The sequence below is a fragment of the Aphelocoma coerulescens genome, unplaced genomic scaffold, assembly GCF_041296385.1.
Source record: "Aphelocoma coerulescens isolate FSJ_1873_10779 unplaced genomic scaffold, UR_Acoe_1.0 HiC_scaffold_120, whole genome shotgun sequence".
In the NCBI taxonomy this organism is placed as follows: Eukaryota; Metazoa; Chordata; class Aves; order Passeriformes; family Corvidae; genus Aphelocoma; species Aphelocoma coerulescens.
This window is the reverse complement of record NW_027183478.1, coordinates 233,865-376,480: the sequence shown is the minus strand read 5'-3', so window position 1 is coordinate 376,480 and position 142,616 is coordinate 233,865.

The following is a 142,616-nucleotide window of genomic DNA, read 5'->3' as shown; positions in this document are numbered from 1 at the left end:
ACCCTGGCTTCCATGTGGATCTGGAGTATCACAAAGGCTCCTTGGTTCCACCAGGTCCTGCTGTGTCACAATGGGTCCTGTGGTCCCTGAGGCCCTCCAAAACAATCGTGGAGGCTTGCTTCCATGAGGTTCCATTATGTGCCAGTGGTCATCTTGGTTCCAGGAGTTTCCTTAGTGTCACAATGCCCTCCATGCTTCCATTAGGCCCTGCTTTGCCACAATGGTCCCCTTGTTTCCATGAGGCCCCGCTGTGTCACAATGGACCTATGGTTCCGTGATGTTGCGTGGTGTCACCGTGCTCTTCTTGAATCCGCCGTGTAACCATGGACCATTGGTTCCATGCAGCCGTGTCACAATGGGCTCCTTGATTCCATGATTCCCCACGGTGTCACAATGGAGCCTTGTTTCTAGGAGGTTCTGTACTGTCACAATTGCCTCCTTGATGCCATCAGCCCCTGCAGTGTCACAATGGCTCCTTGGTTCCATGAGGAACACAATAGCTTGGCATAAGCATTGAGCAACAGCTGCTGAACACACCTGGCAACATCTGCTTGCATCAAAAGAGTGCTTCAAGCTGACAATGGCACCAGCAGCTTCCATCTGCAACAGAGACCCAGGAAAGGACAGGCTGTGCCGGTTTGGACAAATGTGGAGGAAAATATCCTCTGATAGAAGGCAGGTTACACCCAGCCCTCCCTCACCAGGTTTTTGGAAAAAAGAACTTTCCTGGGAAGAAAGTGAAAGAGATAAAACCTATTTTTTTAACAAACACACAGGAAAAGGATAACAATGCTAAATATTAAAACCTCTCGCTGTGCAGAGAAAGCTGGGATAATTTGAGAGTCCTTCTGTGTTTCGGTGGGGTCTCCTGAAACATCCATAGACAGCGAGGCCTGTGCAAAGAAACAGGGAGCGATTCTTGAGAGAAGTTTCAGAGCTCTTTCTTCTCCAGCCACACGGGCGGGGCACTGCCAAAGAACTGAGCAATCACAGCACAACCAGGGCCCTCCTCGCACAGGGCAACACAAAATAAGCAGTGCTGAACAGGATTAGGGCACATGTGAGCAGGGAGCAGGGAGACCCCCGTGCCCAGGCCATGCCTCTACCCCAGGGTCCCCTCTCCCATGACCTCATGGCAGGGGGGAGGAACCCCAACACTTCCGTAGGTGTAGTCTCTCTCCTCCTCCTTGCAGCTGGCTCATGGGCCCACATTCAGGGCCCCCACCTCGGGAGAAAATTCTCCCAATGTGCTCTGATGTTGAAAGAGTCAAGAAGAGAAGAAGGGAAAAAAACCCCCCGAAGTCCCAGGAAAACAAAGTTCAACTCTCCATCTCCCCCCAGAGAAAAGGAGCTGAAAACTGGCTAAAAAGAAACCAAGTTGCTTCCTCTGCTCTTGCTGCAAGCAGGATGCAGAGGAGTGTGTATGTGTGTCCTTGAACAAACGCTCTGAGAAGTTTGTCCGGTTTTTTTTCCTCTCCCCCCTCTCAGGCTCAGTTGAAAGGCACAGAAATGCACAAAGTTCACTTCTGGGCATAGAGCAGCAATAGGGGATACACACAATAAAGTCACCCCAAGACACAGGGAGAGAGAATTCAGTGGAAAGACTCCGAGAATTCTGCTCCCAGAGATCATTCATTCCTGCTCACACTGACCCTTGTAGAAAGGGGACATCGTTCCAGGCAGCCTGTACTGAGCATGTGGCTCCTGAGTGGGGTTTGTTGTTTAGGAAACCTGCTCCGGCTTTTCCATTCTTTCCTTGCAAACAGGAAAACTTCTCCTGGGGCTGTGTGCAGGCAGAGCCCTGAGGAGAGCAGGTGGCACATGGTGCGCTGGGCTGGGACAGCCAGCTGCAGAGCTCAAGGGAAGAAGCCCAAAGTGTCACAATGGCTCCTTGCCTTCACATGCAACACCTGGGTCACAATGGTCTCCTTGATTCCATGAGGCCCCACTGTGTCACAATGGCTCCTTGGTTCCATCAGGTTCCGCAGTGTCACCATGGTCTCCTTTGATCCGCATTGTCATCATGGACAATTGGTTCCATGAGGCCCCGCAGTGTCACAATGGTCCCTTGCTTCCATAGGTTTGATGTTGTAACAAAGGACTCCTTGCTTCTATGAGCTAGCCTGCTTTTTGCAGAGGTATCTTTGGTTCCAACAAGGCCCCGCTGTGTCTCAGTGCACCCTGGCTTCCATGTGGATCTGGAGTATCACAAAGGCTCCTTGGTTCCACCAGGTCCTGCTGTGTCACAATGGGTCCTGTGGTCCCTGAGGCCCTCCAAAACCATCGTGGAGGCTTGCTTCCATGAGGTTCCATTATGTGCCAGTGGTCATCTTGGTTCCAGGAGTTTCCTTAGTGTCACAATGCCCTCCATGCTTCCATTAGGCCCTGCTTTGCCACAATGGTCCCCTTGTTTCCATGAGGCCCCGCTGTGTCACAATGGACCTATGGTTCCGTGATGTTGCGTGGTGTCACCGTGCTCTTCTTGAATCCGCCGTGTAACCATGGACCATTGGTTCCATGCAGCCGTGTCACAATGGGCTCCTTGATTCCATGATTCCCCACGGTGTCACAATGGAGCCTTGTTTCTAGGAGGTTCTGTACTGTCACAATTGCCTCCTTGATGCCATCAGCCCCTGCAGTGTCACAATGGCTCCTTGGTTCCATGAGGAACACAATAGCTTGGCATAAGCATTGAGCAACAGCTGCTGAACACACCTGGCAACATCTGCTTGCATCAAAAGAGTGCTTCAAGCTGACAATGGCACCAGCAGCTTCCATCTGCAACAGAGACCCAGGAAAGGACAGGCTGTGCCGGTTTGGACAAATGTGGAGGAAAATATCCTCTGATAGAAGGCAGGTTACACCCAGCCCTCCCCCACCAGGTTTTTGGAAAAAAGAACTTTCCTGGGAAGAAAGTGAAAGAGATAAAAACTATTTTTTTAACAAACACACAGGAAAAGGATAACAATGCTAAATATTAAAAGCTCTCGCTGTGCAGAGAAAGCTGGGATAATTTGAGAGTCCTTCTGTGTTTCGGTGGGGTCTCCTGAAACATCCATAGACAGCGAGGCCCGTGCAAAGAAACAGGGAGCGATTCTTGAGAGAAGTTTCAGAGCTCTTTCTTCTCCAGCCACATGGGCGGGGCACTGCCAAAGAACTGAGCAATCACAGCACAACCAGGGCCCTCCTGGCACAGGGCAACACAAAATAAGCAGTGCTGAACAGGATTAGGGCACATGTGAGCAGGGAGCAGGGAGACCCCCGTGCCCAGGCCATGCCTCTACCCCAGGGTCCCCTCTCCCATGACCTCATGGCAGGGGGGAGGAACCCCAACACTTCCGTAGGTGTAGTCTCTCTCCTCCTCCTTGCAGCTGGCTCATGGGCCCACATTCAGGGCCCCCACCTCGGGAGAAAATTCTCCCAATGTGGTCTGATGTTGAAAGAGTCAAGAAGAGAAGAAGGGGAAAAAACCCCCAAAGTCCCAGGAAAACAAAGTTCAACTCTCCATCTCCCCCCAGAGAAAAGGAGCTGAAAACTGGCTAAAAAGAAACCAAGTTGCTTCCTCTGCTCTTGCTGCAAGCAGGATGCAGAGGAGTGTGTATGTGTGTCCTTGAACAAACGCTCTGAGAAGTTTGTCCGGTTTTTTTTCCTCTCCCCCCTCTCAGGCTCAGTTGAAAGGCACAGAAATGCACAAAGTTCACTTCTGGGCATAGAGCAGCAATAGGGGATACACACAATAAAGTCACCCCAAGACACAGGGAGAGAGAATTCAGTGGAAAGACTCCGAGAATTCTGCTCCCAGAGATCATTCATTCCTGCTCACACTGACCCTTGTAGAAAGGGGACATCGTTCCAGGCAGCCTGTACTGAGCATGTGGCTCCTGAGTGGGGTTTGTTGTTTAGGAAACCTGCTCCGGCTTTTCCATTCTTTCCTTGCAAACAGGAAAACTTCTCCTGGGGCTGTGTGCAGGCAGAGCCCTGAGGAGAGCAGGTGGCACATGGTGCGCTGGGCTGGGACAGCCAGCTGCAGAGCTCAAGGGAAGAAGCCCAAAGTGTCACAATGGCTCCTTGCCTTCCCATGCAACACCTGGGTCACAATGGTCTCCTTGATTCCATGAGGCCCCACTGTGTCACAATGGCTCCTTGGTTCCATCAGGTTCCGCAGTGTCACCATGGTCTCCTTTGATCCGCACTGTCATCATGGACAATTGGTTCCATGAGGCCCCGCAGTGTCACAATGGTCCCTTGCTTCCATAGCTTTGATGTTGTAACAAAGGACTCCTTGCTTCTATGAGCTAGCCTGCTTTTTGCAGAGGTGTCTTTGGTTCCAACAAGGCCCCGCTGTGTCTCAGTGCACCCTGGCTTCCATGTGGATCTGGAGTATCACAAAGGCTCCTTGGTTCCACCAGGTCCTGCTGTGTCACAATGGGTCCTGTGGTCCCTGAGGCCCTCCAAAACCATTGTGGAGGCTTGCTTCCATGAGGTTCCATTATGTGCCAGTGGTCATCTTGGTTCCAGGAGTTTCCTTAGTGTCACAATGCCCTCCATGCTTCCATTAGGCCCTGCTTTGCCACAATGGTCCCCTTGTTTCCATGAGGCCCCGCTGTGTCACAATGGACCTATGGTTCCGTGATGTTGCGTGGTGTCACCGTGCTCTTCTTGAATCCGCCGTGTAACCATGGACCATTGGTTCCATGCAGCCGTGTCACAATGGGCTCCTTGATTCCATGATTCCCCACGGTGTCACAATGGAGCCTTGTTTCTAGGAGGTTCTGTACTGTCACAATTGCCTCCTTGATGCCATCAGCCCCTGCAGTGTCACAATAGCTCCTTGGTTCCATGAGGAACACAATAGCTTGGCATAAGCATTGAGCAACAGCTGCTGAACACACCTGGCAACATCTGCTTGCATCAAAAGAGGGCTTCAAGCTGACAATGGCACCAGCAGCTTCCATCTGCAACAGAGACCCAGGAAAGGACAGGCTGTGCCGGTTTGGACAAATGTGGAGGAAAATATCCTCTGATAGAAGGCAGGTTACACCCAGCCCTCCCCCACCAGGTTTTTGGAAAAAAGAACTTTCCTGGGAAGAAAGTGAAAGAGATAAAAACTATTTTTTTAACAAACACACAGGAAAAGGATAGCAATGCTAAATATTAAAAGCTCTCGCTGTGCAGAGAAAGCTGGGATAATTTGAGAGTCCTTCCGTGTTTCGGTGGGGTCTCCTGAAACATCCATAGACAGCGAGGCCCGTGCAAAGAAATAGGGAGCGATTCTTGAGAGAAGTTTCAGAGCTCTTTCTTCTCCAGCCACACGGGCGGGGCACTGCCAAAGAACTGAGCAATCACAGCACAACCAGGGCCCTCCTGGCACAGGGCAACACAAAATAAGCAGTGCTGAACAGGATTAGGGCACATGTGAGCAGGGAGCAGGGAGACCCCGTGCCCAGGCCATGCCTCTACCCCAGGGTCCCCTCTCCCATGACCTCATGGCAGGGGGGAGGAACCCCAACACTTCCGTAGGTGTAGTCTCTCTCCTCCTCCTTGCAGCTGGCTCATGGGCCCACATTCAGGGCCCCCACCTCGGGAGAAAATTCTCCCAATGTGCTCTGATGTTGAAAGAGTCAAGAAGAGAAGAAGGGGAAAAAACCCCCAAAGTCCCAGGAAAACAAAGTTCAACTCTCCATCTCCCCCCAGAGAAAAGGAGCTGAAAACTGGCTAAAAAGAAACCAAGTTGCTTCCTCTGCTCTTGCTGCAAGCAGGATGCAGAGGAGTGTGTATGTGTGTCCTTGAACAAACGCTCTGAGAAGTTTGTCCGGTTTTTTTTCCTCTCCCCCCTCTCAGGCTCAGTTGAAAGGCACAGAAATGCACAAAGTTCACTTCTGGGCATAGAGCAGCAATAGGGGATACACATGATAAAGTCACCCCAAGACACAGGGACAGAGAATTCAGTGGAAAGACTCCGAGAATTCTGCTCCCAGAGATCATTCATTCCTGCTCACACTGACCCTTGTAGAAAGGGGACATCGTTCCAGGCAGCCTGTACTGAGCATGTGGCTCCTGAGTGGGGTTTGTTGTTTAGGAAACCTGCTCCGGCTTTTCCATTCTTTCCTTGCAAACAGGAAAACTTCTCCTGGGGCTGTGTGCAGGCAGAGCCCTGAGGAGAGCAGGTGGCACATGGTGCGCTGGGCTGGGACAGCTAGCTGCAGAGCTCAAGTGAAGAAGCCCAAAGTGTCACAATGGCTCCTTGCCTTCCCATGCAACACCTGGGTCACAATGGTCTCCTTGATTCCATGAGGCCCCACTGTGTCACAATGGCTCCTTGGTTCCATCAGGTTCCGCAGTGTCACCATGGTCTCCTTTGATCCGCACTGTCATCATGGACAATTGGTTCCATGAGGCCCCGCAGTGTCACAATGGTCCCTTGGTTCCATAGCTTTTACGTTGTAACAATGGACTCCTTGCTTCTATGAGCTAGCCTGCTTTTTGCAGAGGTGTCTTTGGTTCCAACAAGGCCCCGCTGTGTCTCAGTGCACCCTGGCTTCCATGTGGATCTGGAGTATCACAAAGGCTCCTTGGTTCCACCAGGTCCTGCTGTGTCACAATGGGTCCTGTGGTCCCTGAGGCCCTCCAAAACAATCGTGGAGGCTTGCTTCCATGAGGTTCCATTATGTGCCAGTGGTCATCTTGGTTCCAGGAGTTTCCTTAGTGTCACAATGCCCTCCATGCTTCCATTAGGCCCTGCTTTGCCACAATGGTCCCCTTGTTTCCATGAGGCCCCGCTGTGTCACAATGGACCTATGGTTCCGTGATGTTGCGTGGTGTCACCGTGCTCTTCTTGAATCCGCCGTGTAACCATGGACCATTGGTTCCATGCAGCCGTGTCACAATGGGCTCCTTGATTCCATGATTCCCCACGGTGTCACAATGGAGCCTTGTTTCTAGGAGGTTCTGTACTGTCACAATTGCCTCCTTGATGCCATCAGCCCCTGCAGTGTCACAATGGCTCCTTGGTTCCATGAGGAACACAATAGCTTGGCATAAGCATTGAGCAACAGCTGCTGAACACACCTGGCAACATCTGCTTGCATCAAAAGAGTGCTTCAAGCTGACAATGGCACCAGCAGCTTCCATCTGCAACAGAGACCCAGGAAAGGACAGGCTGTGCCGGTTTGGACAAATGTGGAGGAAAATATCCTCTGATAGAAGGCAGGTTACACCCAGCCCTCCCTCACCAGGTTTTTGGAAAAAAGAACTTTCCTGGGAAGAAAGTGAAAGAGATAAAACCTATTTTTTTAACAAACACACAGGAAAAGGATAACAATGCTAAATATTAAAACCTCTCGCTGTGCAGAGAAAGCTGGGATAATTTGAGAGTCCTTCTGTGTTTCGGTGGGGTCTCCTGAAACATCCATAGACAGCGAGGCCTGTGCAAAGAAACAGGGAGCGATTCTTGAGAGAAGTTTCAGAGCTCTTTCTTCTCCAGCCACACGGGCGGGGCACTGCCAAAGAACTGAGCAATCACAGCACAACCAGGGCCCTCCTCGCACAGGGCAACACAAAATAAGCAGTGCTGAACAGGATTAGGGCACATGTGAGCAGGGAGCAGGGAGACCCCCGTGCCCAGGCCATGCCTCTACCCCAGGGTCCCCTCTCCCATGACCTCATGGCAGGGGGGAGGAACCCCAACACTTCCGTAGGTGTAGTCTCTCTCCTCCTCCTTGCAGCTGGCTCATGGGCCCACATTCAGGGCCCCCACCTCGGGAGAAAATTCTCCCAATGTGCTCTGATGTTGAAAGAGTCAAGAAGAGAAGAAGGGAAAAAAACCCCCCGAAGTCCCAGGAAAACAAAGTTCAACTCTCCATCTCCCCCCAGAGAAAAGGAGCTGAAAACTGGCTAAAAAGAAACCAAGTTGCTTCCTCTGCTCTTGCTGCAAGCAGGATGCAGAGGAGTGTGTATGTGTGTCCTTGAACAAACGCTCTGAGAAGTTTGTCCGGTTTTTTTTCCTCTCCCCCCTCTCAGGCTCAGTTGAAAGGCACAGAAATGCACAAAGTTCACTTCTGGGCATAGAGCAGCAATAGGGGATACACACAATAAAGTCACCCCAAGACACAGGGACAGAGAATTCAGTGGAAAGACTCCGAGAATTCTGCTCCCAGAGATCATTCATTCCTGCTCACCCTGACCCTTGTAGAAAGGGGACATCGTTCCAGGCAGCCTGTACTGAGCATGTGGCTCCTGAGTGGGGTTTGTTGTTTAGGAAACCTGCTCCGGCTTTTCCATTCTTTCCTTGCAAACAGGAAAACTTCTCCTGGGGCTGTGTGCAGGCAGAGCCCTGAGGAGAGCAGGTGGCACATGGTGCGCTGGGCTGGGACAGCCAGCTGCAGAGCTCAAGTGAAGAAGCCCAAAGTGTCACAATGGCTCCTTGCCTTCCCATGCAACACCTGGGTCACAATGGTCTCCTTGATTCCATGAGGCCCCACTGTGTCACAATGGCTCCTTGGTTCCATCAGGTTCCGCAGTGTCACCATGGTCTCCTTTGATCCGCATTGTCATCATGGACAATTGGTTCCATGAGGCCCCGCAGTGTCACAATGGTCCCTTGCTTCCATAGCTTTTACGTTGTAACAATGGACTCCTTGCTTCTATGAGCTAGCCTGCTTTTTGCAGAGGTGTCTTTGGTTCCAACAAGGCCCCGCTGTGTCTCAGTGCACCCTGGCTTCCATGTGGATGTGGAGTATCACAAAGGCTCCTTGGTTCCACCAGGTCCTGCTGTGTCACAATGGGTCCTGTGGTCCCTGAGGCCCTCCAAAACAATCGTGGAGGCTTGCTTCCATGAGGTTCCATTATGTGCCAGTGGTCATCTTGGTTCCAGGAGTTTCCTTAGTGTCACAATGCCCTCCATGCTTCCATTAGGCCCTGCTTTGCCACAATGGTCCCCTTGTTTCCATGAGGCCCCGCTGTGTCACAATGGACCTATGGTTCCGTGATGTTGCGTGGTGTCACCGTGCTCTTCTTGAATCCGCCGTGTAACCATGGACCATTGGTTCCATGCAGCCGTGTCACAATGGGCTCCTTGATTCCATGATTCCCCACGGTGTCACAATGGAGCCTTGTTTCTAGGAGGTTCTGTACTGTCACAATTGCCTCCTTGATGCCATCAGCCCCTGCAGTGTCACAATGGCTCCTTGGTTCCATGAGGAACACAATAGCTTGGCATAAGCATTGAGCAACAGCTGCTGAACACACCTGGCAACATCTGCTTGCATCAAAAGAGTGCTTCAAGCTGACAATGGCACCAGCAGCTTCCATCTGCAACAGAGACCCAGGAAAGGACAGGCTGTGCCGGTTTGGACAAATGTGGAGGAAAATATCCTCTGATAGAAGGCAGGTTACACCCAGCCCTCCCTCACCAGGTTTTTGGAAAAAAGAACTTTCCTGGGAAGAAAGTGAAAGAGATAAAACCTATTTTTTTAACAAACACACAGGAAAAGGATAACAATGCTAAATATTAAAAGCTCTCGCTGTGCAGAGAAAGCTGGGATAATTTGAGAATCCTTCCGTGTTTCGGTGGGGTCTCCTGAAACATCCATAGACAGCGAGGCCTGTGCAAAGAAACAGGGAGCGATTCTTGAGAGAAGTTTCAGAGCTCTTTCTTCTCCAGCCACACGGGCGGGGCACTGCCAAAGAACTGAGCAATCACAGCACAACCAGGGCCCTCCTCGCACAGGGCAACACAAAATAAGCAGTGCTGAACAGGATTAGGGCACATGTGAGCAGGGAGCAGGGAGACCCCCGTGCCCAGGCCATGCCTCTACCCCAGGGTCCCCTCTCCCATGACCTCATGGCAGGGGGGAGGAACCCCAACACTTCCGTAGGTGTAGTCTCTCTCCTCCTCCTTGCAGCTGGCTCATGGGCCCACATTCAGGGCCCCCACCTCGGGAGAAAATTCTCCCAATGTGCTCTGATGTTGAAAGAGTCAAGAAGAGAAGAAGGGAAAAAAACCCCCCGAAGTCCCAGGAAAACAAAGTTCAACTCTCCATCTCCCCCCAGAGAAAAGGAGCTGAAAACTGGCAAAAAAGAAACCAAGTTGCTTCCTCTGCTCTTGCTGCAAGCAGGATGCAGAGGAGTGTGTATGTGTGTCCTTGAACAAACGCTCTGAGAAGTTTGTCCGGTTTTTTTTCCTCTCCCCCCTCTCAGGCTCAGTTGAAAGGCACAGAAATGCACAAAGTTCACTTCTGGGCATAGAGCAGCAATAGGGGATACACACAATAAAGTCACCCCAAGACACAGGGACAGAGAATTCAGTGGAAAGACTCCGAGAATTCTGCTCCCAGAGATCATTCATTCCTGCTCACCCTGACCCTTGTAGAAAGGGGACATCGTTCCAGGCAGCCTGTACTGAGCATGTGGCTCCTGAGTGGGGTTTGTTGTTTAGGAAACCTGCTCAGGCTTTTCCATTCTTTCCTTCCAAACAGAAAAACTTCTCCTGGGGCTGTGTGCAGGCAGAGCCCTGAGGAGAGCAGGTGGCACATGGTGCGCTGGGCTGGGACAGCCAGCTGCAGAGCTCAAGTGAAGAAGCCCAAAGTGTCACAATGGCTCCTTGCCTTCACATGCAACACCTGGGTCACAATGGTCTCCTTGATTCCATGAGGCCCCACTGTGTCACAATGGCTCCTTGGTTCCATCAGGTTCCGCAGTGTCACCATGGTCTCCTTTGATCCGCATTGTCATCATGGACAATTGGTTCCATGAGGCCCCGCAGTGTCACAATGGTCCCTTGCTTCCATAGCTTTTACGTTGTAACAATGGACTCCTTGCTTCTATGAGCTAGCCTGCTTTTTGCAGAGGTGTCTTTGGTTCCAACAAGGCCCCGCTGTGTCTCAGTGCACCCTGGCTTCCATGTGGATGTGGAGTATCACAAAGGCTCCTTGGTTCCACCAGGTCCTGCTGTGTCACAATGGGTCCTGTGGTCCCTGAGGCCCTCCAAAACAATCGTGGAGGCTTGCTTCCATGAGGTTCCATTATGTGCCAGTGGTCATCTTGGTTCCAGGAGTTTCCTTAGTGTCACAATGCCCTCCATGCTTCCATTAGGCCCTGCTTTGCCACAATGGTCCCCTTGTTTCCATGAGGCCCCGCTGTGTCACAATGGACCTATGGTTCCGTGATGTTGCGTGGTGTCACCGTGCTCTTTTTGAATCCGCCGTGTAACCATGGACCATTGGTTCCATGCAGCCGTGTCGCAATGGGCTCCTTGATTCCATGATTCCCCACGGTGTCACAATGGAGCCTTGTTTCTAGGAGGTTCTGTACTGTCACAATTGCCTCCTTGATGCCATCAGCCCCTGCAGTGTCACAATGGCTCCTTGGTTCCATGAGGAACACAATAGCTTGGCATAAGCATTGAGCAACAGCTGCTGAACACACCTGGCAACATCTGCTTGCATCAAAAGAGTGCTTCAAGCTGACAATGGCACCAGCAGCTTCCATCTGCAACAGAGACCCAGGAAAGGACAGGCTGTGCCGGTTTGGACAAATGTGGAGGAAAATATCCTCTGATAGAAGGCAGGTTACACCCAGCCCTCCCCCACCAGGTTTTTGGAAAAAAGAACTTTCCTGGGAAGAAAGTGAAAGAGATAAAAACTATTTTTTTAACAAACACACAGGAAAAGGATAACAATGCTAAATATTAAAAGCTCTCGCTGTGCAGAGAAAGCTGGGATAATTTGAGAGTCCTTCTGTGTTTCGGTGGGGTCTCCTGAAACATCCATAGACAGCGAGGCCCGTGCAAAGAAACAGGGAGCGATTCTTGAGAGAAGTTTCAGAGCTCTTTCTTCTCCAGCCACATGGGCGGGGCACTGCCAAAGAACTGAGCAATCACAGCACAACCAGGGCCCTCCTCGCACAGGGCAACACAAAATAAGCAGTGCTGAACAGGATTAGGGCACATGTGAGCAGGGAGCAGGGAGACCCCCGTGCCCAGGCCATGCCTCTACCCCAGGGTCCCCTCTCCCATGACCTCATGGCAGGGGGGAGGAACCCCAACACTTCCGTAGGTGTAGTCTCTCTCCTCCTCCTTGCAGCTGGCTCATGGGCCCACATTCAGGGCCCCCACCTCGGGAGAAAATTCTCCCAATGTGGTCTGATGTTGAAAGAGTCAAGAAGAGAAGAAGGGGAAAAAACCCCCAAAGTCCCAGGAAAACAAAGTTCAACTCTCCATCTCCCCCCAGAGAAAAGGAGCTGAAAACTGGCTAAAAAGAAACCAAGTTGCTTCCTCTGCTCTTGCTGCAAGCAGGATGCAGAGGAGTGTGTATGTGTGTCCTTGAACAAACGCTCTGAGAAGTTTGTCCGGTTTTTTTTCCTCTCCCCCCTCTCAGGCTCAGTTGAAAGGCACAGAAATGCACAAAGTTCACTTCTGGGCATAGAGCAGCAATAGGGGATACACACAATAAAGTCACCCCAAGACACAGGGAGAGAGAATTCAGTGGAAAGACTCCGAGAATTCTGCTCCCAGAGATCATTCATTCCTGCTCACACTGACCCTTGTAGAAAGGGGACATCGTTCCAGGCAGCCTGTACTGAGCATGTGGCTCCTGAGTGGGGTTTGTTGTTTAGGAAACCTGCTCCGGCTTTTCCATTCTTTCCTTGCAAACAGGAAAACTTCTCCTGGGGCTGTGTGCAGGCAGAGCCCTGAGGAGAGCAGGTGGCACATGGTGCGCTGGGCTGGGACAGCCAGCTGCAGAGCTCAAGGGAAGAAGCCCAAAGTGTCACAATGGCTCCTTGCCTTCCCATGCAACACCTGGGTCACAATGGTCTCCTTGATTCCATGAGGCCCCACTGTGTCACAATGGCTCCTTGGTTCCATCAGGTTCCGCAGTGTCACCATGGTCTCCTTTGATCCGCACTGTCATCATGGACAATTGGTTCCATGAGGCCCCGCAGTGTCACAATGGTCCCTTGCTTCCATAGCTTTGATGTTGTAACAAAGGACTCCTTGCTTCTATGAGCTAGCCTGCTTTTTGCAGAGGTGTCTTTGGTTCCAACAAGGCCCCGCTGTGTCTCAGTGCACCCTGGCTTCCATGTGGATCTGGAGTATCACAAAGGCTCCTTGGTTCCACCAGGTCCTGCTGTGTCACAATGGGTCCTGTGGTCCCTGAGGCCCTCCAAAACCATTGTGGAGGCTTGCTTCCATGAGGTTCCATTATGTGCCAGTGGTCATCTTGGTTCCAGGAGTTTCCTTAGTGTCACAATGCCCTCCATGCTTCCATTAGGCCCTGCTTTGCCACAATGGTCCCCTTGTTTCCATGAGGCCCCGCTGTGTCACAATGGACCTATGGTTCCGTGATGTTGCGTGGTGTCACCGTGCTCTTCTTGAATCCGCCGTGTAACCATGGACCATTGGTTCCATGCAGCCGTGTCACAATGGGCTCCTTGATTCCATGATTCCCCACGGTGTCACAATGGAGCCTTGTTTCTAGGAGGTTCTGTACTGTCACAATTGCCTCCTTGATGCCATCAGCCCCTGCAGTGTCACAATAGCTCCTTGGTTCCATGAGGAACACAATAGCTTGGCATAAGCATTGAGCAACAGCTGCTGAACACACCTGGCAACATCTGCTTGCATCAAAAGAGGGCTTCAAGCTGACAATGGCACCAGCAGCTTCCATCTGCAACAGAGACCCAGGAAAGGACAGGCTGTGCCGGTTTGGACAAATGTGGAGGAAAATATCCTCTGATAGAAGGCAGGTTACACCCAGCCCTCCCCCACCAGGTTTTTGGAAAAAAGAACTTTCCTGGGAAGAAAGTGAAAGAGATAAAAACTATTTTTTTAACAAACACACAGGAAAAGGATAGCAATGCTAAATATTAAAAGCTCTCGCTGTGCAGAGAAAGCTGGGATAATTTGAGAGTCCTTCCGTGTTTCGGTGGGGTCTCCTGAAACATCCATAGACAGCGAGGCCCGTGCAAAGAAATAGGGAGCGATTCTTGAGAGAAGTTTCAGAGCTCTTTCTTCTCCAGCCACACGGGCGGGGCACTGCCAAAGAACTGAGCAATCACAGCACAACCAGGGCCCTCCTGGCACAGGGCAACACAAAATAAGCAGTGCTGAACAGGATTAGGGCACATGTGAGCAGGGAGCAGGGAGACCCCGTGCCCAGGCCATGCCTCTACCCCAGGGTCCCCTCTCCCATGACCTCATGGCAGGGGGGAGGAACCCCAACACTTCCGTAGGTGTAGTCTCTCTCCTCCTCCTTGCAGCTGGCTCATGGGCCCACATTCAGGGCCCCCACCTCGGGAGAAAATTCTCCCAATGTGCTCTGATGTTGAAAGAGTCAAGAAGAGAAGAAGGGGAAAAAACCCCCAAAGTCCCAGGAAAACAAAGTTCAACTCTCCATCTCCCCCCAGAGAAAAGGAGCTGAAAACTGGCTAAAAAGAAACCAAGTTGCTTCCTCTGCTCTTGCTGCAAGCAGGATGCAGAGGAGTGTGTATGTGTGTCCTTGAACAAACGCTCTGAGAAGTTTGTCCGGTTTTTTTTCCTCTCCCCCCTCTCAGGCTCAGTTGAAAGGCACAGAAATGCACAAAGTTCACTTCTGGGCATAGAGCAGCAATAGGGGATACACATGATAAAGTCACCCCAAGACACAGGGACAGAGAATTCAGTGGAAAGACTCCGAGAATTCTGCTCCCAGAGATCATTCATTCCTGCTCACACTGACCCTTGTAGAAAGGGGACATCGTTCCAGGCAGCCTGTACTGAGCATGTGGCTCCTGAGTGGGGTTTGTTGTTTAGGAAACCTGCTCCGGCTTTTCCATTCTTTCCTTGCAAACAGGAAAACTTCTCCTGGGGCTGTGTGCAGGCAGAGCCCTGAGGAGAGCAGGTGGCACATGGTGCGCTGGGCTGGGACAGCTAGCTGCAGAGCTCAAGTGAAGAAGCCCAAAGTGTCACAATGGCTCCTTGCCTTCCCATGCAACACCTGGGTCACAATGGTCTCCTTGATTCCATGAGGCCCCACTGTGTCACAATGGCTCCTTGGTTCCATCAGGTTCCGCAGTGTCACCATGGTCTCCTTTGATCCGCACTGTCATCATGGACAATTGGTTCCATGAGGCCCCGCAGTGTCACAATGGTCCCTTGGTTCCATAGCTTTGATGTTGTAACAAAGGACTCCTTGCTTCTATGAGCTAGCCTGCTTTTTGCAGAGGTGTCTTTGGTTCCAACAAGGCCCCGCTGTGTCTCAGTGCACCCTGGCTTCCATGTGGATCTGGAGTATCACAAAGGCTCCTTGGTTCCACCAGGTCCTGCTGTGTCACAATGGGTCCTGTGGTCCCTGAGGCCCTCCAAAACAATCGTGGAGGCTTGCTTCCATGAGGTTCCATTATGTGCCAGTGGTCATCTTGGTTCCAGGAGTTTCCTTAGTGTCACAATGCCCTCCATGCTTCCATTAGGCCCTGCTTTGCCACAATGGTCCCCTTGTTTCCATGAGGCCCCGCTGTGTCACAATGGACCTATGGTTCCGTGATGTTGCGTGGTGTCACCGTGCTCTTCTTGAATCCGCCGTGTAACCATGGACCATTGGTTCCATGCAGCCGTGTCACAATGGGCTCCTTGATTCCATGATTCCCCACGGTGTCACAATGGAGCCTTGTTTCTAGGAGGTTCTGTACTGTCACAATTGCCTCCTTGATGCCATCAGCCCCTGCAGTGTCACAATGGCTCCTTGGTTCCATGAGGAACACAATAGCTTGGCATAAGCATTGAGCAACAGCTGCTGAACACACCTGGCAACATCTGCTTGCATCAAAAGAGTGCTTCAAGCTGACAATGGCACCAGCAGCTTCCATCTGCAACAGAGACCCAGGAAAGGACAGGCTGTGCCGGTTTGGACAAATGTGGAGGAAAATATCCTCTGATAGAAGGCAGGTTACACCCAGCCCTCCCTCACCAGGTTTTTGGAAAAAAGAACTTTCCTGGGAAGAAAGTGAAAGAGATAAAACCTATTTTTTTAACAAACACACAGGAAAAGGATAACAATGCTAAATATTAAAACCTCTCGCTGTGCAGAGAAAGCTGGGATAATTTGAGAGTCCTTCTGTGTTTCGGTGGGGTCTCCTGAAACATCCATAGACAGCGAGGCCTGTGCAAAGAAACAGGGAGCGATTCTTGAGAGAAGTTTCAGAGCTCTTTCTTCTCCAGCCACACGGGCGGGGCACTGCCAAAGAACTGAGCAATCACAGCACAACCAGGGCCCTCCTCGCACAGGGCAACACAAAATAAGCAGTGCTGAACAGGATTAGGGCACATGTGAGCAGGGAGCAGGGAGACCCCCGTGCCCAGGCCATGCCTCTACCCCAGGGTCCCCTCTCCCATGACCTCATGGCAGGGGGGAGGAACCCCAACACTTCCGTAGGTGTAGTCTCTCTCCTCCTCCTTGCAGCTGGCTCATGGGCCCACATTCAGGGCCCCCACCTCGGGAGAAAATTCTCCCAATGTGCTCTGATGTTGAAAGAGTCAAGAAGAGAAGAAGGGAAAAAAACCCCCCGAAGTCCCAGGAAAACAAAGTTCAACTCTCCATCTCCCCCCAGAGAAAAGGAGCTGAAAACTGGCAAAAAAGAAACCAAGTTGCTTCCTCTGCTCTTGCTGCAAGCAGGATGCAGAGGAGTGTGTATGTGTGTCCTTGAACAAACGCTCTGAGAAGTTTGTCCGGTTTTTTTTCCTCTCCCCCCTCTCAGGCTCAGTTGAAAGGCACAGAAATGCACAAAGTTCACTTCTGGGCATAGAGCAGCAATAGGGGATACACACAATAAAGTCACCCCAAGACACAGGGACAGAGAATTCAGTGGAAAGACTCCGAGAATTCTGCTCCCAGAGATCATTCATTCCTGCTCACCCTGACCCTTGTAGAAAGGGGACATCGTTCCAGGCAGCCTGTACTGAGCATGTGGCTCCTGAGTGGGGTTTGTTGTTTAGGAAACCTGCTCCGGCTTTTCCATTCTTTCCTTGCAAACAGGAAAACTTCTCCTGGGGCTGTGTGCAGGCAGAGCCCTGAGGAGAGCAGGTGGCACATGGTGCGCTGGGCTGGGACAGCCAGCTGCAGAGCTCAAGTGAAGAAGCCCAAAGTGTCACAATGGCTCCTTGCCTTCCCATGCAACACCTGGGTCACAATGGTCTCCTTGATTCCATGAGGCCCCACTGTGTCACAATGGCTCCTTGGTTCCATCAGGTTCCGCAGTGTCACCATGGTCTCCTTTGATCCGCATTGTCATCATGGACAATTGGTTCCATGAGGCCCCGCAGTGTCACAATGGTCCCTTGCTTCCATAGCTTTTACGTTGTAACAATGGACTCCTTGCTTCTATGAGCTAGCCTGCTTTTTGCAGAGGTGTCTTTGGTTCCAACAAGGCCCCGCTGTGTCTCAGTGCACCCTGGCTTCCATGTGGATGTGGAGTATCACAAAGGCTCCTTGGTTCCACCAGGTCCTGCTGTGTCACAATGGGTCCTGTGGTCCCTGAGGCCCTCCAAAACAATCGTGGAGGCTTGCTTCCATGAGGTTCCATTATGTGCCAGTGGTCATCTTGGTTCCAGGAGTTTCCTTAGTGTCACAATGCCCTCCATGCTTCCATTAGGCCCTGCTTTGCCACAATGGTCCCCTTGTTTCCATGAGGCCCCGCTGTGTCACAATGGACCTATGGTTCCGTGATGTTGCGTGGTGTCACCGTGCTCTTCTTGAATCCGCCGTGTAACCATGGACCATTGGTTCCATGCAGCCGTGTCACAATGGGCTCCTTGATTCCATGATTCCCCACGGTGTCACAATGGAGCCTTGTTTCTAGGAGGTTCTGTACTGTCACAATTGCCTCCTTGATGCCATCAGCCCCTGCAGTGTCACAATGGCTCCTTGGTTCCATGAGGAACACAATAGCTTGGCATAAGCATTGAGCAACAGCTGCTGAACACACCTGGCAACATCTGCTTGCATCAAAAGAGTGCTTCAAGCTGACAATGGCACCAGCAGCTTCCATCTGCAACAGAGACCCAGGAAAGGACAGGCTGTGCCGGTTTGGACAAATGTGGAGGAAAATATCCTCTGATAGAAGGCAGGTTACACCCAGCCCTCCCTCACCAGGTTTTTGGAAAAAAGAACTTTCCTGGGAAGAAAGTGAAAGAGATAAAACCTATTTTTTTAACAAACACACAGGAAAAGGATAACAATGCTAAATATTAAAAGCTCTCGCTGTGCAGAGAAAGCTGGGATAATTTGAGAATCCTTCCGTGTTTCGGTGGGGTCTCCTGAAACATCCATAGACAGCGAGGCCTGTGCAAAGAAACAGGGAGCGATTCTTGAGAGAAGTTTCAGAGCTCTTTCTTCTCCAGCCACACGGGCGGGGCACTGCCAAAGAACTGAGCAATCACAGCACAACCAGGGCCCTCCTCGCACAGGGCAACACAAAATAAGCAGTGCTGAACAGGATTAGGGCACATGTGAGCAGGGAGCAGGGAGACCCCCGTGCCCAGGCCATGCCTCTACCCCAGGGTCCCCTCTCCCATGACCTCATGGCAGGGGGGAGGAACCCCAACACTTCCGTAGGTGTAGTCTCTCTCCTCCTCCTTGCAGCTGGCTCATGGGCCCACATTCAGGGCCCCCACCTCGGGAGAAAATTCTCCCAATGTGCTCTGATGTTGAAAGAGTCAAGAAGAGAAGAAGGGAAAAAAACCCCCCGAAGTCCCAGGAAAACAAAGTTCAACTCTCCATCTCCCCCCAGAGAAAAGGAGCTGAAAACTGGCAAAAAAGAAACCAAGTTGCTTCCTCTGCTCTTGCTGCAAGCAGGATGCAGAGGAGTGTGTATGTGTGTCCTTGAACAAACGCTCTGAGAAGTTTGTCCGGTTTTTTTTCCTCTCCCCCCTCTCAGGCTCAGTTGAAAGGCACAGAAATGCACAAAGTTCACTTCTGGGCATAGAGCAGCAATAGGGGATACACACAATAAAGTCACCCCAAGACACAGGGACAGAGAATTCAGTGGAAAGACTCCGAGAATTCTGCTCCCAGAGATCATTCATTCCTGCTCACCCTGACCCTTGTAGAAAGGGGACATCGTTCCAGGCAGCCTGTACTGAGCATGTGGCTCCTGAGTGGGGTTTGTTGTTTAGGAAACCTGCTCAGGCTTTTCCATTCTTTCCTTCCAAACAGAAAAACTTCTCCTGGGGCTGTGTGCAGGCAGAGCCCTGAGGAGAGCAGGTGGCACATGGTGCGCTGGGCTGGGACAGCCAGCTGCAGAGCTCAAGTGAAGAAGCCCAAAGTGTCACAATGGCTCCTTGCCTTCACATGCAACACCTGGGTCACAATGGTCTCCTTGATTCCATGAGGCCCCACTGTGTCACAATGGCTCCTTGGTTCCATCAGGTTCCGCAGTGTCACCATGGTCTCCTTTGATCCGCATTGTCATCATGGACAATTGGTTCCATGAGGCCCCGCAGTGTCACAATGGTCCCTTGCTTCCATAGCTTTTACGTTGTAACAATGGACTCCTTGCTTCTATGAGCTAGCCTGCTTTTTGCAGAGGTGTCTTTGGTTCCAACAAGGCCCCGCTGTGTCTCAGTGCACCCTGGCTTCCATGTGGATGTGGAGTATCACAAAGGCTCCTTGGTTCCACCAGGTCCTGCTGTGTCACAATGGGTCCTGTGGTCCCTGAGGCCCTCCAAAACAATCGTGGAGGCTTGCTTCCATGAGGTTCCATTATGTGCCAGTGGTCATCTTGGTTCCAGGAGTTTCCTTAGTGTCACAATGCCCTCCATGCTTCCATTAGGCCCTGCTTTGCCACAATGGTCCCCTTGTTTCCATGAGGCCCCGCTGTGTCACAATGGACCTATGGTTCCGTGATGTTGCGTGGTGTCACCGTGCTCTTTTTGAATCCGCCGTGTAACCATGGACCATTGGTTCCATGCAGCCGTGTCGCAATGGGCTCCTTGATTCCATGATTCCCCACGGTGTCACAATGGAGCCTTGTTTCTAGGAGGTTCTGTACTGTCACAATTGCCTCCTTGATGCCATCAGCCCCTGCAGTGTCACAATGGCTCCTTGGTTCCATGAGGAACACAATAGCTTGGCATAAGCATTGAGCAACAGCTGCTGAACACACCTGGCAACATCTGCTTGCATCAAAAGAGGGCTTCAAGCTGACAATGGCACCAGCAGCTTCCATCTGCAACAGAGACCCAGGAAAGGACAGGCTGTGCCGGTTTGGACAAATGTGGAGGAAAATATCCTCTGATAGAAGGCAGGTTACACCCAGCCCTCCCCCACCAGGTTTTTGGAAAAAAGAACTTTCCTGGGAAGAAAGTGAAAGAGATAAAAACTATTTTTTTAACAAACACACAGGAAAAGGATAGCAATGCTAAATATTAAAAGCTCTCGCTGTGCAGAGAAAGCTGGGATAATTTGAGAGTCCTTCTGTGTTTCGGTGGGGTCTCCTGAAACATCCATAGACAGCGAGGCCCGTGCAAAGAAATAGGGAGCGATTCTTGAGAGAAGTTTCAGAGCTCTTTCTTCTCCAGCCACACGGGCGGGGCACTGCCAAAGAACTGAGCAATCACAGCACAACCAGGGCCCTCCTCGCACAGGGCAACACAAAATAAGCAGTGCTGAACAGGATTAGGGCACATGTGAGCAGGGAGCAGGGAGACCCCGTGCCCAGGCCATGCCTCTACCCCAGGGTCCCCTCTCCCATGACCTCATGGCAGGGGGGAGGAACCCCAACACTTCCGTAGGTGTAGTCTCTCTCCTCCTCCTTGCAGCTGGCTCATGGGCCCACATTCAGGGCCCCCACCTCGGGAGAAAATTCTCCCAATGTGCTCTGATGTTGAAAGAGTCAAGAAGAGAAGAAGGGGAAAAAACCCCCAAAGTCCCAGGAAAACAAAGTTCAACTCTCCATCTCCCCCCAGAGAAAAGGAGCTGAAAACTGGCTAAAAAGAAACCAAGTTGCTTCCTCTGCTCTTGCTGCAAGCAGGATGCAGAGGAGTGTGTATGTGTGTCCTTGAACAAACGCTCTGAGAAGTTTGTCCGGTTTTTTTTCCTCTCCCCCCTCTCAGGCTCAGTTGAAAGGCACAGAAATGCACAAAGTTCACTTCTGGGCATAGAGCAGCAATAGGGGATACACACAATAAAGTCACCCCAAGACACAGGGACAGAGAATTCAGTGGAAAGACTCCGAGAATTCTGCTCCCAGAGATCATTCATTCCTGCTCACCCTGACCCTTGTAGAAAGGGGACATCGTTCCAGGCAGCCTGTACTGAGCATGTGGCTCCTGAGTGGGGTTTGTTGTTTAGGAAACCTGCTCAGGCTTTTCCATTCTTTCCTTCCAAACAGAAAAACTTCTCCTGGGGCTGTGTGCAGGCAGAGCCCTGAGGAGAGCAGGTGGCACATGGTGCGCTGGGCTGGGACAGCCAGCTGCAGAGCTCAAGTGAAGAAGCCCAAAGTGTCACAATGGCTCCTTGCCTTCCCATGCAACACCTGGGTCACAATGGTCTCCTTGATTCCATGAGGCCCCACTGTGTCACAATGGCTCCTTGGTTCCATCAGGTTCCGCAGTGTCACCATGGTCTCCTTTGATCCGCATTGTCATCATGGACAATTGGTTCCATGAGGCCCCGCAGTGTCACAATGGTCCCTTGCTTCCATAGCTTTTACGTTGTAACAATGGACTCCTTGCTTCTATGAGCTAGCCTGCTTTTTGCAGAGGTGTCTTTGGTTCCAACAAGGCCCCGCTGTGTCTCAGTGCACCCTGGCTTCCATGTGGATCTGGAGTATCACAAAGGCTCCTTGGTTCCACCAGGTCCTGCTGTGTCACAATGGGTCCTGTGGTCCCTGAGGCCCTCCAAAACAATCGTGGAGGCTTGCTTCCATGAGGTTCCATTATGTGCCAGTGGTCATCTTGGTTCCAGGAGTTTCCTTAGTGTCACAATGCCCTCCATGCTTCCATTAGGCCCTGCTTTGCCACAATGGTCCCCTTGTTTCCATGAGGCCCCGCTGTGTCACAATGGACCTATGGTTCCGTGATGTTGCGTGGTGTCACCGTGCTCTTTTTGAATCCGCCGTGTAACCATGGACCATTGGTTCCATGCAGCCGTGTCGCAATGGGCTCCTTGATTCCATGATTCCCCACGGTGTCACAATGGAGCCTTGTTTCTAGGAGGTTCTGTACTGTCACAATTGCCTCCTTGATGCCATCAGCCCCTGCAGTGTCACAATGGCTCCTTGGTTCCATGAGGAACACAATAGCTTGGCATAAGCATTGAGCAACAGCTGCTGAACACACCTGGCAACATCTGCTTGCATCAAAAGAGGGCTTCAAGCTGACAATGGCACCAGCAGCTTCCATCTGCAACAGAGACCCAGGAAAGGACAGGCTGTGCCGGTTTGGACAAATGTGGAGGAAAATATCCTCTGATAGAAGGCAGGTTACACCCAGCCCTCCCCCACCAGGTTTTTGGAAAAAAGAACTTTCCTGGGAAGAAAGTGAAAGAGATAAAAACTATTTTTTTAACAAACACACAGGAAAAGGATAGCAATGCTAAATATTAAAAGCTCTCGCTGTGCAGAGAAAGCTGGGATAATTTGAGAGTCCTTCTGTGTTTCGGTGGGGTCTCCTGAAACATCCATAGACAGCGAGGCCCGTGCAAAGAAATAGGGAGCGATTCTTGAGAGAAGTTTCAGAGCTCTTTCTTCTCCAGCCACACGGGCGGGGCACTGCCAAAGAACTGAGCAATCACAGCACAACCAGGGCCCTCCTGGCACAGGGCAACACAAAATAAGCAGTGCTGAACAGGATTAGGGCACATGTGAGCAGGGAGCAGGGAGACCCCGTGCCCAGGCCATGCCTCTACCCCAGGGTCCCCTCTCCCATGACCTCATGGCAGGGGGGAGGAACCCCAACACTTCCGTAGGTGTAGTCTCTCTCCTCCTCCTTGCAGCTGGCTCATGGGCCCACATTCAGGGCCCCCACCTCGGGAGAAAATTCTCCCAATGTGCTCTGATGTTGAAAGAGTCAAGAAGAGAAGAAGGGGAAAAAACCCCCAAAGTCCCAGGAAAACAAAGTTCAACTCTCCATCTCCCCCCAGAGAAAAGGAGCTGAAAACTGGCTAAAAAGAAACCAAGTTGCTTCCTCTGCTCTTGCTGCAAGCAGGATGCAGAGGAGTGTGTATGTGTGTCCTTGAACAAACGCTCTGAGAAGTTTGTCCGGTTTTTTTTCCTCTCCCCCCTCTCAGGCTCAGTTGAAAGGCACAGAAATGCACAAAGTTCACTTCTGGGCATAGAGCAGCAATAGGGGATACACACAATAAAGTCACCCCAAGACACAGGGACAGAGAATTCAGTGGAAAGACTCTGAGAATTCTGCTCCCAGAGATCATTCATTCCTGCTCACCCTGACCCTTGTAGAAAGGGGACATCGTTCCAGGCAGCCTGTACTGAGCATGTGGCTCCTGAGTGGGGTTTGTTGTTTAGGAAACCTGCTCCGGCTTTTCCATTCTTTCCTTGCAAACAGGAAAACTTCTCCTGGGGCTGTGTGCAGGCAGAGCCCTGAGGAGAGCAGGTGGCACATGGTGCGCTGGGCTGGGACAGCCAGCTGCAGAGCTCAAGTGAAGAAGCCCAAAGTGTCACAATGGCTCCTTGCCTTCCCATGCAACACCTGGGTCACAATGGTCTCCTTGATTCCATGAGGCCCCACTTTGTCACAATGGCTCCTTGGTTCCATCAGGTTCCGCAGTGTCACCATGGTCTCCTTTGATCCGCACTGTCATCATGGACAATTGGTTCCATGAGGCCCCGCAGTGTCACAATGGTCCCTTGGTTCCATAGCTTTTACGTTGTAACAATGGACTCCTTGCTTCTATGAGCTAGCCTGCTTTTTGCAGAGGTGTCTTTGGTTCCAACAAGGCCCCACTGTGTCTCAGTGCACCCTGGCTTCCATGTGGATCTGGAGTATCACAAAGGCTCCTTGGTTCCACCAGGTCCTGCTGTGTCACAATGGGTCCTGTGGTCCCTGAGGCCCTCCAAAACCATCGTGGAGGCTTGCTTCCATGAGGTTCCATTATGTGCCAGTGGTCATCTTGGTTCCAGGAGTTTCCTTAGTGTCACAATGCCCTCCATGCTTCCATTAGGCCCTGCTTTGCCACAATGGTCCCCTTGTTTCCATGAGGCCCCGCTGTGTCACAATGGACCTATGGTTCCGTGATGTTGCGTGGTGTCACCGTGCTCTTCTTGAATCCGCCGTGTAACCATGGACCATTGGTTCCATGCAGCCGTGTCACAATGGGCTCCTTGATTCCATGATTCCCCACGGTGTCACAATGGAGCCTTGTTTCTAGGAGGTTCTGTACTGTCACAATTGCCTCCTTGATGCCATCAGCCCCTGCAGTGTCACAATGGCTCCTTGGTTCCATGAGGAACACAATAGCTTGGCATAAGCATTGAGCAACAGCTGCTGAACACACCTGGCAACATCTGCTTGCATCAAAAGAGTGCTTCAAGCTGACAATGGCACCAGCAGCTTCCATCTGCAACAGAGACCCAGGAAAGGACAGGCTGTGCCGGTTTGGACAAATGTGGAGGAAAATATCCTCTGATAGAAGGCAGGTTACACCCAGCCCTCCCTCACCAGGTTTTTGGAAAAAAGAACTTTCCTGGGAAGAAAGTGAAAGAGATAAAACCTATTTTTTTAACAAACACACAGGAAAAGGATAACAATGCTAAATATTAAAAGCTCTCGCTGTGCAGAGAAAGCTGGGATAATTTGAGAATCCTTCCGTGTTTCGGTGGGGTCTCCTGAAACATCCATAGACAGCGAGGCCTGTGCAAAGAAACAGGGAGCGATTCTTGAGAGAAGTTTCAGAGCTCTTTCTTCTCCAGCCACACGGGCGGGGCACTGCCAAAGAACTGAGCAATCACAGCACAACCAGGGCCCTCCTCGCACAGGGCAACACAAAATAAGCAGTGCTGAACAGGATTAGGGCACATGTGAGCAGGGAGCAGGGAGACCCCCGTGCCCAGGCCATGCCTCTACCCCAGGGTCCCCTCTCCCATGACCTCATGGCAGGGGGGAGGAACCCCAACACTTCCGTAGGTGTAGTCTCTCTCCTCCTCCTTGCAGCTGGCTCATGGGCCCACATTCAGGGCCCCCACCTCGGGAGAAAATTCTCCCAATGTGCTCTGATGTTGAAAGAGTCAAGAAGAGAAGAAGGGAAAAAAACCCCCCGAAGTCCCAGGAAAACAAAGTTCAACTCTCCATCTCCCCCCAGAGAAAAGGAGCTGAAAACTGGCAAAAAAGAAACCAAGTTGCTTCCTCTGCTCTTGCTGCAAGCAGGATGCAGAGGAGTGTGTATGTGTGTCCTTGAACAAACGCTCTGAGAAGTTTGTCCGGTTTTTTTTCCTCTCCCCCCTCTCAGGCTCAGTTGAAAGGCACAGAAATGCACAAAGTTCACTTCTGGGCATAGAGCAGCAATAGGGGATACACACAATAAAGTCACCCCAAGACACAGGGACAGAGAATTCAGTGGAAAGACTCCGAGAATTCTGCTCCCAGAGATCATTCATTCCTGCTCACCCTGACCCTTGTAGAAAGGGGACATCGTTCCAGGCAGCCTGTACTGAGCATGTGGCTCCTGAGTGGGGTTTGTTGTTTAGGAAACCTGCTCAGGCTTTTCCATTCTTTCCTTCCAAACAGAAAAACTTCTCCTGGGGCTGTGTGCAGGCAGAGCCCTGAGGAGAGCAGGTGGCACATGGTGCGCTGGGCTGGGACAGCCAGCTGCAGAGCTCAAGTGAAGAAGCCCAAAGTGTCACAATGGCTCCTTGCCTTCCCATGCAACACCTGGGTCACAATGGTCTCCTTGATTCCATGAGGCCCCACTGTGTCACAATGGCTCCTTGGTTCCATCAGGTTCCGCAGTGTCACCATGGTCTCCTTTGATCCGCATTGTCATCATGGACAATTGGTTCCATGAGGCCCCGCAGTGTCACAATGGTCCCTTGCTTCCATAGCTTTTACGTTGTAACAATGGACTCCTTGCTTCTATGAGCTAGCCTGCTTTTTGCAGAGGTGTCTTTGGTTCCAACAAGGCCCCGCTGTGTCTCAGTGCACCCTGGCTTCCATGTGGATGTGGAGTATCACAAAGGCTCCTTGGTTCCACCAGGTCCTGCTGTGTCACAATGGGTCCTGTGGTCCCTGAGGCCCTCCAAAACAATCGTGGAGGCTTGCTTCCATGAGGTTCCATTATGTGCCAGTGGTCATCTTGGTTCCAGGAGTTTCCTTAGTGTCACAATGCCCTCCATGCTTCCATTAGGCCCTGCTTTGCCACAATGGTCCCCTTGTTTCCATGAGGCCCCGCTGTGTCACAATGGACCTATGGTTCCGTGATGTTGCGTGGTGTCACCGTGCTCTTTTTGAATCCGCCGTGTAACCATGGACCATTGGTTCCATGCAGCCGTGTCGCAATGGGCTCCTTGATTCCATGATTCCCCACGGTGTCACAATGGAGCCTTGTTTCTAGGAGGTTCTGTACTGTCACAATTGCCTCCTTGATGCCATCAGCCCCTGCAGTGTCACAATGGCTCCTTGGTTCCATGAGGAACACAATAGCTTGGCATAAGCATTGAGCAACAGCTGCTGAACACACCTGGCAACATCTGCTTGCATCAAAAGAGGGCTTCAAGCTGACAATGGCACCAGCAGCTTCCATCTGCAACAGAGACCCAGGAAAGGACAGGCTGTGCCGGTTTGGACAAATGTGGAGGAAAATATCCTCTGATAGAAGGCAGGTTACACCCAGCCCTCCCCCACCAGGTTTTTGGAAAAAAGAACTTTCCTGGGAAGAAAGTGAAAGAGATAAAAACTATTTTTTTAACAAACACACAGGAAAAGGATAGCAATGCTAAATATTAAAAGCTCTCGCTGTGCAGAGAAAGCTGGGATAATTTGAGAGTCCTTCTGTGTTTCGGTGGGGTCTCCTGAAACATCCATAGACAGCGAGGCCCGTGCAAAGAAATAGGGAGCGATTCTTGAGAGAAGTTTCAGAGCTCTTTCTTCTCCAGCCACACGGGCGGGGCACTGCCAAAGAACTGAGCAATCACAGCACAACCAGGGCCCTCCTGGCACAGGGCAACACAAAATAAGCAGTGCTGAACAGGATTAGGGCACATGTGAGCAGGGAGCAGGGAGACCCCGTGCCCAGGCCATGCCTCTACCCCAGGGTCCCCTCTCCCATGACCTCATGGCAGGGGGGAGGAACCCCAACACTTCCGTAGGTGTAGTCTCTCTCCTCCTCCTTGCAGCTGGCTCATGGGCCCACATTCAGGGCCCCCACCTCGGGAGAAAATTCTCCCAATGTGCTCTGATGTTGAAAGAGTCAAGAAGAGAAGAAGGGGAAAAAACCCCCAAAGTCCCAGGAAAACAAAGTTCAACTCTCCATCTCCCCCCAGAGAAAAGGAGCTGAAAACTGGCTAAAAAGAAACCAAGTTGCTTCCTCTGCTCTTGCTGCAAGCAGGATGCAGAGGAGTGTGTATGTGTGTCCTTGAACAAACGCTCTGAGAAGTTTGTCCGGTTTTTTTTCCTCTCCCCCCTCTCAGGCTCAGTTGAAAGGCACAGAAATGCACAAAGTTCACTTCTGGGCATAGAGCAGCAATAGGGGATACACACAATAAAGTCACCCCAAGACACAGGGACAGAGAATTCAGTGGAAAGACTCTGAGAATTCTGCTCCCAGAGATCATTCATTCCTGCTCACCCTGACCCTTGTAGAAAGGGGACATCGTTCCAGGCAGCCTGTACTGAGCATGTGGCTCCTGAGTGGGGTTTGTTGTTTAGGAAACCTGCTCCGGCTTTTCCATTCTTTCCTTGCAAACAGGAAAACTTCTCCTGGGGCTGTGTGCAGGCAGAGCCCTGAGGAGAGCAGGTGGCACATGGTGCGCTGGGCTGGGACAGCCAGCTGCAGAGCTCAAGTGAAGAAGCCCAAAGTGTCACAATGGCTCCTTGCCTTCCCATGCAACACCTGGGTCACAATGGTCTCCTTGATTCCATGAGGCCCCACTGTGTCACAATGGCTCCTTGGTTCCATCAGGTTCCGCAGTGTCACCATGGTCTCCTTTGATCCGCACTGTCATCATGGACAATTGGTTCCATGAGGCCCCGCAGTGTCACAATGGTCCCTTGGTTCCATAGCTTTTACGTTGTAACAATGGACTCCTTGCTTCTATGAGCTAGCCTGCTTTTTGCAGAGGTGTCTTTGGTTCCAACAAGGCCCCGCTGTGTCTCAGTGCACCCTGGCTTCCATGTGGATCTGGAGTATCACAAAGGCTCCTTGGTTCCACCAGGTCCTGCTGTGTCACAATGGGTCCTGTGGTCCCTGAGGCCCTCCAAAACCATCGTGGAGGCTTGCTTCCATGAGGTTCCATTATGTGCCAGTGGTCATCTTGGTTCCAGGAGTTTCCTTAGTGTCACAATGCCCTCCATGCTTCCATTAGGCCCTGCTTTGCCACAATGGTCCCCTTGTTTCCATGAGGCCCCGCTGTGTCACAATGGACCTATGGTTCCGTGATGTTGCGTGGTGTCACCGTGCTCTTCTTGAATCCGCCGTGTAACCATGGACCATTGGTTCCATGCAGCCGTGTCACAATGGGCTCCTTGATTCCATGATTCCCCACGGTGTCACAATGGAGCCTTGTTTCTAGGAGGTTCTGTACTGTCACAATTGCCTCCTTGATGCCATCAGCCCCTGCAGTGTCACAATGGCTCCTTGGTTCCATGAGGAACACAATAGCTTGGCATAAGCATTGAGCAACAGCTGCTGAACACACCTGGCAACATCTGCTTGCATCAAAAGAGGGCTTCAAGCTGACAATGGCACCAGCAGCTTCCATCTGCAACAGAGACCCAGGAAAGGACAGGCTGTGCCGGTTTGGACAAATGTGGAGGAAAATATCCTCTGATAGAAGGCAGGTTACACCCAGCCCTCCCCCACCAGGTTTTTGGAAAAAAGAACTTTCCTGGGAAGAAAGTGAAAGAGATAAAAACTATTTTTTTAACAAACACACAGGAAAAGGATAGCAATGCTAAATATTAAAAGCTCTCGCTGTGCAGAGAAAGCTGGGATAATTTGAGAGTCCTTCCGTGTTTCGGTGGGGTCTCCTGAAACATCCATAGACAGCGAGGCCCGTGCAAAGAAATAGGGAGCGATTCTTGAGAGAAGTTTCAGAGCTCTTTCTTCTCCAGCCACACGGGCGGGGCACTGCCAAAGAACTGAGCAATCACAGCACAACCAGGGCCCTCCTCGCACAGGGCAACACAAAATAAGCAGTGCTGAACAGGATTAGGGCACATGTGAGCAGGGAGCAGGGAGACCCCGTGCCCAGGCCATGCCTCTACCCCAGGGTCCCCTCTCCCATGACCTCATGGCAGGGGGGAGGAACCCCAACACTTCCGTAGGTGTAGTCTCTCTCCTCCTCCTTGCAGCTGGCTCATGGGCCCACATTCAGGGCCCCCACCTCGGGAGAAAATTCTCCCAATGTGCTCTGATGTTGAAAGAGTCAAGAAGAGAAGAAGGGAAAAAAACCCCCCGAAGTCCCAGGAAAACAAAGTTCAACTCTCCATCTCCCCCCAGAGAAAAGGAGCTGAAAACTGGCAAAAAAGAAACCAAGTTGCTTCCTCTGCTCTTGCTGCAAGCAGGATGCAGAGGAGTGTGTATGTGTGTCCTTGAACAAACGCTCTGAGAAGTTTGTCCGGTTTTTTTTCCTCTCCCCCCTCTCAGGCTCAGTTGAAAGGCACAGAAATGCACAAAGTTCACTTCTGGGCATAGAGCAGCAATAGGGGATACACACAATAAAGTCACCCCAAGACACAGGGACAGAGAATTCAGTGGAAAGACTCCGAGAATTCTGCTCCCAGAGATCATTCATTCCTGCTCACACTGACCCTTGTAGAAAGGGGACATCGTTCCAGGCAGCCTGTACTGAGCATGTGGCTCCTGAGTGGGGTTTGTTGTTTAGGAAACCTGCTCCGGCTTTTCCATTCTTTCCTTCCAAACAGGAAAACTTCTCCTGGGGCTGTGTGCAGGCAGAGCCCTGAGGAGAGCAGGTGGCACATGGTGCGCTGGGCTGGGACAGCCAGCTGCAGAGCTCAAGGGAAGAAGCCCAAAGTGTCACAATGGCTCCTTGCCTTCACATGCAACACCTGGGTCACAATGGTCTCCTTGATTCCATGAGGCCCCACTGTGTCACAATGGCTCCTTGGTTCCATCAGGTTCCGCAGTGTCACCATGGTCTCCTTTGATCCGCACTGTCATCATGGACAATTGGTTCCATGAGGCCCCGCAGTGTCACAATGGTCCCTTGGTTCCATAGCTTTTACGTTGTAACAATGGACTCCTTGCTTCTATGAGCTAGCCTGCTTTTTGCAGAGGTGTCTTTGGTTCCAACAAGGCCCCGCTGTGTCTCAGTGCACCCTGGCTTCCATGTGGATGTGGAGTATCACAAAGGCTCCTTGGTTCCACCAGGTCCTGCTGTGTCACAATGGGTCCTGTGGTCCCTGAGGCCCTCCAAAACCATCGTGGAGGCTTGCTTCCATGAGGTTCCATTATGTGCCAGTGGTCATCTTGGTTCCAGGAGTTTCCTTAGTGTCACAATGCCCTCCATGCTTCCATTAGGCCCTGCTTTGCCACAATGGTCCCCTTGTTTCCATGAGGCCCCGCTGTGTCACAATGGACCTATGGTTCCGTGATGTTGCGTGGTGTCACCGTGCTCTTCTTGAATCCGCCGTGTAACCATGGACCATTGGTTCCATGCAGCCGTGTCACAATGGGCTCCTTGATTCCATGATTCCCCACGGTGTCACAATGGAGCCTTGTTTCTAGGAGGTTCTGTACTGTCACAATTGCCTCCTTGATGCCATCAGCCCCTGCAGTGTCACAATGGCTCCTTGGTTCCATGAGGAACACAATAGCTTGGCATAAGCATTGAGCAACAGCTGCTGAACACACCTGGCAACATCTGCTTGCATCAAAAGAGTGCTTCAAGCTGACAATGGCACCAGCAGCTTCCATCTGCAACAGAGACCCAGGAAAGGACAGGCTGTGCCGGTTTGGACAAATGTGGAGGAAAATATCCTCTGATAGAAGGCAGGTTACACCCAGCCCTCCCTCACCAGGTTTTTGGAAAAAAGAACTTTCCTGGGAAGAAAGTGAAAGAGATAAAACCTATTTTTTTAACAAACACACAGGAAAAGGATAACAATGCTAAATATTAAAACCTCTCGCTGTGCAGAGAAAGCTGGGATAATTTGAGAGTCCTTCTGTGTTTCGGTGGGGTCTCCTGAAACATCCATAGACAGCGAGGCCTGTGCAAAGAAACAGGGAGCGATTCTTGAGAGAAGTTTCAGAGCTCTTTCTTCTCCAGCCACACGGGCGGGGCACTGCCAAAGAACTGAGCAATCACAGCACAACCAGGGCCCTCCTCGCACAGGGCAACACAAAATAAGCAGTGCTGAACAGGATTAGGGCACATGTGAGCAGGGAGCAGGGAGACCCCCGTGCCCAGGCCATGCCTCTACTCCAGGGTCCCCTCTCCCATGACCTCATGGCAGGGGGGAGGAACCCCAACACTTCCGTAGGTGTAGTCTCTCTCCTCCTCCTTGCAGCTGGCTCATGGGCCCACATTCAGGGCCCCCACCTCGGGAGAAAATTCTCCCAATGTGCTCTGATGTTGAAAGAGTCAAGAAGAGAAGAAGGGAAAAAAACCCCCCGAAGTCCCAGGAAAACAAAGTTCAACTCTCCATCTCCCCCCAGAGAAAAGGAGCTGAAAACTGGCTAAAAAGAAACCAAGTTGCTTCCTCTGCTCTTGCTGCAAGCAGGATGCAGAGGAGTGTGTATGTGTGTCCTTGAACAAACGCTCTGAGAAGTTTGTCCGGTTTTTTTTCCTCTCCCCCCTCTCAGGCTCAGTTGAAAGGCACAGAAATGCACAAAGTTCACTTCTGGGCATAGAGCAGCAATAGGGGATACACACAATAAAGTCACCCCAAGACACAGGGACAGAGAATTCAGTGGAAAGACTCCGAGAATTCTGCTCCCAGAGATCATTCATTCCTGCTCACCCTGACCCTTGTAGAAAGGGGACATCGTTCCAGGCAGCCTGTACTGAGCATGTGGCTCCTGAGTGGGGTTTGTTGTTTAGGAAACCTGCTCAGGCTTTTCCATTCTTTCCTTCCAAACAGGAAAACTTCTCCTGGGGCTGTGTGCAGGCAGAGCCCTGAGGAGAGCAGGTGGCACATGGTGCGCTGGGCTGGGACAGCCAGCTGCAGAGCTCAAGTGAAGAAGCCCAAAGTGTCACAATGGCTCCTTGCCTTCACATGCAACACCTGGGTCACAATGGTCTCCTTGATTCCATGAGGCCCCACTGTGTCACAATGGCTCCTTGGTTCCATCAGGTTCCGCAGTGTCACCATGGTCTCCTTTGATCCGCATTGTCATCATGGACAATTGGTTCCATGAGGCCCCGCAGTGTCACAATGGTCCCTTGCTTCCATAGCTTTTACGTTGTAACAATGGACTCCTTGCTTCTATGAGCTAGCCTGCTTTTTGCAGAGGTGTCTTTGGTTCCAACAAGGCCCCGCTGTGTCTCAGTGCACCCTGGCTTCCATGTGGATGTGGAGTATCACAAAGGCTCCTTGGTTCCACCAGGTCCTGCTGTGTCACAATGGGTCCTGTGGTCCCTGAGGCCCTCCAAAACCATCGTGGAGGCTTGCTTCCATGAGGTTCCATTATGTGCCAGTGGTCATCTTGGTTCCAGGAGTTTCCTTAGTGTCACAATGCCCTCCATGCTTCCATTAGGCCCTGCTTTGCCACAATGGTCCCCTTGTTTCCATGAGGCCCCGCTGTGTCACAATGGACCTATGGTTCCGTGATGTTGCGTGGTGTCACCGTGCTCTTCTTGAATCCGCCGTGTAACCATGGACCATTGGTTCCATGCGGCCGTGTCACAATGGGCTCCTTGATTCCATGATTCCCCACGGTGTCACAATGGAGCCTTGTTTCTAGGAGGTTCTGTACTGTCACAATTGCCTCCTTGATGCCATCAGCCCCTGCAGTGTCACAATGGCTCCTTGGTTCCATGAGGAACACAATAGCTTGGCATAAGCATTGAGCAACAGCTGCTGAACACACCTGGCAACATCTGCTTGCATCAAAAGAGGGCTTCAAGCTGACAATGGCACCAGCAGCTTCCATCTGCAACAGAGACCCAGGAAAGGACAGGCTGTGCCGGTTTGGACAAATGTGGAGGAAAATATCCTCTGATAGAAGGCAGGTTACACCCAGCCCTCCCCCACCAGGTTTTTGGAAAAAAGAACTTTCCTGGGAAGAAAGTGAAAGAGATAAAAACTATTTTTTTAACAAACACACAGGAAAAGGATAGCAATGCTAAATATTAAAAGCTCTCGCTGTGCAGAGAAAGCTGGGATAATTTGAGAGTCCTTCTGTGTTTCGGTGGGGTCTCCTGAAACATCCATAGACAGCGAGGCCCGTGCAAAGAAACAGGGAGCGATTCTTGAGAGAAGTTTCAGAGCTCTTTCTTCTCCAGCCACATGGGCGGGGCACTGCCAAAGAACTGAGCAATCACAGCACAACCAGGGCCCTCCTCGCACAGGGCAACACAAAATAAGCAGTGCTGAACAGGGTTAGGGCACATGTGAGCAGGGAGCAGGGAGACCCCCGTGCCCAGGCCATGCCTCTACCCCAGGGTCCCCTCTCCCATGACCTCATGGCAGGGGGGAGGAACCCCAACACTTCCGTAGGTGTAGTCTCTCTCCTCCTCCTTGCAGCTGGCTCATGGGCCCACATTCAGGGCCCCCACCTCGGGAGAAAATTCTCCCAATGTGCTCTGATGTTGAAAGAGTCAAGAAGAGAAGAAGGGAAAAAAAACCCCCGAAGTCCCAGGAAAACAAAGTTCAACTCTCCATCTCCCCCCAGAGAAAAGGAGCTGAAAACTGGCTAAAAAGAAACCAAGTTGCTTCCTCTGCTCTTGCTGCAAGCAGGATGCAGAGGAGTGTGTATGTGTGTCCTTGAACAAACGCTCTGAGAAGTTTGTCCGGTTTTTTTTCCTCTCCCCCCTCTCAGGCTCAGTTGAAAGGCACAGAAATGCACAAAGTTCACTTCTGGGCATAGAGCAGCAATAGGGGATACACACAATAAAGTCACCCCAAGACACAGGGAGAGAGAATTCAGTGGAAAGACTCCGAGAATTCTGCTCCCAGAGATCATTCATTCCTGCTCACACTGACCCTTGTAGAAAGGGGACATCGTTCCCGGCAGCCTGTACTGAGCATGTGGCTCCTGAGTGGGGTTTGTTGTTTAGGAAACCTGCTCCGGCTTTTCCATTCTTTCCTTGCAAACAGGAAAACTTCTCCTGGGGCTGTGTGCAGGCAGAGCCCTGAGGAGAGCAGGTGGCACATGGTGCGCTGGGCTGGGACAGCCAGCTGCAGAGCTCAAGGGAAGAAGCCCAAAGTGTCACAATGGCTCCTTGCCTTCCCATGCAACACCTGGGTCACAATGGTCTCCTTGATTCCATGAGGCCCCACTGTGTCACAATGGCTCCTTGGTTCCATCAGGTTCCGCAGTGTCACCATGGTCTCCTTTGATCCGCACTGTCATCATGGACAATTGGTTCCATGAGGCCCCGCAGTGTCACAATGGTCCCTTGCTTCCATAGCTTTGATGTTGTAACAAAGGACTCCTTGCTTCTATGAGCTAGCCTGCTTTTTGCAGAGGTGTCTTTGGTTCCAACAAGGCCCCACTGTGTCTCAGTGCACCCTGGCTTCCATGTGGATCTGGAGTATCACAAAGGCTCCTTGGTTCCACCAGGTCCTGCTGTGTCACAATGGGTCCTGTGGTCCCTGAGGCCCTCCAAAGTCATCGTGGATGCTTGCTTCCATGAGGTTCCATTATGTGCCAGTGGTCATCTTGGTTCCAGGAGTTTCCTTAGTGTCACAATGCCCTCCATGCTTCCATTAGGCCCTGCTTTGCCACAATGGTCCCCTTGTTTCCATGAGGCCCCGCTGTGTCACAATGGACCTATGGTTCCGTGATGTTGCGTGGTGTCACCGTGCTCTTCTTGAATCCGCCGTGTAACCATGGACCATTGGTTCCATGCAGCCGTGTCACAATGGGCTCCTTGATTCCATGATTCCCCACGGTGTCACAATGGAGCCTTGTTTCTAGGAGGTTCTGTACTGTCACAATTGCCTCCTTGATGCCATCAGCCCCTGCAGTGTCACAATGGCTCCTTGGTTCCATGAGGAACACAATAGCTTGGCATAAGCATTGAGCAACAGCTGCTGAACACACCTGGCAACATCTGCTTGCATCAAAAGAGTGCTTCAAGCTGACAATGGCACCAGCAGCTTCCATCTGCAACAGAGACCCAGGAAAGGACAGGCTGTGCCGGTTTGGACAAATGTGGAGGAAAATATCCTCTGATAGAAGGCAGGTTACACCCAGCCCTCCCTCACCAGGTTTTTGGAAAAAAGAACTTTCCTGGGAAGAAAGTGAAAGAGATAAAACCTATTTTTTTAACAAACACACAGGAAAAGGATAACAATGCTAAATATTAAAACCTCTCGCTGTGCAGAGAAAGCTGGGATAATTTGAGAGTCCTTCTGTGTTTCGGTGGGGTCTCCTGAAACATCCATAGACAGCGAGGCCTGTGCAAAGAAACAGGGAGCGATTCTTGAGAGAAGTTTCAGAGCTCTTTCTTCTCCAGCCACACGGGCGGGGCACTGCCAAAGAACTGAGCAATCACAGCACAACCAGGGCCCTCCTCGCACAGGGCAACACAAAATAAGCAGTGCTGAACAGGATTAGGGCACATGTGAGCAGGGAGCAGGGAGACCCCCGTGCCCAGGCCATGCCTCTACTCCAGGGTCCCCTCTCCCATGACCTCATGGCAGGGGGGAGGAACCCCAACACTTCCGTAGGTGTAGTCTCTCTCCTCCTCCTTGCAGCTGGCTCATGGGCCCACATTCAGGGCCCCCACCTCGGGAGAAAATTCTCCCAATGTGCTCTGATGTTGAAAGAGTCAAGAAGAGAAGAAGGGAAAAAAACCCCCCGAAGTCCCAGGAAAACAAAGTTCAACTCTCCATCTCCCCCCAGAGAAAAGGAGCTGAAAACTGGCTAAAAAGAAACAAAGTTGCTTCCTCTGCTCTTGCTGCAAGCAGGATGCAGAGGAGTGTGTATGTGTGTCCTTGAACAAACGCTCTGAGAAGTTTGTCCGGTTTTTTTTCCTCTCCCCCCTCTCAGGCTCAGTTGAAAGGCACAGAAATGCACAAAGTTCACTTCTGGGCATAGAGCAGCAATAGGGGATACACACAATAAAGTCACCCCAAGACACAGGGACAGAGAATTCAGTGGAAAGACTCCGAGAATTCTGCTCCCAGAGATCATTCATTCCTGCTCACCCTGACCCTTGTAGAAAGGGGACATCGTTCCAGGCAGCCTGTACTGAGCATGTGGCTCCTGAGTGGGGTTTGTTGTTTAGGAAACCTGCTCAGGCTTTTCCATTCTTTCCTTCCAAACAGGAAAACTTCTCCTGGGGCTGTGTGCAGGCAGAGCCCTGAGGAGAGCAGGTGGCACATGGTGCGCTGGGCTGGGACAGCCAGCTGCAGAGCTCAAGTGAAGAAGCCCAAAGTGTCACAATGGCTCCTTGCCTTCACATGCAACACCTGGGTCACAATGGTCTCCTTGATTCCATGAGGCCCCACTGTGTCACAATGGCTCCTTGGTTCCATCAGGTTCCGCAGTGTCACCATGGTCTCCTTTGATCCGCATTGTCATCATGGACAATTGGTTCCATGAGGCCCCGCAGTGTCACAATGGTCCCTTGCTTCCATAGCTTTTACGTTGTAACAATGGACTCCTTGCTTCTATGAGCTAGCCTGCTTTTTGCAGAGGTGTCTTTGGTTCCAACAAGGCCCCGCTGTGTCTCAGTGCACCCTGGCTTCCATGTGGATGTGGAGTATCACAAAGGCTCCTTGGTTCCACCAGGTCCTGCTGTGTCACAATGGGTCCTGTGGTCCCTGAGGCCCTCCAAAACCATCGTGGAGGCTTGCTTCCATGAGGTTCCATTATGTGCCAGTGGTCATCTTGGTTCCAGGAGTTTCCTTAGTGTCACAATGCCCTCCATGCTTCCATTAGGCCCTGCTTTGCCACAATGGTCCCCTTGTTTCCATGAGGCCCCGCTGTGTCACAATGGACCTATGGTTCCGTGATGTTGCGTGGTGTCACCGTGCTCTTCTTGAATCCGCCGTGTAACCATGGACCATTGGTTCCATGCGGCCGTGTCACAATGGGCTCCTTGATTCCATGATTCCCCACGGTGTCACAATGGAGCCTTGTTTCTAGGAGGTTCTGTACTGTCACAATTGCCTCCTTGATGCCATCAGCCCCTGCAGTGTCACAATGGCTCCTTGGTTCCATGAGGAACACAATAGCTTGGCATAAGCATTGAGCAACAGCTGCTGAACACACCTGGCAACATCTGCTTGCATCAAAAGAGGGCTTCAAGCTGACAATGGCACCAGCAGCTTCCATCTGCAACAGAGACCCAGGAAAGGACAGGCTGTGCCGGTTTGGACAAATGTGGAGGAAAATATCCTCTGATAGAAGGCAGGTTACACCCAGCCCTCCCCCACCAGGTTTTTGGAAAAAAGAACTTTCCTGGGAAGAAAGTGAAAGAGATAAAAACTATTTTTTTAACAAACACACAGGAAAAGGATAGCAATGCTAAATATTAAAAGCTCTCGCTGTGCAGAGAAAGCTGGGATAATTTGAGAGTCCTTCTGTGTTTCGGTGGGGTCTCCTGAAACATCCATAGACAGCGAGGCCCGTGCAAAGAAACAGGGAGCGATTCTTGAGAGAAGTTGCAGAGCTCTTTCTTCTCCAGCCACATGGGCGGGGCACTGCCAAAGAACTGAGCAATCACAGCACAACCAGGGCCCTCCTCGCACAGGGCAACACAAAATAAGCAGTGCTGAACAGGGTTAGGGCACATGTGAGCAGGGAGCAGGGAGACCCCCGTGCCCAGGCCATGCCTCTACCCCAGGGTCCCCTCTCCCATGACCTCATGGCAGGGGGGAGGAACCCCAACACTTCCGTAGGTGTAGTCTCTCTCCTCCTCCTTGCAGCTGGCTCATGGGCCCACATTCAGGGCCCCCACCTCGGGAGAAAATTCTCCCAATGTGCTCTGATGTTGAAAGAGTCAAGAAGAGAAGAAGGGAAAAAAACCCCCCGAAGTCCCAGGAAAACAAAGTTCAACTCTCCATCTCCCCCCAGAGAAAAGGAGCTGAAAACTGGCAAAAAAGAAACCAAGTTGCTTCCTCTGCTCTTGCTGCAAGCAGGATGCAGAGGAGTGTGTATGTGTGTCCTTGAACAAACGCTCTGAGAAGTTTGTCCGGTTTTTTTTCCTCTCCCCCCTCTCAGGCTCAGTTGAAAGGCACAGAAATGCACAAAGTTCACTTCTGGGCATAGAGCAGCAATAGGGGATACACACAATAAAGTCACCCCAAGACACAGGGACAGAGAATTCAGTGGAAAGACTCCGAGAATTCTGCTCCCAGAGATCATTCATTCCTGCTCACACTGACCCTTGTAGAAAGGGGACATCGTTCCCGGCAGCCTGTACTGAGCATGTGGCTCCTGAGTGGGGTTTGTTGTTTAGGAAACCTGCTCCGGCTTTTCCATTCTTTCCTTGCAAACAGGAAAACTTCTCCTGGGGCTGTGTGCAGGCAGAGCCCTGAGGAGAGCAGGTGGCACATGGTGCGCTGGGCTGGGACAGCCAGCTGCAGAGCTCAAGGGAAGAAGCCCAAAGTGTCACAATGGCTCCTTGCCTTCCCATGCAACACCTGGGTCACAATGGTCTCCTTGATTCCATGAGGCCCCACTGTGTCACAATGGCTCCTTGGTTCCATCAGGTTCCGCAGTGTCACCATGGTCTCCTTTGATCCGCACTGTCATCATGGACAATTGGTTCCATGAGGCCCCGCAGTGTCACAATGGTCCCTTGCTTCCATAGCTTTGATGTTGTAACAAAGGACTCCTTGCTTCTATGAGCTAGCCTGCTTTTTGCAGAGGTGTCTTTGGTTCCAACAAGGCCCCACTGTGTCTCAGTGCACCCTGGCTTCCATGTGGATCTGGAGTATCACAAAGGCTCCTTGGTTCCACCAGGTCCTGCTGTGTCACAATGGGTCCTGTGGTCCCTGAGGCCCTCCAAAGTCATCGTGGATGCTTGCTTCCATGAGGTTCCATTATGTGCCAGTGGTCATCTTGGTTCCAGGAGTTTCCTTAGTGTCACAATGCCCTCCATGCTTCCATTAGGCCCTGCTTTGCCACAATGGTCCCCTTGTTTCCATGAGGCCCCGCTGTGTCACAATGGACCTATGGTTCCGTGATGTTGCGTGGTGTCACCGTGCTCTTCTTGAATCCGCCGTGTAACCATGGACCATTGGTTCCATGCAGCCGTGTCACAATGGGCTCCTTGATTCCATGATTCCCCACGGTGTCACAATGGAGCCTTGTTTCTAGGAGGTTCTGTACTGTCACAATTGCCTCCTTGATGCCATCAGCCCCTGCAGTGTCACAATAGCTCCTTGGTTCCATGAGGAACACAATAGCTTGGCATAAGCATTGAGCAACAGCTGCTGAACACACCTGGCAACATCTGCTTGCATCAAAAGAGGGCTTCAAGCTGACAATGGCACCAGCAGCTTCCATCTGCAACAGAGACCCAGGAAAGGACAGGCTGTGCCGGTTTGGACAAATGTGGAGGAAAATATCCTCTGATAGAAGGCAGGTTACACCCAGCCCTCCCCCACCAGGTTTTTGGAAAAAAGAACTTTCCTGGGAAGAAAGTGAAAGAGATAAAAACTATTTTTTTAACAAACACACAGGAAAAGGATAGCAATGCTAAATATTAAAAGCTCTCGCTGTGCAGAGAAAGCTGGGATAATTTGAGAGTCCTTCCGTGTTTCGGTGGGGTCTCCTGAAACATCCATAGACAGCGAGGCCCGTGCAAAGAAATAGGGAGCGATTCTTGAGAGAAGTTTCAGAGCTCTTTCTTCTCCAGCCACACGGGCGGGGCACTGCCAAAGAACTGAGCAATCACAGCACAACCAGGGCCCTCCTGGCACAGGGCAACACAAAATAAGCAGTGCTGAACAGGATTAGGGCACATGTGAGCAGGGAGCAGGGAGACCCCGTGCCCAGGCCATGCCTCTACCCCAGGGTCCCCTCTCCCATGACCTCATGGCAGGGGGGAGGAACCCCAACACTTCCGTAGGTGTAGTCTCTCTCCTCCTCCTTGCAGCTGGCTCATGGGCCCACATTCAGGGCCCCCACCTCGGGAGAAAATTCTCCCAATGTGCTCTGATGTTGAAAGAGTCAAGAAGAGAAGAAGGGGAAAAAACCCCCAAAGTCCCAGGAAAACAAAGTTCAACTCTCCATCTCCCCCCAGAGAAAAGGAGCTGAAAACTGGCTAAAAAGAAACCAAGTTGCTTCCTCTGCTCTTGCTGCAAGCAGGATGCAGAGGAGTGTGTATGTGTGTCCTTGAACAAACGCTCTGAGAAGTTTGTCCGGTTTTTTTTCCTCTCCCCCCTCTCAGGCTCAGTTGAAAGGCACAGAAATGCACAAAGTTCACTTCTGGGCATAGAGCAGCAATAGGGGATACACATGATAAAGTCACCCCAAGACACAGGGACAGAGAATTCAGTGGAAAGACTCCGAGAATTCTGCTCCCAGAGATCATTCATTCCTGCTCACACTGACCCTTGTAGAAAGGGGACATCGTTCCAGGCAGCCTGTACTGAGCATGTGGCTCCTGAGTGGGGTTTGTTGTTTAGGAAACCTGCTCCGGCTTTTCCATTCTTTCCTTGCAAACAGGAAAACTTCTCCTGGGGCTGTGTGCAGGCAGAGCCCTGAGGAGAGCAGGTGGCACATGGTGCGCTGGGCTGGGACAGCTAGCTGCAGAGCTCAAGTGAAGAAGCCCAAAGTGTCACAATGGCTCCTTGCCTTCCCATGCAACACCTGGGTCACAATGGTCTCCTTGATTCCATGAGGCCCCACTGTGTCACAATGGCTCCTTGGTTCCATCAGGTTCCGCAGTGTCACCATGGTCTCCTTTGATCCGCACTGTCATCATGGACAATTGGTTCCATGAGGCCCCGCAGTGTCACAATGGTCCCTTGGTTCCATAGCTTTTACGTTGTAACAATGGACTCCTTGCTTCTATGAGCTAGCCTGCTTTTTGCAGAGGTGTCTTTGGTTCCAACAAGGCCCCGCTGTGTCTCAGTGCACCCTGGCTTCCATGTGGATCTGGAGTATCACAAAGGCTCCTTGGTTCCACCAGGTCCTGCTGTGTCACAATGGGTCCTGTGGTCCCTGAGGCCCTCCAAAACAATCGTGGAGGCTTGCTTCCATGAGGTTCCATTATGTGCCAGTGGTCATCTTGGTTCCAGGAGTTTCCTTAGTGTCACAATGCCCTCCATGCTTCCATTAGGCCCTGCTTTGCCACAATGGTCCCCTTGTTTCCATGAGGCCCCGCTGTGTCACAATGGACCTATGGTTCCGTGATGTTGCGTGGTGTCACCGTGCTCTTCTTGAATCCGCCGTGTAACCATGGACCATTGGTTCCATGCAGCCGTGTCACAATGGGCTCCTTGATTCCATGATTCCCCACGGTGTCACAATGGAGCCTTGTTTCTAGGAGGTTCTGTACTGTCACAATTGCCTCCTTGATGCCATCAGCCCCTGCAGTGTCACAATGGCTCCTTGGTTCCATGAGGAACACAATAGCTTGGCATAAGCATTGAGCAACAGCTGCTGAACACACCTGGCAACATCTGCTTGCATCAAAAGAGTGCTTCAAGCTGACAATGGCACCAGCAGCTTCCATCTGCAACAGAGACCCAGGAAAGGACAGGCTGTGCCGGTTTGGACAAATGTGGAGGAAAATATCCTCTGATAGAAGGCAGGTTACACCCAGCCCTCCCTCACCAGGTTTTTGGAAAAAAGAACTTTCCTGGGAAGAAAGTGAAAGAGATAAAACCTATTTTTTTAACAAACACACAGGAAAAGGATAACAATGCTAAATATTAAAACCTCTCGCTGTGCAGAGAAAGCTGGGATAATTTGAGAGTCCTTCTGTGTTTCGGTGGGGTCTCCTGAAACATCCATAGACAGCGAGGCCTGTGCAAAGAAACAGGGAGCGATTCTTGAGAGAAGTTTCAGAGCTCTTTCTTCTCCAGCCACACGGGCGGGGCACTGCCAAAGAACTGAGCAATCACAGCACAACCAGGGCCCTCCTCGCACAGGGCAACACAAAATAAGCAGTGCTGAACAGGATTAGGGCACATGTGAGCAGGGAGCAGGGAGACCCCCGTGCCCAGGCCATGCCTCTACCCCAGGGTCCCCTCTCCCATGACCTCATGGCAGGGGGGAGGAACCCCAACACTTCCGTAGGTGTAGTCTCTCTCCTCCTCCTTGCAGCTGGCTCATGGGCCCACATTCAGGGCCCCCACCTCGGGAGAAAATTCTCCCAATGTGCTCTGATGTTGAAAGAGTCAAGAAGAGAAGAAGGGAAAAAAACCCCCCGAAGTCCCAGGAAAACAAAGTTCAACTCTCCATCTCCCCCCAGAGAAAAGGAGCTGAAAACTGGCTAAAAAGAAACCAAGTTGCTTCCTCTGCTCTTGCTGCAAGCAGGATGCAGAGGAGTGTGTATGTGTGTCCTTGAACAAACGCTCTGAGAAGTTTGTCCGGTTTTTTTTCCTCTCCCCCCTCTCAGGCTCAGTTGAAAGGCACAGAAATGCACAAAGTTCACTTCTGGGCATAGAGCAGCAATAGGGGATACACACAATAAAGTCACCCCAAGACACAGGGACAGAGAATTCAGTGGAAAGACTCCGAGAATTCTGCTCCCAGAGATCATTCATTCCTGCTCACCCTGACCCTTGTAGAAAGGGGACATCGTTCCAGGCAGCCTGTACTGAGCATGTGGCTCCTGAGTGGGGTTTGTTGTTTAGGAAACCTGCTCAGGCTTTTCCATTCTTTCCTTGCAAACAGGAAAACTTCTCCTGGGGCTGTGTGCAGGCAGAGCCCTGAGGAGAGCAGGTGGCACATGGTGCGCTGGGCTGGGACAGCCAGCTGCAGAGCTCAAGTGAAGAAGCCCAAAGTGTCACAATGGCTCCTTGCCTTCACATGCAACACCTGGGTCACAATGGTCTCCTTGATTCCATGAGGCCCCACTGTGTCACAATGGCTCCTTGGTTCCATCAGGTTCCGCAGTGTCACCATGGTCTCCTTTGATCCGCATTGTCATCATGGACAATTGGTTCCATGAGGCCCCGCAGTGTCACAATGGTCCCTTGCTTCCATAGCTTTTACGTTGTAACAATGGACTCCTTGCTTCTATGAGCTAGCCTGCTTTTTGCAGAGGTGTCTTTGGTTCCAACAAGGCCCCGCTGTGTCTCAGTGCACCCTGGCTTCCATGTGGATGTGGAGTATCACAAAGGCTCCTTGGTTCCACCAGGTCCTGCTGTGTCACAATGGGTCCTGTGGTCCCTGAGGCCCTCCAAAACAATCGTGGAGGCTTGCTTCCATGAGGTTCCATTATGTGCCAGTGGTCATCTTGGTTCCAGGAGTTTCCTTAGTGTCACAATGCCCTCCATGCTTCCATTAGGCCCTGCTTTGCCACAATGGTCCCCTTGTTTCCATGAGGCCCCGCTGTGTCACAATGGACCTATGGTTCCGTGATGTTGCGTGGTGTCACCGTGCTCTTCTTGAATCCGCCGTGTAACCATGGACCATTGGTTCCATGCAGCCGTGTCACAATGGGCTCCTTGATTCCATGATTCCCCACGGTGTCACAATGGAGCCTTGTTTCTAGGAGGTTCTGTACTGTCACAATTGCCTCCTTGATGCCATCAGCCCCTGCAGTGTCACAATGGCTCCTTGGTTCCATGAGGAACACAATAGCTTGGCATAAGCATTGAGCAACAGCTGCTGAACACACCTGGCAACATCTGCTTGCATCAAAAGAGGGCTTCAAGCTGACAATGGCACCAGCAGCTTCCATCTGCAACAGAGACCCAGGAAAGGACAGGCTGTGCCGGTTTGGACAAATGTGGAGGAAAATATCCTCTGATAGAAGGCAGGTTACACCCAGCCCTCCCCCACCAGGTTTTTGGAAAAAAGAACTTTCCTGGGAAGAAAGTGAAAGAGATAAAAACTATTTTTTTAACAAACACACAGGAAAAGGATAGCAATGCTAAATATTAAAAGCTCTCGCTGTGCAGAGAAAGCTGGGATAATTTGAGAGTCCTTCCGTGTTTCGGTGGGGTCTCCTGAAACATCCATAGACAGCGAGGCCCGTGCAAAGAAATAGGGAGCGATTCTTGAGAGAAGTTTCAGAGCTCTTTCTTCTCCAGCCACACGGGCGGGGCACTGCCAAAGAACTGAGCAATCACAGCACAACCAGGGCCCTCCTGGCACAGGGCAACACAAAATAAGCAGTGCTGAACAGGATTAGGGCACATGTGAGCAGGGAGCAGGGAGACCCCGTGCCCAGGCCATGCCTCTACCCCAGGGTCCCCTCTCCCATGACCTCATGGCAGGGGGGAGGAACCCCAACACTTCCGTAGGTGTAGTCTCTCTCCTCCTCCTTGCAGCTGGCTCATGGGCCCACATTCAGGGCCCCCACCTCGGGAGAAAATTCTCCCAATGTGCTCTGATGTTGAAAGAGTCAAGAAGAGAAGAAGGGGAAAAAACCCCCAAAGTCCCAGGAAAACAAAGTTCAACTCTCCATCTCCCCCCAGAGAAAAGGAGCTGAAAACTGGCTAAAAAGAAACCAAGTTGCTTCCTCTGCTCTTGCTGCAAGCAGGATGCAGAGGAGTGTGTATGTGTGTCCTTGAACAAACGCTCTGAGAAGTTTGTCCGGTTTTTTTTCCTCTCCCCCCTCTCAGGCTCAGTTGAAAGGCACAGAAATGCACAAAGTTCACTTCTGGGCATAGAGCAGCAATAGGGGATACACACAATAAAGTCACCCCAAGACACAGGGACAGAGAATTCAGTGGAAAGACTCCGAGAATTCTGCTCCCAGAGATCATTCATTCCTGCTCACACTGACCCTTGTAGAAAGGGGACATCGTTCCCGGCAGCCTGTACTGAGCATGTGGCTCCTGAGTGGGGTTTGTTGTTTAGGAAACCTGCTCCGGCTTTTCCATTCTTTCCTTGCAAACAGGAAAACTTCTCCTGGGGCTGTGTGCAGGCAGAGCCCTGAGGAGAGCAGGTGGCACATGGTGCGCTGGGCTGGGACAGCCAGCTGCAGAGCTCAAGGGAAGAAGCCCAAAGTGTCACAATGGCTCCTTGCCTTCCCATGCAACACCTGGGTCACAATGGTCTCCTTGATTCCATGAGGCCCCACTGTGTCACAATGGCTCCTTGGTTCCATCAGGTTCCGCAGTGTCACCATGGTCTCCTTTGATCCGCACTGTCATCATGGACAATTGGTTCCATGAGGCCCCGCAGTGTCACAATGGTCCCTTGCTTCCATAGCTTTGATGTTGTAACAAAGGACTCCTTGCTTCTATGAGCTAGCCTGCTTTTTGCAGAGGTGTCTTTGGTTCCAACAAGGCCCCACTGTGTCTCAGTGCACCCTGGCTTCCATGTGGATCTGGAGTATCACAAAGGCTCCTTGGTTCCACCAGGTCCTGCTGTGTCACAATGGGTCCTGTGGTCCCTGAGGCCCTCCAAAGTCATCGTGGATGCTTGCTTCCATGAGGTTCCATTATGTGCCAGTGGTCATCTTGGTTCCAGGAGTTTCCTTAGTGTCACAATGCCCTCCATGCTTCCATTAGGCCCTGCTTTGCCACAATGGTCCCCTTGTTTCCATGAGGCCCCGCTGTGTCACAATGGACCTATGGTTCCGTGATGTTGCGTGGTGTCACCGTGCTCTTCTTGAATCCGCCGTGTAACCATGGACCATTGGTTCCATGCAGCCGTGTCACAATGGGCTCCTTGATTCCATGATTCCCCACGGTGTCACAATGGAGCCTTGTTTCTAGGAGGTTCTGTACTGTCACAATTGCCTCCTTGATGCCATCAGCCCCTGCAGTGTCACAATAGCTCCTTGGTTCCATGAGGAACACAATAGCTTGGCATAAGCATTGAGCAACAGCTGCTGAACACACCTGGCAACATCTGCTTGCATCAAAAGAGGGCTTCAAGCTGACAATGGCACCAGCAGCTTCCATCTGCAACAGAGACCCAGGAAAGGACAGGCTGTGCCGGTTTGGACAAATGTGGAGGAAAATATCCTCTGATAGAAGGCAGGTTACACCCAGCCCTCCCCCACCAGGTTTTTGGAAAAAAGAACTTTCCTGGGAAGAAAGTGAAAGAGATAAAAACTATTTTTTTAACAAACACACAGGAAAAGGATAGCAATGCTAAATATTAAAAGCTCTCGCTGTGCAGAGAAAGCTGGGATAATTTGAGAGTCCTTCCGTGTTTCGGTGGGGTCTCCTGAAACATCCATAGACAGCGAGGCCCGTGCAAAGAAATAGGGAGCGATTCTTGAGAGAAGTTTCAGAGCTCTTTCTTCTCCAGCCACACGGGCGGGGCACTGCCAAAGAACTGAGCAATCACAGCACAACCAGGGCCCTCCTGGCACAGGGCAACACAAAATAAGCAGTGCTGAACAGGATTAGGGCACATGTGAGCAGGGAGCAGGGAGACCCCGTGCCCAGGCCATGCCTCTACCCCAGGGTCCCCTCTCCCATGACCTCATGGCAGGGGGGAGGAACCCCAACACTTCCGTAGGTGTAGTCTCTCTCCTCCTCCTTGCAGCTGGCTCATGGGCCCACATTCAGGGCCCCCACCTCGGGAGAAAATTCTCCCAATGTGCTCTGATGTTGAAAGAGTCAAGAAGAGAAGAAGGGGAAAAAACCCCCAAAGTCCCAGGAAAACAAAGTTCAACTCTCCATCTCCCCCCAGAGAAAAGGAGCTGAAAACTGGCTAAAAAGAAACCAAGTTGCTTCCTCTGCTCTTGCTGCAAGCAGGATGCAGAGGAGTGTGTATGTGTGTCCTTGAACAAACGCTCTGAGAAGTTTGTCCGGTTTTTTTTCCTCTCCCCCCTCTCAGGCTCAGTTGAAAGGCACAGAAATGCACAAAGTTCACTTCTGGGCATAGAGCAGCAATAGGGGATACACATGATAAAGTCACCCCAAGACACAGGGACAGAGAATTCAGTGGAAAGACTCCGAGAATTCTGCTCCCAGAGATCATTCATTCCTGCTCACACTGACCCTTGTAGAAAGGGGACATCGTTCCAGGCAGCCTGTACTGAGCATGTGGCTCCTGAGTGGGGTTTGTTGTTTAGGAAACCTGCTCCGGCTTTTCCATTCTTTCCTTGCAAACAGGAAAACTTCTCCTGGGGCTGTGTGCAGGCAGAGCCCTGAGGAGAGCAGGTGGCACATGGTGCGCTGGGCTGGGACAGCTAGCTGCAGAGCTCAAGTGAAGAAGCCCAAAGTGTCACAATGGCTCCTTGCCTTCCCATGCAACACCTGGGTCACAATGGTCTCCTTGATTCCATGAGGCCCCACTGTGTCACAATGGCTCCTTGGTTCCATCAGGTTCCGCAGTGTCACCATGGTCTCCTTTGATCCGCACTGTCATCATGGACAATTGGTTCCATGAGGCCCCGCAGTGTCACAATGGTCCCTTGGTTCCATAGCTTTTACGTTGTAACAATGGACTCCTTGCTTCTATGAGCTAGCCTGCTTTTTGCAGAGGTGTCTTTGGTTCCAACAAGGCCCCGCTGTGTCTCAGTGCACCCTGGCTTCCATGTGGATCTGGAGTATCACAAAGGCTCCTTGGTTCCACCAGGTCCTGCTGTGTCACAATGGGTCCTGTGGTCCCTGAGGCCCTCCAAAACAATCGTGGAGGCTTGCTTCCATGAGGTTCCATTATGTGCCAGTGGTCATCTTGGTTCCAGGAGTTTCCTTAGTGTCACAATGCCCTCCATGCTTCCATTAGGCCCTGCTTTGCCACAATGGTCCCCTTGTTTCCATGAGGCCCCGCTGTGTCACAATGGACCTATGGTTCCGTGATGTTGCGTGGTGTCACCGTGCTCTTCTTGAATCCGCCGTGTAACCATGGACCATTGGTTCCATGCAGCCGTGTCACAATGGGCTCCTTGATTCCATGATTCCCCACGGTGTCACAATGGAGCCTTGTTTCTAGGAGGTTCTGTACTGTCACAATTGCCTCCTTGATGCCATCAGCCCCTGCAGTGTCACAATGGCTCCTTGGTTCCATGAGGAACACAATAGCTTGGCATAAGCATTGAGCAACAGCTGCTGAACACACCTGGCAACATCTGCTTGCATCAAAAGAGTGCTTCAAGCTGACAATGGCACCAGCAGCTTCCATCTGCAACAGAGACCCAGGAAAGGACAGGCTGTGCCGGTTTGGACAAATGTGGAGGAAAATATCCTCTGATAGAAGGCAGGTTACACCCAGCCCTCCCTCACCAGGTTTTTGGAAAAAAGAACTTTCCTGGGAAGAAAGTGAAAGAGATAAAACCTATTTTTTTAACAAACACACAGGAAAAGGATAACAATGCTAAATATTAAAACCTCTCGCTGTGCAGAGAAAGCTGGGATAATTTGAGAGTCCTTCTGTGTTTCGGTGGGGTCTCCTGAAACATCCATAGACAGCGAGGCCTGTGCAAAGAAACAGGGAGCGATTCTTGAGAGAAGTTTCAGAGCTCTTTCTTCTCCAGCCACACGGGCGGGGCACTGCCAAAGAACTGAGCAATCACAGCACAACCAGGGCCCTCCTCGCACAGGGCAACACAAAATAAGCAGTGCTGAACAGGATTAGGGCACATGTGAGCAGGGAGCAGGGAGACCCCCGTGCCCAGGCCATGCCTCTACCCCAGGGTCCCCTCTCCCATGACCTCATGGCAGGGGGGAGGAACCCCAACACTTCCGTAGGTGTAGTCTCTCTCCTCCTCCTTGCAGCTGGCTCATGGGCCCACATTCAGGGCCCCCACCTCGGGAGAAAATTCTCCCAATGTGCTCTGATGTTGAAAGAGTCAAGAAGAGAAGAAGGGAAAAAAACCCCCCGAAGTCCCAGGAAAACAAAGTTCAACTCTCCATCTCCCCCCAGAGAAAAGGAGCTGAAAACTGGCTAAAAAGAAACCAAGTTGCTTCCTCTGCTCTTGCTGCAAGCAGGATGCAGAGGAGTGTGTATGTGTGTCCTTGAACAAACGCTCTGAGAAGTTTGTCCGGTTTTTTTTCCTCTCCCCCCTCTCAGGCTCAGTTGAAAGGCACAGAAATGCACAAAGTTCACTTCTGGGCATAGAGCAGCAATAGGGGATACACACAATAAAGTCACCCCAAGACACAGGGACAGAGAATTCAGTGGAAAGACTCCGAGAATTCTGCTCCCAGAGATCATTCATTCCTGCTCACCCTGACCCTTGTAGAAAGGGGACATCGTTCCAGGCAGCCTGTACTGAGCATGTGGCTCCTGAGTGGGGTTTGTTGTTTAGGAAACCTGCTCAGGCTTTTCCATTCTTTCCTTGCAAACAGGAAAACTTCTCCTGGGGCTGTGTGCAGGCAGAGCCCTGAGGAGAGCAGGTGGCACATGGTGCGCTGGGCTGGGACAGCCAGCTGCAGAGCTCAAGTGAAGAAGCCCAAAGTGTCACAATGGCTCCTTGCCTTCACATGCAACACCTGGGTCACAATGGTCTCCTTGATTCCATGAGGCCCCACTGTGTCACAATGGCTCCTTGGTTCCATCAGGTTCCGCAGTGTCACCATGGTCTCCTTTGATCCGCATTGTCATCATGGACAATTGGTTCCATGAGGCCCCGCAGTGTCACAATGGTCCCTTGCTTCCATAGCTTTTACGTTGTAACAATGGACTCCTTGCTTCTATGAGCTAGCCTGCTTTTTGCAGAGGTGTCTTTGGTTCCAACAAGGCCCCGCTGTGTCTCAGTGCACCCTGGCTTCCATGTGGATGTGGAGTATCACAAAGGCTCCTTGGTTCCACCAGGTCCTGCTGTGTCACAATGGGTCCTGTGGTCCCTGAGGCCCTCCAAAACAATCGTGGAGGCTTGCTTCCATGAGGTTCCATTATGTGCCAGTGGTCATCTTGGTTCCAGGAGTTTCCTTAGTGTCACAATGCCCTCCATGCTTCCATTAGGCCCTGCTTTGCCACAATGGTCCCCTTGTTTCCATGAGGCCCCGCTGTGTCACAATGGACCTATGGTTCCGTGATGTTGCGTGGTGTCACCGTGCTCTTCTTGAATCCGCCGTGTAACCATGGACCATTGGTTCCATGCAGCCGTGTCACAATGGGCTCCTTGATTCCATGATTCCCCACGGTGTCACAATGGAGCCTTGTTTCTAGGAGGTTCTGTACTGTCACAATTGCCTCCTTGATGCCATCAGCCCCTGCAGTGTCACAATGGCTCCTTGGTTCCATGAGGAACACAATAGCTTGGCATAAGCATTGAGCAACAGCTGCTGAACACACCTGGCAACATCTGCTTGCATCAAAAGAGGGCTTCAAGCTGACAATGGCACCAGCAGCTTCCATCTGCAACAGAGACCCAGGAAAGGACAGGCTGTGCCGGTTTGGACAAATGTGGAGGAAAATATCCTCTGATAGAAGGCAGGTTACACCCAGCCCTCCCCCACCAGGTTTTTGGAAAAAAGAACTTTCCTGGGAAGAAAGTGAAAGAGATAAAAACTATTTTTTTAACAAACACACAGGAAAAGGATAGCAATGCTAAATATTAAAAGCTCTCGCTGTGCAGAGAAAGCTGGGATAATTTGAGAGTCCTTCCGTGTTTCGGTGGGGTCTCCTGAAACATCCATAGACAGCGAGGCCCGTGCAAAGAAATAGGGAGCGATTCTTGAGAGAAGTTTCAGAGCTCTTTCTTCTCCAGCCACACGGGCGGGGCACTGCCAAAGAACTGAGCAATCACAGCACAACCAGGGCCCTCCTGGCACAGGGCAACACAAAATAAGCAGTGCTGAACAGGATTAGGGCACATGTGAGCAGGGAGCAGGGAGACCCCGTGCCCAGGCCATGCCTCTACCCCAGGGTCCCCTCTCCCATGACCTCATGGCAGGGGGGAGGAACCCCAACACTTCCGTAGGTGTAGTCTCTCTCCTCCTCCTTGCAGCTGGCTCATGGGCCCACATTCAGGGCCCCCACCTCGGGAGAAAATTCTCCCAATGTGCTCTGATGTTGAAAGAGTCAAGAAGAGAAGAAGGGGAAAAAACCCCCAAAGTCCCAGGAAAACAAAGTTCAACTCTCCATCTCCCCCCAGAGAAAAGGAGCTGAAAACTGGCTAAAAAGAAACCAAGTTGCTTCCTCTGCTCTTGCTGCAAGCAGGATGCAGAGGAGTGTGTATGTGTGTCCTTGAACAAACGCTCTGAGAAGTTTGTCCGGTTTTTTTTCCTCTCCCCCCTCTCAGGCTCAGTTGAAAGGCACAGAAATGCACAAAGTTCACTTCTGGGCATAGAGCAGCAATAGGGGATACACATGATAAAGTCACCCCAAGACACAGGGACAGAGAATTCAGTGGAAAGACTCCGAGAATTCTGCTCCCAGAGATCATTCATTCCTGCTCACACTGACCCTTGTAGAAAGGGGACATCGTTCCAGGCAGCCTGTACTGAGCATGTGGCTCCTGAGTGGGGTTTGTTGTTTAGGAAACCTGCTCCGGCTTTTCCATTCTTTCCTTGCAAACAGGAAAACTTCTCCTGGGGCTGTGTGCAGGCAGAGCCCTGAGGAGAGCAGGTGGCACATGGTGCGCTGGGCTGGGACAGCTAGCTGCAGAGCTCAAGTGAAGAAGCCCAAAGTGTCACAATGGCTCCTTGCCTTCCCATGCAACACCTGGGTCACAATGGTCTCCTTGATTCCATGAGGCCCCACTGTGTCACAATGGCTCCTTGGTTCCATCAGGTTCCGCAGTGTCACCATGGTCTCCTTTGATCCGCACTGTCATCATGGACAATTGGTTCCATGAGGCCCCGCAGTGTCACAATGGTCCCTTGGTTCCATAGCTTTTACGTTGTAACAATGGACTCCTTGCTTCTATGAGCTAGCCTGCTTTTTGCAGAGGTGTCTTTGGTTCCAACAAGGCCCCGCTGTGTCTCAGTGCACCCTGGCTTCCATGTGGATCTGGAGTATCACAAAGGCTCCTTGGTTCCACCAGGTCCTGCTGTGTCACAATGGGTCCTGTGGTCCCTGAGGCCCTCCAAAACAATCGTGGAGGCTTGCTTCCATGAGGTTCCATTATGTGCCAGTGGTCATCTTGGTTCCAGGAGTTTCCTTAGTGTCACAATGCCCTCCATGCTTCCATTAGGCCCTGCTTTGCCACAATGGTCCCCTTGTTTCCATGAGGCCCCGCTGTGTCACAATGGACCTATGGTTCCGTGATGTTGCGTGGTGTCACCGTGCTCTTCTTGAATCCGCCGTGTAACCATGGACCATTGGTTCCATGCAGCCGTGTCACAATGGGCTCCTTGATTCCATGATTCCCCACGGTGTCACAATGGAGCCTTGTTTCTAGGAGGTTCTGTACTGTCACAATTGCCTCCTTGATGCCATCAGCCCCTGCAGTGTCACAATGGCTCCTTGGTTCCATGAGGAACACAATAGCTTGGCATAAGCATTGAGCAACAGCTGCTGAACACACCTGGCAACATCTGCTTGCATCAAAAGAGTGCTTCAAGCTGACAATGGCACCAGCAGCTTCCATCTGCAACAGAGACCCAGGAAAGGACAGGCTGTGCCGGTTTGGACAAATGTGGAGGAAAATATCCTCTGATAGAAGGCAGGTTACACCCAGCCCTCCCTCACCAGGTTTTTGGAAAAAAGAACTTTCCTGGGAAGAAAGTGAAAGAGATAAAACCTATTTTTTTAACAAACACACAGGAAAAGGATAACAATGCTAAATATTAAAACCTCTCGCTGTGCAGAGAAAGCTGGGATAATTTGAGAGTCCTTCTGTGTTTCGGTGGGGTCTCCTGAAACATCCATAGACAGCGAGGCCTGTGCAAAGAAACAGGGAGCGATTCTTGAGAGAAGTTTCAGAGCTCTTTCTTCTCCAGCCACACGGGCGGGGCACTGCCAAAGAACTGAGCAATCACAGCACAACCAGGGCCCTCCTCGCACAGGGCAACACAAAATAAGCAGTGCTGAACAGGATTAGGGCACATGTGAGCAGGGAGCAGGGAGACCCCCGTGCCCAGGCCATGCCTCTACCCCAGGGTCCCCTCTCCCATGACCTCATGGCAGGGGGGAGGAACCCCAACACTTCCGTAGGTGTAGTCTCTCTCCTCCTCCTTGCAGCTGGCTCATGGGCCCACATTCAGGGCCCCCACCTCGGGAGAAAATTCTCCCAATGTGCTCTGATGTTGAAAGAGTCAAGAAGAGAAGAAGGGAAAAAAACCCCCCGAAGTCCCAGGAAAACAAAGTTCAACTCTCCATCTCCCCCCAGAGAAAAGGAGCTGAAAACTGGCTAAAAAGAAACCAAGTTGCTTCCTCTGCTCTTGCTGCAAGCAGGATGCAGAGGAGTGTGTATGTGTGTCCTTGAACAAACGCTCTGAGAAGTTTGTCCGGTTTTTTTTCCTCTCCCCCCTCTCAGGCTCAGTTGAAAGGCACAGAAATGCACAAAGTTCACTTCTGGGCATAGAGCAGCAATAGGGGATACACACAATAAAGTCACCCCAAGACACAGGGACAGAGAATTCAGTGGAAAGACTCCGAGAATTCTGCTCCCAGAGATCATTCATTCCTGCTCACCCTGACCCTTGTAGAAAGGGGACATCGTTCCAGGCAGCCTGTACTGAGCATGTGGCTCCTGAGTGGGGTTTGTTGTTTAGGAAACCTGCTCAGGCTTTTCCATTCTTTCCTTCCAAACAGGAAAACTTCTCCTGGGGCTGTGTGCAGGCAGAGCCCTGAGGAGAGCAGGTGGCACATGGTGCGCTGGGCTGGGACAGCCAGCTGCAGAGCTCAAGTGAAGAAGCCCAAAGTGTCACAATGGCTCCTTGCCTTCACATGCAACACCTGGGTCACAATGGTCTCCTTGATTCCATGAGGCCCCACTGTGTCACAATGGCTCCTTGGTTCCATCAGGTTCCGCAGTGTCACCATGGTCTCCTTTGATCCGCATTGTCATCATGGACAATTGGTTCCATGAGGCCCCGCAGTGTCACAATGGTCCCTTGCTTCCATAGCTTTTACGTTGTAACAATGGACTCCTTGCTTCTATGAGCTAGCCTGCTTTTTGCAGAGGTGTCTTTGGTTCCAACAAGGCCCCGCTGTGTCTCAGTGCACCCTGGCTTCCATGTGGATGTGGAGTATCACAAAGGCTCCTTGGTTCCACCAGGTCCTGCTGTGTCACAATGGGTCCTGTGGTCCCTGAGGCCCTCCAAAACAATCGTGGAGGCTTGCTTCCATGAGGTTCCATTATGTGCCAGTGGTCATCTTGGTTCCAGGAGTTTCCTTAGTGTCACAATGCCCTCCATGCTTCCATTAGGCCCTGCTTTGCCACAATGGTCCCCTTGTTTCCATGAGGCCCCGCTGTGTCACAATGGACCTATGGTTCCGTGATGTTGCGTGGTGTCACCGTGCTCTTCTTGAATCCGCCGTGTAACCATGGACCATTGGTTCCATGCAGCCGTGTCACAATGGGCTCCTTGATTCCATGATTCCCCACGGTGTCACAATGGAGCCTTGTTTCTAGGAGGTTCTGTACTGTCACAATTGCCTCCTTGATGCCATCAGCCCCTGCAGTGTCACAATGGCTCCTTGGTTCCATGAGGAACACAATAGCTTGGCATAAGCATTGAGCAACAGCTGCTGAACACACCTGGCAACATCTGCTTGCATCAAAAGAGTGCTTCAAGCTGACAATGGCACCAGCAGCTTCCATCTGCAACAGAGACCCAGGAAAGGACAGGCTGTGCCGGTTTGGACAAATGTGGAGGAAAATATCCTCTGATAGAAGGCAGGTTACACCCAGCCCTCCCTCACCAGGTTTTTGGAAAAAAGAACTTTCCTGGGAAGAAAGTGAAAGAGATAAAAACTATTTTTTTAACAAACACACAGGAAAAGGATAACAATGCTAAATATTAAAAGCTCTCGCTGTGCAGAGAAAGCTGGGATAATTTGAGAATCCTTCCGTGTTTCGGTGGGGTCTCCTGAAACATCCATAGACAGCGAGGCCTGTGCAAAGAAACAGGGAGCGATTCTTGAGAGAAGTTTCAGAGCTCTTTCTTCTCCAGCCACACGGGCGGGGCACTGCCAAAGAACTGAGCAATCACAGCACAACCAGGGCCCTCCTCGCACAGGGCAACACAAAATAAGCAGTGCTGAACAGGATTAGGGCACATGTGAGCAGGGAGCAGGGAGACCCCCGTGCCCAGGCCATGCCTCTACCCCAGGGTCCCCTCTCCCATGACCTCATGGCAGGGGGGAGGAACCCCAACACTTCCGTAGGTGTAGTCTCTCTCCTCCTCCTTGCAGCTGGCTCATGGGCCCACATTCAGGGCCCCCACCTCGGGAGAAAATTCTCCCAATGTGCTCTGATGTTGAAAGAGTCAAGAAGAGAAGAAGGGAAAAAAACCCCCCGAAGTCCCAGGAAAACAAAGTTCAACTCTCCATCTCCCCCCAGAGAAAAGGAGCTGAAAACTGGCAAAAAAGAAACCAAGTTGCTTCCTCTGCTCTTGCTGCAAGCAGGATGCAGAGGAGTGTGTATGTGTGTCCTTGAACAAACGCTCTGAGAAGTTTGTCCGGTTTTTTTTCCTCTCCCCCCTCTCAGGCTCAGTTGAAAGGCACAGAAATGCACAAAGTTCACTTCTGGGCATAGAGCAGCAATAGGGGATACACACAATAAAGTCACCCCAAGACACAGGGACAGAGAATTCAGTGGAAAGACTCCGAGAATTCTGCTCCCAGAGATCATTCATTCCTGCTCACCCTGACCCTTGTAGAAAGGGGACATCGTTCCAGGCAGCCTGTACTGAGCATGTGGCTCCTGAGTGGGGTTTGTTGTTTAGGAAACCTGCTCAGGCTTTTCCATTCTTTCCTTCCAAACAGAAAAACTTCTCCTGGGGCTGTGTGCAGGCAGAGCCCTGAGGAGAGCAGGTGGCACATGGTGCGCTGGGCTGGGACAGCCAGCTGCAGAGCTCAAGTGAAGAAGCCCAAAGTGTCACAATGGCTCCTTGCCTTCACATGCAACACCTGGGTCACAATGGTCTCCTTGATTCCATGAGGCCCCACTGTGTCACAATGGCTCCTTGGTTCCATCAGGTTCCGCAGTGTCACCATGGTCTCCTTTGATCCGCATTGTCATCATGGACAATTGGTTCCATGAGGCCCCGCAGTGTCACAATGGTCCCTTGCTTCCATAGCTTTTACGTTGTAACAATGGACTCCTTGCTTCTATGAGCTAGCCTGCTTTTTGCAGAGGTGTCTTTGGTTCCAACAAGGCCCCGCTGTGTCTCAGTGCACCCTGGCTTCCATGTGGATGTGGAGTATCACAAAGGCTCCTTGGTTCCACCAGGTCCTGCTGTGTCACAATGGGTCCTGTGGTCCCTGAGGCCCTCCAAAACAATCGTGGAGGCTTGCTTCCATGAGGTTCCATTATGTGCCAGTGGTCATCTTGGTTCCAGGAGTTTCCTTAGTGTCACAATGCCCTCCATGCTTCCATTAGGCCCTGCTTTGCCACAATGGTCCCCTTGTTTCCATGAGGCCCCGCTGTGTCACAATGGACCTATGGTTCCGTGATGTTGCGTGGTGTCACCGTGCTCTTTTTGAATCCGCCGTGTAACCATGGACCATTGGTTCCATGCAGCCGTGTCGCAATGGGCTCCTTGATTCCATGATTCCCCACGGTGTCACAATGGAGCCTTGTTTCTAGGAGGTTCTGTACTGTCACAATTGCCTCCTTGATGCCATCAGCCCCTGCAGTGTCACAATGGCTCCTTGGTTCCATGAGGAACACAATAGCTTGGCATAAGCATTGAGCAACAGCTGCTGAACACACCTGGCAACATCTGCTTGCATCAAAAGAGGGCTTCAAGCTGACAATGGCACCAGCAGCTTCCATCTGCAACAGAGACCCAGGAAAGGACAGGCTGTGCCGGTTTGGACAAATGTGGAGGAAAATATCCTCTGATAGAAGGCAGGTTACACCCAGCCCTCCCCCACCAGGTTTTTGGAAAAAAGAACTTTCCTGGGAAGAAAGTGAAAGAGATAAAAACTATTTTTTTAACAAACACACAGGAAAAGGATAGCAATGCTAAATATTAAAAGCTCTCGCTGTGCAGAGAAAGCTGGGATAATTTGAGAGTCCTTCTGTGTTTCGGTGGGGTCTCCTGAAACATCCATAGACAGCGAGGCCCGTGCAAAGAAATAGGGAGCGATTCTTGAGAGAAGTTTCAGAGCTCTTTCTTCTCCAGCCACACGGGCGGGGCACTGCCAAAGAACTGAGCAATCACAGCACAACCAGGGCCCTCCTGGCACAGGGCAACACAAAATAAGCAGTGCTGAACAGGATTAGGGCACATGTGAGCAGGGAGCAGGGAGACCCCGTGCCCAGGCCATGCCTCTACCCCAGGGTCCCCTCTCCCATGACCTCATGGCAGGGGGGAGGAACCCCAACACTTCCGTAGGTGTAGTCTCTCTCCTCCTCCTTGCAGCTGGCTCATGGGCCCACATTCAGGGCCCCCACCTCGGGAGAAAATTCTCCCAATGTGCTCTGATGTTGAAAGAGTCAAGAAGAGAAGAAGGGGAAAAAACCCCCAAAGTCCCAGGAAAACAAAGTTCAACTCTCCATCTCCCCCCAGAGAAAAGGAGCTGAAAACTGGCTAAAAAGAAACCAAGTTGCTTCCTCTGCTCTTGCTGCAAGCAGGATGCAGAGGAGTGTGTATGTGTGTCCTTGAACAAACGCTCTGAGAAGTTTGTCCGGTTTTTTTTCCTCTCCCCCCTCTCAGGCTCAGTTGAAAGGCACAGAAATGCACAAAGTTCACTTCTGGGCATAGAGCAGCAATAGGGGATACACACAATAAAGTCACCCCAAGACACAGGGACAGAGAATTCAGTGGAAAGACTCCGAGAATTCTGCTCCCAGAGATCATTCATTCCTGCTCACCCTGACCCTTGTAGAAAGGGGACATCGTTCCAGGCAGCCTGTACTGAGCATGTGGCTCCTGAGTGGGGTTTGTTGTTTAGGAAACCTGCTCAGGCTTTTCCATTCTTTCCTTCCAAACAGAAAAACTTCTCCTGGGGCTGTGTGCAGGCAGAGCCCTGAGGAGAGCAGGTGGCACATGGTGCGCTGGGCTGGGACAGCCAGCTGCAGAGCTCAAGTGAAGAAGCCCAAAGTGTCACAATGGCTCCTTGCCTTCCCATGCAACACCTGGGTCACAATGGTCTCCTTGATTCCATGAGGCCCCACTGTGTCACAATGGCTCCTTGGTTCCATCAGGTTCCGCAGTGTCACCATGGTCTCCTTTGATCCGCATTGTCATCATGGACAATTGGTTCCATGAGGCCCCGCAGTGTCACAATGGTCCCTTGCTTCCATAGCTTTTACGTTGTAACAATGGACTCCTTGCTTCTATGAGCTAGCCTGCTTTTTGCAGAGGTGTCTTTGGTTCCAACAAGGCCCCGCTGTGTCTCAGTGCACCCTGGCTTCCATGTGGATCTGGAGTATCACAAAGGCTCCTTGGTTCCACCAGGTCCTGCTGTGTCACAATGGGTCCTGTGGTCCCTGAGGCCCTCCAAAACAATCGTGGAGGCTTGCTTCCATGAGGTTCCATTATGTGCCAGTGGTCATCTTGGTTCCAGGAGTTTCCTTAGTGTCACAATGCCCTCCATGCTTCCATTAGGCCCTGCTTTGCCACAATGGTCCCCTTGTTTCCATGAGGCCCCGCTGTGTCACAATGGACCTATGGTTCCGTGATGTTGCGTGGTGTCACCGTGCTCTTCTTGAATCCGCCGTGTAACCATGGACCATTGGTTCCATGCGGCCGTGTCACAATGGGCTCCTTGATTCCATGATTCCCCACGGTGTCACAATGGAGCCTTGTTTCTAGGAGGTTCTGTACTGTCACAATTGCCTCCTTGATGCCATCAGCCCCTGCAGTGTCACAATGGCTCCTTGGTTCCATGAGGAACACAATAGCTTGGCATAAGCATTGAGCAACAGCTGCTGAACACACCTGGCAACATCTGCTTGCATCAAAAGAGGGCTTCAAGCTGACAATGGCACCAGCAGCTTCCATCTGCAACAGAGACCCAGGAAAGGACAGGCTGTGCCGGTTTGGACAAATGTGGAGGAAAATATCCTCTGATAGAAGGCAGGTTACACCCAGCCCTCCCCCACCAGGTTTTTGGAAAAAAGAACTTTCCTGGGAAGAAAGTGAAAGAGATAAAAACTATTTTTTTAACAAACACACAGGAAAAGGATAGCAATGCTAAATATTAAAAGCTCTCGCTGTGCAGAGAAAGCTGGGATAATTTGAGAGTCCTTCTGTGTTTCGGTGGGGTCTCCTGAAACATCCATAGACAGCGAGGCCCGTGCAAAGAAACAGGGAGCGATTCTTGAGAGAAGTTGCAGAGCTCTTTCTTCTCCAGCCACATGGGCGGGGCACTGCCAAAGAACTGAGCAATCACAGCACAACCAGGGCCCTCCTCGCACAGGGCAACACAAAATAAGCAGTGCTGAACAGGGTTAGGGCACATGTGAGCAGGGAGCAGGGAGACCCCCGTGCCCAGGCCATGCCTCTACCCCAGGGTCCCCTCTCCCATGACCTCATGGCAGGGGGGAGGAACCCCAACACTTCCGTAGGTGTAGTCTCTCTCCTCCTCCTTGCAGCTGGCTCATGGGCCCACATTCAGGGCCCCCACCTCGGGAGAAAATTCTCCCAATGTGCTCTGATGTTGAAAGAGTCAAGAAGAGAAGAAGGGAAAAAAACCCCCCGAAGTCCCAGGAAAACAAAGTTCAACTCTCCATCTCCCCCCAGAGAAAAGGAGCTGAAAACTGGCTAAAAAGAAACCAAGTTGCTTCCTCTGCTCTTGCTGCAAGCAGGATGCAGAGGAGTGTGTATGTGTGTCCTTGAACAAACGCTCTGAGAAGTTTGTCCGGTTTTTTTTCCTCTCCCCCCTCTCAGGCTCAGTTGAAAGGCACAGAAATGCACAAAGTTCACTTCTGGGCATAGAGCAGCAATAGGGGATACACACAATAAAGTCACCCCAAGACACAGGGAGAGAGAATTCAGTGGAAAGACTCTGAGAATTCTGCTCCCAGAGATCATTCATTCCTGCTCACACTGACCCTTGTAGAAAGGGGACATCGTTCCCGGCAGCCTGTACTGAGCATGTGGCTCCTGAGTGGGGTTTGTTGTTTAGGAAACCTGCTCCGGCTTTTCCATTCTTTCCTTGCAAACAGGAAAACTTCTCCTGGGGCTGTGTGCAGGCAGAGCCCTGAGGAGAGCAGGTGGCACATGGTGCGCTGGGCTGGGACAGCCAGCTGCAGAGCTCAAGGGAAGAAGCCCAAAGTGTCACAATGGCTCCTTGCCTTCCCATGCAACACCTGGGTCACAATGGTCTCCTTGATTCCATGAGGCCCCACTGTGTCACAATGGCTCCTTGGTTCCATCAGGTTCCGCAGTGTCACCATGGTCTCCTTTGATCCGCACTGTCATCATGGACAATTGGTTCCATGAGGCCCCGCAGTGTCACAATGGTCCCTTGCTTCCATAGCTTTGATGTTGTAACAAAGGACTCCTTGCTTCTATGAGCTAGCCTGCTTTTTGCAGAGGTGTCTTTGGTTCCAACAAGGCCCCACTGTGTCTCAGTGCACCCTGGCTTCCATGTGGATCTGGAGTATCACAAAGGCTCCTTGGTTCCACCAGGTCCTGCTGTGTCACAATGGGTCCTGTGGTCCCTGAGGCCCTCCAAAGTCATCGTGGATGCTTGCTTCCATGAGGTTCCATTATGTGCCAGTGGTCATCTTGGTTCCAGGAGTTTCCTTAGTGTCACAATGCCCTCCATGCTTCCATTAGGCCCTGCTTTGCCACAATGGTCCCCTTGTTTCCATGAGGCCCCGCTGTGTCACAATGGACCTATGGTTCCGTGATGTTGCGTGGTGTCACCGTGCTCTTCTTGAATCCGCCGTGTAACCATGGACCATTGGTTCCATGCAGCCGTGTCACAATGGGCTCCTTGATTCCATGATTCCCCACGGTGTCACAATGGAGCCTTGTTTCTAGGAGGTTCTGTACTGTCACAATTGCCTCCTTGATGCCATCAGCCCCTGCAGTGTCACAATAGCTCCTTGGTTCCATGAGGAACACAATAGCTTGGCATAAGCATTGAGCAACAGCTGCTGAACACACCTGGCAACATCTGCTTGCATCAAAAGAGGGCTTCAAGCTGACAATGGCACCAGCAGCTTCCATCTGCAACAGAGACCCAGGAAAGGACAGGCTGTGCCGGTTTGGACAAATGTGGAGGAAAATATCCTCTGATAGAAGGCAGGTTACACCCAGCCCTCCCCCACCAGGTTTTTGGAAAAAAGAACTTTCCTGGGAAGAAAGTGAAAGAGATAAAAACTATTTTTTTAACAAACACACAGGAAAAGGATAGCAATGCTAAATATTAAAAGCTCTCGCTGTGCAGAGAAAGCTGGGATAATTTGAGAGTCCTTCCGTGTTTCGGTGGGGTCTCCTGAAACATCCATAGACAGCGAGGCCCGTGCAAAGAAATAGGGAGCGATTCTTGAGAGAAGTTTCAGAGCTCTTTCTTCTCCAGCCACACGGGCGGGGCACTGCCAAAGAACTGAGCAATCACAGCACAACCAGGGCCCTCCTCGCACAGGGCAACACAAAATAAGCAGTGCTGAACAGGATTAGGGCACATGTGAGCAGGGAGCAGGGAGACCCCGTGCCCAGGCCATGCCTCTACCCCAGGGTCCCCTCTCCCATGACCTCATGGCAGGGGGGAGGAACCCCAACACTTCCGTAGGTGTAGTCTCTCTCCTCCTCCTTGCAGCTGGCTCATGGGCCCACATTCAGGGCCCCCACCTCGGGAGAAAATTCTCCCAATGTGCTCTGATGTTGAAAGAGTCAAGAAGAGAAGAAGGGGAAAAAACCCCCAAAGTCCCAGGAAAACAAAGTTCAACTCTCCATCTCCCCCCAGAGAAAAGGAGCTGAAAACTGGCTAAAAAGAAACCAAGTTGCTTCCTCTGCTCTTGCTGCAAGCAGGATGCAGAGGAGTGTGTATGTGTGTCCTTGAACAAACGCTCTGAGAAGTTTGTCCGGTTTTTTTTCCTCTCCCCCCTCTCAGGCTCAGTTGAAAGGCACAGAAATGCACAAAGTTCACTTCTGGGCATAGAGCAGCAATAGGGGATACACACAATAAAGTCACCCCAAGACAGAGGGACAGAGAATTCAGTGGAAAGACTCCGAGAATTCTGCTCCCAGAGATCATTCATTCCTGCTCACCCTGACCCTTGTAGAAAGGGGACATCGTTCCAGGCAGCCTGTACTGAGCATGTGGCTCCTGAGTGGGGTTTGTTGTTTAGGAAACCTGCTCAGGCTTTTCCATTCTTTCCTTCCAAACAGAAAAACTTCTCCTGGGGCTGTGTGCAGGCAGAGCCCTGAGGAGAGCAGGTGGCACATGGTGCGCTGGGCTGGGACAGCCAGCTGCAGAGCTCAAGTGAAGAAGCCCAAAGTGTCACAATGGCTCCTTGCCTTCCCATGCAACACCTGGGTCACAATGGTCTCCTTGATTCCATGAGGCCCCACTGTGTCACAATGGCTCCTTGGTTCCATCAGGTTCCGCAGTGTCACCATGGTCTCCTTTGATCCGCATTGTCATCATGGACAATTGGTTCCATGAGGCCCCGCAGTGTCACAATGGTCCCTTGCTTCCATAGCTTTTACGTTGTAACAATGGACTCCTTGCTTCTATGAGCTAGCCTGCTTTTTGCAGAGGTGTCTTTGGTTCCAACAAGGCCCCGCTGTGTCTCAGTGCACCCTGGCTTCCATGTGGATCTGGAGTATCACAAAGGCTCCTTGGTTCCACCAGGTCCTGCTGTGTCACAATGGGTCCTGTGGTCCCTGAGGCCCTCCAAAACAATCGTGGAGGCTTGCTTCCATGAGGTTCCATTATGTGCCAGTGGTCATCTTGGTTCCAGGAGTTTCCTTAGTGTCACAATGCCCTCCATGCTTCCATTAGGCCCTGCTTTGCCACAATGGTCCCCTTGTTTCCATGAGGCCCCGCTGTGTCACAATGGACCTATGGTTCCGTGATGTTGCGTGGTGTCACCGTGCTCTTTTTGAATCCGCCGTGTAACCATGGACCATTGGTTCCATGCAGCCGTGTCGCAATGGGCTCCTTGATTCCATGATTCCCCACGGTGTCACAATGGAGCCTTGTTTCTAGGAGGTTCTGTACTGTCACAATTGCCTCCTTGATGCCATCAGCCCCTGCAGTGTCACAATGGCTCCTTGGTTCCATGAGGAACACAATAGCTTGGCATAAGCATTGAGCAACAGCTGCTGAACACACCTGGCAACATCTGCTTGCATCAAAAGAGGGCTTCAAGCTGACAATGGCACCAGCAGCTTCCATCTGCAACAGAGACCCAGGAAAGGACAGGCTGTGCCGGTTTGGACAAATGTGGAGGAAAATATCCTCTGATAGAAGGCAGGTTACACCCAGCCCTCCCCCACCAGGTTTTTGGAAAAAAGAACTTTCCTGGGAAGAAAGTGAAAGAGATAAAAACTATTTTTTTAACAAACACACAGGAAAAGGATAGCAATGCTAAATATTAAAAGCTCTCGCTGTGCAGAGAAAGCTGGGATAATTTGAGAGTCCTTCTGTGTTTCGGTGGGGTCTCCTGAAACATCCATAGACAGCGAGGCCCGTGCAAAGAAATAGGGAGCGATTCTTGAGAGAAGTTTCAGAGCTCTTTCTTCTCCAGCCACACGGGCGGGGCACTGCCAAAGAACTGAGCAATCACAGCACAACCAGGGCCCTCCTGGCACAGGGCAACACAAAATAAGCAGTGCTGAACAGGATTAGGGCACATGTGAGCAGGGAGCAGGGAGACCCCGTGCCCAGGCCATGCCTCTACCCCAGGGTCCCCTCTCCCATGACCTCATGGCAGGGGGGAGGAACCCCAACACTTCCGTAGGTGTAGTCTCTCTCCTCCTCCTTGCAGCTGGCTCATGGGCCCACATTCAGGGCCCCCACCTCGGGAGAAAATTCTCCCAATGTGCTCTGATGTTGAAAGAGTCAAGAAGAGAAGAAGGGGAAAAAACCCCCAAAGTCCCAGGAAAACAAAGTTCAACTCTCCATCTCCCCCCAGAGAAAAGGAGCTGAAAACTGGCTAAAAAGAAACCAAGTTGCTTCCTCTGCTCTTGCTGCAAGCAGGATGCAGAGGAGTGTGTATGTGTGTCCTTGAACAAACGCTCTGAGAAGTTTGTCCGGTTTTTTTTCCTCTCCCCCCTCTCAGGCTCAGTTGAAAGGCACAGAAATGCACAAAGTTCACTTCTGGGCATAGAGCAGCAATAGGGGATACACACAATAAAGTCACCCCAAGACACAGGGACAGAGAATTCAGTGGAAAGACTCTGAGAATTCTGCTCCCAGAGATCATTCATTCCTGCTCACCCTGACCCTTGTAGAAAGGGGACATCGTTCCAGGCAGCCTGTACTGAGCATGTGGCTCCTGAGTGGGGTTTGTTGTTTAGGAAACCTGCTCCGGCTTTTCCATTCTTTCCTTGCAAACAGGAAAACTTCTCCTGGGGCTGTGTGCAGGCAGAGCCCTGAGGAGAGCAGGTGGCACATGGTGCGCTGGGCTGGGACAGCCAGCTGCAGAGCTCAAGTGAAGAAGCCCAAAGTGTCACAATGGCTCCTTGCCTTCCCATGCAACACCTGGGTCACAATGGTCTCCTTGATTCCATGAGGCCCCACTGTGTCACAATGGCTCCTTGGTTCCATCAGGTTCCGCAGTGTCACCATGGTCTCCTTTGATCCGCACTGTCATCATGGACAATTGGTTCCATGAGGCCCCGCAGTGTCACAATGGTCCCTTGGTTCCATAGCTTTTACGTTGTAACAATGGACTCCTTGCTTCTATGAGCTAGCCTGCTTTTTGCAGAGGTGTCTTTGGTTCCAACAAGGCCCCGCTGTGTCTCAGTGCACCCTGGCTTCCATGTGGATCTGGAGTATCACAAAGGCTCCTTGGTTCCACCAGGTCCTGCTGTGTCACAATGGGTCCTGTGGTCCCTGAGGCCCTCCAAAACCATCGTGGAGGCTTGCTTCCATGAGGTTCCATTATGTGCCAGTGGTCATCTTGGTTCCAGGAGTTTCCTTAGTGTCACAATGCCCTCCATGCTTCCATTAGGCCCTGCTTTGCCACAATGGTCCCCTTGTTTCCATGAGGCCCCGCTGTGTCACAATGGACCTATGGTTCCGTGATGTTGCGTGGTGTCACCGTGCTCTTCTTGAATCCGCCGTGTAACCATGGACCATTGGTTCCATGCAGCCGTGTCACAATGGGCTCCTTGATTCCATGATTCCCCACGGTGTCACAATGGAGCCTTGTTTCTAGGAGGTTCTGTACTGTCACAATTGCCTCCTTGATGCCATCAGCCCCTGCAGTGTCACAATGGCTCCTTGGTTCCATGAGGAACACAATAGCTTGGCATAAGCATTGAGCAACAGCTGCTGAACACACCTGGCAACATCTGCTTGCATCAAAAGAGTGCTTCAAGCTGACAATGGCACCAGCAGCTTCCATCTGCAACAGAGACCCAGGAAAGGACAGGCTGTGCCGGTTTGGACAAATGTGGAGGAAAATATCCTCTGATAGAAGGCAGGTTACACCCAGCCCTCCCTCACCAGGTTTTTGGAAAAAAGAACTTTCCTGGGAAGAAAGTGAAAGAGATAAAACCTATTTTTTTAACAAACACACAGGAAAAGGATAACAATGCTAAATATTAAAAGCTCTCGCTGTGCAGAGAAAGCTGGGATAATTTGAGAATCCTTCCGTGTTTCGGTGGGGTCTCCTGAAACATCCATAGACAGCGAGGCCTGTGCAAAGAAACAGGGAGCGATTCTTGAGAGAAGTTTCAGAGCTCTTTCTTCTCCAGCCACACGGGCGGGGCACTGCCAAAGAACTGAGCAATCACAGCACAACCAGGGCCCTCCTCGCACAGGGCAACACAAAATAAGCAGTGCTGAACAGGATTAGGGCACATGTGAGCAGGGAGCAGGGAGACCCCCGTGCCCAGGCCATGCCTCTACCCCAGGGTCCCCTCTCCCATGACCTCATGGCAGGGGGGAGGAACCCCAACACTTCCGTAGGTGTAGTCTCTCTCCTCCTCCTTGCAGCTGGCTCATGGGCCCACATTCAGGGCCCCCACCTCGGGAGAAAATTCTCCCAATGTGCTCTGATGTTGAAAGAGTCAAGAAGAGAAGAAGGGAAAAAAACCCCCCGAAGTCCCAGGAAAACAAAGTTCAACTCTCCATCTCCCCCCAGAGAAAAGGAGCTGAAAACTGGCTAAAAAGAAACCAAGTTGCTTCCTCTGCTCTTGCTGCAAGCAGGATGCAGAGGAGTGTGTATGTGTGTCCTTGAACAAACGCTCTGAGAAGTTTGTCCGGTTTTTTTTCCTCTCCCCCCTCTCAGGCTCAGTTGAAAGGCACAGAAATGCACAAAGTTCACTTCTGGGCATAGAGCAGCAATAGGGGATACACACAATAAAGTCACCCCAAGACACAGGGACAGAGAATTCAGTGGAAAGACTCCGAGAATTCTGCTCCCAGAGATCATTCATTCCTGCTCACCCTGACCCTTGTAGAAAGGGGACATCGTTCCAGGCAGCCTGTACTGAGCATGTGGCTCCTGAGTGGGGTTTGTTGTTTAGGAAACCTGCTCAGGCTTTTCCATTCTTTCCTTCCAAACAGAAAAACTTCTCCTGGGGCTGTGTGCAGGCAGAGCCCTGAGGAGAGCAGGTGGCACATGGTGCGCTGGGCTGGGACAGCCAGCTGCAGAGCTCAAGTGAAGAAGCCCAAAGTGTCACAATGGCTCCTTGCCTTCCCATGCAACACCTGGGTCACAATGGTCTCCTTGATTCCATGAGGCCCCACTGTGTCACAATGGCTCCTTGGTTCCATCAGGTTCCGCAGTGTCACCATGGTCTCCTTTGATCCGCATTGTCATCATGGACAATTGGTTCCATGAGGCCCCGCAGTGTCACAATGGTCCCTTGCTTCCATAGCTTTTACGTTGTAACAATGGACTCCTTGCTTCTATGAGCTAGCCTGCTTTTTGCAGAGGTGTCTTTGGTTCCAACAAGGCCCCGCTGTGTCTCAGTGCACCCTGGCTTCCATGTGGATGTGGAGTATCACAAAGGCTCCTTGGTTCCACCAGGTCCTGCTGTGTCACAATGGGTCCTGTGGTCCCTGAGGCCCTCCAAAACAATCGTGGAGGCTTGCTTCCATGAGGTTCCATTATGTGCCAGTGGTCATCTTGGTTCCAGGAGTTTCCTTAGTGTCACAATGCCCTCCATGCTTCCATTAGGCCCTGCTTTGCCACAATGGTCCCCTTGTTTCCATGAGGCCCCGCTGTGTCACAATGGACCTATGGTTCCGTGATGTTGCGTGGTGTCACCGTGCTCTTTTTGAATCCGCCGTGTAACCATGGACCATTGGTTCCATGCAGCCGTGTCGCAATGGGCTCCTTGATTCCATGATTCCCCACGGTGTCACAATGGAGCCTTGTTTCTAGGAGGTTCTGTACTGTCACAATTGCCTCCTTGATGCCATCAGCCCCTGCAGTGTCACAATGGCTCCTTGGTTCCATGAGGAACACAATAGCTTGGCATAAGCATTGAGCAACAGCTGCTGAACACACCTGGCAACATCTGCTTGCATCAAAAGAGGGCTTCAAGCTGACAATGGCACCAGCAGCTTCCATCTGCAACAGAGACCCAGGAAAGGACAGGCTGTGCCGGTTTGGACAAATGTGGAGGAAAATATCCTCTGATAGAAGGCAGGTTACACCCAGCCCTCCCCCACCAGGTTTTTGGAAAAAAGAACTTTCCTGGGAAGAAAGTGAAAGAGATAAAAACTATTTTTTTAACAAACACACAGGAAAAGGATAGCAATGCTAAATATTAAAAGCTCTCGCTGTGCAGAGAAAGCTGGGATAATTTGAGAGTCCTTCTGTGTTTCGGTGGGGTCTCCTGAAACATCCATAGACAGCGAGGCCCGTGCAAAGAAATAGGGAGCGATTCTTGAGAGAAGTTTCAGAGCTCTTTCTTCTCCAGCCACACGGGCGGGGCACTGCCAAAGAACTGAGCAATCACAGCACAACCAGGGCCCTCCTGGCACAGGGCAACACAAAATAAGCAGTGCTGAACAGGATTAGGGCACATGTGAGCAGGGAGCAGGGAGACCCCGTGCCCAGGCCATGCCTCTACCCCAGGGTCCCCTCTCCCATGACCTCATGGCAGGGGGGAGGAACCCCAACACTTCCGTAGGTGTAGTCTCTCTCCTCCTCCTTGCAGCTGGCTCATGGGCCCACATTCAGGGCCCCCACCTCGGGAGAAAATTCTCCCAATGTGCTCTGATGTTGAAAGAGTCAAGAAGAGAAGAAGGGGAAAAAACCCCCAAAGTCCCAGGAAAACAAAGTTCAACTCTCCATCTCCCCCCAGAGAAAAGGAGCTGAAAACTGGCTAAAAAGAAACCAAGTTGCTTCCTCTGCTCTTGCTGCAAGCAGGATGCAGAGGAGTGTGTATGTGTGTCCTTGAACAAACGCTCTGAGAAGTTTGTCCGGTTTTTTTTCCTCTCCCCCCTCTCAGGCTCAGTTGAAAGGCACAGAAATGCACAAAGTTCACTTCTGGGCATAGAGCAGCAATAGGGGATACACACAATAAAGTCACCCCAAGACACAGGGACAGAGAATTCAGTGGAAAGACTCTGAGAATTCTGCTCCCAGAGATCATTCATTCCTGCTCACCCTGACCCTTGTAGAAAGGGGACATCGTTCCAGGCAGCCTGTACTGAGCATGTGGCTCCTGAGTGGGGTTTGTTGTTTAGGAAACCTGCTCCGGCTTTTCCATTCTTTCCTTGCAAACAGGAAAACTTCTCCTGGGGCTGTGTGCAGGCAGAGCCCTGAGGAGAGCAGGTGGCACATGGTGCGCTGGGCTGGGACAGCCAGCTGCAGAGCTCAAGTGAAGAAGCCCAAAGTGTCACAATGGCTCCTTGCCTTCCCATGCAACACCTGGGTCACAATGGTCTCCTTGATTCCATGAGGCCCCACTGTGTCACAATGGCTCCTTGGTTCCATCAGGTTCCGCAGTGTCACCATGGTCTCCTTTGATCCGCACTGTCATCATGGACAATTGGTTCCATGAGGCCCCGCAGTGTCACAATGGTCCCTTGGTTCCATAGCTTTTACGTTGTAACAATGGACTCCTTGCTTCTATGAGCTAGCCTGCTTTTTGCAGAGGTGTCTTTGGTTCCAACAAGGCCCCGCTGTGTCTCAGTGCACCCTGGCTTCCATGTGGATCTGGAGTATCACAAAGGCTCCTTGGTTCCACCAGGTCCTGCTGTGTCACAATGGGTCCTGTGGTCCCTGAGGCCCTCCAAAACCATCGTGGAGGCTTGCTTCCATGAGGTTCCATTATGTGCCAGTGGTCATCTTGGTTCCAGGAGTTTCCTTAGTGTCACAATGCCCTCCATGCTTCCATTAGGCCCTGCTTTGCCACAATGGTCCCCTTGTTTCCATGAGGCCCCGCTGTGTCACAATGGACCTATGGTTCCGTGATGTTGCGTGGTGTCACCGTGCTCTTCTTGAATCCGCCGTGTAACCATGGACCATTGGTTCCATGCAGCCGTGTCACAATGGGCTCCTTGATTCCATGATTCCCCACGGTGTCACAATGGAGCCTTGTTTCTAGGAGGTTCTGTACTGTCACAATTGCCTCCTTGATGCCATCAGCCCCTGCAGTGTCACAATGGCTCCTTGGTTCCATGAGGAACACAATAGCTTGGCATAAGCATTGAGCAACAGCTGCTGAACACACCTGGCAACATCTGCTTGCATCAAAAGAGGGCTTCAAGCTGACAATGGCACCAGCAGCTTCCATCTGCAACAGAGACCCAGGAAAGGACAGGCTGTGCCGGTTTGGACAAATGTGGAGGAAAATATCCTCTGATAGAAGGCAGGTTACACCCAGCCCTCCCCCACCAGGTTTTTGGAAAAAAGAACTTTCCTGGGAAGAAAGTGAAAGAGATAAAACCTATTTTTTTAACAAACACACAGGAAAAGGATAGCAATGCTAAATATTAAAAGCTCTCGCTGTGCAGAGAAAGCTGGGATAATTTGAGAGTCCTTCCGTGTTTCGGTGGGGTCTCCTGAAACATCCATAGACAGCGAGGCCCGTGCAAAGAAATAGGGAGCGATTCTTGAGAGAAGTTTCAGAGCTCTTTCTTCTCCAGCCACACGGGCGGGGCACTGCCAAAGAACTGAGCAATCACAGCACAACCAGGGCCCTCCTCGCACAGGGCAACACAAAATAAGCAGTGCTGAACAGGATTAGGGCACATGTGAGCAGGGAGCAGGGAGACCCCGTGCCCAGGCCATGCCTCTACCCCAGGGTCCCCTCTCCCATGACCTCATGGCAGGGGGGAGGAACCCCAACACTTCCGTAGGTGTAGTCTCTCTCCTCCTCCTTGCAGCTGGCTCATGGGCCCACATTCAGGGCCCCCACCTCGGGAGAAAATTCTCCCAATGTGCTCTGATGTTGAAAGAGTCAAGAAGAGAAGAAGGGAAAAAAACCCCCCGAAGTCCCAGGAAAACAAAGTTCAACTCTCCATCTCCCCCCAGAGAAAAGGAGCTGAAAACTGGCAAAAAAGAAACCAAGTTGCTTCCTCTGCTCTTGCTGCAAGCAGGATGCAGAGGAGTGTGTATGTGTGTCCTTGAACAAACGCTCTGAGAAGTTTGTCCGGTTTTTTTTCCTCTCCCCCCTCTCAGGCTCAGTTGAAAGGCACAGAAATGCACAAAGTTCACTTCTGGGCATAGAGCAGCAATAGGGGATACACACAATAAAGTCACCCCAAGACACAGGGACAGAGAATTCAGTGGAAAGACTCCGAGAATTCTGCTCCCAGAGATCATTCATTCCTGCTCACCCTGACCCTTGTAGAAAGGGGACATCGTTCCAGGCAGCCTGTACTGAGCATGTGGCTCCTGAGTGGGGTTTGTTGTTTAGGAAACCTGCTCCGGCTTTTCCATTCTTTCCTTCCAAACAGGAAAACTTCTCCTGGGGCTGTGTGCAGGCAGAGCCCTGAGGAGAGCAGGTGGCACATGGTGCGCTGGGCTGGGACAGCCAGCTGCAGAGCTCAAGGGAAGAAGCCCAAAGTGTCACAATGGCTCCTTGCCTTCACATGCAACACCTGGGTCACAATGGTCTCCTTGATTCCATGAGGCCCCACTGTGTCACAATGGCTCCTTGGTTCCATCAGGTTCCGCAGTGTCACCATGGTCTCCTTTGATCCGCACTGTCATCATGGACAATTGGTTCCATGAGGCCCCGCAGTGTCACAATGGTCCCTTGGTTCCATAGCTTTTACGTTGTAACAATGGACTCCTTGCTTCTATGAGCTAGCCTGCTTTTTGCAGAGGTGTCTTTGGTTCCAACAAGGCCCCGCTGTGTCTCAGTGCACCCTGGCTTCCATGTGGATGTGGAGTATCACAAAGGCTCCTTGGTTCCACCAGGTCCTGCTGTGTCACAATGGGTCCTGTGGTCCCTGAGGCCCTCCAAAACCATCGTGGAGGCTTGCTTCCATGAGGTTCCATTATGTGCCAGTGGTCATCTTGGTTCCAGGAGTTTCCTTAGTGTCACAATGCCCTCCATGCTTCCATTAGGCCCTGCTTTGCCACAATGGTCCCCTTGTTTCCATGAGGCCCCGCTGTGTCACAATGGACCTATGGTTCCGTGATGTTGCGTGGTGTCACCGTGCTCTTCTTGAATCCGCCGTGTAACCATGGACCATTGGTTCCATGCAGCCGTGTCACAATGGGCTCCTTGATTCCATGATTCCCCACGGTGTCACAATGGAGCCTTGTTTCTAGGAGGTTCTGTACTGTCACAATTGCCTCCTTGATGCCATCAGCCCCTGCAGTGTCACAATGGCTCCTTGGTTCCATGAGGAACACAATAGCTTGGCATAAGCATTGAGCAACAGCTGCTGAACACACCTGGCAACATCTGCTTGCATCAAAAGAGTGCTTCAAGCTGACAATGGCACCAGCAGCTTCCATCTGCAACAGAGACCCAGGAAAGGACAGGCTGTGCCGGTTTGGACAAATGTGGAGGAAAATATCCTCTGATAGAAGGCAGGTTACACCCAGCCCTCCCTCACCAGGTTTTTGGAAAAAAGAACTTTCCTGGGAAGAAAGTGAAAGAGATAAAACCTATTTTTTTAACAAACACACAGGAAAAGGATAACAATGCTAAATATTAAAACCTCTCGCTGTGCAGAGAAAGCTGGGATAATTTGAGAGTCCTTCTGTGTTTCGGTGGGGTCTCCTGAAACATCCATAGACAGCGAGGCCTGTGCAAAGAAACAGGGAGCGATTCTTGAGAGAAGTTTCAGAGCTCTTTCTTCTCCAGCCACACGGGCGGGGCACTGCCAAAGAACTGAGCAATCACAGCACAACCAGGGCCCTCCTCGCACAGGGCAACACAAAATAAGCAGTGCTGAACAGGATTAGGGCACATGTGAGCAGGGAGCAGGGAGACCCCCGTGCCCAGGCCATGCCTCTACTCCAGGGTCCCCTCTCCCATGACCTCATGGCAGGGGGGAGGAACCCCAACACTTCCGTAGGTGTAGTCTCTCTCCTCCTCCTTGCAGCTGGCTCATGGGCCCACATTCAGGGCCCCCACCTCGGGAGAAAATTCTCCCAATGTGCTCTGATGTTGAAAGAGTCAAGAAGAGAAGAAGGGAAAAAAACCCCCCGAAGTCCCAGGAAAACAAAGTTCAACTCTCCATCTCCCCCCAGAGAAAAGGAGCTGAAAACTGGCAAAAAAGAAACCAAGTTGCTTCCTCTGCTCTTGCTGCAAGCAGGATGCAGAGGAGTGTGTATGTGTGTCCTTGAACAAACGCTCTGAGAAGTTTGTCCGGTTTTTTTTCCTCTCCCCCCTCTCAGGCTCAGTTGAAAGGCACAGAAATGCACAAAGTTCACTTCTGGGCATAGAGCAGCAATAGGGGATACACACAATAAAGTCACCCCAAGACACAGGGACAGAGAATTCAGTGGAAAGACTCCGAGAATTCTGCTCCCAGAGATCATTCATTCCTGCTCACCCTGACCCTTGTAGAAAGGGGACATCGTTCCAGGCAGCCTGTACTGAGCATGTGGCTCCTGAGTGGGGTTTGTTGTTTAGGAAACCTGCTCAGGCTTTTCCATTCTTTCCTTCCAAACAGGAAAACTTCTCCTGGGGCTGTGTGCAGGCAGAGCCCTGAGGAGAGCAGGTGGCACATGGTGCGCTGGGCTGGGACAGCCAGCTGCAGAGCTCAAGTGAAGAAGCCCAAAGTGTCACAATGGCTCCTTGCCTTCACATGCAACACCTGGGTCACAATGGTCTCCTTGATTCCATGAGGCCCCACTGTGTCACAATGGCTCCTTGGTTCCATCAGGTTCCGCAGTGTCACCATGGTCTCCTTTGATCCGCATTGTCATCATGGACAATTGGTTCCATGAGGCCCCGCAGTGTCACAATGGTCCCTTGCTTCCATAGCTTTTACGTTGTAACAATGGACTCCTTGCTTCTATGAGCTAGCCTGCTTTTTGCAGAGGTGTCTTTGGTTCCAACAAGGCCCCGCTGTGTCTCAGTGCACCCTGGCTTCCATGTGGATGTGGAGTATCACAAAGGCTCCTTGGTTCCACCAGGTCCTGCTGTGTCACAATGGGTCCTGTGGTCCCTGAGGCCCTCCAAAACCATCGTGGAGGCTTGCTTCCATGAGGTTCCATTATGTGCCAGTGGTCATCTTGGTTCCAGGAGTTTCCTTAGTGTCACAATGCCCTCCATGCTTCCATTAGGCCCTGCTTTGCCACAATGGTCCCCTTGTTTCCATGAGGCCCCGCTGTGTCACAATGGACCTATGGTTCCGTGATGTTGCGTGGTGTCACCGTGCTCTTCTTGAATCCGCCGTGTAACCATGGACCATTGGTTCCATGCGGCCGTGTCACAATGGGCTCCTTGATTCCATGATTCCCCACGGTGTCACAATGGAGCCTTGTTTCTAGGAGGTTCTGTACTGTCACAATTGCCTCCTTGATGCCATCAGCCCCTGCAGTGTCACAATGGCTCCTTGGTTCCATGAGGAACACAATAGCTTGGCATAAGCATTGAGCAACAGCTGCTGAACACACCTGGCAACATCTGCTTGCATCAAAAGAGGGCTTCAAGCTGACAATGGCACCAGCAGCTTCCATCTGCAACAGAGACCCAGGAAAGAACAGGCTGTGCCGGTTTGGACAAATGTGGAGGAAAATATCCTCTGATAGAAGGCAGGTTACACCCAGCCCTCCCCCACCAGGTTTTTGGAAAAAAGAACTTTCCTGGGAAGAAAGTGAAAGAGATAAAAACTATTTTTTTAACAAACACACAGGAAAAGGATAGCAATGCTAAATATTAAAAGCTCTCGCTGTGCAGAGAAAGCTGGGATAATTTGAGAGTCCTTCTGTGTTTCGGTGGGGTCTCCTGAAACATCCATAGACAGCGAGTCCCGTGCAAAGAAACAGGGAGCGATTCTTGAGAGAAGTTGCAGAGCTCTTTCTTCTCCAGCCACATGGGCGGGGCACTGCCAAAGAACTGAGCAATCACGGCACAACCAGGGCCCTCCTCACACAGGGCAACACAAAATAAGCAGTGCTGAACAGGGTTAGGGCACATGTGAGCAGGGAGCAGGGAGACCCCCCGTGCCCAGGCCATGCCTCTACCCCAGGGTCCCCTCTCCCATGACCGCATGGCAGGAGGGAGGAACCCCAACACTTCCGTAGGTGTAGTCTCTCTCCTCCTCCTTGCAGCTGGCTCATGGGCCCACATTCAGGGCCCCCACCTCGGGAGAAAATTCTCCCAATGTGCTCTGATGTTGAAAGAGTCAAGAAGAGAAGAAGGGAAAAAAAACCCCCGAAGTCCCAGGAAAACAAAGTTCAACTCTCCATCTCCCCCCAGAGAAAAGGAGCTGAAAACTGGCTAAAAAGAAACAAAGTTGCTTCCCTCTGCTCTTGCTGCAAGCAGGATGCAGAGGAGTGTGTATGTGTGTCCTTGAACAAACGCTGTGAGAAGTTTGTCTGGCTTTTTTTTCCTCTCCCCCCTCTCAGGCTCAGTTGAAAGGCACAGAAATGCACAAAGTTCACTTCTGGGCATAGAGCAGCAATAGGGGGATACACATGATAAAGTCACCCCAAGACACAGGGACAGAGAATTCAGTGGAAAGACTCCGAGAATTCTGCTCCCAGAGATCATTCATTCCTGCTCACACTGACCCTTGTAGAAAGGGGACATCGTTCCCGGCAGCCTGTACTGAGCATGTGGCTCCTGAGTGGGGTTTGTTGTTTAGGAAACCTGCTCCGGCTTTTCCATTCTTTCCTTGCAAACAGGAAAACTTCTCCTGGGGCTGTGTGCAGGCAGAGCCCTGAGGAGAGCAGGTGGCACATGGTGCGCTGGGCTGGGACAGCCAGCTGCAGAGCTCAAGGGAAGAAGCCCAAAGTGTCACAATGGCTCCTTGCCTTCCCATGCAACACCTGGGTCACAATGGTCTCCTTGATTCCATGAGGCCCCACTGTGTCACAATGGCTCCTTGGTTCCATCAGGTTCCGCAGTGTCACCATGGTCTCTTTTGATCCGCACTGTCATCATGGACAATTGGTTCCATGAGGCCCCGCAGTGTCACAATGGTCCCTTGCTTCCATAGGTTTGATGTTGTAACAAAGGACTCCTTGCTTCTATGAGCTAGCCTGCTTTTTGCAGAGGTGTCTTTGGTTCCAACAAGGCCCCACTGTGTCTCAGTGCACCCTGGCTTCCATGTGGATCTGGAGTATCACAAAGGCTCCTTGGTTCCACCAGGTCCTGCTGTGTCACAATGGGTCCTGTGGTCCCTGAGGCCCTCCAAAGTCATCATGGATGCTTGCTTCCATGAGGTTCCATTATGTGCCAGTGGTCATCTTGGTTCCAGGAGTTTCCTTAGTGTCACAATGCTCTCCATGTTTCCATGATTCCCCACAATGTCACAATGCTCTCCAGGCTTCCATTAGGCCCTGCTTTGCCACAATGGTCCCCTTGTTTCCATGCGGCCTTGCTGTGTCACAATGGACGTACGGTTCCATGATGTTGCGTGGTGTCACCGTGCTCTTCTTGAATCCGCCGTGTAACCATGGACCATTGGTTCCATGCAGCCGTGTCACAATGGGCTCCTTGATTCCATGATTCCCCACGGTGTCACAATGGAGCCTTGTTTCTAGGAGGTTCTGTACTGTCACAATTGCCTCCTTGATGCCATCAGCCCCTGCAGTGTCACAATGGCTCCTTGGTTCCATGAGGAACACAATAGCTTGGCATAAGCATTGAGCAACAGCTGCTGAACACACCTGGCAACATCTGCTTGCATCAAAAGAGTGCTTCAAGCTGACAATGGCACCAGCAGCTTCCATCTGCAACAGAGATCCAGGAAAGGACAGGCTGTGCCGGTTTGGACAAATGTGGAGGAAAATATCCTCTGATAGAAGGCAGGTTACACCCAGCCCTCCCCCACCAGGTTTTTGGAAAAAAGAACTTTCCTGGGAAGAAAGTGAAAGAGATAAAACCTATTTTTTTAACAAACACACAGGAAAAGGATAACAATGCTAAATATTAAAACCTCTCGCTGTGCAGAGAAAGCTGGGATAATTTGAGAGTCCTTCTGTGTTTCGGTGGGGTCTCCTGAAACATCCATAGACAGCGAGGCCCGTGCAAAGAAACAGGGAGCGATTCTTGAGAGAAGTTGCAGAGCTCTTTCTTCTCCAGCCACATGGGCGGGGCACTGCCAAAGAACTGAGCAATCACGGCACAACCAGGGCCCTCGTGGCACAGGGCAACACAAAATAAGCAGTGCTGAACAGGATTAGGGCACATGTGAGCAGGGAGCAGGGAGACCCCGTGCCCAGGCCATGCCTCTACCCCAGGGTCCCCTCTCCCATGACCTCATGGCAGGGGGGAGGAACCCCAACACTTCCGTAGGTGTAGTCTCTCTCCTCCTCCTTGCAGCTGGCTCATGGGCCCACATTCAGGGCCCCCACCTCGGGAGAAAATTCTCCCAATGTGCTCTGATGTTGAAAGAGTCAAGAAGAGAAGAAGGGAAAAAAAACCCCCGAAGTCCCAGGAAAACAAAGTTCAACTCTCCATCTCCCTCCAGAGAAAAGGAGCTGAAAACTGGCTAAAAAGAAACAAAGTTGCTTCCTCTGCTCTTGCTGCAAGCAGGATGCAGAGGAGTGTGTATGTGTGTCCTTGAACAAACGCTCTGAGAAGTTTGTCTGGCTTTTTTTTCCTCTCCCCCCTCTCAGGCTCAGTTGAAAGGCACAGAAATGCACAAAGTTCACTTCTGGGCATAGAGCAGCAATAGGGGGATACACATGATAAAGTCACCCCAAGACACAGGGACAGAGAATTCAGTGGAAAGACTCCGAGAATTCTGCTCCCAGAGATCATTCATTCCTGCTCACACTGACCCTTGTAGAAAGGGGACATCGTTCCCGGCAGCCTGTACTGAGCATGTGGCTCCTGAGTGGGGTTTGTTGTTTAGGAAACCTGCTCCGGCTTTTCCATTCTTTCCTTGCAAACAGGAAAACTTCTCCTGGGGCTGTGTGCAGGCAGAGCCCTGAGGAGAGCAGGTGGCACATGGTGCGCTGGGCTGGGACAGCCAGCTGCAGAGCTCAAGGGAAGAAGCCCAAAGTGTCACAATGGCTCCTTGCCTTCCCATGCAACACCTGGGTCACAATGGTCTCCTTGATTCCATGAGGCCCCACTGTGTCACAATGGCTCCTTGGTTCCATCAGGTTCCGCAGTGTCACCATGGTCTCCTTTGATCCGCACTGTCATCATGGACAATTGGTTCCATGAGGCCCCGCAGTGTCACAATGGTCCCTTGCTTCCATAGCTTTTACGTTGTAACAAAGGACTCCTTGCTTCTATGAGCTAGCCTGCTTTTTGCAGAGGTGTCTTTGGTTCCAACAAGGCCCCACTGTGTCTCAGTGCACCCTGGCTTCCATGTGGATCTGGAGTATCACAAAGGCTCCTTGGTTCCACCAGGTCCTGCTGTGTCACAATGGGTCCTGTGGTCCCTGAGGCCCTCCAAAGTCATCATGGATGCTTGCTTCCATGAGGTTCCATTATGTGCCAGTGGTCATCTTGGTTCCAGGAGTTTCCTTAGTGTCACAATGCTCTCCATGTTTCCATGATTCCCCACAATGTCACAATGCTCTCCAGGCTTCCATTAGGCCCTGCTTTGCCACAATGGTCCCCTTGTTTCCATGAGGCCCCGCTGTGTCACAATGGACGTACGGTTCCATGATGTTGCGTGGTGTCACCGTGCTCTTCTTGAATCCGCCGTGTAACCATGGACCATTGGTTCCATGCAGCCGTGTCACAATGGGCTCCTTGATTCCATGATTCCCCACGGTGTCACAATGGAGCCTTGTTTCTAGGAGGTTCTGTACTGTCACAATTGCCTCCTTGATGCCATCAGCCCCTGCAGTGTCACAATGGCTCCTTGGTTCCATGAGGAACACAATAGCTTGGCATAAGCATTGAGCAACAGCTGCTGAACACACCTGGCAACATCTGCTTGCATCAAAAGAGGGCTTCAAGCTGACAATGGCACCAGCAGCTTCCATCTGCAACAGACACCCAGGGAAAGGACAGGCTGTGCCGGTTTGGACAAATGTGGAGGAAAATATCCTCTGATAGAAGGCAGGTTACACCCAGCCCTCCCCCACCAGCTTTGGGAAAAAAGAATTTTCCTGGGAAGAAAGTGAAAGAGATAAAAACTACTTTTTTAACAAACACACAGGAAAAGGATAACAATGCTAAATATTAAAACCTCTCGCTGTGCAGAGAAAGCTGGGATAATTTGAGAGTCCTTCCGTGTTTCGGTGGGGTCTCCTGAAACATCCATAGACAGCGAGGCCCGTGCAAAGAAACAGGGAGCCATTCTTGAGAGAAGTTTCAGAGCTCTTTCTTCTCCAGCCACATGGGCGGGGCACTGCCAAAGAACTGAGCAATCACGGCACAACCAGGGCCCTCCTGGCACAGGGCAACACAAAATAAGCAGTGCTGAACAGGATTAGGGCACATGTGAGCAGGGAGCAGGGAGACCCCGTGCCCAGGCCATGCCTCTACCCCAGGGTCCCCTCTCCCATGACCTCATGGAAGGGGGGAGGAACACCAACACTTCCGTAGGTGTAGTCTCTCTCCTCCTCCTTGCAGCTGGCTCATGGGCCCACATTCAGGGCCCCCACCTCGGGAGAAAATTCTCCCAATGTGCTCTGATGTTGAAAGAGTCAAGAAGAGAAGAAGGGAAAAAAAACCCCCGAAGTCCCAGGAAAACAAAGTTCAACTCTCCATCTCCCTCCAGAGAAAAGGAGCTGAAAACTGGCTAAAAAGAAACAAAGTTGCTTCCTCTGCTCTTGCTGCAAGCAGGATGCAGAGGAGTGTGTATGTGTGTCCTTGAACAAACGCTCTGAGAAGTTTGTCTGGCTTTTTTTTCCTCTCCCCCCTCTCAGGCTCAGTTGAAAGGCACAGAAATGCACAAAGTTCACTTCTGGGCATAGAGCAGCAATAGGGGGATACACATGATAAAGTCACCCCAAGACACAGGGACAGAGAATTCAGTGGAAAGACTCCGAGAATTCTGCTCCCAGAGATCATTCATTCCTGCTCACACTGACCCTTGTAGAAAGGGGACATCGTTCCCGGCAGCCTGTACTGAGCATGTGGCTCCTGAGTGGGGTTTGTTGTTTAGGAAACCTGCTCCGGCTTTTCCATTCTTTCCTTGCAAACAGGAAAACTTCTCCTGGGGCTGTGTGCAGGCAGAGCCCTGAGGAGAGCAGGTGGCACATGGTGCGCTGGGCTGGGACAGCCAGCTGCAGAGCTCAAGGGAAGAAGCCCAAAGTGTCACAATGGCTCCTTGCCTTCCCATGCAACACCTGGGTCACAATGGTCTCCTTGATTCCATGAGGCCCCACTGTGTCACAATGGCTCCTTGGTTCCATCAGGTTCCGCAGTGTCACCATGGTCTCTTTTGATCCGCACTGTCATCATGGACAATTGGTTCCATGAGGCCCCGCAGTGTCACAATGGTCCCTTGGTTCCATAGCTTTTACGTTGTAACAATGGACTCCTTGCTTCTATGAGCTAGCCTGCTTTTTGCAGAGGTGTCTTTGGTTCCAACAAGGCCCCACTGTGTCTCAGTGCACCCTGGCTTCCATGTGGATCTGGAGTATCACAAAGGCTCCTTGGTTCCACCAGGTCCTGCTGTGTCACAATGGGTCCTGTGGTCCCTGAGGCCCTCCAAAGTCATCATGGATGCTTGCTTCCATGAGGTTCCATTATGTGCCAGTGGTCATCTTGGTTCCAGGAGTTTCCTTAGTGTCACAATGCTCTCCATGTTTCCATGATTCCCCACAATGTCACAATGCTCTCCAGGCTTCCATTAGGCCCTGCTTTGCCACAATGGTCCCCTTGTTTCCATGCGGCCTTGCTGTGTCACAATGGACGTACGGTTCCATGATGTTGCGTGGTGTCACCGTGCTCTTCTTGAATCCGCCGTGTAACCATGGACCATTGGTTCCATGCAGCCGTGTCACAATGGGCTCCTTGATTCCATGATTCCCCACGGTGTCACAATGGAGCCTTGTTTCTAGGAGGTTCTGTACTGTCACAATTGCCTCCTTGATGCCATCAGCCCCTGCAGTGTCACAATGGCTCCTTGGTTCCATGAGGAACACAATAGCTTGGCATAAGCATTGAGCAACAGCTGCTGAACACACCTGGCAACATCTGCTTGCATCAAAAGAGTGCTTCAAGCTGACAATGGCACCAGCAGCTTCCATCTGCAACAGAGACCCAGGAAAGGACAGGCTGTGCCGGTTTGGACAAATGTGGAGGAAAATATCCTCTGATAGAAGGCAGGTTACACCCAGCCCTCCCCCACCAGGTTTTTGGAAAAAAGAACTTTCCTGGGAAGAAAGTGAAAGAGATAAAAACTATTTTTTTAACAAACACACAGGAAAAGGATAACAATGCTAAATATTAAAACCTCTCACTGTGCAGAGAAAGCTGGGATAATTTGAGAGTCCTTCTGTGTTTCGGTGGGGTCTCCTGAAACATCCATAGACAGCGAGGCCCGTGCAAAGAAACAGGGAGCGATTCTTGAGAGAAGTTTCAGAGCTCTTTCTTCTCCAGCCACATGGGCGGGGCACTGCCAAAGAACTGAGCAATCACGGCACAACCAGGGCCCTCCTCACACAGGGCAACACAAAATAAGCAGTGCTGAACAGGGTTAGGGCACATGTGAGCAGGGAGCAGGGAGACCCCCCGTGCCCAGGCCATGCCTCTACCCCAGGGTCCCCTCTCCCATGACCGCATGGCAGGAGGGAGGAACCCCAACACTTCCGTAGGTGTAGTCTCTCTCCTCCTCCTTGCAGCTGGCTCATGGGCCCACATTCAGGGCCCCCACCTCGGGAGAAAATTCTCCCAATGTGCTCTGATGTTGAAAGAGTCAAGAAGAGGAGAAGGGAAAAAAAACCCCCAAAGTCCCAGGAAAACAAAGTTCAACTCTCCATCTCCCTCCAGAGAAAAGGAGCTGAAAACTGGCTAAAAAGAAACAAAGTTGCTTCCTCCACTCTTGCTGCAAGCAGGATGCAGAGGAGTGTGTATGTGTGTCCTTGAACAAACGCTCTGAGAAGTTTGTCTGGCTTTTTTTTCCTCTCCCCCCTCTCAGGCTCAGTTGAAAGGCACAGAAATGCACAAAGTTCACTTCTGGGCATAGAGCAGCAATAGGGGGATACACATGATAAAGTCACCCCAAGACACAGGGACAGAGAATTCAGTGGAAAGACTCCGAGAATTCTGCTCCCAGAGATCATTCATTCCTGCTCACACTGACCCTTGTAGAAAGGGGACATCGTTCCCGGCAGCCTGTACTGAGCATGTGGCTCCTGAGTGGGGTTTGTTGTTTAGGAAACCTGCTCCGGCTTTTCCATTCTTTCCTTGCAAACAGGAAAACTTCTCCTGGGGCTGTGTGCAGGCAGAGCCCTGAGGAGAGCAGGTGGCACATGGTGCGCTGGGCTGGGACAGCCAGCTGCAGAGCTCAAGGGAAGAAGCCCAAAGTGTCACAATGGCTCCTTGCCTTCCCATGCAACACCTGGGTCACAATGGTCTCCTTGATTCCATGAGGCCCCACTGTGTCACAATGGCTCCTTGGTTCCATCAGGTTCCGCAGTGTCACCATGGTCTCTTTTGATCCGCACTGTCATCATGGACAATTGGTTCCATGAGGCCCCGCAGTGTCACAATGGTCCCTTGCTTCCATAGGTTTGATGTTGTAACAAAGGACTCCTTGCTTCTATAAGCTAGCCTGCTTTTTGCAGAGGTGTCTTTGGTTCCAACAAGGCCCCACTGTGTCTCAGTGCACCCTGGCTTCCATGTGGATGTGGAGTATCACAAAGGCTCCTTGGTTCCACCAGGTCCTGCTGTGTCACAATGGGTCCTGTGGTCCCTGAGGCCCTCCAAAGTCATCATGGATGCTTGCTTCCATGAGGTTCCATTATGTGCCAGTGGTCATCTTGGTTCCAGGAGTTTCCTTAGTGTCACAATGCTCTCCATGTTTCCATGATTCCCTACAATGTCACAATGCTCTCCAGGCTTCCATTAGGCCCTGCTTTGCCACAATGGTCCCCTTGTTTCCATGCGGCCTTGCTGTGTCACAATGGACGTACGGTTCCATGATGTTGCGTGGTGTCACCGTGCTCTTCTTGAATCCGCCGTGTAACCATGGACCATTGGTTCCATGCAGCCGTGTCACAATGGGCTCCTTGATTCCATGATTCCCCACGGTGTCACAATGGAGCCTTGTTTCTAGGAGGTTCTGTACTGTCACAATTGCCTCATTGATGCCATCAGCCCCTGCAGTGTCACAATGGCTCCTTGGTTCCATGAGGAACACAATAGCTTGGCATAAGCATTGAGCAACAGCTGCTGAACACACCTGGCAACATCTGCTTGCATCAAAAGAGTGCTTCAAGCTGACAATGGCACCAGCAGCTTCCATCTGCAACAGAGATCCAGGAAAGGACAGGCTGTGCCGGTTTGGACAAATGTGGAGGAAAATATCCTCTGATAGAAGGCAGGTTACACCCAGCCCTCCCCCACCAGGTTTTTGGAAAAAAGAACTTTCCTGGGAAGAAAGTGAAAGAGATAAAAACTATTTTTTTAACAAACACACAGGAAAAGGATAACAATGCTAAATATTAAAACCTCTCGCTGTGCAGAGAAAGCTGGGATAATTTGAGAGTCCTTCTGTGTTTCGGTGGGGTCTCCTGAAACATCCATAGACAGCGAGGCCCGTGCAAAGAAACAGGGAGCGATTCTTGAGAGAAGTTGCAGAGCTCTTTCTTCTCCAGCCACATGGGCGGGGCACTGCCAAAGAACTGAGCAATCACGGCACAACCAGGGCCCTCCTGGCACAGGGCAACACAAAATAAGCAGTGCTGAACAGGGTTAGGGCACATGTGAGCAGGGAGCAGGGAGACCCCGTGCCCAGGCCATGCCTCTACCCCAGGGTCCCCTCTCCCATGACCTCATGGCAGGGGGGAGGAACCCCAACACTTCCGTAGGTGCAGTCTCTCTCCTCCTCCTTGCAGCTGGCTCATGGGCCCACATTCAGGGCCCCCACCTCGGGAGAAAATTCTCCCAATGTGCTCTGATGTTGAAAGAGTCAAGAAGAGAAGAAGGGAAAAAAAACCCCCGAAGTCCCAGGAAAACAAAGTTCAACTCTCCATCTCCCCCCAGAGAAAAGGAGCTGAAAACTGGCTAAAAAGAAACAAAGTTGCTTCCCTCTGCTCTTGCTGCAAGCAGGATGCAGAGGAGTGTGTATGTGTGTCCTTGAACAAACGCTCTGAGAAGTTTGTCTGGCTTTTTTTTCCTCTCCCCCCTCTCAGGCTCAGTTGAAAGGCACAGAAATGCACAAAGTTCACTTCTGGGCATAGAGCAGCAATAGGGGGATACACATGATAAAGTCACCCCAAGACACAGGGACAGAGAATTCAGTGGAAAGACTCCGAGAATTCTGCTCCCAGAGATCATTCATTCCTGCTCACACTGACCCTTGTAGAAAGGGGACATCGTTCCCGGCAGCCTGTACTGAGCATGTGGCTCCTGAGTGGGGTTTGTTGTTTAGGAAACCTGCTCCGGCTTTTCCATTCTTTCCTTGCAAACAGGAAAACTTCTCCTGGGGCTGTGTGCAGGCAGAGCCCTGAGGAGAGCAGGTGGCACATGGTGCGCTGGGCTGGGACAGCCAGCTGCAGAGCTCAAGGGAAGAAGCCCAAAGTGTCACAATGGCTCCTTGCCTTCCCATGCAACACCTGGGTCACAATGGTCTCCTTGATTCCATGAGGCCCCACTGTGTCACAATGGCTCCTTGGTTCCATCAGGTTCCGCAGTGTCACCATGGTCTCCTTTGATCCGCACTGTCATCATGGACAATTGGTTCCATGAGGCCCCGCAGTGTCACAATGGTCCCTTGGTTGCATAGCTTTTACGTTGTAACAATGGACTCCTTGCTTCTATGAGCTAGCCTGCTTTTTGCAGAGGTGTCTTTGGTTCCAACAAGGCCCCACTGTGTCTCAGTGCACCCTGGCTTCCATGTGGATCTGGAGTATCACAAAGGCTCCTTGGTTCCACCAGGTCCTGCTGTGTCACAATGGGTCCTGTGGTCCCTGAGGCCCTCCAAAGTCATCATGGATGCTTGCTTCCATGAGGTTCCATTATGTGCCAGTGGTCATCTTGGTTCCAGGAGTTTCCTTAGTGTCACAATGCTCTCCATGTTTCCATGATTCCCCACAATGTCACAATGCTCTCCAGGCTTCCATTAGGCCCTGCTTTGCCACAATGGTCCCCTTGTTTCCATGAGGCCCCGCTGTGTCACAATGGACGTACGGTTCCATGATGTTGCGTGGTGTCACCGTGCTCTTCTTGAATCCGCCGTGTAACCATGGACCATTGGTTCCATGCAGCCGTGTCACAATGGGCTCCTTGATTCCATGATTCCCCACGGTGTCACAATGGAGCCTTGTTTCTAGGAGGTTCTGTACTGTCACAATTGCCTCCTTGATGCCATCAGCCCCTGCAGTGTCACAATGGCTCCTTGGTTCCATGAGGAACACAATAGCTTGGCATAAGCATTGAGCAACAGCTGCTGAACACACCTGGCAACATCTGCTTGCATCAAAAGAGGGCTTCAAGCTGACAATGGCACCAGCAGCTTCCATCTGCAACAGAGACCCAGGAAAGGACAGGCTGTGCCGGTTTGGACAAATGTGGAGGAAAATATCCTCTGATAGAAGGCAGGTTACACCCAGCCCTCCCCCACCAGGTTTTTGGAAAAAAGAACTTTCCTGGGAAGAAAGTGAAAGAGATAAAAACTATTTTTTTAACAAACACACAGGAAAAGGATAACAATGCTAAATATTAAAACCTCTCGCTGTGCAGAGAAAGCTGGGATAATTTGAGAGTCCTTCTGTGTTTCGGTGGGGTCTCCTGAAACATCCATAGACAGCGAGGCCCGTGCAAAGAAACAGGGAGCGATTCTTGAGAGAAGTTTCAGAGCTCTTTCTTCTCCAGCCACATGGGCGGGGCACTGCCAAAGAACTGAGCAATCACGGCACAACCAGGGCCCTCCTCACACAGGGCAACACAAAATAAGCAGTGCTGAACAGGGTTAGGGCACATGTGAGCAGGGAGCAGGGAGACCCCGTGCCCAGGCCATGCCTCTACCCCAGGGTCCCCTCTCCCATGACCTCATGGCAGGGGGGAGGAACCCCAACACTTCCGTAGGTGCAGTCTCTCTCCTCCTCCTTGCAGCTGGCTCATGGGCCCACATTCAGGGCCCCCACCTCGGGAGAAAATTCTCCCAATGTGCTCTGATGTTGAAAGAGTCAAGAAGAGAAGAAGGGAAAAAAAACCCCCGAAGTCCCAGGAAAACAAAGTTCAACTCTCCATCTCCCCCCAGAGAAAAGGAGCTGAAAACTGGCTAAAAAGAAACAAAGTTGCTTCCCTCTGCTCTTGCTGCAAGCAGGATGCAGAGGAGTGTGTATGTGTGTCCTTGAACAAACGCTCTGAGAAGTTTGTCCGGTTTTTTTTCCTCTCCCCCCTCTCAGGCTCAGTTGAAAGGCACAGAAATGCACAAAGTTCACTTCTGGGCATAGAGCAGCAATAGGGGATACACATGATAAAGTCACCCCAAGACACAGGGACAGAGAATTCAGTGGAAAGACTCCGAGAATTCTGCTCCCAGAGATCATTCATTCCTGCTCACCCTGACCCTTGTAGAAAGGGGACATCGTTCCAGGCAGCCTGTACTGAGCATGTGGCTCCTGAGTGGGGTTTGTTGTTTAGGAAACCTGCTCCGGCTTTTCCATTCTTTCCTTGCAAACAGGAAAACTTCTCCTGGGGCTGTGTGCAGGCAGAGCCCTGAGGAGAGCAGGTGGCACATGGTGCGCTGGGCTGGGACAGCCAGCTGCAGAGCTCAAGGGAAGAAGCCCAAAGTGTCACAATGGCTCCTTGCCTTCACATGCAACACCTGGGTCACAATGGTCTCCTTGATTCCATGAGGCCCCACTGTGTCACAATGGCTCCTTGGTTCCATCAGGTTCCGCAGTGTCACCATGGTCTCCTTTGATCCGCACTGTCATCATGGACAATTGGTTCCATGAGGCCCCGCAGTGTCACAATGGTCCCTTGCTTCCATAGGTTTGATGTTGTAACAAAGGACTCCTTGCTTCTATGAGCTAGCCTGCTTTTTGCAGAGGTGTCTTTGGTTCCAACAAGGCCCCACTGTGTCTCAGTGCACCCTGGCTTCCATGTGGATCTGGAGTATCACAAAGGCTCCTTGGTTCCACCAGGTCCTGCTGTGTCACAATGGGTCCTGTGGTCCCTGAGGCCCTCCAAAACCATCGTGGAGGCTTGCTTCCATGAGGTTCCATTATGTGCCAGTGGTCATCTTGGTTCCAGGAGTTTCCTTAGTGTCACAATGCTCTCCATGCTTCCATTAGGCCCTGCTTTGCCACAATGGTCCCCTTGTTTCCATGAGGCCCCGCTGTGTCACAATGGACCTATGGTTCCGTGATGTTGCGTGGTGTCACCGTGCTCTTCTTGAATCCGCCGTGTAACCATGGACCATTGGTTCCATGCAGCCGTGTCACAAGGGGCTCCTTGATTCCATGATTCCCCACGGTGTCACAATGGAGCCTTGTTTCTAGGAGGTTCTGTACTGTCACAATTGCCTCCTTGATGCCATCAGCCCCTGCAGTGTCACAATGGCTCCTTGGTTCCATGAGGAACACAATAGCTTGGCATAAGCATTGAGCAACAGCTGCTGAACACACCTGGCAACATCTGCTTGCATCAAAAGAGGGCTTCAAGCTGACAATGGCACCAGCAGCTTCCATCTGCAACAGAGACCCAGGAAAGGACAGGCTGTGCCGGTTTGGACAAATGTGGAGGAAAATATCCTCTGATAGAAGGCAGGTTACACCCAGCCCTCCCCCACCAGGTTTTTGGAAAAAAGAACTTTCCTGGGAAGAAAGTGAAAGAGATAAAACCTATTTTTTTAACAAACACACAGGAAAAGGATAACAATGCTAAATATTAAAAGCTCTCGCTGTGCAGAGAAAGCTGGGATAATTTGAGAGTCCTTCCGTGTTTCGGTGGGGTCTCCTGAAACATCCATAGACAGCGAGGCCCGTGCAAAGAAACAGGGAGCGATTCTTGAGAGAAGTTTCAGAGCTCTTTCTTCTCCAGCCACATGGGCGGGGCACTGCCAAAGAACTGAGCAATCACGGCACAACCAGGGCCCTCCTCACACAGGGCAACACAAAATAAGCAGTGCTGAACAGGGTTAGGGCACATGTGAGCAGGGAGCAGGGAGACCCCCCGTGCCCAGGCCATGCCTCTACCCCAGGGTCCCCTCTCCCATGACCGCATGGCAGGAGGGAGGAACCCCAACACTTCCGTAGGTGTAGTCTCTCTCCTCCTCCTTGCAGCTGGCTCATGGGCCCACATTCAGGGCCCCCACCTCGGGAGAAAATTCTCCCAATGTGCTCTGATGTTGAAAGAGTCAAGAAGAGAAGAAGGGAAAAAAAACCCCCGAAGTCCCAGGAAAACAAAGTTCAACTCTCCATCTCCCCCCAGAGAAAAGGAGCTGAAAACTGGCTAAAAAGAAACAAAGTTGCTTCCCTCTGCTCTTGCTGCAAGCAGGATGCAGAGGAGTGTGTATGTGTGTCCTTGAACAAATGCTCTGAGAAGTTTGTCCGGTTTTTTTTCCTCTCCCCCCTCTCAGGCTCAGTTGAAAGGCACAGAAATGCACAAAGTTCACTTCTGGGCATAGAGCAGCAATAGGGGATACACATGATAAAGTCACCCCAAGACACAGGGACAGAGAATTCAGTGGAAAGACTCCGAGAATTCTGCTCCCAGAGATCATTCCTGCTCACACTGACCCTTGTAGAAAGGGGACATCGTTCCAGGCAGCCTGTACTGAGCATGTGGCTCCTGAGTGGGGTTTGTTGTTTAGGAAACCTGCTCCGGCTTTTCCATTCTTTCCTTCCAAACAGGAAAACTTCTCCTGGGGCTTTGTGCAGGCAGAGCCCTGAGGAGAGCAGGTGGCACATGGTGCGCTGGGCTGGGACAGCCAGCTGCAGAGCTCAAGGGAAGAAGCCCAAAGTGTCACAATGGCTCCTTGCCTTCCCATGCAACACCTGGGTCACAATAGTCTCCTTGATTCCATGAGGCCCCACTGTGTCACAATGGCTCCTTGGTTCCATCAGGTTCCGCAGTGTCACCATGGTCTCCTTTGATCCGCACTGTCATCATGGACAATTGGTTCCATGAGGCCCCGCAGTGTCACAATGGTCCCTTGCTTCCATAGGTTTGATGTTGTAACAAAGGACTCCTTGCTTCTATGAGCTAGCCTGCTTTTTGCAGAGGTGTCTTTGGTTCCAACAAGGCCCCACTGTGTCTCAGTGCACCCTGGCTTCCATGTGGATGTGGAGTATCACAAAGGCTCCTTGGTTCCACCAGGTCCTGCTGTGTCACAATGGGTCCTGTGGTCCCTGAGGCCCTCCAAAGTCATCATGGATGCTTGCTTCCATGAGGTTCCATTATGTGCCAGTGGTCATCTTGGTTCCAGGAGTTTCCTTAGTGTCACAATGCTCTCCATGTTTCCATGATTCCCCACAATGTCACAATGCTCTCCAGGCTTCCATTAGGCCCTGCTTTGCCACAATGGTCCCCTTGTTTCCATGCGGCCTTGCTGTGTCACAATGGACGTACGGTTCCATGATGTTGCGTGGTGTCACCGTGCTCTTCTTGAATCCGCCGTGTAACCATGGACCATTGGTTCCATGCAGCCGTGTCACAATGGGCTCCTTGATTCCATGATTCCCCACGGTGTCACAATGGAGCCTTGTTTCTAGGAGGTTCTGTACTGTCACAATTGCCTCCTTGATGCCATCAGCCCCTGCAGTGTCACAATGGCTCCTTGGTTCCATGAGGAACACAATAGCTTGGCATAAGCATTGAGCAACAGCTGCTGAACACACCTGGCAACATCTGCTTGCATCAAAAGAGTGCTTCAAGCTGACAATGGCACCAGCAGCTTCCATCTGCAACAGAGACCCAGGGAAAGGACAGGCTGTGCCGGTTTGGACAAATGTGGAGGAAAATGTCCTCTGATAGAAGGCAGGTTACACCCAGCCCTCCCCCACCAGGTTTTTGGAAAAAAGAACTTTCCTGGGAAGAAAGTGAAAGAGATAAAAACTATTTTTTTAACAAACACACAGGAAAAGGATAACAATGCTAAATATTAAAACCTCTCGCTGTGCAGAGAAAGCTGGGATAATTTGAGAGTCCTTCTGTGTTTCGGTGGGGTCTCCTGAAACATCCATAGACAGCGAGGCCCGTGCAAAGAAACAGGGAGCGATTCTTGAGAGAAGTTGCAGAGCTCTTTCTTCTCCAGCCACATGGGCGGGGCACTGCCAAAGAACTGAGCAATCACGGCACAACCAGGGCCCTCCTCACACAGGGCAACACAAAATAAGCAGTGCTGAACAGGGTTAGGGCACATGTGAGCAGGGAGCAGGGAGACCCCCCGTGCCCAGGCCATGCCTCTACCCCAGGGTCCCCTCTCCCATGACCTCATGGCAGGAGGGAGGAACCCCAACACTTCCGTAGGTGCAGTCTCTCTCCTCCTCCTTGCAGCTGGCTCATGGGCCCACATTCAGGGCCCCCACCTCGGGAGAAAATTCTCCCAATGTGCTCTGATGTTGAAAGAGTCAAGAAGAGAAGAAGGGAAAAAAAACCCCCGAAGTCCCAGGAAAACAAAGTTCAACTCTCCATCTCCCCCCAGAGAAAAGGAGCTGAAAACTGGCTAAAAAGAAACAAAGTTGCTTCCCTCTGCTCTTGCTGCAAGCAGGATGCAGAGGAGTGTGTATGTGTGTCCTTGAACAAACGCTCTGAGAAGTTTGTCCGGTTTTTTTTCCTCTCCCCCCTCTCAGGCTCAGTTGAAAGGCACAGAAATGCACAAAGTTCACTTCTGGGCATAGAGCAGCAATAGGGGATACACATGATAAAGTCACCCCAAGACACAGGGAGAGAGAATTCAGTGGAAAGACTCCGAGAATTCTGCTCCCAGAGATCATTCCTGCTCACACTGACCCTTGTAGAAAGGGGACATCGTTCCAGGCAGCCTGTACTGAGCATGTGGCTCCTGAGTGGGGTTTGTTGTTTAGGAAACCTGCTCCGGCTTTTCCATTCTTTCCTTGCAAACAGGAAAACTTCTCCTGGGGCTGTGTGCAGGCAGAGCCCTGAGGAGAGCAGGTGGCACATGGTGCGCTGGGCTGGGACAGCCAGCTGCAGAGCTCAAGGGAAGAAGCCCAAAGTGTCACAATGGCTCCTTGCCTTCCCATGCAACACCTGGGTCACAATGGTCTCCTTGATTCCATGAGGCCCCACTGTGTCACAATGGCTCCTTGGTTCCATCAGGTTCCGCAGTGTCACCATGGTCTCCTTTGATCCGCACTGTCATCATGGACAATTGGTTCCATGAGGCCCCGCAGTGTCACAATGGTCCCTTGGTTGCATAGCTTTTACGTTGTAACAATGGACTCCTTGCTTCTATGAGCTAGCCTGCTTTTTGCAGAGGTGTCTTTGGTTCCAACAAGGCCCCACTGTGTCTCAGTGCACCCTGGCTTCCATGTGGATCTGGAGTATCACAAAGGCTCCTTGGTTCCACCAGGTCCTGCTGTGTCACAATGGGTCCTGTGGTCCCTGAGGCCCTCCAAAGTCATCATGGATGCTTGCTTCCATGAGGTTCCATTATGTGCCAGTGGTCATCTTGGTTCCAGGAGTTTCCTTAGTGTCACAATGCTCTCCATGTTTCCATGATTCCCCACAATGTCACAATGCTCTCCAGGCTTCCATTAGGCCCTGCTTTGCCACAATGGTCCCCTTGTTTCCATGCGGCCTTGCTGTGTCAAAATGGAACTATGGTTCCGTGATGTTGCGTGGTGTCACCGTGCTCTTCTTGAATCCGCCGTGTAACCATGGACCATTGGTTCCATGCAGCCGTGTCACAATGGGCTCCTTGATTCCATGATTCCCCACGGTGTCACAATGGAGCCTTGTTTCTAGGAGGTTCTGTACTGTCACAATTGCCTCCTTGATGCCATCAGCCCCTGCAGTGTCACAATGGCTCCTTGGTTCCATGAGGAACACAATAGCTTGGCATAAGCATTGAGCAACAGCTGCTGAACACACCTGGCAACATCTGCTTGCATCAAAAGAGTGCTTCAAGCTGACAATGGCACCAGCAGCTTCCATCTGCAACAGAGATCCAGGAAAGGACAGGCTGTGCCGGTTTGGACAAATGTGGAGGAAAATATCCTCTGATAGAAGGCAGGTTACACCCAGCCCTCCCCCACCAGGTTTTTGGAAAAAAGAACTTTCCTGGGAAGAAAGTGAAAGAGATAAAAACTATTTTTTTAACAAACACACAGGAAAAGGATAACAATGCTAAATATTAAAACCTCTCGCTGTGCAGAGAAAGCTGGGATAATTTGAGAGTCCTTCTGTGTTTCGGTGGGGTCTCCTGAAACATCCATAGACAGCGAGGCCCGTGCAAAGAAACAGGGAGCAATTCTTGAGAGAAGTTGCAGAGCTCTTTCTTCTCCAGCCACATGGGCGGGGCACTGCCAAAGAACTGAGCAATCACGGCACAACCAGGGCCCTCCTCACACAGGGCAACACAAAATAAGCAGTGCTGAACAGGGTTAGGGCACATGTGAGCAGGGAGCAGGGAGACCCCGTGCCCAGGCCATGCCTCTACCCCAGGGTCCCCTCTCCCATGACCTCATGGCAGGGGGGAGGAACCCCAACACTTCCGTAGGTGCAGTCTCTCTCCTCCTCCTTGCAGCTGGCTCATGGGCCCACATTCAGGGCCCCCACCTCGGGAGAAAATTCTCCCAATGTGCTCTGATGTTGAAAGAGTCAAGAAGAGAAGAAGGGAAAAAAAACCCCCGAAGTCCCAGGAAAACAAAGTTCAACTCTCCATCTCCCCCCAGAGAAAAGGAGCTGAAAACTGGCTAAAAAGAAACAAAGTTGCTTCCCTCTGCTCTTGCTGCAAGCAGGATGCAGAGGAGTGTGTATGTGTGTCCTTGAACAAACGCTCTGAGAAGTTTGTCCGGTTTTTTTTCCTCTCCCCCCTCTCAGGCTCAGTTGAAAGGCACAGAAATGCACAAAGTTCACTTCTGGGCATAGAGCAGCAATAGGGGATACACATGATAAAGTCACCCCAAGACACAGGGAGAGAGAATTCAGTGGAAAGACTCCGAGAATTCTGCTCCCAGAGATCATTCCTGCTCACACTGACCCTTGTAGAAAGGGGACATCGTTCCAGGCAGCCTGTACTGAGCATGTGGCTCCTGAGTGGGGTTTGTTGTTTAGGAAACCTGCTCCGGCTTTTCCATTCTTTCCTTGCAAACAGGAAAACTTCTCCTGGGGCTGTGTGCAGGCAGAGCCCTGAGGAGAGCAGGTGGCACATGGTGCGCTGGGCTGGGACAGCCAGCTGCAGAGCTCAAGGGAAGAAGCCCAAAGTGTCACAATGGCTCCTTGCCTTCCCATGCAACACCTGGGTCACAATGGTCTCCTTGATTCCATGAGGCCCCACTGTGTCACAATGGCTCCTTGGTTCCATCAGGTTCCGCAGTGTCACCATGGTCTCCTTTGATCCGCACTGTCATCATGGACAATTGGTTCCATGAGGCCCCGCAGTGTCACAATGGTCCCTTGGTTGCATAGCTTTTACGTTGTAACAATGGACTCCTTGCTTCTATGAGCTAGCCTGCTTTTTGCAGAGGTGTCTTTGGTTCCAACAAGGCCCCACTGTGTCTCAGTGCACCCTGGCTTCCATGTGGATCTGGAGTATCACAAAGGCTCCTTGGTTCCACCAGGTCCTGCTGTGTCACAATGGGTCCTGTGGTCCCTGAGGCCCTCCAAAACCATCGTGGAGGCTTGCTTCCATGAGGTTCCATTATGTGCCAGTGGTCATCTTGGTTCCAGGAGTTTCCTTAGTGTCACAATGCTCTCCATGTTTCCATGATTCCCCACAATGTCACAATGCTCTCCAGGCTTCCATTAGGCCCTGCTTTGCCACAATGGTCCCCTTGTTTCCATGCGGCCTTGCTGTGTCAAAATGGAACTATGGTTCCGTGATGTTGCGTGGTGTCACCGTGCTCTTCTTGAATCCGCCGTGTAACCATGGACCATTGGTTCCATGCAGCCGTGTCACAATGGGCTCCTTGATTCCATGATTCCCCACTGTGTCACAATGGCTCCTTGGTTCCATCAGGTTCCGCAGTGTCACCATGGTCTCCTTTGATCCGCACTGTCATCATGGACAATTGGTTCCATGAGGCCCCGCAGTGTCACAATGGTCCCTTGCTTCCATAGCTTTTACGTTGTAACAATGGACTCCTTGCTTCTATGAGCTAGCCTGCTTTTTGCAGAGGTGTCTTTGGTTCCAACAAGGCCCCACTGTGTCTCAGTGCACCCTGGCTTCCATGTGGATCTGGAGTATCACAAAGGCTCCTTGGTTCCACCAGGTCCTGCTGTGTCACAATGGGTCCTGTGGTCCCTGAGGCCCTCCAAAGTCATCATGGATGCTTGCTTCCATGAGGTTCCATTATGTGCCAGTGGTCATCTTGGTTCCAGGAGTTTCCTTAGTGTCACAATGCTCTCCATGTTTCCATGATTCCCCACAATGTCACAATGCTCTCCAGGCTTCCATTAGGCCCTGCTTTGCCACAATGGTCCCCTTGTTTCCATGAGGCCCCGCTGTGTCACAATGGACCTATGGTTCCATGATGTTGCGTGGTGTCACCGTGCTCTTCTTGAATCCGCCGTGTAACCATGGACCATTGGTTCCATGCAGCCGTGTCACAATGGGCTCCTTGATTCCATGATTCCCCACGGTGTCACAATGGAGCCTTGTTTCTAGGAGGTTCTGTACTGTCACAATTGCCTCCTTGATGCCATCAGCCCCTGCAGTGTCACAATGGCTCCTTGGTTCCATGAGGAACACAATAGCTTGGCATAAGCATTGAGCAACAGCTGCTGAACACACCTGGCAACATCTGCTTGCATCAAAAGAGTGCTTCAAGCTGACAATGGCACCAGCAGCTTCCATCTGCAACAGAGATCCAGGAAAGGACAGGCTGTGCCGGTTTGGACAAATGTGGAGGAAAATATCCTCTGATAGAAGGCAGGTTACACCCAGCCCTCCCCCACCAGGTTTTTGGAAAAAAGAACTTTCCTGGGAAGAAAGTGAAAGAGATAAAAACTATTTTTTTAACAAACACACAGGAAAAGGATAACAATGCTAAATATTAAAACCTCTCGCTGTGCAGAGAAAGCTGGGATAATTTGAGAGTCCTTCTGTGTTTCGGTGGGGTCTCCTGAAACATCCATAGACAGCGAGGCCCGTGCAAAGAAACAGGGAGCAATTCTTGAGAGAAGTTGCAGAGCTCTTTCTTCTCCAGCCACATGGGCGGGGCACTGCCAAAGAACTGAGCAATCACGGCACAACCAGGGCCCTCCTCACACAGGGCAACACAAAATAAGCAGTGCTGAACAGGGTTAGGGCACATGTGAGCAGGGAGCAGGGAGACCCCGTGCCCAGGCCATGCCTCTACCCCAGGGTCCCCTCTCCCATGACCTCATGGCAGGGGGGAGGAACCCCAACACTTCCGTAGGTGCAGTCTCTCTCCTCCTCCTTGCAGCTGGCTCATGGGCCCACATTCAGGGCCCCCACCTCGGGAGAAAATTCTCCCAATGTGCTCTGATGTTGAAAGAGTCAAGAAGAGAAGAAGGGAAAAAAAACCCCCGAAGTCCCAGGAAAACAAAGTTCAACTCTCCATCTCCCCCCAGAGAAAAGGAGCTGAAAACTGGCTAAAAAGAAACAAAGTTGCTTCCCTCTGCTCTTGCTGCAAGCAGGATGCAGAGGAGTGTGTATGTGTGTCCTTGAACAAACGCTCTGAGAAGTTTGTCCGGTTTTTTTTCCTCTCCCCCCTCTCAGGCTCAGTTGAAAGGCACAGAAATGCACAAAGTTCACTTCTGGGCATAGAGCAGCAATAGGGGATACACATGATAAAGTCACCCCAAGACACAGGGAGAGAGAATTCAGTGGAAAGACTCCGAGAATTCTGCTCCCAGAGATCATTCCTGCTCACACTGACCCTTGTAGAAAGGGGACATCGTTCCAGGCAGCCTGTACTGAGCATGTGGCTCCTGAGTGGGGTTTGTTGTTTAGGAAACCTGCTCCGGCTTTTCCATTCTTTCCTTGCAAACAGGAAAACTTCTCCTGGGGCTGTGTGCAGGCAGAGCCCTGAGGAGAGCAGGTGGCACATGGTGCGCTGGGCTGGGACAGCCAGCTGCAGAGCTCAAGGGAAGAAGCCCAAAGTGTCACAATGGCTCCTTGCCTTCCCATGCAACACCTGGGTCACAATGGTCTCCTTGATTCCATGAGGCCCCACTGTGTCACAATGGCTCCTTGGTTCCATCAGGTTCCGCAGTGTCACCATGGTCTCCTTTGATCCGCACTGTCATCATGGACAATTGGTTCCATGAGGCCCCGCAGTGTCACAATGGTCCCTTGGTTGCATAGCTTTTACGTTGTAACAATGGACTCCTTGCTTCTATGAGCTAGCCTGCTTTTTGCAGAGGTGTCTTTGGTTCCAACAAGGCCCCACTGTGTCTCAGTGCACCCTGGCTTCCATGTGGATCTGGAGTATCACAAAGGCTCCTTGGTTCCACCAGGTCCTGCTGTGTCACAATGGGTCCTGTGGTCCCTGAGGCCCTCCAAAGTCATCATGGATGCTTGCTTCCATGAGGTTCCATTATGTGCCAGTGGTCATCTTGGTTCCAGGAGTTTCCTTAGTGTCACAATGCTCTCCATGCTTCCATTAGGCCCTGCTTTGCCACAATGGTCCCCTTGTTTCCATGAGGCCCCGCTGTGTCACAATGGACCTATGGTTCCGTGATGTTGCGTGGTGTCACCGTGCTCTTCTTGAATCCGCCGTGTAACCATGGACCATTGGTTCCATGCAGCCGTGTCACAATGGGCTCCTTGATTCCATGATTCCCCACGGTGTCACAATGGAGCCTTGTTTCTAGGAGGTTCTGCACTGTCACAATTGCCTCCTTGATGCCATCAGCCCCTGCAGTGTCACAATGGCTCCTTGGTTCCATGAGGAACACAATAGCTTGGCATAAGCATTGAGCAACAGCTGCTGAACACACCTGGCAACATCTGCTTGCATCAAAAGAGGGCTTCAAGCTGACAATGGCACCAGCAGCTTCCATCTGCAACAGACACCCAGGGAAAGGACAGGCTGTGCCGGTTTGGACAAATGTGGAGGAAAATATCCTCTGATAGAAGGCAGGTTACACCCAGCCCTCCCCCACCAGCTTCGGGAAAAAAGAATTTTCCTGGGAAGAAAGTGAAAGAGATAAAAACTACTTTTTTAACAAACACACAGGAAAAGGATAACAATGCTAAATATTAAAACCTCTCGCTGTGCAGAGAAAGCTGGGATAATTTGAGAGTCCTTCCGTGTTTCGGTGGGGTCTCCTGAAACATCCATAGACAGCGAGGCCCGTGCAAAGAAACAGGGAGCGATTCTTGAGAGAAGTTGCAGAGCTCTTTCTTCTCCAGCCACATGGGCGGGGCACTGCCAAAGAACTGAGCAATCACGGCACAACCAGGGCCCTCCTGGCACAGGGCAACACAAAATAAGCAGTGCTGAACAGGATTAGGGCACATGTGAGCAGGGAGCAGGGAGACCCCGTGCCCAGGCCATGCCTCTACCCCAGGGTCCCCTCTCCCATGACCTCATGGCAGGGGGGAGGAACCCCAACACTTCCGTAGGTGTAGTCTCTCTCCTCCTCCTTGCAGCTGGCTCATGGGCCCACATTCAGGGCCCCCACCTCGGGAGAAAATTCTCCCAATGTGCTCTGATGTTGAAAGAGTCAAGAAGAGAAGAAGGGAAAAAAAACCCCCGAAGTCCCAGGAAAACAAAGTTCAACTCTCCATCTCCCCCCAGAGAAAAGGAGCTGAAAACTGGCTAAAAAGAAACCAAGTTGCTTCCTCCACTCTTGCTGCAAGCAGGATGCAGAGGAGTGTGTATGTGTGTCCTTGAACAAACGCTCTGAGAAGTTTGTCCGGTTTTTTTTCCTCTCCCCCCTCTCAGGCTCAGTTGAAAGGCACAGAAATGCACAAAGTTCACTTCTGGGCATAGAGCAGCAATAGGGGATACACATGATAAAGTCACCCCAAGACACAGGGACAGAGAATTCAGTGGAAAGACTCCGAGAATTCTGCTCCCAGAGATCATTCCTGCTCACACTGACCCTTGTAGAAAGGGGACATCGTTCCAGGCAGCCTGTACTGAGCATGTGGCTCCTGAGTGGGGTTTGTTGTTTAGGAAACCTGCTCCGGCTTTTCCATTCTTTCCTTGCAAACAGGAAAACTTCTCCTGGGGCTGTATGCAGGCAGAGCCCTGAGGAGAGCAGGTGGCACATGGTGCGCTGGGCTGGGACAGCCAGCTGCAGAGCTCAAGGGAAGAAGCCCAAAGTGTCACAATGGCTCCTTGCCTTCCCATGCAACACCTGGGTCACAATGGTCTCCTTGATTCCATGAGGCCCCACTGTGTCACAATGGCTCCTTGGTTCCATCAGGTTCCGCAGTGTCACCATGGTCTCCTTTGATCCGCACTGTCATCATGGACAATTGGTTCCATGAGGCCCCGCAGTGTCACAATGGTCCCTTGCTTCCATAGGTTTGATGTTGTAACAAAGGACTCCTTGCTTCTATGAGCTAGCCTGCTTTTTGCAGAGGTGTCTTTGGTTCCAACAAGGCCCCACTGTGTCTCAGTGCACCCTGGCTTCCATGTGGATCTGGAGTATCACAAAGGCTCCTTGGTTCCACCAGGTCCTGCTGTGTCACAATGGGTCCTGTGGTCCCTGAGGCCCTCCAAAGTCATCATGGATGCTTGCTTCCATGAGGTTCCATTATGTGCCAGTGGTCATCTTGGTTCCAGGAGTTTCCTTAGTGTCACAATGCTCTCCATGTTTCCATGATTCCCCACAATGTCACAATGCTCTCCAGGCTTCCATTAGGCCCTGCTTTGCCACAATGGTCCCCTTGTTTCCATGAGGCCCCGCTGTGTCACAATGGACGTACGGTTCCATGATGTTGCGTGGTGTCACCGTGCTCTTCTTGAATCCGCCGTGTAACCATGGACCATTGGTTCCATGCAGCCGTGTCACAATGGGCTCCTTGATTCCATGATTCCCCACGGTGTCACAATGGAGCCTTGTTTCTAGGAGGTTCTGTACTGTCACAATTGCCTCCTTGATGCCATCAGCCCCTGCAGTGTCACAATGGCTCCTTGGTTCCATGAGGAACACAATAGCTTGGCATAAGCATTGAGCAACAGCTGCTGAACACACCTGGCAACATCTGCTTGCATCAAAAGAGTGCTTCAAGCTGACAATGGCACCAGCAGCTTCCATCTGCAACAGAGATCCAGGAAAGGACAGGCTGTGCCGGTTTGGACAAATGTGGAGGAAAATATCCTCTGATAGAAGGCAGGTTACACCCAGCCCTCCCCCACCAGGTTTTTGGAAAAAAGACCTTTCCTGGGAAGAAAGTGAAAGAGATAAAAACTATTTTTTTAACAAACACACAGGAAAAGGATAACAATGCTAAATATTAAAACCTCTCGCTGTGCAGAGAAAGCTGGGATAATTTGAGAGTCCTTCTGTGTTTCGGTGGGGTCTCCTGAAACATCCATAGACAGCGAGGCCCGTGCAAAGAAACAGGGAGCGATTCTTGAGAGAAGTTGCAGAGCTCTTTCTTCTCCAGCCACATGGGCGGGGCACTGCCAAAGAACTGAGCAATCACGGCACAACCAGGGCCCTCCTCACACAGGGCAACACAAAATAAGCAGTGCTGAACAGGGTTAGGGCACATGTGAGCAGGGAGCAGGGAGACCCCGTGCCCAGGCCATGCCTCTACCCCAGGGTCCCCTCTCCCATGACCTCATGGCAGGGGGGAGGAACCCCAACACTTCCGTAGGTGCAGTCTCTCTCCTCCTCCTTGCAGCTGGCTCATGGGCCCACATTCAGGGCCCCCACCTCGGGAGAAAATTCTCCCAATGTGCTCTGATGTTGAAAGAGTCAAGAAGAGAAGAAGGGAAAAAAAACCCCCGAAGTCCCAGGAAAACAAAGTTCAACTCTCCATCTCCCCCCAGAGAAAAGGAGCTGAAAACTGGCTAAAAAGAAACAAAGTTGCTTCCCTCTGCTCTTGCTGCAAGCAGGATGCAGAGGAGTGTGTATGTGTGTCCTTGAACAAACGCTCTGAGAAGTTTGTCCGGTTTTTTTTCCTCTCCCCCCTCTCAGGCTCAGTTGAAAGGCACAGAAATGCACAAAGTTCACTTCTGGGCATAGAGCAGCAATAGGGGATACACATGATAAAGTCACCCCAAGACACAGGGACAGAGAATTCAGTGGAAAGACTCCGAGAATTCTGCTCCCAGAGATCATTCATTCCTGCTCACACTGACCCTTGTAGAAAGGGGACATCGTTCCCGGCAGCCTGTACTGAGCATGTGGCTCCTGAGTGGGGTTTGTTGTTTAGGAAACCTGCTCCGGCTTTTCCATTCTTTCCTTGCAAACAGGAAAACTTCTCCTGGGGCTGTGTGCAGGCAGAGCCCTGAGGAGAGCAGGTGGCACATGGTGCGCTGGGCTGGGACAGCCAGCTGCAGAGCTCAAGGGAAGAAGCCCAAAGTGTCACAATGGCTCCTTGCCTTCCCATGCAACACCTGGGTCACAATGGTCTCCTTGATTCCATGAGGCCCCACTGTGTCACAATGGCTCCTTGGTTCCATCAGGTTCCGCAGTGTCACCATGGTCTCCTTTGATCCGCACTGTCATCATGGACAATTGGTTCCATGAGGCCCCGCAGTGTCACAATGGTCCCTTGGTTGCATAGCTTTTACGTTGTAACAAAGGACTCCTTGCTTCTATGAGCTAGCCTGCTTTTTGCAGAGGTGTCTTTGGTTCCAACAAGGCCCCACTGTGTCTCAGTGCACCCTGGCTTCCATGTGGATCTGGAGTATCACAAAGGCTCCTTGGTTCCACCAGGTCCTGCTGTGTCACAATGGGTCCTGTGGTCCCTGAGGCCCTCCAAAGTCATCATGGATGCTTGCTTCCATGAGGTTCCATTATGTGCCAGTGGTCATCTTGGTTCCAGGAGTTTCCTTAGTGTCACAATGCTCTCCATGTTTCCATGATTCCCCACAATGTCACAATGCTCTCCAGGCTTCCATTAGGCCCTGCTTTGCCACAATGGTCCCCTTGTTTCCATGCGGCCTTGCTGTGTCACAATGGACGTACGGTTCCATGATGTTGCGTGGTGTCACCGTGCTCTTCTTGAATCCGCCGTGTAACCATGGACCATTGGTTCCATGCAGCCGTGTCACAATGGGCTCCTTGATTCCATGATTCCCCACGGTGTCACAATGGAGCCTTGTTTCTAGGAGGTTCTGTACTGTCACAATTGCCTCCTTGATGCCATCAGCCCCTGCAGTGTCACAATGGCTCCTTGGTTCCATGAGGAACACAATAGCTTGGCATAAGCATTGAGCAACAGCTGCTGAACACACCTGGCAACATCTGCTTGCATCAAAAGAGGGCTTCAAGCTGACAATGGCACCAGCAGCTTCCATCTGCAACAGACACCCAGGGAAAGGACAGGCTGTGCCGGTTTGGACAAATGTGGAGGAAAATATCCTCTGATAGAAGGCAGGTTACACCCAGCCCTCCCCCACCAGCTTCGGGAAAAAAGAATTTTCCTGGGAAGAAAGTGAAAGAGATAAAAACTACTTTTTTAACAAACACACAGGAGAAGGATAACAATGCTAAATATTAAAACCTCTCGCTGTGCAGAGAAAGCTGGGATAATTTGAGAGTCCTTCCGTGTTTCGGTGGGGTCTCCTGAAACATCCATAGACAGCGAGGCCCGTGCAAAGAAACAGGGAGCGATTCTTGAGAGAAGTTTCAGAGCTCTTTCTTCTCCAGCCACATGGGCGGGGCACTGCCAAAGAACTGAGCAATCACGGCACAACCAGGGCCATCCTGGCACAGGGCAACACAAAATAAGCAGTGCTGAACAGGATTAGGGCACATGTGAGCAGGGAGCAGGGAGACCCCGTGCCCAGGCCATGCCTCTACCCCAGGGTCCCCTCTCCCATGACCTCATGGCAGGGGGGAGGAACCCCAACACTTCCGTAGGTGTAGTCTCTCTCCTCCTCCTTGCAGCTGGCTCATGGGCCCACATTCAGGGCCCCCACCTCGGGAGAAAATTCTCCCAATGTGCTCTGATGTTGAAAGAGTCAAGAAGAGAAGAAGGGAAAAAAAACCCCCGAAGTCCCAGGAAAACAAAGTTCAACTCTCCATCTCCCCCCAGAGAAAAGGAGCTGAAAACTGGCTAAAAAGAAACAAAGTTGCTTCCCTCTGCTCTTGCTGCAAGCAGGATGCAGAGGAGTGTGTATGTGTGTCCTTGAACAAACGCTCTGAGAAGTTTGTCTGGCTTTTTTTTCCTCTCCCCCCTCTCAGGCTCAGTTGAAAGGCACAGAAATGCACAAAGTTCACTTCTGGGCATAGAGCAGCAATAGGGGGATACACATGATAAAGTCACCCCAAGACACAGGGACAGAGAATTCAGTGGAAAGACTCCGAGAATTCTGCTCCCAGAGATCATTCATTCCTGCTCACACTGACCCTTGTAGAAAGGGGACATCGTTCCCGGCAGCCTGTACTGAGCATGTGGCTCCTGAGTGGGGTTTGTTGTTTAGGAAACCTGCTCCGGCTTTTCCATTCTTTCCTTGCAAACAGGAAAACTTCTCCTGGGGCTGTGTGCAGGCAGAGCCCTGAGGAGAGCAGGTGGCACATGGTGCGCTGGGCTGGGACAGCCAGCTGCAGAGCTCAAGGGAAGAAGCCCAAAGTGTCACAATGGCTACTTGCCTTCCCATGCAACACCTGGGTCACAATGGTCTCCTTGATTCCATGAGGCCCCACTGTGTCACAATGGCTCCTTGGTTCCATCAGGTTCCGCAGTGTCACCATGGTCTCTTTTGATCCGCACTGTCATCATGGACAATTGGTTCCATGAGGCCCCGCAGTGTCACAATGGTCCCTTGCTTCCATAGGTTTGATGTTGTAACAAAGGACTCCTTGCTTCTATGAGCTAGCCTGCTTTTTGCAGAGGTGTCTTTGGTTCCAACAAGGCCCCGCTGTGTCTCAGTGCACCCTGGCTTCCATGTGGATCTGGAGTATCACAAAGGCTCCTTGGTTCCACCAGGTCCTGCTGTGTCACAATGGGTCCTGTGGTCCCTGAGGCCCTCCAAAACCATCGTGGAGGCTTGCTTCCATGAGGTTCCATTATGTGCCAGTGGTCATCTTGGTTCCAGGAGTTTCCTTAGTGTCACAATGCTCTCCATGCTTCCATTAGGCCCTGCTTTGCCACAATGGTCCCCTTGTTTCCATGAGGCCCCGCTGTGTCACAATGGAACTATGGTTCCGTGATGTTGCGTGGTGTCACCGTGCTCTTCTTGAATCCGCCGTGTAACCATGGACCATTGGTTCCATGCAGCCGTGTCACAATGGGCTCCTTGATTCCATGATTCCCCACGGTGTCACAATGGAGCCTTGTTTCTAGGAGGTTCTGTACTGTCACAATTGCCTCCTTGATGCCATCAGCCCCTGCAGTGTCACAATGGCTCCTTGGTTCCATGAGGAACACAATAGCTTGGCATAAGCATTGAGCAACAGCTGCTGAACACACCTGGCAACATCTGCTTGCATCAAAAGAGTGCTTCAAGCTGACAATGGCACCAGCAGCTTCCATCTGCAACAGAGACCCAGGAAAGGACAGGCTGTGCCGGTTTGGACAAATGTGGAGGAAAATATCCTCTGATAGAAGGCAGGTTACACCCAGCCCTCCCCCACCAGGTTTTTGGAAAAAAGAACTTTCCTGGGAAGAAAGTGAAAGAGATAAAAACTATTTTTTTAACAAACACACAGGAAAAGGATAACAATGCTAAATATTAAAAGCTCTCGCTGTGCAGAGAAACCTGGGATAATTTGAGAGTCCTTCCGTGTTTCGGTGGGGTCTCCTGAAACATCCATAGACAGCGAGGCCCGTGCAAAGAAACAGGGAGCGATTCTTGAGAGAAGTTTCAGAGCTCTTTCTTCTCCAGCCACATGGGCGGGGCACTGCCAAAGAACTGAGCAATCACAGCACAACCAGGGCCCTCCTCGCACAGGGCAACACAAAATAAGCAGTGCTGAACAGGGTTAGGGCACATGTGAGCAGGGAGCAGGGAGACCCCCCGTGCCCAGGCCATGCCTCTACCCCAGGGTCCCCTCTCCCATGACCTCATGGCAGGGGGGAGGAACCCCAACACTTCCGTAGGTGTAGTCTCTCTCCTCCTCCTTGCAGCTGGCTCATGGGCCCACATTCAGGGCCCCCACCTCGGGAGAAAATTCTCCCAATGTGCTCTGATGTTGAAAGAGTCAAGAAGAGAAGAAGGGAAAAAAAACCCCCGAAGTCCCAGGAAAACAAAGTTCAACTCTCCATCTCCCCCCAGAGAAAAGGAGCTGAAAACTGGCTAAAAAGAAACAAAGTTGCTTCCCTCTGCTCTTGCTGCAAGCAGGATGCAGAGGAGTGTGTATGTGTGTCCTTGAACAAACGCTCTGAGAAGTTTGTCCGGTTTTTTTTCCTCTCCCCCCTCTCAGGCTCAGTTGAAAGGCACAGAAATGCACAAAGTTCACTTCTGGGCATAGAGCAGCAATAGGGGATACACATGATAAAGTCACCCCAAGACACAGGGACAGAGAATTCAGTGGAAAGACTCCGAGAATTCTGCTCCCAGAGATCATTCCTGCTCACCCTGACCCTTGTAGAAAGGGGACATCGTTCCAGGCAGCCTGTACTGAGCATGTGGCTCCTGAGTGGGGTTTGTTGTTTAGGAAACCTGCTCCGGCTTTTCCATTCTTTCCTTGCAAACAGGAAAACTTCTCCTGGGGCTGTGTGCAGGCAGAGCCCTGAGGAGAGCAGGTGGCACATGGTGCGCTGGGCTGGGACAGCCAGCTGCAGAGCTCAAGGGAAGAAGCCCAAAGTGTCACAATGGCTCCTTGCCTTCCCATGCAACACCTGGGTCACAATGGTCTCCTTGATTCCATGAGGCCCCACTGTGTCACAATGGCTCCTTGGTTCCATCAGGTTCCGCAATGTCACCATGGTCTCCTTTGATCCGCACTGTCATCATGGACAATTGGTTCCATGAGGCCCCGCAGTGTCACAATGGTCCCTTGCTTCCATAGGTTTGATGTTGTAACAAAGGACTCCTTGCTTCTATGAGCTAGCCTGCTTTTTGCAGAGGTGTCTTTGGTTCCAACAAGGCCCCGCTGTGTCTCAGTGCACCCTGGCTTCCATGTGGATCTGGAGTATCACAAAGGCTCCTTGGTTCCACCAGGTCCTGCTGTGTCACAATGGGTCCTGTGGTCCCTGAGGCCCTCCAAAGTCATCATGGATGCTTGCTTCCATGAGGTTCCATTATGTGCCAGTGGTCATCTTGGTTCCAGGAGTTTCCTTAGTGTCACAATGCTCTCCATGTTTCCATGATTCCCCACAATGTCACAATGCTCTCCAGGCTTCCATTAGGCCCTGCTTTGCCACAATGGTCCCCTTGTTTCCATGCGGCCTTGCTGTGTCACAATGGACGTACGGTTCCATGATGTTGCGTGGTGTCACCGTGCTCTTCTTGAATCCGCCGTGTAACCATGGACCATTGGTTCCATGCAGCCGTGTCACAATGGGCTCCTTGATTCCATGATTCCCCACGGTGTCACAATGGAGCCTTGTTTCTAGGAGGTTCTGTACTGTCACAATTGCCTCCTTGATGCCATCAGCCCCTGCAGTGTCACAATGGCTCCTTGGTTCCATGAGGAACACAATAGCTTGGCATAAGCATTGAGCAACAGCTGCTGAACACACCTGGCAACATCTGCTTGCATCAAAAGAGTGCTTCAAGCTGACAATGGCACCAGCAGCTTCCATCTGCAACAGAGACCCAGGGAAAGGACAGGCTGTGCCGGTTTGGACAAATGTGGAGGAAAATATCCTCTGATAGAAGGCAGGTTACACCCAGCCCTCCCCCACCAGGTTTTTGGAAAAAAGAACTTTCCTGGGAAGAAAGTGAAAGAGATAAAAACTATTTTTTTAACAAACACACAGGAAAAGGATAACAATGCTAAATATTAAAACCTCTCGCTGTGCAGAGAAAGCTGGGATAATTTGAGAGTCCTTCTGTGTTTCGGTGGGGTCTCCTGAAACATCCATAGACAGCGAGGCCCGTGCAAAGAAACAGGGAGCGATTCTTGAGAGAAGTTGCAGAGCTCTTTCTTCTCCAGCCACATGGGCGGGGCACTGCCAAAGAACTGAGCAATCACGGCACAACCAGGGCCCTCCTCACACAGGGCAACACAAAATAAGCAGTGCTGAACAGGGTTAGGGCACATGTGAGCAGGGAGCAGGGAGACCCCCCGTGCCCAGGCCATGCCTCTACCCCAGGGTCCCCTCTCCCATGACCGCATGGCAGGAGGGAGGAACCCCAACACTTCCGTAGGTGCAGTCTCTCTCCTCCTCCTTGCAGCTGGCTCATGGGCCCACATTCAGGGCCCCCACCTCGGGAGAAAATTCTCCCAATGTGCTCTGATGTTGAAAGAGTCAAGAAGAGAAGAAGGGAAAAAAAACCCCCGAAGTCCCAGGAAAACAAAGTTCAACTCTCCATCTCCCCCCAGAGAAAAGGAGCTGAAAACTGGCTAAAAAGAAACAAGGTTGCTTCCTCCACTCTTGCTGCAAGCAGGATGCAGAGGAGTGTGTATGTGTGTCCTTGAACAAACGCTCTGAGAAGTTTGTCCGGTTTTTTTTCCTCTCCCCCCTCTCAGGCTCAGTTGAAAGGCACAGAAATGCACAAAGTTCACTTCTGGGCATAGAGCAGCAATAGGGGATACACATGATAAAGTCACCCCAAGACACAGGGACAGAGAATTCAGTGGAAAGACTCCGAGAATTCTGCTCCCAGAGATCATTCATTCCTGCTCACACTGACCCTTGTAGAAAGGGGACATCGTTCCAGGCAGCCTGTACTGAGCATGTGGCTCCTGAGTGGGGTTTGTTGTTTAGGAAACCTGCTCCGGCTTTTCCATTCTTTCCTTGCAAACAGGAAAACTTCTCCTGGGGCTGTGTGCAGGCAGAGCCCTGAGGAGAGCAGGTGGCACATGGTGCGCTGGGCTGGGACAGCCAGCTGCAGAGCTCAAGGGAAGAAGCCCAAAGTGTCACAATGGCTCCTTGCCTTCCCATGCAACACCTGGGTCACAATGGTCTCCTTGATTCCATGAGGCCCCACTGTGTCACAATGGCTCCTTGGTTCCATCAGGTTCCGCAGTGTCACCATGGTCTCCTTTGATCCGCACTGTCATCATGGACAATTGGTTCCATGAGGCCCCGCAGTGTCACAATGGTCCCTTGCTTCCATAGGTTTGATGTTGTAACAAAGGACTCCTTGCTTCTATGAGCTAGCCTGCTTTTTGCAGAGGTGTCTTTGGTTCCAACAAGGCCCCACTGTGTCTCAGTGCACCCTGGCTTCCATGTGGATCTGGAGTATCACAAAGGCTCCTTGGTTCCACCAGGTCCTGCTGTGTCACAATGGGTCCTGTGGTCCCTGAGGCCCTCCAAAGTCATTGTGGATGCTTGCTTCCATGAGGTTCCATTATGTGCCAGTGGTCATCTTGGTTCCAGGAGTTTCCTTAGTGTCACAATGCTCTCCATGTTTCCATGATTCCCCACAATGTCACAATGCTCTCCAGGCTTCCATTAGGCCCTGCTTTGCCACAATGGTCCCCTTGTTTCCATGCGGCCTTGCTGTGTCACAATGGACGTACGGTTCCATGATGTTGCATGGTGTCACCGTGCTCTTCTTGAATCCGCCGTGTAACCATGGACCATTGGTTCCATGCAGCCGTGTCACAATGGGCTCCTTGATTCCATGATTCCCCACGGTGTCACAATGGAGCCTTGTTTCTAGGAGGTTCTGTACTGTCACAATTGCCTCATTGATGCCATCAGCCCCTGCAGTGTCACAATGGCTCCTTGGTTCCATGAGGAACACAATAGCTTGGCATAAGCATTGAGCAACAGCTGCTGAACACACCTGGCAACATCTGCTTGCATCAAAAGAGTGCTTCAAGCTGACAATGGCACCAGCAGCTTCCATCTGCAACAGAGATCCAGGAAAGGACAGGCTGTGCCGGTTTGGACAAATGTGGAGGAAAATATCCTCTGATAGAAGGCAGGTTACACCCAGCCCTCCCCCACCAGGTTTTTGGAAAAAAGAACTTTCCTGGGAAGAAAGTGAAAGAGATAAAAACTATTTTTTTAACAAACACACAGGAAAAGGATAACAATGCTAAATATTAAAAGCTCTCGCTGTGCAGAGAAAGCTGGGATAATTTGAGAGTCCTTCTGTGTTTCGGTGGGGTCTCCTGAAACATCCATAGACAGCGAGGCCCGTGCAAAGAAACAGGGAGCGATTCTTGAGAGAAGTTGCAGAGCTCTTTCTTCTCCAGCCACATGGGCGGGGAACTGCCAAAGAACTGAGCAATCACGGCACAACCAGGGCCCTCCTCACACAGGGCAACACAAAATAAGCAGTGCTGAACAGGGTTAGGGCACATGTGAGCAGGGAGCAGGGAGACCCCCCGTGCCCAGGCCATGCCTCTACCCCAGGGTCCCCTCTCCCATGACCTCATGGCAGGGGGGAGGAACCCCAACACTTCCGTAGGTGCAGTCTCTCTCCTCCTCCTTGCAGCTGGCTCATGGGCCCACATTCAGGGCCCCCACCTCGGGAGAAAATTCTCCCAATGTGCTCTGATGTTGAAAGAGTCAAGAAGAGAAGAAGGGAAAAAAAACCCCCGAAGTCCCAGGAAAACAAAGTTCAACTCTCCATCTCCCCCCAGAGAAAAGGAGCTGAAAACTGGCTAAAAAGAAACAAAGTTGCTTCCCTCTGCTCTTGCTGCAAGCAGGATGCAGAGGAGTGTGTATGTGTGTCCTTGAACAAACGCTCTGAGAAGTTTGTCCGGTTTTTTTTCCTCTCCCCCCTCTCAGGCTCAGTTGAAAGGCACAGAAATGCACAAAGTTCACTTCTGGGCATAGAGCAGCAATAGGGGATACACATGATAAAGTCACCCCAAGACACAGGGAGAGAGAATTCAGTGGAAAGACTCCGAGAATTCTGCTCCCAGAGATCATTCCTGCTCACACTGACCCTTGTAGAAAGGGGACATCGTTCCAGGCAGCCTGTACTGAGCATGTGGCTCCTGAGTGGGGTTTGTTGTTTAGGAAACCTGCTCCGGCTTTTCCATTCTTTCCTTGCAAACAGGAAAACTTCTCCTGGGGCTGTGTGCAGGCAGAGCCCTGAGGAGAGCAGGTGGCACATGGTGCGCTGGGCTGGGACAGCCAGCTGCAGAGCTCAAGGGAAGAAGCCCAAAGTGTCACAATGGCTCCTTGCCTTCCCATGCAACACCTGGGTCACAATGGTCTCCTTGATTCCATGAGGCCCCACTGTGTCACAATGGCTCCTTGGTTCCATCGGGTTCCGCAGTGTCACCATGGTCTCCTTTGATCCGCACTGTCATCATGGACAATTGGTTCCATGAGGCCCCGCAGTGTCACAATGGTCCCTTGGTTGCATAGCTTTTACGTTGTAACAATGGACTCCTTGCTTCTATGAGCTAGCCTGCTTTTTGCAGAGGTGTCTTTGGTTCCAACAAGGCCCCACTGTGTCTCAGTGCACCCTGGCTTCCATGTGGATCTGGAGTATCACAAAGGCTCCTTGGTTCCACCAGGTCCTGCTGTGTCACAATGGGTCCTGTGGTCCCTGAGGCCCTCCAAAGTCATTGTGGATGCTTGCTTCCATGAGGTTCCATTATGTGCCAGTGGTCATCTTGGTTCCAGGAGTTTCCTTAGTGTCACAATGCTCTCCATGTTTCCATGATTCCCCACAATGTCACAATGCTCTCCAGGCTTCCATTAGGCCCTGCTTTGCCACAATGGTCCCCTTGTTTCCATGCGGCCTTGCTGTGTCACAATGGACGTACGGTTCCATGATGTTGCGTGGTGTCACCGTGCTCTTCTTGAATCCGCCGTGTAACCATGGACCATTGGTTCCATGCAGCCGTGTCACAATGGGCTCCTTGATTCCATGATTCCCCACGGTGTCACAATGGAGCCTTGTTTCTAGGAGGTTCTGTACTGTCACAATTGCCTCCTTGATGCCATCAGCCCCTGCAGTGTCACAATGGCTCCTTGGTTCCATGAGGAACACAATAGCTTGGCATAAGCATTGAGCAACAGCTGCTGAACACACCTGGCAACATCTGCTTGCATCAAAAGAGTGCTTCAAGCTGACAATGGCACCAGCAGCTTCCATCTGCAACAGACACCCAGGGAAAGGACAGGCTGTGCCGGTTTGGACAAATGTGGAGGAAAATATCCTCTGATAGAAGGCAGGTTACACCCAGCCCTCCCCCACCAGCTTCGGGAAAAAAGAATTTTCCTGGGAAGAAAGTGAAAGAGATAAAAACTACTTTTTTAACAAACACACAGGAAAAGGATAACAATGCTAAATATTAAAACCTCTCGCTGTGCAGAGAAAGCTGGGATAATTTGAGAGTCCTTCCGTGTTTCGGTGGGGTCTCCTGAAACATCCATAGACAGCGAGGCCCGTGCAAAGAAACAGGGAGCGATTCTTGAGAGAAGTTTCAGAGCTCTTTCTTCTCCAGCCACATGGGCGGGGCACTGCCAAAGAACTGAGCAATCACGGCACAACCAGGGCCCTCCTGGCACAGGGCAACACAAAATAAGCAGTGCTGAACAGGATTAGGGCACATGTGAGCAGGGAGCAGGGAGACCCCGTGCCCAGGCCATGCCTCTACCCCAGGGTCCCCTCTCCCATGACCTCATGGCAGGGGGGAGGAACCCCAACACTTCCGTAGGTGTAGTCTCTCTCCTCCTCCTTGCAGCTGGCTCATGGGCCCACATTCAGGGCCCCCACCTCGGGAGAAAATTCTCCCAATGTGCTCTGATGTTGAAAGAGTCAAGAAGAGAAGAAGGGAAAAAAAACCCCCGAAGTCCCAGGAAAACAAAGTTCAACTCTCCATCTCCCTCCAGAGAAAAGGAGCTGAAAACTGGCTAAAAAGAAACAAAGTTGCTTCCCTCTGCTCTTGCTGCAAGCAGGATGCAGAGGAGTGTGTATGTGTGTCCTTGAACAAACGCTCTGAGAAGTTTGTCTGGCTTTTTTTTCCTCTCCCCCCTCTCAGGCTCAGTTGAAAGGCACAGAAATGCACAAAGTTCACTTCTGGGCATAGAGCAGCAATAGGGGGATACACATGATAAAGTCACCCCAAGACACAGGGACAGAGAATTCAGTGGAAAGACTCCGAGAATTCTGCTCCCAGAGATCATTCATTCCTGCTCACACTGACCCTTGTAGAAAGGGGACATCGTTCCCGGCAGCCTGTACTGAGCATGTGGCTCCTGAGTGGGGTTTGTTGTTTAGGAAACCTGCTCCGGCTTTTCCATTCTTTCCTTGCAAACAGGAAAACTTCTCCTGGGGCTGTGTGCAGGCAGAGCCCTGAGGAGAGCAGGTGGCACATGGTGCGCTGGGCTGGGACAGCCAGCTGCAGAGCTCAAGGGAAGAAGCCCAAAGTGTCACAATGGCTCCTTGCCTTCCCATGCAACACCTGGGTCACAATGGTCTCCTTGATTCCATGAGGCCCCACTGTGTCACAATGGCTCCTTGGTTCCATCAGGTTCCGCAGTGTCACCATGGTCTCTTTTGATCCGCACTGTCATCATGGACAATTGGTTCCATGAGGCCCCGCAGTGTCACAATGGTCCCTTGCTTCCATAGGTTTGATGTTGTAACAAAGGACTCCTTGCTTCTATGAGCTAGCCTGCTTTTTGCAGAGGTGTCTTTGGTTCCAACAAGGCCCCACTGTGTCTCAGTGCACCCTGGCTTCCATGTGGATCTGGAGTATCACAAAGGCTCCTTGGTTCCACCAGGTCCTGCTGTGTCACAATGGGTCCTGTGGTCCCTGAGGCCCTCCAAAACCATCATGGAGGCTTGCTTCCATGAGGTTCCATTATGTGCCAGTGGTCATCTTGGTTCCAGGAGTTTCCTTAGTGTCACAATGCTCTCCATGTTTCCATGATTCCCCACAATGTCACAATGCTCTCCAGGCTTCCATTAGGCCCTGCTTTGCCACAATGGTCCCCTTGTTTCCATGCGGCCTTGCTGTGTCACAATGGACGTACGGTTCCATGATGTTGCGTGGTGTCACCGTGCTCTTCTTGAATCCGCCGTGTAACCATGGACCATTGGTTCCATGCAGCCGTGTCACAATGGGCTCCTTGATTCCATGATTCCCCACGGTGTCACAATGGAGCCTTGTTTCTAGGAGGTTCTGTACTGTCACAATTGCCTCCTTGATGCCATCAGCCCCTGCAGTGTCACAATGGCTCCTTGGTTCCATGAGGAACACAATAGCTTGGCATAAGCATTGAGCAACAGCTGCTGAACACACCTGGCAACATCTGCTTGCATCAAAAGAGGGCTTCAAGCTGACAATGGCACCAGCAGCTTCCATCTGCAACAGAGACCCAGGAAAGGACAGGCTGTGCCGGTTTGGACAAATGTGGAGGAAAATATCCTCTGATAGAAGGCAGGTTACACCCAGCCCTCCCCCACCAGGTTTTTGGAAAAAAGAACTTTCCTGGGAAGAAAGTGAAAGAGATAAAAACTATTTTTTTAACAAACACACAGGAAAAGGATAACAATGCTAAATATTAAAAGCTCTCGCTGTGCAGAGAAACCTGGGATAATTTGAGAGTCCTTCCGTGTTTCGGTGGGGTCTCCTGAAACATCCATAGACAGCGAGGCCCGTGCAAAGAAACAGGGAGCGATTCTTGAGAGAAGTTTCAGAGCTCTTTCTTCTCCAGCCACATGGGCGGGGCACTGCCAAAGAACTGAGCAATCACGGCACAACCAGGGCCCTCCTCACACAGGGCAACACAAAATAAGCAGTGCTGAACAGGATTAGGGCACATGTGAGCAGGGAGCAGGGAGACCCCCCGTGCCCAGGCCATGCCTCTACCCCAGGGTCCCCTCTCCCATGACCGCATGGCAGGAGGGAGGAACCCCAACACTTCCGTAGGTGTAGTCTCTCTCCTCCTCCTTGCAGCTGGCTCATGGGCCCACATTCAGGGCCCCCACCTCGGGAGAAAATTCTCCCAATGTGCTCTGATGTTGAAAGAGTCAAGAAGAGAAGAAGGGAAAAAAAACCCCCGAAGTCCCAGGAAAACAAAGTTCAACTCTCCATCTCCCCCCAGAGAAAAGGAGCTGAAAACTGGCTAAAAAGAAACAAAGTTGCTTCCCTCTGCTCTTGCTGCAAGCAGGATGCAGAGGAGTGTGTATGTGTGTCCTTGAACAAACGCTCTGAGAAGTTTGTCCGGTTTTTTTTCCTCTCCCCCCTCTCAGGCTCAGTTGAAAGGCACAGAAATGCACAAAGTTCACTTCTGGGCATAGAGCAGCAATAGGGGATACACATGATAAAGTCACCCCAAGACACAGGGACAGAGAATTCAGTGGAAAGACTCCGAGAATTCTGCTCCCAGAGATCATTCCTGCTCACACTGACCCTTGTAGAAAGGGGACATCGTTCCAGGCAGCCTGTACTGAGCATGTGGCTCCTGAGTGGGGTTTGTTGTTTAGGAAACCTGCTCCGGCTTTTCCATTCTTTCCTTGCAAACAGGAAAACTTCTCCTGGGGCTGTGTGCAGGCAGAGCCCTGAGGAGAGCAGGTGGCACATGGTGCGCTGGGCTGGGACAGCCAGCTGCAGAGCTCAAGGGAAGAAGCCCAAAGTGTCACAATGGCTCCTTGCCTTCCCATGCAACACCTGGGTCACAATGGTCTCCTTGATTCCATGAGGCCCCACTGTGTCACAATGGCTCCTTGGTTCCATCAGGTTCCGCAGTGTCACCATGGTCTCCTTTGATCCGCACTGTCATCATGGACAATTGGTTCCATGAGGCCCCGCAGTGTCACAATGGTCCCTTGCTTCCATAGGTTTGATGTTGTAACAAAGGACTCCTTGCTTCTATGAGCTAGCCTGCTTTTTGCAGAGGTGTCTTTGGTTCCAACAAGGCCCCGCTGTGTCTCAGTGCACCCTGGCTTCCATGTGGATCTGGAGTATCACAAAGGCTCCTTGGTTCCACCAGGTCCTGCTGTGTCACAATGGGTCCTGTGGTCCCTGAGGCCCTCCAAAGTCATCATGGATGCTTGCTTCCATGAGGTTCCATTATGTGCCAGTGGTCATCTTGGTTCCAGGAGTTTCCTTAGTGTCACAATGCTCTCCATGTTTCCATGATTCCCCACAATGTCACAATGCTCTCCAGGCTTCCATTAGGCCCTGCTTTGCCACAATGGTCCCCTTGTTTCCATGCGGCCTTGCTGTGTCACAATGGACGTACGGTTCCATGATGTTGCGTGGTGTCACCGTGCTCTTCTTGAATCCGCCGTGTAACCATGGACCATTGGTTCCATGCAGCCGTGTCACAATGGGCTCCTTGATTCCATGATTCCCCACGGTGTCACAATGGAGCCTTGTTTCTAGGAGGTTCTGTACTGTCACAATTGCCTCCTTGATGCCATCAGCCCCTGCAGTGTCACAATGGCTCCTTGGTTCCATGAGGAACACAATAGCTTGGCATAAGCATTGAGCAACAGCTGCTGAACACACCTGGCAACATCTGCTTGCATCAAAAGAGTGCTTCAAGCTGACAATGGCACCAGCAGCTTCCATCTGCAACAGACACCCAGGGAAAGGACAGGCTGTGCCGGTTTGGACAAATGTGGAGGAAAATATCCTCTGATAGAAGGCAGGTTACACCCAGCCCTCCCCCACCAGGTTTTTGGAAAAAAGAACTTTCCTGGGAAGAAAGTGAAAGAGATAAAAACTATTTTTTTAACAAACACACAGGAAAAGGATAACAATGCTAAATATTAAAAGCTCTCACTGTGCAGAGAAAGCTGGGATAATTTGAGAGTCCTTCTGTGTTTCGGTGGGGTCTCCTGAAACATCCATAGACAGCGAGGCCCGTGCAAAGAAACAGGGAGCGATTCTTGAGAGAAGTTGCAGAGCTCTTTCTTCTCCAGCCACATGGGCGGGGCACTGCCAAAGAACTGAGCAATCACGGCACAACCAGGGCCCTCCTGGCACAGGGCAACACAAAATAAGCAGTGCTGAACAGGATTAGGGCACATGTGAGCAGGGAGCAGGGAGACCCCGTGCCCAGGCCATGCCTCTACCCCAGGGTCCCCTCTCCCATGACCTCATGGCAGGGGGGAGGAACCCCAACACTTCCGTAGGTGTAGTCTCTCTCCTCCTCCTTGCAGCTGGCTCATGGGCCCACATTCAGGGCCCCCACCTCGGGAGAAAATTCTCCCAATGTGCTCTGATGTTGAAAGAGTCAAGAAGAGAAGAAGGGAAAAAAAACCCCCGAAGTCCCAGGAAAACAAAGTTCAACTCTCCATCTCCCTCCAGAGAAAAGGAGCTGAAAACTGGCTAAAAAGAAACAAAGTTGCTTCCTCTGCTCTTGCTGCAAGCAGGATGCAGAGGAGTGTGTATGTGTGTCCTTGAACAAACGCTCTGAGAAGTTTGTCTGGCTTTTTTTTCCTCTCCCCCCTCTCAGGCTCAGTTGAAAGGCACAGAAATGCACAAAGTTCACTTCTGGGCATAGAGCAGCAATAGGGGGATACACATGATAAAGTCACCCCAAGACACAGGGACAGAGAATTCAGTGGAAAGACTCCGAGAATTCTGCTCCCAGAGATCATTCATTCCTGCTCACACTGACCCTTGTAGAAAGGGGACATCGTTCCCGGCAGCCTGTACTGAGCATGTGGCTCCTGAGTGGGGTTTGTTGTTTAGGAAACCTGCTCCGGCTTTTCCATTCTTTCCTTGCAAACAGGAAAACTTCTCCTGGGGCTGTGTGCAGGCAGAGCCCTGAGGAGAGCAGGTGGCACATGGTGCGCTGGGCTGGGACAGCCAGCTGCAGAGCTCAAGGGAAGAAGCCCAAAGTGTCACAATGGCTACTTGCCTTCACATGCAACACCTGGGTCACAATGGTCTCCTTGATTCCATGAGGCCCCACTGTGTCACAATGGCTCCTTGGTTCCATCAGGTTCCGCAGTGTCACCATGGTCTCTTTTGATCCGCACTGTCATCATGGACAATTGGTTCCATGAGGCCCCGCAGTGTCACAATGGTCCCTTGCTTCCATAGGTTTGATGTTGTAACAAAGGACTCCTTGCTTCTATGAGCTAGCCTGCTTTTTGCAGAGGTGTCTTTGGTTCCAACAAGGCCCCACTGTGTCTCAGTGCACCCTGGCTTCCATGTGGATCTGGAGTATCACAAAGGCTCCTTGGTTCCACCAGGTCCTGCTGTGTCACAATGGGTCCTGTGGTCCCTGAGGCCCTCCAAAACCATCATGGAGGCTTGCTTCCATGAGGTTCCATTATGTGCCAGTGGTCATCTTGGTTCCAGGAGTTTCCTTAGTGTCACAATGCTCTCCATGTTTCCATGATTCCCCACAATGTCACAATGCTCTCCAGGCTTCCATTAGGCCCTGCTTTGCCACAATGGTCCCCTTGTTTCCATGCGGCCTTGCTGTGTCACAATGGACGTACGGTTCCATGATGTTGCGTGGTGTCACCGTGCTCTTCTTGAATCCGCCGTGTAACCATGGACCATTGGTTCCATGCAGCCGTGTCACAATGGGCTCCTTGATTCCATGATTCCCCACGGTGTCACAATGGAGCCTTGTTTCTAGGAGGTTCTGTACTGTCACAATTGCCTCCTTGATGCCATCAGCCCCTGCAGTGTCACAATGGCTCCTTGGTTCCATGAGGAACACAATAGCTTGGCATAAGCATTGAGCAACAGCTGCTGAACACACCTGGCAACATCTGCTTGCATCAAAAGAGGGCTTCAAGCTGACAATGGCACCAGCAGCTTCCATCTGCAACAGAGACCCAGGAAAGGACAGGCTGTGCCGGTTTGGACAAATGTGGAGGAAAATATCCTCTGATAGAAGGCAGGTTACACCCAGCCCTCCCCCACCAGGTTTTTGGAAAAAAGAACTTTCCTGGGAAGAAAGTGAAAGAGATAAAAACTATTTTTTTAACAAACACACAGGAAAAGGATAACAATGCTAAATATTAAAAGCTCTCGCTGTGCAGAGAAACCTGGGATAATTTGAGAGTCCTTCCGTGTTTCGGTGGGGTCTCCTGAAACATCCATAGACAGCGAGGCCCGTGCAAAGAAACAGGGAGCGATTCTTGAGAGAAGTTTCAGAGCTCTTTCTTCTCCAGCCACATGGGCGGGGCACTGCCAAAGAACTGAGCAATCACGGCACAACCAGGGCCCTCCTCACACAGGGCAACACAAAATAAGCAGTGCTGAACAGGATTAGGGCACATGTGAGCAGGGAGCAGGGAGACCCCCCGTGCCCAGGCCATGCCTCTACCCCAGGGTCCCCTCTCCCATGACCGCATGGCAGGAGGGAGGAACCCCAACACTTCCGTAGGTGTAGTCTCTCTCCTCCTCCTTGCAGCTGGCTCATGGGCCCACATTCAGGGCCCCCACCTCGGGAGAAAATTCTCCCAATGTGCTCTGATGTTGAAAGAGTCAAGAAGAGAAGAAGGGAAAAAAAACCCCCGAAGTCCCAGGAAAACAAAGTTCAACTCTCCATCTCCCCCCAGAGAAAAGGAGCTGAAAACTGGCTAAAAAGAAACAAAGTTGCTTCCCTCTGCTCTTGCTGCAAGCAGGATGCAGAGGAGTGTGTATGTGTGTCCTTGAACAAACGCTCTGAGAAGTTTGTCCGGTTTTTTTTCCTCTCCCCCCTCTCAGGCTCAGTTGAAAGGCACAGAAATGCACAAAGTTCACTTCTGGGCATAGAGCAGCAATAGGGGATACACATGATAAAGTCACCCCAAGACACAGGGACAGAGAATTCAGTGGAAAGACTCCGAGAATTCTGCTCCCAGAGATCATTCCTGCTCACACTGACCCTTGTAGAAAGGGGACATCGTTCCAGGCAGCCTGTACTGAGCATGTGGCTCCTGAGTGGGGTTTGTTGTTTAGGAAACCTGCTCCGGCTTTTCCATTCTTTCCTTGCAAACAGGAAAACTTCTCCTGGGGCTGTGTGCAGGCAGAGCCCTGAGGAGAGCAGGTGGCACATGGTGCGCTGGGCTGGGACAGCCAGCTGCAGAGCTCAAGGGAAGAAGCCCAAAGTGTCACAATGGCTCCTTGCCTTCCCATGCAACACCTGGGTCACAATGGTCTCCTTGATTCCATGAGGCCCCACTGTGTCACAATGGCTCCTTGGTTCCATCAGGTTCCGCAGTGTCACCATGGTCTCCTTTGATCCGCACTGTCATCATGGACAATTGGTTCCATGAGGCCCCGCAGTGTCACAATGGTCCCTTGCTTCCATAGGTTTGATGTTGTAACAAAGGACTCCTTGCTTCTATGAGCTAGCCTGCTTTTTGCAGAGGTGTCTTTGGTTCCAACAAGGCCCCGCTGTGTCTCAGTGCACCCTGGCTTCCATGTGGATCTGGAGTATCACAAAGGCTCCTTGGTTCCACCAGGTCCTGCTGTGTCACAATGGGTCCTGTGGTCCCTGAGGCCCTCCAAAGTCATCATGGATGCTTGCTTCCATGAGGTTCCATTATGTGCCAGTGGTCATCTTGGTTCCAGGAGTTTCCTTAGTGTCACAATGCTCTCCATGTTTCCATGATTCCCCACAATGTCACAATGCTCTCCAGGCTTCCATTAGGCCCTGCTTTGCCACAATGGTCCCCTTGTTTCCATGCGGCCTTGCTGTGTCACAATGGACGTACGGTTCCATGATGTTGCGTGGTGTCACCGTGCTCTTCTTGAATCCGCCGTGTAACCATGGACCATTGGTTCCATGCAGCCGTGTCACAATGGGCTCCTTGATTCCATGATTCCCCACGGTGTCACAATGGAGCCTTGTTTCTAGGAGGTTCTGTACTGTCACAATTGCCTCCTTGATGCCATCAGCCCCTGCAGTGTCACAATGGCTCCTTGGTTCCATGAGGAACACAATAGCTTGGCATAAGCATTGAGCAACAGCTGCTGAACACACCTGGCAACATCTGCTTGCATCAAAAGAGTGCTTCAAGCTGACAATGGCACCAGCAGCTTCCATCTGCAACAGAGACCCAGGGAAAGGACAGGCTGTGCCGGTTTGGACAAATGTGGAGGAAAATATCCTCTGATAGAAGGCAGGTTACACCCAGCCCTCCCCCACCAGGTTTTTGGAAAAAAGAACTTTCCTGGGAAGAAAGTGAAAGAGATAAAAACTATTTTTTTAACAAACACACAGGAAAAGGATAACAATGCTAAATATTAAAAGCTCTCACTGTGCAGAGAAAGCTGGGATAATTTGAGAGTCCTTCTGTGTTTCGGTGGGGTCTCCTGAAACATCCATAGACAGCGAGGCCCGTGCAAAGAAACAGGGAGCGATTCTTGAGAGAAGTTGCAGAGCTCTTTCTTCTCCAGCCACATGGGCGGGGCACTGCCAAAGAACTGAGCAATCACGGCACAACCAGGGCCCTCCTGGCACAGGGCAACACAAAATAAGCAGTGCTGAACAGGATTAGGGCACATGTGAGCAGGGAGCAGGGAGACCCCGTGCCCAGGCCATGCCTCTACCCCAGGGTCCCCTCTCCCATGACCTCATGGCAGGGGGGAGGAACCCCAACACTTCCGTAGGTGTAGTCTCTCTCCTCCTCCTTGCAGCTGGCTCATGGGCCCACATTCAGGGCCCCCACCTCGGGAGAAAATTCTCCCAATGTGCTCTGATGTTGAAAGAGTCAAGAAGAGAAGAAGGGAAAAAAAACCCCCGAAGTCCCAGGAAAACAAAGTTCAACTCTCCATCTCCCTCCAGAGAAAAGGAGCTGAAAACTGGCTAAAAAGAAACAAAGTTGCTTCCTCTGCTCTTGCTGCAAGCAGGATGCAGAGGAGTGTGTATGTGTGTCCTTGAACAAACGCTCTGAGAAGTTTGTCTGGCTTTTTTTTCCTCTCCCCCCTCTCAGGCTCAGTTGAAAGGCACAGAAATGCACAAAGTTCACTTCTGGGCATAGAGCAGCAATAGGGGGATACACATGATAAAGTCACCCCAAGACACAGGGACAGAGAATTCAGTGGAAAGACTCCGAGAATTCTGCTCCCAGAGATCATTCATTCCTGCTCACACTGACCCTTGTAGAAAGGGGACATCGTTCCAGGCAGCCTGTACTGAGCATGTGGCTCCTGAGTAGGGTTTGTTGTTTAGGAAACCTGCTCCGGCTTTTCCATTCTTTCCTTGCAAACAGGAAAACTTCTCCTGGGGCTGTGTGCAGGCAGAGCCCTGAGGAGAGCAGGTGGCACATGGTGCGCTGGGCTGGGACAGCCAGCTGCAGAGCTCAAGGGAAGAAGCCCAAAGTGTCACAATGGCTACTTGCCTTCACATGCAACACCTGGGTCACAATGGTCTCCTTGATTCCATGAGGCCCCACTGTGTCACAATGGCTCCTTGGTTCCATCAGGTTCCGCAGTGTCACCATGGTCTCTTTTGATCCGCACTGTCATCATGGACAATTGGTTCCATGAGGCCCCGCAGTGTCACAATGGTCCCTTGCTTCCATAGGTTTGATGTTGTAACAAAGGACTCCTTGCTTCTATGAGCTAGCCTGCTTTTTGCAGAGGTGTCTTTGGTTCCAACAAGGCCCCACTGTGTCTCAGTGCACCCTGGCTTCCATGTGGATCTGGAGTATCACAAAGGCTCCTTGGTTCCACCAGGTCCTGCTGTGTCACAATGGGTCCTGTGGTCCCTGAGGCCCTCCAAAACCATCGTGGAGGCTTGCTTCCATGAGGTTCCATTATGTGCCAGTGGTCATCTTGGTTCCAGGAGTTTCCTTAGTGTCACAATGCTCTCCATGTTTCCATGATTCCCCACAATGTCACAATGCTCTCCAGGCTTCCATTAGGCCCTGCTTTGCCACAATGGTCCCCTTGTTTCCATGCGGCCTTGCTGTGTCACAATGGACGTACGGTTCCATGATGTTGCGTGGTGTCACCGTGCTCTTCTTGAATCCGCCGTGTAACCATGGACCATTGGTTCCATGCAGCCGTGTCACAATGGGCTCCTTGATTCCATGATTCCCCACGGTGTCACAATGGAGCCTTGTTTCTAGGAGGTTCTGTACTGTCACAATTGCCTCCTTGATGCCATCAGCCCCTGCAGTGTCACAATGGCTCCTTGGTTCCATGAGGAACACAATAGCTTGGCATAAGCATTGAGCAACAGCTGCTGAACACACCTGGCAACATCTGCTTGCATCAAAAGAGGGCTTCAAGCTGACAATGGCACCAGCAGCTTCCATCTGCAACAGAGACCCAGGAAAGGACAGGCTGTGCCGGTTTGGACAAATGTGGAGGAAAATATCCTCTGATAGAAGGCAGGTTACACCCAGCCCTCCCCCACCAGGTTTTTGGAAAAAAGAACTTTCCTGGGAAGAAAGTGAAAGAGATAAAAACTATTTTTTTAACAAACACACAGGAAAAGGATAGCAATGCTAAATATTAAAAGCTCTCGCTGTGCAGAGAAAGCTGGGATAATTTGAGAGTCCTTCTGTGTTTCGGTGGGGTCTCCTGAAACATCCATAGACAGCGAGGCCCGTGCAAAGAAACAGGGAGCGATTCTTGAGAGAAGTTTCAGAGCTCTTTCTTCTCCAGCCACATGGGCGGGGCACTGCCAAAGAACTGAGCAATCACGGCACAACCAGGGCCCTCCTCACACAGGGCAACACAAAATAAGCAGTGCTGAACAGGGTTAGGGCACATGTGAGCAGGGAGCAGGGAGACCCCCCGTGCCCAGGCCATGCCTCTACCCCAGGGTCCCCTCTCCCATGACCGCATGGCAGGAGGGAGGAACCCCAACACTTCCGTAGGTGTAGCCTCTCTCCTCCTCCTTGCAGCTGGCTCATGGGCCCACATTCAGGGCCCCCACCTCGGGAGAAAATTCTCCCAATGTGCTCTGATGTTGAAAGAGTCAAGAAGAGAAGAAGGGAAAAAAAACCCCCGAAGTCCCAGGAAAACAAAGTTCAACTCTCCATCTCCCCCCAGAGAAAAGGAGCTGAAAACTGGCTAAAAAGAAACAAAGTTGCTTCCCTCTGCTCTTGCTGCAAGCAGGATGCAGAGGAGTGTGTATGTGTGTCCTTGAACAAACGCTCTGAGAAGTTTGTCCGGTTTTTTTTCCTCTCCCCCCTCTCAGGCTCAGTTGAAAGGCACAGAAATGCACAAAGTTCACTTCTGGGCATAGAGCAGCAATAGGGGATACACATGATAAAGTCACCCCAAGACACAGGGAGAGAGAATTCAGTGGAAAGACTCCGAGAATTCTGCTCCCAGAGATCATTCCTGCTCACACTGACCCTTGTAGAAAGGGGACATCGTTCCAGGCAGCCTGTACTGAGCATGTGGCTCCTGAGTGGGGTTTGTTGTTTAGGAAACCTGCTCCGGCTTTTCCATTCTTTCCTTGCAAACAGGAAAACTTCTCCTGGGGCTGTGTGCAGGCAGAGCCCTGAGGAGAGCAGGTGGCACATGGTGCGCTGGGCTGGGACAGCCAGCTGCAGAGCTCAAGGGAAGAAGCCCAAAGTGTCACAATGGCTCCTTGCCTTCCCATGCAACACCTGGGTCACAATGGTCTCCTTGATTCCATGAGGCCCCACTGTGTCACAATGGCTCCTTGGTTCCATCAGGTTCCGCAGTGTCACCATGGTCTCCTTTGATCCGCACTGTCATCATGGACAATTGGTTCCATGAGGCCCCGCAGTGTCACAATGGTCCCTTGCTTCCATAGGTTTGATGTTGTAACAAAGGACTCCTTGCTTCTATGAGCTAGCCTGCTTTTTGCAGAGGTGTCTTTGGTTCCAACAAGGCCCCACTGTGTCTCAGTGCACCCTGGCTTCCATGTGGATCTGGAGTATCACAAAGGCTCCTTGGTTCCACCAGGTCCTGCTGTGTCACAATGGGTCCTGTGGTCCCTGAGGCCCTCCAAAGTCATCATGGATGCTTGCTTCCATGAGGTTCCATTATGTGCCAGTGGTCATCTTGGTTCCAGGAGTTTCCTTAGTGTCACAATGCTCTCCATGTTTCCATGATTCCCCACAATGTCACAATGCTCTCCAGGCTTCCATTAGGCCCTGCTTTGCCACAATGGTCCCCTTGTTTCCATGCGGCCTTGCTGTGTCACAATGGACGTACGGTTCCATGATGTTGCGTGGTGTCACCGTGCTCTTCTTGAATCCGCCGTGTAACCATGGACCATTGGTTCCATGCAGCCGTGTCACAATGGGCTCCTTGATTCCATGATTCCCCACGGTGTCACAATGGAGCCTTGTTTCTAGGAGGTTCTGTACTGTCACAATTGCCTCCTTGATGCCATCAGCCCCTGCAGTGTCACAATGGCTCCTTGGTTCCATGAGGAACACAATAGCTTGGCATAAGCATTGAGCAACAGCTGCTGAACACACCTGGCAACATCTGCTTGCATCAAAAGAGTGCTTCAAGCTGACAATGGCACCAGCAGCTTCCATCTGCAACAGAGACCCAGGGAAAGGACAGGCTGTGCCGGTTTGGACAAATGTGGAGGAAAATATCCTCTGATAGAAGGCAGGTTACACCCAGCCCTCCCCCACCAGGTTTTTGGAAAAAAGAACTTTCCTGGGAAGAAAGTGAAAGAGATAAAAACTATTTTTTTAACAAACACACAGGAAAAGGATAACAATGCTAAATATTAAAAGCTCTCGCTGTGCAGAGAAAGCTGGGATAATTTGAGAGTCCTTCTGTGTTTCGGTGGGGTCTCCTGAAACATCCATAGACAGCGAGGCCCGTGCAAAGAAACAGGGAGCGATTCTTGAGAGAAGTTGCAGAGCTCTTTCTTCTCCAGCCACATGGGCGGGGCACTGCCAAAGAACTGAGCAATCACGGCACAACCAGGGCCCTCCTGGCACAGGGCAACACAAAATAAGCAGTGCTGAACAGGATTAGGGCACATGTGAGCAGGGAGCAGGGAGACCCCCGTGCCCAGGCCATGCCTCTACCCCAGGGTCCCCTCTCCCATGACCTCATGGCAGGGGGGAGGAACCCCAACACTTCCGTAGGTGTAGTCTCTCTCCTCCTCCTTGCAGCTGGCTCATGGGCCCACATTCAGGGCTCCCACCTCGGGAGAAAATTCTCCCAATGTGGTCTGATGTTGAAAGAGTCAAGAAGAGAAGAAGGGGAAAAAACCCCCAAAGTCCCAGGAAAACAAAGTTCAACTCTCCATCTCCCCCCAGAGAAAAGGAGCTGAAAACTGGCTAAAAAGAAACAAAGTTGCTTCCTCTGCTCTTGCTGCAAGCAGGATGCAGAGGAGTGTGTATGTGTGTCCTTGAAAAAACGCTCTGAGAAGTTTGTCCGGTTTTTTTCCTCTCCCCCCTCTCAGGCTCAGTTGAAAGGCACAGAAATGCACAAAGTTCACTTCTGGGCATAGAGCAGCAATAGGGGATACACACAATAAAGTCACCCCAAGACACAGGGACAGAGAATTCAGTGGAAAGACTCTGAGAATTCTGCTCCCAGAGATCATTCATTCCTGCTCACACTGACCCTTGTAGAAAGGGGACATCGTTCCAGGCAGCCCGTACTGAGCATGTGGCTCCTGAGTGGGGTTTGTTGTTTAGGAAACCTGCTCAGGCTTTTCCATTCTTTCCTTGCAAACAGGAAAACTTCTCCTGGGGCTGTGTGCAGGCAGAGCCCTGAGGAGAGCAGGTGGCACATGGTGCGCTGGGCTGGGACAGCCAGCTGCAGAGCTCAAGGGAAGAAGCCCAAAGTGTCACAATGGCTCCTTGCCTTCCCATGCAACACCTGGGTCACAATGGTCTCCTTGATTCCATGAGGCCCCACTGTGTCACAATGGCTCCTTGGTTCCATCAGGTTCCGCAGTGTCACCATGGTCTCCTTTGATCCGCACTGTCATCATGGACAATTGGTTCCATGAGGCCCCGCAGTGTCACAATGGTCCCTTGCTTCCATAGGTTTGATGTTGTAACAAAGGACTCCTTGCTTCTATGAGCTAGCCTGCTTTTTGCAGAGGTGTCTTTGGTTCCAACAAGGCCCCGCTGTGTCTCAGTGCACCCTGGCTTCCATGTGGATCTGGAGTATCACAAAGGCTCCTTGGTTCCACCAGGTCCTGCTGTGTCACAATGGGTCCTGTGGTCCCTGAGGCCCTCCAAAACCATCGTGGAGGCTTGCTTCCATGAGGTTCCATTATGTGCCAGTGGTCATCTTGGTTCCAGGAGTTTCCTTAGTGTCACAATGCTCTCCATGCTTCCATTAGGCCCTGCTTTGCCACAATGGTCCCCTTGTTTCCATGAGGCCCCGCTGTGTCACAATGGACGTACGGTTCCATGATGTTGCGTGGTGTCACCGTGCTCTTCTTGAATCCGCCGTGTAACCATGGACCATTGGTTCCATGCAGCCGTGTCACAATGGGCTCCTTGATTCCATGATTCCCCACGGTGTCACAATGGAGCCTTGTTTCTAGGAGGTTCTGTACTGTCACAATTGCCTCCTTGATGCCATCAGCCCCTGCAGTGTCACAATGGCTCCTTGGTTCCATGAGGAACACAATAGCTTGGCATAAGCATTGAGCAACAGCTGCTGAACACACCTGGCAACATCTGCTTGCATCAAAAGAGGGCTTCAAGCTGACAATGGCACCAGCAGCTTCCATCTGCAACAGACACCCAGGGAAAGGACAGGCTGTGCCGGTTTGGACAAATGTGGAGGAAAATATCCTCTGATAGAAGGCAGGTTACACCCAGCCCTCCCCCACCAGGTTTTTGGAAAAAAGAACTTTCCTGGGAAGAAAGTGAAAGAGATAAAAACTATTTTTTTAACAAACACACAGGAAAAGGATAGCAATGCTAAATATTAAAAGCTCTCGCTGTGCAGAGAAAGCTGGGATAATTTGAGAGTCCTTCTGTGTTTCGGTGGGGTCTCCTGAAACATCCATAGACAGCGAGGCCCGTGCAAAGAAACAGGGAGCGATTCTTGAGAGAAGTTGCAGAGCTCTTTCTTCTCCAGCCACATGGGCGGGGCACTGCCAAAGAACTGAGCAATCACAGCACAACCAGGGCCCTCCTCGCACAGGGCAACACAAAATAAGCAGTGCTGAACAGGATTAGGGCACATGTGAGCAGGGAGCAGGGAGACCCCCGTGCCCAGGCCATGCCTCTACCCCAGGGTCCCCTCTCCCATGACCTCATGGCAGGGGGGAGGAACCCCAACACTTCCGTAGGTGTAGTCTCTCTCCTCCTCCTTGCAGCTGGCTCATGGGCCCACATTCAGGGCTCCCACCTCGGGAGAAAATTCTCCCAATGTGGTCTGATGTTGAAAGAGTCAAGAAGAGAAGAAGGGAAAAAAACCCCCAAAGTCCCAGGAAAACAAAGTTCAACTCTCCATCTCCCCCCAGAGAAAAGGAGCTGAAAACTGGCTAAAAAGAAACCAAGTTGCTTCCTCTGCTCTTGCTGCAAGCAGGATGCAGAGGAGTGTGTATGTGTGTCCTTGAAAAAACGCTCTGAGAAGTTTGTCCGGTTTTTTTCCTCTCCCCCCTCTCAGGCTCAGTTGAAAGGCACAGAAATGCACAAAGTTCACTTCTGGGCATAGAGCAGCAATAGGGGATACACACAATAAAGTCACCCCAAGACACAGGGACAGAGAATTCAGTGGAAAGACTCCGAGAATTCTGCTCCCAGAGATCATTCATTCCTGCTCACCCTGACCCTTGTAGAAAGGGGACATCGTTCCAGGCAGCCCGTACTGAGCATGTGGCTCCTGAGTGGGGTTTGTTGTTTAGGAAACCTGCTCCGGCTTTTCCATTCTTTCCTTGCAAACAGGAAAACTTCTCCTGGGGCTGTGTGCAGGCAGAGCCCTGAGGAGAGCAGGTGGCATATGGTGCGCTGGGCTGGGACAGCCAGCTGCAGAGCTCAAGGGAAGAAGCCCAAAGTGTCACAATGGCTCCTTGCCTTCCCATGCAACACCTGGGTCACAATGGTCTCCTTGATTCCATGAGGCCCCACTGTGTCACAATGGCTCCTTGGTTCCATCAGGTTCCGCAGTGTCACCATGGTCTCCTTTGATCCGCACTGTCATCATGGACAATTGGTTCCATGAGGCCCCGCAGTGTCACAATGGTCCCTTGCTTCCATAGCTTTTACGTTGTAACAATGGACTCCTTGCTTCTATGAGCTAGCCTGCTTTTTGCAGAGGTGTCTTTGGTTCCAACAAGGCCCCGCTGTGTCTCAGTGCACCCTGGCTTCCATGTGGATGTGGAGTATCACAAAGGCTCCTTGGTTCCACCAGGTCCTGCTGTGTCACAATGGGTCCTGTGGTCCCTGAGGCCCTCCAAAACCATCGTGGAGGCTTGCTTCCATGAGGTTCCATTATGTGCCAGTGGTCATCTTGGTTCCAGGAGTTTCCTTAGTGTCACAATGCCCTCCATGCTTCCATTAGGCCCTGCTTTGCCACAATGGTCCCCTTGTTTCCATGAGACCCTGCTGTGTCACAATGGACCTATGGTTCTGTGATGTTGCGTGGTGTCACCGTGCTCTTCTTGAATCCGCAGTGTAACCATGGACCATTGGTTCCATGCAGCCGTGTCACAATGGGCTCCTTGATTCCATGATTCCCCACGGTGTCACAATGGAGCCTTGTTTCTAGGAGGTTCTGTACTGTCACAATTGCCTCCTTGATGCCATCAGCCCCTGCAGTGTCACAATGGCTCCTTGGTTCCATGAGGAACACAATAGCTTGGCATAAGCATTGAGCAACAGCTGCTGAACACACCTGGCAACATCTGCTTGCATCAAAAGAGGGCTTCAAGCTGACAATGGCACCAGCAGCTTCCATCTGCAACAGAGACCCAGGAAAGGACAGGCTGTGCCGGTTTGGACAAATGTGGAGGAAAATATCCTCTGATAGAAGGCAGGTTACACCCAGCCCTCCCCCACCAGGTTTGGGAAAAAAGAACTTTCCTGGGAAGAAAGTGAAAGAGATAAAAACTATTTTTTTAACAAACACACAGGAAAAGGATAACAATGCTAAATATTAAAAGCTCTCGCTGTGCAGAGAAAGCTGGGATAATTTGAGAGTCCTTCCGTGTTTCGGTGGGGTCTCCTGAAACATCCATAGACAGCGAGGCCCGTGCAAAGAAACAGGGAGCGATTCTTGAGAGAAGTTTCAGAGCTCTTTCTTCTCCAGCCACATGGGCGGGGCACTGCCAAAGAACTGAGCAATCACAGCACAACCAGGGCCCTCCTCGCACAGGGCAACACAAAATAAGCAGTGCTGAACAGGATTAGGGCACATGTGAGCAGGGAGCAGGGAGACCCCGTGCCCAGGCCATGCCTCTACCCCAGGGTCCCCTCTCCCATGACCTCATGGCACGGGGGAGGAACCCCAACACTTCCGTAGGTGTAGTCTCTCTCCTCCTCCTTGCAGCTGGCTCATGGGCCCACATTCAGGGCTCCGACCTCGGGAGAAAATTCTCCCAATGTGCTCTGATGTTGAAAGAGTCAAGAAGAGAAGAAGGGGAAAAAACCCCCAAAGTCCCAGGAAAACAAAGTTCAACTCTCCATCTCCCCCCAGAGAAAAGGAGCTGAAAACTGGCTCAAAAGAAACAAAGTTGCTTCCTCTGCTCTTGCTGCAAGCAGGATGCAGAGGAGTGTGTATGTGTGTCCTTGAAAAAACGCTCTGAGAAGTTTGTCCGGTTTTTTTCCTCTCCCCCCTCTCAGGCTCAGTTGAAAGGCACAGAAACGCACAAAGTTCACTTCTGGGCATAGAGCAGCAATAGGGGATACACACAATAAAGTCACCCCAAGACACAGGGACAGAGAATTCAGTGGAAAGACTCCGAGAATTCTGCTCCCAGAGATCATTCATTCCTGCTCACACTGACCCTTGTAGAAAGGGGACATCGTTCCAGGCAGCCCGTACTGAGCATGTGGCTCCTGAGTGGGGTTTGTTGTTTAGGAAACCTGCTCAGGCTTTTCCATTCTTTCCTTCCAAACAGGAAAACTTCTCCTGGGGCTGTGTGCAGGCAGAGCCCTGAGGAGAGCAGGTGGCACATGGTGCGCTGGGCTGGGACAGCCAGCTGCAGAGCTCAAGGGAAGAAGCCCAAAGTGTCACAATGGCTCCTTGCCTTCCCATGCAACACCTGGGTCACAATGGTCTCCTTGATTCCATGAGGCCCCACTGTGTCACAATGGCTCCTTGGTTCCATCAGGTTCCGCAGTGTCACCATGGTCTCCTTTGATCCGCACTGTCATCATGGACAATTGGTTCCATGAGGCCCCGCAGTGTCACAATGGTCCCTTGGTTCCATAGGTTTGATGTTGTAACAAAGGACTCCTTGCTTCTATGAGCTAGCCTGCTTTTTGCAGAGGTGTCTTTGGTTCCAACAAGGCCCCGCTGTGTCTCAGTGCACCCTGGCTTCCATGTGGATCTGGAGTATCACAAAGGCTCCTTGGTTCCACCAGGTCCTGCTGTGTCACAATGGGTCCTGTGGTCCCTGAGGCCCTCCAAAACCATCGTGGAGGCTTGCTTCCATGAGGTTCCATTATGTGCCAGTGGTCATCTTGGTTCCAGGAGTTTCCTTAGTGTCACAATGCTCTCCATGCTTCCATTAGGCCCTGCTTTGCCACAATGGTCCCCTTGTTTCCATGAGGCCCCGCTGTGTCACAATGGACGTACGGTTCCATGATGTTGCGTGGTGTCACCGTGCTCTTCTTGAATCCGCCGTGTAACCATGGACCATTGGTTCCATGCAGCCGTGTCACAATGGGCTCCTTGATTCCATGATTCCCCACGGTGTCACAATGGAGCCTTGTTTCTAGGAGGTTCTGTACTGTCACAATTGCCTCCTTGATGCCATCAGCCCCTGCAGTGTCACAATGGCTCCTTGGTTCCATGAGGAACACAATAGCTTGGCATAAGCATTGAGCAACAGCTGCTGAACACACCTGGCAACATCTGCTTGCATCAAAAGAGTGCTTCAAGCTGACAATGGCACCAGCAGCTTCCATCTGCAACAGAGACCCAGGAAAGGACAGGCTGTGCCGGTTTGGACAAATGTGGAGGAAAATATCCTCTGATAGAAGGCAGGTTACACCCAGCCCTCCCCCACCAGGTTTTTGGAAAAAAGAACTTTCCTGGGAAGAAAGTGAAAGAGATAAAAACTATTTTTTTAACAAACACACAGGAAAAGGATAGCAATGCTAAATATTAAAAGCTCTCGCTGTGCAGAGAAAGCTGGGATAATTTGAGAGTCCTTCTGTGTTTCGGTGGGGTCTCCTGAAACATCCATAGACAGCGAGGCCCGTGCAAAGAAACAGGGAGCGATTCTTGAGAGAAGTTTCAGAGCTCTTTCTTCTCCAGCCACATGGGCGGGGCACTGCCAAAGAACTGAGCAATCACAGCACAACCAGGGCCCTCCTCGCACAGGGCAACACAAAATAAGCAGTGCTGAACAGGATTAGGGCACATGTGAGCAGGGAGCAGGGAGACTCCCGTGCCCAGGCCATGCCTCTACTCCAGGGTCCCCTCTCCCATGACCTCATGGCAGGGGGGAGGAACCCCAACACTTCCGTAGGTGTAGTCTCTCTCCTCCTCCTTGCAGCTGGCTCATGGGCCCACATTCAGGGCTCCCACCTCGGGAGAAAATTCTCCCAATGTGGTCTGATGTTGAAAGAGTCAAGAAGAGAAGAAGGGAAAAAAACCCCCAAAGTCCCAGGAAAACAAAGTTCAACTCTCCATCTCCCCCCAGAGAAAAGGAGCTGAAAACTGGCTAAAAAGAAACCAAGTTGCTTCCTCTGCTCTTGCTGCAAGCAGGATGCAGAGGAGTGTGTATGTGTGTCCTTGAAAAAACGCTCTGAGAAGTTTGTCCGGTTTTTTTCCTCTCCCCCCTCTCAGGCTCAGTTGAAAGGCACAGAAATGCACAAAGTTCACTTCTGGGCATAGAGCAGCAATAGGGGATACACACAATAAAGTCACCCCAAGACACAGGGACAGAGAATTCAGTGGAAAGACTCCGAGAATTCTGCTCCCAGAGATCATTCATTCCTGCTCACCCTGACCCTTGTAGAAAGGGGACATCGTTCCAGGCAGCCCGTACTGAGCATGTGGCTCCTGAGTGGGGTTTGTTGTTTAGGAAACCTGCTCCGGCTTTTCCATTCTTTCCTTGCAAACAGGAAAACTTCTCCTGGGGCTGTGTGCAGGCAGAGCCCTGAGGAGAGCAGGTGGCATATGGTGCGCTGGGCTGGGACAGCCAGCTGCAGAGCTCAAGGGAAGAAGCCCAAAGTGTCACAATGGCTCCTTGCCTTCCCATGCAACACCTGGGTCACAATGGTCTCCTTGATTCCATGAGGCCCCACTGTGTCACAATGGCTCCTTGGTTCCATCAGGTTCCGCAGTGTCACCATGGTCTCCTTTGATCCGCACTGTCATCATGGACAATTGGTTCCATGAGGCCCCGCAGTGTCACAATGGTCCCTTGCCTCCATAGGTTTGATGTTGTAACAAAGGACTCCTTGCTTCTATGAGCTAGCCTGCTTTTTGCAGAGGTGTCTTTGGTTCCAACAAGGCCCCGCTGTGTCTCAGTGCACCCTGGCTTCCATGTGGATCTGGAGTATCACAAAGGCTCCTTGGTTCCACCAGGTCCTGCTGTGTCACAATGGGTCCTGTGGTCCCTGAGGCCTTCCAAAACCATTGTGGAGGCTTGCTTCCATGAGGTTCCATTATGTGCCAGTGGTCATCTTGGTTCCAGGAGTTTCCTTAGTGTCACAATGCCCTCCATGCTTCCATTAGGCCCTGCTTTGCCACAATGGTCCCCTTGTTTCCATGAGGCCCCGCTGTGTCACAATGGACCTATGGTTCCGTGATGTTGCGTGGTGTCACCGTGCTCTTTTTGAATCCGCAGTGTAACCATGGACCATTGGTTCCATGCAGCCGTGTCACAATGGGCTCCTTGATTCCATGATTCCCCACGGTGTCACAATGGAGCCTTGTTTCTAGGAGGTTCTGTACTGTCACAATTGCCTCCTTGATGCCATCAGCCCCTGCAGTGTCACAATGGCTCCTTGGTTCCATGAGGAACACAATAGCTTGGCATAAGCATTGAGCAACAGCTGCTGAACACACCTGGCAACATCTGCTTGCATCAAAAGAGTGCTTCAAGCTGACAATGGCACCAGCAGCTTCCATCTGCAACAGAGACCCAGGAAAGGACAGGCTGTGCCGGTTTGGACAAATGTGGAGGAAAATATCCTCTGATAGAAGGCAGGTTACACCCAGCCCTCCCCCACCAGGTTTTTGAAAAAAGAACTTTCCTGGGAAGAAAGTGAAAGAGATAAAAACTATTTTTTTAACAAACACACAGGAAAAGGATAGCAATGCTAAATATTAAAAGCTCTCGCTGTGCAGAGAAAGCTGGGATAATTTGAGAGTCCTTCCGTGTTTCGGTGGGGTCTCCTGAAACATCCATAGACAGCGAGGCCCGTGCAAAGAAACAGGGAGCGATTCTTGAGAGAAGTTTCAGAGCTCTTTCTTCTCCAGCCACATGGGCGGGGTACTGCCAAAGAACTGAGCAATCACGGCACAACCAGGGCCCTCCTGGCACAGGGCAACACAAAATAAGCAGTGCTGAACAGGGTTAGGGCACATGTGAGCAGGGAGCAGGGAGACCCCGTGCCCAGGCCATGCCTCTACCCCAGGGTCCCCTCTCCCATGACCTCATGGCAGGGGGGAGGAACCCCAACACTTCCGTAGGTGTAGTCTCTCTCCTCCTCCTTGCAGCTGGCTCATGGGCCCACATTCAGGGCCCCCACCTCGGGAGAAAATTCTCCCAATGTGCTCTGATGTTGAAAGAGTCAAGAAGAGAAGAAGGGGAAAAAACCCCCAAAGTCCCAGGAAAACAAAGTTCAACTCTCCATCTCCCCCCAGAGAAAAGGAGCTGAAAACTGGCTAAAAAGAAACCAAGTTGCTTCCTCTGCTCTTGCTGCAAGCAGGATGCAGAGGAGTGTGTATGTGTGTCCTTGAACAAACGCTCTGAGAAGTTTGTCCGGTTTTTTTTCCTCTCCCCCCTCTCAGGCTCAGTTGAAAGGCACAGAAATGCACAAAGTTCACTTCTGGGCATAGAGCAGCAATAGGGGATACACACAATAAAGTCACCCCAAGACACAGGGACAGAGAATTCAGTGGAAAGACTCCGAGAATTCTGCTCCCAGAGATCATTCATTCCTGCTCACCCTGACCCTTGTAGAAAGGGGACATCGTTCCAGGCAGCCCGTACTGAGCATGTGGCTCCTGAGTGGGGTTTGTTGTTTAGGAAACCTGCTCCGGCTTTTCCATTCTTTCCTTGCAAACAGGAAAACTTCTCCTGGGGCTGTGTGCAGGCAGAGCCCTGAGGAGAGCAGGTGGCACATGGTGCGCTGGGCTGGGACAGCCAGCTGCAGAGCTCAAGGGAAGAAGCCCAAAGTGTCACAATGGCTCCTTGCCTTCACATGCAACACCTGGGTCACAATGGTCTCCTTGATTCCATGAGGCCCCACTGTGTCACAATGGCTCCTTGGTTCCATCAGGTTCCGCAGTGTCACCATGGTCTCCTTTGATCCGCACTGTCATCATGGACAATTGGTTCCATGAGGCCCCGCAGTGTCACAATGGTCCCTTGCCTCCATAGGTTTGATGTTGTAACAAAGGACTCCTTGCTTCTATGAGCTAGCCTGCTTTTTGCAGAGGTGTCTTTGGTTCCAACAAGGCCCCGCTGTGTCTCAGTGCACCCTGGCTTCCATGTGGATCTGGAGTATCACAAAGGCTCCTTGGTTCCACCAGGTCCTGCTGTGTCACAATGGGTCCTGTGGTCCCTGAGGCCCTCCAAAACCATTGTGGAGGCTTGCTTCCATGAGGTTCCATTATGTGCCAGTGGTCATCTTGGTTCCAGGAGTTTCCTTAGTGTCACAATGCCCTCCATGCTTCCATTAGGCCCTGCTTTGCCACAATGGTCCCCTTGTTTCCATGAGGCCCCGCTGTGTCACAATGGACCTATGGTTCCGTGATGTTGCGTGGTGTCACCGTGCTCTTTTTGAATCCGCAGTGTAACCATGGACCATTGGTTCCATGCAGCCGTGTCACAATGGGCTCCTTGATTCCATGATTCCCCACGGTGTCACAATGGAGCCTTGTTTCTAGGAGGTTCTGTACTGTCACAATTGCCTCCTTGATGCCATCAGCCCCTGCAGTGTCACAATGGCTCCTTGGTTCCATGAGGAACACAATAGCTTGGCATAAGCATTGAGCAACAGCTGCTGAACACACCTGGCAACATCTGCTTGCATCAAAAGAGGGCTTCAAGCTGACAATGGCACCAGCAGCTTCCATCTGCAACAGAGACCCAGGAAAGGACAGGCTGTGCCGGTTTGGACAAATGTGGAGGAAAATATCCTCTGATAGAAGGCAGGTTACACCCAGCCCTCCCCCACCAGGTTTTTGGAAAAAAGAACTTTCCTGGGAAGAAAGTGAAAGAGATAAAAACTATTTTTTTAACAAACACACAGGAAAAGGATAGCAATGCTAAATATTAAAAGCTCTCGCTGTGCAGAGAAAGCTGGGATAATTTGAGAGTCCTTCCGTGTTTCGGTGGGGTCTCCTGAAACATCCATAGACAGCGAGGCCCGTGCAAAGAAACAGGGAGCGATTCTTGAGAGAAGTTTCAGAGCTCTTTCTTCTCCAGCCACATGGGCGGGGTACTGCCAAAGAACTGAGCAATCACGGCACAACCAGGGCCCTCCTGGCACAGGGCAACACAAAATAAGCAGTGCTGAACAGGGTTAGGGCACATGTGAGCAGGGAGCAGGGAGACCCCCGTGCCCAGGCCATGCCTCTACCCCAGGGTCCCCTCTCCCATGACCTCATGGCAGGGGGGAGGAACCCCAACACTTCCGTAGGTGTAGTCTCTCTCCTCCTCCTTGCAGCTGGCTCATGGGCCCACATTCAGGGCCCCCACCTCGCGAGAAAATTCTCCCAATGTGGTCTGATGTTGAAAGAGTCAAGAAGAGAAGAAGGGGAAAAAACCCCCAAAGTCCCAGGAAAACAAAGTTCAACTCTCCATCTCCCCCCAGAGAAAAGGAGCTGAAAACTGGCTAAAAAGAAACAAAGTTGCTTCCTCTGCTCTTGCTGCAAGCAGGATGCAGAGGAGTGTGTATGTGTGTCCTTGAACAAACGCTCTGAGAAGTTTGTCCGGTTTTTTTTCCTCTCCCCCCTCTCAAGCTCAGTTGAAAGGCACAGAAACGCACAAAGTTCACTTCTGGGCATAGAGCAGCAATAGGGGATACACACAATAAAGTCACCCCAAGACACAGGGAGAGAGAATTCAGTGGAAAGACTCCGAGAATTCTGCTCCCAGAGATCATTCATTCCTGCTCACCCTGACCCTTGTAGAAAGGGGACATCGTTCCAGGCAGCCTGTACTGAGCATGTGGCTCCTGAGTGGGGTTTGTTGTTTAGGAAACCTGCTCCGGCTTTTCCATTCTTTCCTTGCAAACAGGAAAACTTCTCCTGGGGCTGTGTGCAGGCAGAGCCCTGAGGAGAGCAGGTGGCACATGGTGCGCTGGGCTGGGACAGCCAGCTGCAGAGCTCAAGGGAAGAAGCCCAAAGTGTCACAATGGCTCCTTGCCTTCACATGCAACACCTGGGTCACAATGGTCTCCTTGATTCCATGAGGCCCCACTGTGTCACAATGGCTCCTTGGTTCCATCAGGTTCCGCAGTGTCACCATGGTCTCCTTTGATCCGCACTGTCATCATGGACAATTGGTTCCATGAGGCCCCGCAGTGTCACAATGGTCCCTTGCTTCCATAGGTTTGATGTTGTAACAAAGGACTCCTTGCTTCTATGAGCTAGCCTGCTTTTTGCAGAGGTGTCTTTGGTTCCAACAAGGCCCCGCTGTGTCTCAGTGCACCCTGGCTTCCATGTGGATCTGGAGTATCACAAAGGCTCCTTGGTTCCACCAGGTCCTGCTGTGTCACAATGGGTCCTGTGGTCCCTGAGGCCCTCCAAAGTCATTGTGGAGGCTTGCTTCCATGAGGTTCCATTATGTGCCAGTGGTCATCTTGGTTCCAGGAGTTTCCTTAGTGTCACAATGCTCTCCATGCTTCCATTAGGCCCTGCTTTGCCACAATGGTCCCCTTGTTTCCATGAGGCCCCGCTGTGTCACAATGGACCTATGGTTCCGTGATGTTGCGTGGTGTCACCGTGCTCTTCTTGAATCCGCCGTGTAACCATGGACCATTGGTTCCATGCAGCCGTGTCACAATGGGCTCCTTGATTCCATGATTCCCCACGGTGTCACAATGGAGCCTTGTTTCTAGGAGGTTCTGTACTGTCACAATTGCCTCCTTGATGCCATCAGCCCCTGCAGTGTCACAATGGCTCCTTGGTTCCATGAGGAACACAATAGCTTGGCATAAGCATTGAGCAACAGCTGCTGAACACACCTGGCAACATCTGCTTGCATCAAAAGAGGGCTTCAAGCTGACAATGGCACCAGCAGCTTCCATCTGCAACAGAGACCCAGGAAAGGACAGGCTGTGCCGGTTTGGACAAATGTGGAGGAAAATATCCTCTGATAGAAGGCAGGTTACACCCAGCCCTCCCCCACCAGGTTTTTGGAAAAAAGAACTTTCCTGGGAAGAAAGTGAAAGAGATAAAAACTATTTTTTTAACAAACACACAGGAAAAGGATAACAATGCTAAATATTAAAAGCTCTCGCTGTGCAGAGAAAGCTGGGATAATTTGAGAGTCCTTCTGTGTTTCGGTGGGGTCTCCTGAAACATCCATAGACAGCGAGGCCCGTGCAAAGAAACAGGGAGCGATTCTTGAGAGAAGTTTCAGAGCTCTTTCTTCTCCAGCCACATGGGCGGGGCACTGCCAAAGAACTGAGCAATCACAGCACAACCAGGGCCCTCCTCGCACAGGGCAACACAAAATAAGCAGTGCTGAACAGGATTAGGGCACATGTGAGCAGGGAGCAGGGAGACCCCCGTGCCCAGGCCATGCCTCTACCCCAGGGTCCCCTCTCCCATGACCTCATGGCAGGGGGGAGGAACCCCAACACTTCCGTAGGTGTAGTCTCTCTCCTCCTCCTTGCAGCTGGCTCATGGGCCCACATTCAGGGCCCCCACCTCGGGAGAAAATTCTCCCAATGTGGTCTGATGTTGAAAGAGTCAAGAAGAGAAGAAGGGGAAAAAACCCCCAAAGTCCCAGGAAAACGAAGTTCAACTCTCCATCTCCCCCCAGAGAAAAGGAGCTGAAAACTGGCTAAAAAGAAACAAAGTTGCTTCCTCTGCTCTTGCTGCAAGCAGGATGCAGAGGAGTGTGTATGTGTGTCCTTGAACAAACGCTCTGAGAAGTTTGTCCGGTTTTTTTTCCTCTCCCCCCTCTCAGGCTCAGTTGAAAGGCACAGAAATGCACAAAGTTCACTTCTGGGCATAGAGCAGCAATAGGGGATACACATGATAAAGTCACCCCAAGACACAGGGACAGAGAATTCAGTGGAAAGACTCCGAGAATTCTGCTCCCAGAGATCATTCATTCCTGCTCACCCTGACCCTTGTAGAAAGGGGACATCGTTCCAGGCAGCCTGTACTGAGCATGTGGCTCCTGAGTGGGGTTTGTTGTTTAGGAAACCTGCTCAGGCTTTTCCATTCTTTCCTTCCAAACAGGAAAACTTCTCCTGGGGCTGTGTGCAGGCAGAGCCCTGAGGAGAGCAGGTGGCACATGGTGCGCTGGGCTGGGACAGCCAGCTGCAGAGCTCAAGGGAAGAAGCCCAAAGTGTCACAATGGCTCCTTGCCTTCACATGCAACACCTGGGTCACAATGGTCTCCTTGATTCCATGAGGCCCCACTGTGTCACAATGGCTCCTTGGTTCCATCAGGTTCCGCAGTGTCACCATGGTCTCCTTTGATCCGCACTGTCATCATGGACAATTGGTTCCATGAGGCCCCGCAGTGTCACAATGGTCCCTTGGTTCCATAGCTTTTACGTTGTAACAATGGACTCCTTGCTTCTATGAGCTAGCCTGCTTTTTGCAGAGGTGTCTTTGGTTCCAACAAGGCCCCGCTGTGTCTCAGTGCACCCTGGCTTCCATGTGGATGTGGAGTATCACAAAGGCTCCTTGGTTCCACCAGGTCCTGCTGTGTCACAATGGGTCCTGTGGTCCCTGAGGCCCTCCAAAACCATCGTGGAGGCTTGCTTCCATGAGGTTCCATTATGTGCCAGTGGTCATCTTGGTTCCAGGAGTTTCCTTAGTGTCACAATGCTCTCCATGCTTCCATTAGGCCCTGCTTTGCCACAATGGTCCCCTTGTTTCCATGAGGCCCCGCTGTGTCACAATGGACCTATGGTTCCGTGATGTTGCGTGGTGTCACTGTGCTCTTCTTGAATCCGCCGTGTAACCATGGACCATTGGTTCCATGCAGCCGTGTCACAATGGGCTCCTTGATTCCATGATTCCCCACGGTGTCACAATGGAGCCTTGTTTCTAGGAGGTTCTGTACTGTCACAATTGCCTCCTTGATGCCATCAGCCCCTGCAGTGTCACAATGGCTCCTTGGTTCCATGAGGAACACAATAGCTTGGCATAAGCATTGAGCAACAGCTGCTGAACACACCTGGCAACATCTGCTTGCATCAAAAGAGTGCTTCAAGCTGACAATGGCACCAGCAGCTTCCATCTGCAACAGAGACCCAGGAAAGGACAGGCTGTGCCGGTTTGGACAAATGTGGAGGAAAATATCCTCTGATAGAAGGCAGGTTACACCCAGCCCTCCCCCACCAGGTTTTTGGAAAAAAGAACTTTCCTGGGAAGAAAGTGAAAGAGATAAAAACTATTTTTTTAACAAACACACAGGAAAAGGATAACAATGCTAAATATTAAAAGCTCTCGCTGTGCAGAGAAAGCTGGGATAATTTGAGAGTCCTTCCGTGTTTCGGTGGGGTCTCCTGAAACATCCATAGACAGCGAGGCCCGTGCAAAGAAACAGGGAGCGATTCTTGAGAGAAGTTTCAGAGCTCTTTCTTCTCCAGCCACATGGGCGGGGCACTGCCAAAGAACTGAGCAATCACAGCACAACCAGGGCCCTCCTCGCACAGGGCAACACAAAATAAGCAGTGCTGAACAGGATTAGGGCACATGTGAGCAGGGAGCAGGGAGACCCCCCGTGCCCAGGCCATGCCTCTACCCCAGGGTCCCCTCTCCCATGACCTCATGGCAGGAGGGAGGAACCCCAACACTTCTGTAGGTGTAGTCTCTCTCCTCCTCCTTGCAGCTGGCTCATGGGCCCACATTCAGGGCCCCCACCTCGGGAGAAAATTCTCCCAATGTGCTCTGATGTTGAAAGAGTCAAGAAGAGAAGAAGGGAAAAAAACCCCCGAAGTCCCAGGAAAACAAAGTTCAACTCTCCATCTCCCCCCAGAGAAAAGGAGCTGAAAACTGGCTAAAAAGAAACAAAGTTGCTTCCTCTGCTCTTGCTGCAAGCAGGATGCGGAGGAGTGTGTATGTGTGTCCTTGAACAAACGCTCTGAGAAGTTTGTCCGGTTTTTTTTCCTCTCCCCCCTCTCAGGCTCAGTTGAAAGGCACAGAAACGCACAAAGTTCACTTCTGGGCATAGAGCAGCAATAGGGGATACACACAATAAAGTCACCCAAAGACACAGGGACAGAGAATTCAGTGGAAAGACTCCGAGAATTCTGCTCCCAGAGATCATTCATTCCTGCTCACCCTGACCCTTGTAGAAAGGGGACATCGTTAAAGGCAGCCTGTACTGAGCATGTGGCTCCTGAGTGGGGTTTGTTGTTTAGGAAACCTGCTCCGGCTTTTCCATTCTTTCCTTGCAAACAGGAAAACTTCTCCTGGGGCTGTGTGCAGGCAGAGCCCTGAGGAGAGCAGGTGGCACATGGTGCGCTGGGCTGGGACAGCCAGCTGCAGAGCTCAAGGGAAGAAGCCCAAAGTGTCACAATGGCTCCTTGCCTTCCCATGCAACACCTGGGTCACAATGGTCTCCTTGATTCCATGAGGCCCCACTGTGTCACAATGGCTCCTTGGTTCCATCAGGTTCCGCAGTGTCACCATGGTCTCCTTTGATCCGCACTGTCATCATGGACAATTGGTTCCATGAGGCCCCGCAGTGTCACAATGGTCCCTTGCTTCCATAGGTTTGATGTTGTAACAAAGGACTCCTTGCTTCTATGAGCTAGCCTGCTTTTTGCAGAGGTGTCTTTGGTTCCAACAAGGCCCCGCTGTGTCTCAGTGCACCCTGGCTTCCATGTGGATCTGGAGTATCACAAAGGCTCCTTGGTTCCACCAGGTCCTGCTGTGTCACAATGGGTCCTGTGGTCCCTGAGGCCCTCCAAAACCATCGTGGAGGCTTGCTTCCATGAGGTTCCATTATGTGCCAGTGGTCATCTTGGTTCCAGGAGTTTCCTTAGTGTCACAATGCTCTCCATGCTTCCATTAGGCCCTGCTTTGCCACAATGGTCCCCTTGTTTCCATGAGGCCCCGCTGTGTCACAATGGACGTACGGTTCCATGATGTCGCGTGGTGTCACCGTGCTCTTCTTGAATCCGCCGTGTAACCATGGACCATTGGTTCCATGCAGCCGTGTCACAATGGGCTCCTTGATTCCATGATTCCCCACGGTGTCACAATGGAGCCTTGTTTCTAGGAGGTTCTGTACTGTCACAATTGCCTCCTTGATGCCATCAGCCCCTGCAGTGTCACAATGGCTCCTTGGTTCCATGAGGAACACAATAGCTTTGCATAAGCATTGAGCAACAGCTGCTGAACACACCTGGCAACATCTGCTTGCATCAAAAGAGGGCTTCAAGCTGACAATGGCACCAGCAGCTTCCATCTGCAACAGAGACCCAGGAAAGGACAGGCTGTGCCGGTTTGGACAAATGTGGAGGAAAATATCCTCTGATAGAAGGCAGGTTACACCCAGCCCTCCCCCACCAGGTTTTTGGAAAAAAGAACTTTCCTGGGAAGAAAGTGAAAGAGATAAAAACTATTTTTTTAACAAACACACAGGAAAAGGATAGCAATGCTAAATATTAAAAGCTCTCGCTGTGCAGAGAAAGCTGGGATAATTTGAGAGTCCTTCTGTGTTTCGGTGGGGTCTCCTGAAACATCCATAGACAGCGAGGCCCGTGCAAAGAAACAGGGAGCGATTCTTGAGAGAAGTTTCAGAGCTCTTTCTTCTCCAGCCACATGGGCGGGGCACTGCCAAAGAACTGAGCAATCACAGCACAACCAGGGCCCTCCTCGCACAGGGCAACACAAAATAAGCAGTGCTGAACAGGATTAGGGCACATGTGAGCAGGGAGCAGGGAGACCCCGTGCCCAGGCCATGCCTCTACCCCAGGGTCCCCTCTCCCATGACCTCATGGCACGGGGGAGGAACCCCAACACTTCCGTAGGTGCAGTCTCTCTCCTCCTCCTTGCAGCTGGCTCATGGGCCCACATTCAGGGCCCCCACCTCGGGAGAAAATTCTCCCAATGTGGTCTGATGTTGAAAGAGTCAAGAAGAGAAGAAGGGGAAAAAACCCCCAAAGTCCCAGGAAAACAAAGTTCAACTCTCCATCTCCCCCCAGAGAAAAGGAGCTGAAAACTGGCTAAAAAGAAACAAAGTTGCTTCCTCTGCTCTTGCTGCAAGCAGGATGCAGAGGAGTGTGTATGTGTGTCCTTGAAAAAACGCTCTGAGAAGTTTGTCCGGTTTTTTTCCTCTCCCCCCTCTCAGGCTCAGTTGAAAGGCACAGAAATGCACAAAGTTCACTTCTGGGCATAGAGCAGCAATAGGGGATACACACAATAAAGTCACCCCAAGACACAGGGAGAGAGAATTCAGTGGAAAGACTCCGAGAATTCTGCTCCCAGAGATCATTCATTCCTGCTCACCCTGACCCTTGTAGAAAGGGGACATCGTTCCAGGCAGCCCGTACTGAGCATGTGGCTCCTGAGTGGGGTTTGTTGTTTAGGAAACCTGCTCCGGCTTTTCCATTCTTTCCTTCCAAATAGGAAAACTTCTCCTGGGGCTGTGTGCAGGCAGAGCCCTGAGGAGAGCAGGTGGCATATGGTGCGCTGGGCTGGGACAGCCAGCTGCAGAGCTCAAGGGAAGAAGCCCAAAGTGTCACAATGGCTCCTTGCCTTCACA